A 142,778-nucleotide genomic window follows, 5' to 3' on the forward strand; every position below is an offset into this window, starting at 1 on the left:
CAGTTACAGATCAAACTGCTTGTTCTATTCTTCCCCCCTCCCCTTCAACTACTGCACTTGACTAGTATTAAAAGCTTTTTACAAAAATAAATAAATATTATACTTAAAATATGACAGGACATCAGAGTATTTCAGTTACTGTAAAGGGATTGGAGGAAGAGGGAGTAAGAGGTCCCAGCCTCCAGGAGTAAAGGAGTTTAATTATGTGAAAGAAAGAGCTCAAACTTGTGGCACACAGTGTGATGTTGAAAAGGAAATTCAGATTTAAGAAAGCGTTTGTGGGCCGAGTGTGGTGGCTCACGCCTGTAATCCCAGCACTTTGGGAGGCCGAGACAGGCGGATCACGAGGTCAGCAAATCGAGACCATCCTGGCTAACATGGTAAAACCCCGTCTCTACTAAAAATACAAAAAATTAGTCGGGCGTGGTGGTGGGCGCCTGTAGTCCCAGCTACTCCGGAGGCTGAGGCAGGAAAGTGGCGTGAACCCGGGAGGCGGAGCTTACAGTGAGCTGAGATCACCCCACTGCACTCCAGCCTGGGAGACAGAGCAAGACTACATCTCAAAAAAAAAAAGAAAAAGAAAGCATTTGTGGGTTTTTTTGTTTGGTTGGTTTTGGGTTTTTTTGTTTGTCTGTTTTTTGAGACTGAGACGTGCTCTTGTCACCCAGGCCGGAGTGCAAGGGCATGATCTTGGCTCACTGCAACCTGCGACTCTTGGGTTCCAGCGATTCTCCCCACTCAGCCTATCCAGTAGCTGGGATTACAGGCGCTGGCCACCATGCCCAGCTAATTTTTGTATTTTTAGTAGAGACAGGGGTTTTGCCATGTTGGCCAGGATGGTCTGGAACTCCTGACCTCGTGATCTGCCCTCCTCAGCCTCCCAAAGTGCTGGAATTACAGGCGCTACTGCTCCCAGCCCTGTTTTTTGTTTGTTTGTTTGTTTTGGTTTGGTTTTTTGTTTGTTTGTTTGTTTGTTTGTTTGAGACGGAGGCTGGCTCTGTCGCCCAGGCTGGAGTGCAGTGGCGCGATCTCGGCTCACTGCAAGCTCTGCCTCCCGGGTTCACGCCATTCTCCTGCCTCAGCCTCCCGAGTAGCTGGGACTACAGGCGCCCACAACCGCGCCTGGCTAATTTTTTGTATTTTTAGTAGAGACGGGGTTTCACCGTGGTCTCGATCTCCTGACCTTGTGATCCGCCCGCCTTGCCTCCCAAAGTGCTGGGATTACAGGCGTGAGCCACCGCGCCCGGCTGTTTTGTTTTGTTTTAGACGAACTCTCACTCTGTTGACAGGGCTAGAGTGCAGTGGCACAGTCTTGGCTCACTGCAACCTCTGCCTCCCGGGTTCAAGCAATTCTGCCTCAGCGTCCCAAGTAGCTGGGATTACAGGTTTATGCCACCATGGCCGGCTAATTTTTGTATTTTTAGTGGAGACAGGGTTTCACCATGTTGGCTAGGCTGGGCTCAAACTGTTGACCTCAGGTGATCCACCCACCTTAGCCTCCCACAGTGCTGGGATTACAGGCATGAGCCACTGCTCCTAGCTAAGAAAGCATTTGTTAAGGGTACTAGTTTTGTTTTGTTTTTTTTTTTTAATTTGAATTGAGAAACAACCCCCATATGGTGAACAAGTCTGAAGTAAATATTGTTTTTTTGAGATAGCCTCACTCATCACCCAGGCTGGAGTGCAGTGGCTGGATCTCGGCTCACTGCAGCCTCTGCCTCCTGGGTTCAAGTTATTCTCCATCCTCAGCTTCCCGAATAGCTGGGATTACAGGTGTGCGCCACTATGCCGAGCTAATTTTAGTATTTTTAGTAGAGATGGGGTTTCGCCATGTTGGCCAGGCTGGTCTTGAACCCCTGATCTCAAGTGATCCGCCTGCCTCGGCCTCCCAAAGTGCTGGGATTACAGGTGTGAGCCACCTCACCCAGCCCAGGCTGATAATTTTTAAAATAAGCTCTCTATTTTAGATTGATAGATGAATTAAGAAGATGGTACACAGAATTCTCATACTCCTCATACCTTGTTCTGTCATTGTTAATATTTACATAGGCATCGTACATTTGTCACAATTGATTAATCAATATTAATCTTTTTGTTTTTGAGACGAAGTCTTGCTCTGTTGCCAGACTGAAGTGCAGTGGTGCGATCTACGCTCACTGCAACCTCTGACTTCCTGGTTCAAGCGATTTTCCTGTCTCAGCCTGCCGAGTAGCTGGGATTACAGGCATGTGTCATCACGCCCAGCTCATTTTGCTGTTGTTGAGGCGGAATCTAGCTCTGTTGCCCAGGCAGGAGTACAATGGCCCAATCTCGGCTCACTGCAACCTCCCACTCCTGGATTCAAGGGATTCTCCTGCCTCAGCCTCCTGAGTAGCTGGGATGACAGGCACCCACCACCACTCCCAGCTAATTTTTGTATTTTTAGTAGAGACAGGGTTTCACTGTGTTGGACAGGCTGGTGTCGAACTCCTGACCTCGTGATCCACCTGCCTCGGCCTCCCAAAGTGCAGGGATTACAAGCATGAGCCACCATGTCCGGCCTATTTTTTTTTTTTTTTTTTGAGACCCAGCTAATTTTTGTATTATTAGTAGAGACAGGGTTTCTCCATGTTGGCTAGGATGGTCTCGATCTCCTGACCTCATAATCCTTCCGCCTCGGCCTCCTAAAGTGTTGGGATTACAGGCGTGAGCCACCCCGCACGGCCTCAATAGTAATTTTTATGGAATTCTGTTATCAATATTGGTTAATATTGATTAATCAGCTTTTTTTTTTTTTTTTTTTGAGACAGAGTCTTGCTTTGTTGCCCAAGCTGACGTGCAGTGGTGTGATCTCGGCTCACTGTAACCTCCAGAAGTGATTCTCCTGCCTCAGCCTTGATATTTTTTGTTGTTGTTGTTGTTTCTTTTTAAAAATTTTTATTTATTTATTTATTTTTGAGATGGAGTTTTGCTCTTGTTGCCCAGACTGGAGTGCAATGGCGCGATCTTGGCTCACCGCAACCTCTGCCTCCCGGGTTCAAGTTATTCTCCTGCCTCAGCCTCCTAAGTAGTTGGGATTACAGGCATGTGCCACCACGCTTGGCTAATTTTGTATTTTTAGTAGAGACGGGGTTTCTCCATGTTGGTCAGAATGTCTTGAACTCCCAACGTCAAGTGATCCACCCGCCTCGCCTCCCAAAGTGCTGGGATTATAGGTGTGAGCCACCATGCCCAGGCTGTTGTTTCTTATTTTTTTGGAGATGTCACTCTGAGGCCCAGGCTGGAGTGCAGTGGTGCCATTTTGGGTCACTGCAACCTCCACCTTCCAGGTTCAAATGATTCTCCTGTCTCTGCCTCCCTAGTAGCTGGGATTACAGGCAGGAGCCACAACGTCTGGCTAATTTTTTATATTTTTAGTAGAGATGAGGTTTCACCATGTTGGCCAGGCTGGTCTTGAACTCTTGGGCTCAAGTGTTCCTCCTGCTTTGCCCTTCCAAAGTGTTGGGATTACAGGCATGAGCCACTGTGCCTGGCCTAAAAACTTTTTCTTATATTTTTGTGTATTTATTTTTTGAGACAGAGTTTCACTCTTGTTGCCCAGGCTGGAGTACAGTGGCATGATCTTGGCTCACTGCAACCTCCACCTCCCGGGTTCAAGCGATTCTCCTGCCTTAGCCTCCCAAGCAGCTGGGATTACAGGCACCCGCCAGCACGCCTGGCTTTTTTTTTTTTTTTCATTTTCAGTAGAGATGTAGTTTCGCTATGTTGGGCAGGCTGGCCTTGAACTCCTGACCTCAGTTGATCCACCCTGCTTGGCCTCCCAAAGTGCTGAGATTACAGGCGTGAGCCATGGCACTCGGCCTCTTTTTTTGTTTTTGGGACAGGGCCTTGCTCTGTCATCCAGGCTGGAGTGCAACTTTTTTTTTTTTTTTTTTTTTTTTTTTTTGCAGAGTTGAGGTCTTGCTAGGTTTTCCAGGCTGTCTGAAACTCCTGGACTCAAGCTGAGGCAGACGTTAAAATAATAGTAATAAGTACTGCATTTATTCACTCCAAGAAAAGAGCTAAGGCCTAGAATGTGGCAAGGCAAGGGTTAAAAAGAAAAGAAGAACAAGTTTTCCTCTGTTAGCAGCTCACTTCAAGGACAGTTATAAGATAACACTGTCCGAAAAGCCAAGGCCAAAGGAATGGGCTCTAGATAACCCTGCCTTCTAGGGCAAGGTTGAGGAAATAAAAGAAAGACAAATTCTTTTCTTTTTTTTTTTTGAGACGGAGTCTTGCTGTGTTGCCCAGGCTGGAGTGCAGTGGCACAATCTCAGCTCACTGCAAGCTCCGCCTCCCGGGTTCACGCCATTCTCCTGCTTCAGCCTCCTGAGTAGCTGGGCCTACAGGCGCCCACCACCTCGCTCGGCTAATTTATTTGTATTTTTAGTAGAGACAGGGGTTTCACCGTGTTAGCCCAGATGGTCTCGATCTCCTGACCTTGTGATCCACCCGCCTTGGTCTCCGAAAGTTCTGGGATTACAGGCGTCAGCCACCGTGCCCGGCCGAGAAAGATAAATTCTTCTTACTGACACTCCTTTCCTTGGTCTCTTAAGCATGACTATGTTTTACAAATGTCTGTATTTAGCCAGTTCTTGTTTTCCTTTCCAAATATCTACAAGACCACCAGCTAAGCAAGGCCGTAAGTTATACACTATATGATTAACTGCATTTGTTTTGCTTTTGTAAGCCTATTTATTTATTTATTTATTTATTTATTTATTTATTTATTTTTGAGACGGAGTCTTGCTCTGTCACCCAGGCTGGAGTGCTGTGGCCGGATCTCAGCTCACTGCAAGCTCCGCCTCCCGGGTTCCCGCCATTCTCCTGCCTCAGCCTCCCGAGTAGCTGGGACTACAGGCACCCGCCACCTCGCCCGGCTAGTTTTTTGTATTTTTTAGTAGAGACGGAGTTTCACCGTGTTAGCCAGGATGGTCTCGATCTCCTGACCTTGTGATCCGCCTGTCTCGGCCTCCCAAAGTGCTGGGATTACAGGCTTGAGCCACCGCGCCCGGCTGTAAGCCTATTTATAAAAACTCCCGCTCTGTCTTTGTTCAAGGCTTAGCTTTTTGGACTTGAATCCACTGAGCCGGTGTGTACCTTACATGAACAATCCTCTTTTATTGCCCTGTACTGGTCTCTCTATTCCTCAGTTTGCCGCAACAAAGTGATCCTCCTGCCTAGGCCTCCCAAAGTATTGTGAATACAGATGTGAGGCTCCATGTCTCGGCTAGAAATGTTTAAAATAGGAGTTATCCATGGTTCCAAGTAAATTCTCAAATCCTTAAATGTGCTGTGCTCTAATCTGTCTTTATTCCTACTTAGTGTTACTGGGAACTGTAAGGTATTGGGAATTGATTTTTTTTCCTTTTTTTTTTTTTTTTTTAGACGGAGTCTCTATCTGGAGTACAGCGGCAGGGTCTCGGCTTACTGCAACCTCCAACTCCCTGGTTCAAGTGATTCTTCTGCCTCAGTCTCCCGAGTAGCTGGAATTACAGGCATGTGCCACCATGCCCAGCTAATTTTTGCATTTTTATTAGCGACGGGGTTTCACCGTGTTGGCCAGGATGGTCTCAATCTCCTGACTTTGTAATCCGCCCACCTTGGCCTCCCAAAGTGCTAGGATTATGACCCTGAGCCACCCTGCCTGGCCCAATTTCCATATTAATACATTCATTTTACTTGAGAAAGATATTTAACTATGTTTTTATTTTTTTCTGGTAAGATGTTTGCAAGAGTACAAATATTCATCCACAGTATATACTTTAACCGTCTAAAAATCTTTATAACTGGCTGGGCAGGGTGGCTCATGCCTATAATCCTAGCAGTTTGGGAGGCCTAGGTGGGTAGATCACTTGACGTTAGGAGTTCAAGACCAGCCTGGCCAACATGGTGAAACTCTGTCTCTACTAAAAATACAAAAATTTGCTAGGCATGGTGGTGGGTGCCTGTAGTCCCAGCTACTCGGAAGGCTGAGGCAGGAGAGTCACTTGAACCCAGGGCTGGGTGCAGTGGCTGACACCTGTGATCCCAGCACTTTGGGAGGCTGAGGCGGGTAGATTACCTGAGGTCAGGAGTTTGACACCAGCCTGGCCAACATGGTGAAACCCCGTCTGTATTAAAAATACAAAACTTAGCCAGGTGTGGTGGCTGCCACCTGTTCTCCCAGCAACCTGGGAGGCTGAGGCAAGAGGATTCCTTGAACCCAAGAGGCAGAGGTTGCAATGAGCCAAGATCACACCATTTCACTCCAGCTTGGGCAATAAGAGCAAAACTCTGTCTCAAAAAAAAAAAAAAAAAAAAACCAATAAGTCCGGGCGCGGTGGCTCACACCTGTAATCCCAGCACTTTGGGAGGCTGAGGCAGGCAGATCATGAGCTCAGGAGTTCGAGACCAGCCTGACCAACATAGTGAAGCCCCTTGTCTACTAAAAATACAAAAATTAGCTGGGCATGATGTCATGTGCCTGTAATCCCAGCTACTCGGAAGGCTGATGCAGGAGAATTGCTTGAACCCGGAGATGGAGGTTGTAGTGAGGTGAGATGGCGCCACTGCACTCCAGCTTGGGCAACTGAGTGAGACTTCATCTCTAAATAAATAAATATAAGTTAAAACAAAAATTTAAAACATTTTTTTGCTGGGTGTGGTGACTCACGCCTGTAATCCTACCACTTTGGGAGGCCGAGTGGGGTGGATCACCTGAGGTCAGGAATTTCAGACCAGACTGGCCAACATGGTGAAACTCCACCTCTACTAAAAATACAAAAATTAGGCCGGGCGCGGTGGCTCAAGCCTGTAATCCCAGCACTTTGGGAGGCCGAGACGGGCGGATCACGAGGTCAGGAGATCGAGACCATCCTGGCTAACACGGTGAAACCCCATCTCTACTAAAAAAATACAAAAAACTAGCCGGGCGAGGTGGCGGGCGCCTGTAGTCCCAGCTACTCGGGAGGCTGAGGCAGGAGAATGGCGTAAACCCGGGAGGCGGAGCTTGCAGTGAGCTGAGATCCGGCCACTGCACTCCAGCCTGGGCAACAGAGCGAGACTCCGTCTCAAAAAAAAAAAAAAAAAAATACAAAAATTAGCTGGACGTGATGTCCCGAGCTTGTATTCCCAGCTACTCCAGAGGCTGAGGTGAGATAATCGCTTGAACTTGGAAGGTGGAGGTTGCAGTGAGCCAAGATTGCACCATTGCACTCTATCCTGGGCAACAAGAGTAAAACTCCATCTCAAAAAAAAAAATTTTTTTTTCGTACTCTCTCTCCTAAGCCCAGGAGGTTGAGGCTGCAGTGACCTATGATCATGCTGCTGTACTCCAGCCTAGGTAACAGAGCAAGACTTTGTGTCAACAAAATTTTAAAATATTATTCAGCTTTGGCCAGACATGGTGGCTCATGCCCATAATCTTAGCACTTTGGGAGACCGAGGCGGGTGGATCACCTGCAGTCAGGAGTTCAAGACCAGCCTGGCCAACATTGTAAAACCCTGCCTCTACTAAAAATACAAAAATTAGCCGAGTGGCATGTGCCTGTAATCCCAGCTCTTGCGAGGCTGAGGCTGGAGAATCACTTGAATTCGGGAGGCGGATGTTGCCGTGAGCCGAGATTGCGCCACTGCACTACTGTCTGGGTGACAAAGAGAGACTCCAGATCAAAAAAAAAAGAAAGAAAGAAAATAAAAAATATTATTCGGCTTTAAAAAACAAGATCTTGCCATTCACAGCAGCATGGAGGATATCATGATAATTGAAATAAGCCAGACAGAAAAAGAATATATTACATGATCTCTCTCATATATGGGATACAGCAACAGTCAAATACATCAGCCTCCTGAGTAGCTGGGATTACAGGTGTATGCCACCATACTCGCCTAATTTTTTTTTTCTTTGTACCCAGAACTTTCCTGGCATCAGTGAGTTTTAAAATTTTTTGACAGAGCTTAGGTCTCATTAAGTTGGCTGGGCTACCATTCATCTCTTCATGGACGTTTAGATTGTTTCCATATCTTGGCTATTGTGAATAATGCCGCAATGAATATGGGATGCAGTTATTTTTACAAGGGCTGGTTTCATTTCCTTTGGATATATACCCAGAAGTGGATCACAGGGTAGTTCTGTTTTAATTTTTTGAGGAATCTCCATACTGCTTTCCATAATGGCTGCACCAATTTACATTCCCACCAATGTAAACACTTCTTCTTTTCTCCACTTAGCACCAACACTTGATTTGGGTGGCTGGAAAGTCCAAGACCAAGGCCCCAGCAAATTCACTGTCTGGGGATGGCATGCTTCCTGGTTCACAGGTATCTGTATTCTTGCTGCATCCTCACAAGGAAAAAGTCCAGGAGAGAGCTCTCTGTTGTCTCTCTCTTTTTTTTTTTTTTTTTTGAGATGGAGTTTTGCTCTGTCACCCAGGCTGGAGTGCAATGGCACGATCTCGGCTCACTGCAACCTCCGCCTCCCAGGTTCAAGCCATTCTCCTGCCTCAACCTCCCAGGTAGCTGGAACTACAGGCATGCGCCAGCACGCCCGGCTAATTTTTTTTGTATTTTTAGGAGAGATGGGTTTCACAATGCTGGCCAGACAGGTCTCAAACTCTTGACCTCAAATGATCTGCCCACCTCGGCCTCCCAAAGTGCTAGGATTACAGACATGAGCCACCGCACCCGGCTTAGCGTCTCTTTTTTTTTCTGAGACGAAGGCTTGCTCAGGCTGGAGTGCAGTGGCATGATCTCGGCTCAGTGCAACCTCCGCCTCCTGGGTTCAAGAGATTCTCCTGCCTCAGCCTCCAGATCACCTGGAATTACAGGCACGCACCATTGCACCCGGCTAATTTTTTGTATTTTTAGTAGAGACGGGGTTTTCCACCATGTTGGCCCGGCTGTTCTTGAACTCCTGACCTCAGGTAATCTGCCTGCCTTGGCCTCTCAAAGTGTTAGGATTACAGACTTGAGCCATGGAGCCTGGACCTGGTGTCTCTTTTAGAAGTATACTAATCTCATTTATGAGACATCACTCTTATTACCTAATCACATTCCAAAGGTCCTATATCCTATTACCATCACATTGGGGTTTAGGATTTCAACATATTAATATTGAGGGGGTAGAAACATTCAATTTGTAACAATAATTTAAAAAAAAATTTTTTTTTTTTGAAAGGGAGTCTCACTCTGTCACACAGGCTGGAGTGTAGTGGCATGATCTTGGCTGACTGCAATTTCTGCCTTCGAGATTCATGCAGTTCTCAGGCCTCATTCTCCCAAGTAGCTGGGATTACAGGCATGCATCACCATGCCTCGCTAATTTTTGTATTTTTAGTAAAAATGGGGTTTTGCCATGTTGCCCAGGCTGGTCTTGAACTCCTAGCCTCAGGTAATCCACCTGCCTTGGCCTCCCAAAGTAACTATGTATACATATATATATACACATATATATATACACATATATATACACATGTATATATACACATATATATATATATATATATATATTTTTTTTTTTTTTGAGATGGAATCTTGCTCTGTGGCCTAGGCTGGAGTACAGAGGCATGATCTCAGCTCACTGCAATCTCCATCTCCTGGGTTCAAGCGATTCTCCTGCCTCAGCCTCTGCAGTAGCTGGGATTACAGGCGCCCCCCACCATGCCCGGTTAATTTTTGTCTTTTCAGTAGAGACGGGGTTTCACCATGTTGGCTAGGCTGGTCTCGAACTCTTGACCTCATGATCCACCTGCCTCGGCCTCCCAAAGTGCTGGGATTACAGGCGTGAGCCACTGTGCCCGGCCCACAGTAACAATATTCTTAATGCAGTGTTTGAGAAAGAGGGGCCATGGACTGCATAAGATAAATTTTTGGCCCAGCGCCATGGTCCACGCCTGTAATCCCAGCACTTTGGGACAGTGAGGTGGGTGGATCATTTCAGATCAGGAGATTGAGATCAGCCTGGCCAACATGGTGAAACCCTGCCTCTACTAAAAATACAAAAATTACCCTGGATTCGTGGCAGACGCTTGTAGTCTCAGCTACTTGGGAGGCTGAGGCAGGAGAATAGCTTAAACCCAGGAGGTAGAGGTTGCAATGATCCAGGATCGCACCACTGCACTCCAGCCTGGGGGACAGAGCGAGACTGTCTCAAAAAAAAAAAAAAGAAAAGAAATTTTCATAGTAGGCTATGTAAAAGGAAACCATCCCGTGAAGAAAATATTTTCTTTTTTCTTTTTCTTTTTTTTTTTTTTTTTGAGACGGAGTCACGCTCTGTCGCCCAGGCTCTGGAGTGCAGTGGTGCAATCTCTGCTCACTGCAAGCTCCACCTCCTAGGTTCAGGCCATTCTCCTGCCTCAGCCTTCCGAGTAGCTGGGACTACAGGTGCCCACCACCACGCCCAACTAATTTTTTTGTATTTTTAGTAGGGACGAGGTTTCACTGTGTTAGCCAGGATGGTCTCGATCTCCTGACTTTATGATCCGCCTGCCTCGGCCTCCCAAAATTCTGGGATTATGGGCGTTAGCCACTGTGGGGCCTGTAATCCCAGCTACTTGGGAGGCTTAGGTGGGAGAATCTCTTGGACCTGGGGAGCAGAGGTTGCAGTGAGCCAAAATCATGCCACTGCACTCCGGCCTGGGAGACAGAGTGAGACTCCATCTCAAAAAAGAAAAAAAAAATTTAGATTCCCCACAACATAATGAAATGTTCAAACGCTATTGAATTATACACTTTAAATGGGTGAATTTTATGTATTTGAATTATATCTCAATAAAGCTCTTTTTAAAGTTAGATTTCAGGCAGGGAGTGGTGGCTCACGCCTATAAACCCAGCACTTTGGGAGGCCAAGTTGAAAGGATTGCTTGAACCCAGGAGTTCAAGATCAGCCCGGGCAACATGATGAGACTTTGTCTCTGAATAAACAAACAAACAAAAAAACCAACAGGCATAGTGGCTTGTGCCCATGGTACCAGCTACTGGGGAGGCTGAGGTGGGAGGATCGCTTGAGTCCAGGAGTTTGAGGCCACAGTGAGCTGTGTTTGTGCCACTGCACTCCAGTCTGGGCAACAGAGCAAGACTTTGTCTTAAAAACAAACAAATAAATGAAAAGGCTGGGCACACGGGCTCATGCTTGTAATCTCAGCACTTTGGGAAGTCGAGGAGGGAGGATCACCTGAGGTCAGCACTTTGAGACCAGCCTGGCTAACATGGTGAAACCCCATCTCTACTAAAAATACAAAATTAGCTAGGCATGGTGGAAGGCTCCTGTAATCCCAGCTACTTGGGAGGCTGAGGCAGGAGAATTGCTTGAACCCGGGAGGGGGAGGTTACAGTGAGCCGAGATCGCGCCATTGCACTCCAGTCTAGGCAACAAGAGCAAAACTCCATCTCAGAAAAAAACAAAACAAAACAAAAAAACCAGTATTTATGTATAAAGTGCAAAGGAATGAGATATAACATTCATATACATTTCAAGACATGCAATACAGTATTATATATTGCTTTAGGAGGCATGCAGGCATAGTAAAATATTAAGTGTGTGGAAATGCTAAATGCAAAACGCAAGGTAAGTTTATTCTTATGGGAAGAGGGATGTTGTCAGGGAAGTATAAATAGAAGGCTTTGGCTGGGCGTGTAATTCCAGCACTTTGGGAGGCTGAGGCAGGTGGATCACCTGAAGTCGGGAGTTCAAGACCAACCTGGCCAACATGGCAAAACCCCGTTTCTACTAAAAATGCAAAAATTAGCCAGGCGTGGTGCCAGGTGCCTGTAATTCCAGCTACTCGGAGGCTGAGGCAGGGAAAATTGCTTGCACCCGAAAGTTGGAGGTTGTGGTTAGCTGAGATTGCGCCATTGCACTGCAGCCTGGGTGACAGAGCAAGACTGTCTCCAAAAAAAAAAAAAAAAATCAACTTTCCCGGAGCATAATCAGGTTTATAGAGAAATGCCATGTTTGGAGGGGATGGTTATTTTATTTTATGTATTTATTTTGATACGAAGTTTCTTTCTTGTTGTTCACACTGGAGTGCAATGGCATGATTTCAGCTCACTGCAACCTCTGCCTCCCAGGTTCAAGCAATTGTCCTGCCTCAGACTCCTAAGTAGCTGGGATAACAGGCATGCGCTACCACACCCAGCTAATCTTGTATTTTTAGTAGAGATGGGGCTTCACCATGTTGGTCAGGCTGGTCTGGAACTCCTGACCTCAAGTTATCTTCCTGCCTCGTCCTCTCAAAGTGATGGGATTACAGGCGTGAGCCACCGTACCAGGCGTGGAAGGGATATTTAGAGATATATTGACAAACTGCAGAATGTTCTGAACTCATTAGCTTCTACAATGGATTTCCCTTTCAGTCTCAAGACATTTCCAGAGGTTGGTAATTTATTTATTTACTTTTTTTCTGAAATAAAATCAACGTCCACTGTAAAAATTTAAAACCACAGTAGTATAAAAATAGGATATATTGCCGGGCGCGGTGGCTCAAGCCTGTAATCCCAGCACTTTGGGAGGCCGAGACGGGCGGATCACGAGGTCGGGAGATAGAGACCATCCTGGCTAACACGGTGAAACACCGTCTCTACTAAAAAAATACAAAAAACTAGCCGGGCGAGGTGGTGGGCACCTGTAGTCCCAGCTACTCCGGAGGCTGAGGCAGGAGAATGGCGTGAACCCGGGAGGCGGAGCTTGCAGTGAGCTGAGATCCAGCCACTGCACTCCAGCCTGGGCGACAGAGCGAGACTCCATCTCAAAAAAAAAAAAAAAAAAAAAAGGATATATAGGAACTTCTTTGCACTCCTCTCATTTAGTTCTACTCCACGGAATTAATGATTGTTAATATTTTCTTGTTTATCCTTTCAGAACTCCATTTATTGGTGAGAATGGTTTTATATAAAATGTCTTAGTCACAGTCAGGAAGCTGAGGCAGGAGAATTGCTTGTACCCGGGAGACGGCAGTTGCAGTGAGTTGAGATCCAGCCACTGCACTCCAGCCTCTGCAACCGAGTGAGACTCTGTTTCAAAAAAAGAAAAGAAAAAAGAAAAAACATCTTAGCCAGGCACAATGGCTCATGCGAGTAATCACAGCACTTCCGGAGGCCAAGGTGGGAGGATCCCTTGAGGGCAGGAGTTCGAGACCAGCCTTGGCAACTCGTAGAGACCCCGTCTGTAAAAAAAATGTAAAGAAAAGCTTCACAACACAGTCTGCTTATTTAATATACATCAAAATATGTTAAATCTGGAAAGCAATTTTTATTGAAGGGCAAGGTAATCTTTCCAACATACGTTTTAAAATTTCATAGGGGTAAGAAAGTTGTAGAGGCAGAAATGGTGCAAGACCATTAGAAACACCATCACACCAGCTGGGTATGGTAATATACACTTGCAATCCCAGCTACTCGGGAGGCTGAGGTAGGAAGATCCCTGTAACCCGGCAGTTTGAGACCAGCATGGGCGGCACAGTGAGACCCCCGTCTCTTAAAAGCAAACAAACAAAAAACAGCCGGGCGTCGTGGCTCATGTCTGTAATCCCAGCACTTAGGGAGGCCGAGGTGGGCGGATCATCTGAGGTCAGCAGTTCGAGACCAGCCTGACCAACGTGGTGAAACCCCCGTCTCTACTAAAAATACAAAATTGGCTGGGCGCAGTGGCTCATGCCTGTAATCCCAGCACTTTGGGAGGACGAGGTGGGCAGATCATGAGGTCAGGAGATCGAGACCATCCTGGCTAACACAGTAAAACCCTGTCTCTACTAAAAATACAAAACAAAACAAAAAAAATCAGCCAGGTGTGATGGCACGTGCCTGTAGTCCCAGCTACTCGGAAGTTGAGGCAGAATTACTTCAACCCTGGAGGCAGAGGTTGCAGTGAGCCAAGATTGCGCCATTGCACTCTAGCCTGGGTGACAGAGCAAAACTTGTCTCAAACAACAACAAAAACCAAAAAACTGTCACAGTGGGATTTTAACAGAGGACACTAAGAGCATCCAAACACTACTTATGAAACAAATTGATAGAGCCTAGACTATGTCTCAAGTTATAACTGAAAATATACAGCTTATGAAACTAAGAGATGAGAGTACAAATTCAGGCTCAGTCAGTAATTGTTATTTATTGATGAAATCACGTTATTTCCCAGCAATTTAGCTTCCTCATTTATAATTTAGAGTGATGATTGCTGGGAAATGCAGTCTCATGCATGTAGTCTTTCAATCCTGACTTGGCCTCATAAGAATAGACCGTGGGCCTGGAATACTTCTTTACCAAGAGATAAAAGAGCCCAGTCGGGTGCAGTGGCTCACGCCTGTAATCCCAGCACTTTGTGGGGCAGGTGGATCACTTGAGGCCAGGAGTACAAGACCAGCCTGGCCAACACAGTGAAACGTCATCTACACTAAAAATACAAAAATTAGCCCGGTTTAGTGGTACACATCTGTAGTCCCAGCTACTCAGGAGGCTGAGGCACGATAATTGCTTGAACCTGGGTGATGGAGGTTGCAGAGAGCTGAGATTGCACCACTGTTCTCCAGCCTGGGTGACAGAGCAAGACCCTGTCACAAATTTCAAAACAAGAGGCCGGGCATGGTGGCTCATGCCTCTAATCCCAGCACTTTGGGAAGCCCAGGCAGGCAGATCGCCTGAGGTTGGGGTTTGAGACCAGTATGGTCAGCATGGTGAAACACTGTCTCTATTAAAAATACAACAATTAGCTGGGCATGGTGGCAGGTGCTTGTAATCCCAGGTACTCAGGAAGCTCAGGCAGGAGAATCGCTTGAACCCAGGAGGTGGAGGTTGCAATGAGCCGAGATTGTGCCATTTCACTCCAGTTGGGCAACAGAGCAAGACTCCATCTCAAAAAAAAAAAAAAAAGAGAGAGAGAAAAGAAAAAAGAGCCCAAGTGACCTGTGCTGGTTTATTGCCTCTGTGAGACTGTCTTTCCCTGTGGCAAGCCCAATGCGCCAGAGGGGTACGCATAGCCAATTTCCTGCACTGGCTGCCAGGAAGCTGATCCTGCTCTGTAAGTAAAGTGTTGCTCCACCCATGGCTTGATTGCATTGTTTTGCACAACTCTGATGGTGAGGTGCATTGAGTGGAAACATTTGGACTTCTTTTTTTTTTTTTTTTTTTTTTTGAGACGGAGTCTTGCTCAGTCGCCCAGGCTGGAGTGCGGTGGCAGCGATCTCTGCTCACTGCAAGCTCCTCCGCCTCCCGGGTTTACGCCATTCTCCTGCCTCAGCCTCCCAAGTAGCTGAGACTACAGGCACCCGCCACTATGGCCGGCTAATTTTTTTTATTTTTTAGTAGAGACGGGGTTTCACCATGTTAGCCAGGATGGTCTCAATCTCCTGACCTCGTGATCCGCCCATCTCCGCCTCCCAAAGTGCTGGGATTACAGGCGTGAGCCACCACGCCCGGCTGGACTTCTATTCTTGTTGGTTGGCACAGTGATGATCTTTGCAATCCTCCATGTGGTAGGAGTCATTCCCTTGGTGTTGGTAACCAGCGTTCAGTGTTCTGCTCTCCTGGGATTGACAACCGGAGGCACCATATTTTGCTTAATGATCAAGTGAGGCTGGGCGTGGTGGCTCACACCTGGAATCCCAGCACTTTGGGAGGCCAAGGCAGGCGGACCATCTCGGGTTAGGAGTTTGAGACTAGCCTGGCCAACATGGTCAAATCCGGTCTTTACTAAAAATGCAAAAATTAGCTAGGCATAGTAAAAATTAGCTGGTGCCTGTAACCCCAGCTACTCGGGAGACTGAGGCAAGAGAATTGCTTGAACCCAGGAGGTAGAGGTTGCAGTGAGCAGAGATCGTGCCATTGCACTCCAGCCTGGGTGACAGAGTGAGACTCTGTCTCAAAAAACAAACAAAAAACAATGATCAAGTGAGATAATATTTAAACATTTCTACATAAATATACACCATATATTAAAATTCTATATACAGTCTAGTGATGTTAAAAATGTTGATATTGGGCTGGGTGCAGTGGCTCACACCTGTAATTCCAGCACTTTGGGAGGCCAAGGCAGGTGGATCACCTGAGGCAGGGAGTTCGAGACCTGCCTGACCAACACAGAGAAACCCGGTCTCTACTAAAAACACAGTATTAGCCAGGCATGGTGGCACATGCCTGTAATCCCAGCTACTCAGGAGGCTGAGGCAGGAGAGTCGCTTGAACCCTGGAGGCGGAGGTTGCACTGAGCTGAGCTCTGCCATTATACTCCAGCCTGGGGCATCAAGAACGAAACTCTGTCTAAAAAAAAAAGAAAAACAACAACAACAAAAAGAAACAAACAAAAAGACTTGATATTGTCCTTAATTCCTTCCAAAACTCACGTGAGCTTCTGCCAATAACTAGAGCGGAAGGACAATCATCAGATATATTTAGCATCGAAGGAACAAAAAGGACAAAATTATTAATTCTGTACCGCAATCAATAAAAAGCTAATGTCTGTATTTGTACATTTGGTAATATGATTACGTGTTAAATGGTGGCATGTATATGTGAGTGTGTGCCTGTGTGTGTGTGCCTGTGTGTGTTTTGAGTGGAGTGAAAAATAAGGCAGTAAATGGTTTTTCTACCACTGGCTGGAACACGAAAAAGTTTATAGGCACACCCAACAACAATGGAAACACAAATCATCTCCGGAAGTCAATATATTCCTTCTACTTCCTGTTATTTTACAAGAAACACTTTCTTACCTAGTTTGTTTTTCCTTATGCTTTCTCTTGGACATTTCTCTATTGTATTTCTTCCTCTTTTTACAAAACCATTGACTTATCTGCAAAAAATGAGGTGAGGGAGGTGATTAATAAAGGAATAAGGATATTGGTCTATGTGAGTAACAGTACTATAGAAGTGACTTTGTCTATCAATGAAGAAATGTCTATTAATGTCGTCATACCTGTTTATGTGTCATGCCAAATTCAAACGAGAGTGATAGACTCTCTTGTATTGTGGGGCACCTGTTTAACTTAAACTTTGCCCAGAGAGTGTCCATGAGGGATTTGCTGACTAATCTACCCTTGGAATATTGTTTCTTATTTTCCCTTTTCCTTTTTTCCAGTTCATCTTCCAGCTCCTTTTCATTTTCCTCTTCTTTTTCTCGCTCTCTCTTTCCGCCTGCTTCTCCTCCTCCTTCTCTCCATTTCTGCTCTCCCTTTTGTTCATTTTCACTGTAATTTCCATTTGATTGTTCTGGATTTTGATCCCAAGGCATAGCTGGTTGTTTCTGTATAAAAAGATCTGTGGAATAAGATCAAGCTGCAGCTAAATTTGACTTTCAGATCATAGTCAACAATTTTTCATATAAGAATATTTTGATTTTCCTAAATTAGCAATGTTGTACATTGGTGGAAAACATAGAGCAAAGAAAAAGTAAACTTACCAAAACTTAGTGAAGATTTTCATAAAAAGAACAGAAAATTAAAAATAATTTCCCAGGCCAGGCATGGTGGCTCATGCCAGTAATCCCAGCACTTTGGGAGGCTGAAGTGGATGGATCGCCTGAGGTCAGGAGTTCAAGACCAGCCTGGCCACAATGGTGAAACCCCATCTCTACTAAAAATACAAAATTAGCCAGGTGTGGTGGCGGGCAGCTGTAATTCCAACTACTTGGGAGGCTGAGGCAGAGAATTGCTTAAACCTGGGAGGCAGAGGTTGCAGTGAGCTGATATTGCGCCATTGTACTCCAGCCTAGGTGACAGAGCCAGACTCCATCTCAAAAATAAATAAATAAATATAGAAATACAAAAATTAGTCAGGTGTGGTGGTAAGTGCCTGTAATCCCAGCTATTCGGGGGGCTGAGGCAGGAGAATCACTTGAACCTGGGAGGAAGAGGTTGTAGTGAGCCGAGATTTTGCCATTGCATTCCAGCCTGGGCAACAGGAGCAAAACTGTGTCTCAAATAAATAAATAAATAAATAAATAATAGTTTCCTGCTGGGCACGGTGGCTCCTGCCTGTAATCCAAGCACTTTAGAGGCCAAGGCAGGTGGATTGCTTGAGTTCAGGAGTTTGAGACCAACCTTGGCAATATAGCAAGACCTCATCTCTACTAAAATAAAAAAATTAGCTGAGTATTGTGGCATTCACTTGTGGTCCCAGCTACATGGGACCACATGAGATGGGAGGTTTGTGTGAGCTCAGAAGGTTGAGGTTGCAGTGAGTTATGATCACGCCACTGCACTCCAGTCTGGGTGCCCGAGTGAGACTGTATCTCCAAAAAGGAAAGAAAGACAAAGGAAAGAAAGGAGCTATCTGTTGAAATTAATAAATTTCCTTGTGATATTAGTCAAAAATAAATGACATTGAAATGAATAAATCATGAGATGCAACAAATTTTGTTGCAGGAAGTCAGGGACCCTGAACGGAGGGACCGGCTAGAGCTGCAGCAGAGGAACATAAATTGTGAAGATTTCATGGACATTTTTCAGTTCCCAAATAATACTTTTATAATTTCTTATGCCTATCTTACTTTAATCTCTTAATCCTGTTATCTTTGTAAGCTGACGATGTACGTCACCTCAGGACCACTGTTGTGTTAACTGTACAAACTGATTATAAAACGTGTGTTTGAACAATAGAAATCAGTGCACCTTGAAAAAGAACAGAATAACAGCAATTTTCAGGGAACAAGGGAAGAAAACCATAAGGTCTTACTGCCTGTGGGGTCGGGCAAAATAAGAGTCATATTTTTCTTCTTGCAGAGAGCCTATAAACGGATGTGCAAGTAGGGAAGATATTGCTAAATTCTTTTCCTAGCAAGGAATATTAATAATACCCTGGGGAAGGAATGCATTCCTGGTGGGGGAGTCTATAAACAGCCACTCTGGGGGTGTCTATCTTATGTGGTTGAGATAAGGACTGAAATTCACCCTGGTCTCCTGAGTACCCTCAGGCTTACTAGGATTGGGAAACTCCACCCTGGTAGATTTGTGGTCAGACCCGTTCTCTGCTCTCGAACCCTGTTTTCTTTTGTTTAAGATGTTTATCAAGACAATATCTGCACAGGTGAACACAGACCCTTATCAGTAGTTCTGATTTTGCCCTTATCCTGTTTCCTCAAAAGCATGTGATCTTTGTTCTGCCTTTTGCCCTTTGAAGCATGTGATCTTTGTGACCTACTCCCTGTTCGTACACCCCTCCCCTTTTGAAATCCTTAATAAAAACTTGCTGGTTTTGTGGCTCAGGTGGGCATCATGGTCCTACAGATATGTGATGTCACCCCCGGAGGCCCAGCTGTAAAATTCCTCTTTGTACTCTTTCTCTTTATTTCTCAGCTGGCTGACACTTATGGAAAATAGAAAGAACCTACATTGAAATACTGGGGGCTGGTTCCCCCGATAAAATTTACAAAAAACTCCATAGTAAAATGATAATCAATAAAGCCAAAAGTTGGTTCTTTGATGAGATTAATAAAATCATCTGCAAAGACTGACCAAGTAAAAAGAATGCACGCATAAATAATATTACCATGAAGGAAATATAAGTTTATTGTACTTGAATGGACATATTTCTTTTTCTTTTTTTAAGATGGAGTCTTGCTCTGTTGCTCAGGCTAGAGTGCAGTGGCACAATCTCAGCTCACTGCAACCTCCCCCTCCCAGGTTCAAGTGATTCTCTTGCTTCAGCCTCCGGAGTAGCTGGGATTACAGGCACATGCCACCACGCCCACCTAATATTTGTATTTTCAGTAGAGATGGGGTTTCACCCTGTTGGCCAGGCTGGTCTTGAACTCCTGAGCTCATGATCTGCCTGCGTTGGCCTCCCAAAGTGCTGGCATAAGCCACCACATCCTGCCTAAATACACTTTTAAAATACTCAACTCAAAGGCCAGGCTGAGATGAACATTTTAGTACCTACTTTTTGGTGAATATATGTATGCATTTCTGTTGAGTGTATACTTAAGAGTGGAATCCTTGGATCATGGGATAGGCATATATTCTAATAAATATTGCCAAACAATTTATCAATTTGTACCCCATTGACAAATGTGTGAGAAGTTCTGAATGTTCCACATTCCCCATGTTTGGCATTCACTTCCTTTTTTCTCCACACCGCAATTCCTATCTTTGTTTTAGCCATTCTAGTGGGCGCGAATTGGTATCTCATGTAGTTTAAATGTCAAGTTCCCTGATCAACAATTCAGTTGCACACCTTTTGACATGTTTATTGTTGACTGGAATATCCTCATTTGAGAAGTGCAGTATAGACCCTTTTAATGGCCCTTATTTGCCATTGACTTATCAACCCTTTACTAAAGGCCACACTGTCATGGTGAGGCTCCAGGTAACTCCAAGGTAAGCCTCATGCTTGGGGTGGGGGAGAACAATCTCTCCAAAACACCTTTGTGCTGTCCGTAGGGGCCTTACCCTGGATAGCACCAATGAGGCAGCAGAGGATGACCTTTATTACTCCAAATCCCAAAACCCTAGAAAGTCTTTTCCAGGAGGTGGAGAGAAGGACCACGGGGCTTTTCAACCAAAAAGACCCCCTGAGTCCGAATTAACTCTTTTTTCTTTTTCTTTTCTTTTCTTTGTTTTTTGAAACGTAATCTTGATCTGTTACCCAGGCTGGAATGCAATGGTGGAGTTCGGCTCACTGTAACCTCTGCCTCCTGGGTTCAAGCGATTCTCCTGTCTCAGCCTCCCAAGTAGCTGGGACTACAGGAGCCCACTACCACGCCCGCTAATTTTGGTATTTTTAGTAAAGACGAGGTTTCGCCATGTTGGCCAGCCTGGTCTAGAACTCCTGACCTCAAGTTATCCGCCCTCCTCGGCCTCCAAAAGTGCTGGGATTACAGGTGTGAGCCACCGTGCGCGGCCTTAAAGAACTCTTCACCGGATCTCGCCCTGGGCCTTCCCAGCCGAGCGGGCCCGCCCGCGGGAATAGCCGAGGCACTACCTCCCGGCCGCAGGCGGTGAGGGGCTCGGGTATCTTTCAATGTAGATACGCTCACACCCTCCTAACAGCGGCGCCAAGTGTGGTGGGGCCCAAAACTGTTTCCCCGTCAAGAGTTCCCCTGCCCCGGTCGCAGGAAGACGCCTGAGGGGGGCGCTCGGAGGGATCCCAAGCGGCCTCCAGGGCTGGACCTTGCGGTGCGCAGTTGAAAAGCCGGGAGGGGCCGGACCACCCCGAGCGCAGGTGGGTGCTTGTCTTGCTTACGGAGGGCGCCCGCTGAACCGAGTCACGTTTTGCGACCACATTAACGGACCATTCAAAGTCGAATCCTAGGCTTTTCGAGGCAGTTAGTGGGTGCCAACGGCTGCGGGCGGGGCCGGCGGGAGCGCAGTGGGGCGGTCGCTGTTACTGCCCGGCGCGGCGGCGGCCTGGGGCCAGCGCGGAGGCGCAGCGGCCCGGGAGGTGAGCGCTGAGCGAAGCCGCGGGGCCCAACCGCAGTCACGGGGTCTGGGAGGTGGGTGCGCCGCGCCGTCCCTGAGGCCGGGGGCTGCGGGAATGAGGACCTGAACTGGGGTAGAGGTGGCTGAGCTGGAGTCGAGGTGGGCGGCGACTCGGAGGTGGGCCGGGCTAAGGGAGAAGTGTCCTGCGGCTCTGGGAAACTAGCCTTGGACCCTTGGAGAAGCGATTTGTGATTTACTGAGCACCTACTATGTCCTGGGCTCCACTCTAGGTGCTGGGATCCCATAGCAAACGAAGCCACCCCAGCCCTTGCCCTCCTAGACTGTATATGTATATATATAGACAAGACAAGAAAATGTATAGATATGTAACAAAATGCCGTAAATTTTCATGAATAAAAATGTAGTAGGGCTAAGGGAGTGGACTGTAAAGTTGGGAGTGGGGAAGGGGTCGGTCTGAGAGGCCTTTGTGAGGAAGTCTTTTGGCAGGAGACCTGAAATGAAGTGAGGGAGCCTTGGGAGCATTATCCAGGCGGAGGGAACTGGATTCCGGAGGCGGAACTTCCTTGGCCTTGAAAGATACCTACCAGGAGTTTAAGTGCTGTGCGGGTGGCTCAGCTTTGTAGATTTGTGCGAGATGAAAATTGGAATTGTCTTAGAAAATTATGGATCGATCATTCATTTATTCAGTGCTGGATTCATTCAGTGATTTATATCTGAAGCGTGAGAGAATGGGAGTAAGGCCAAGTGCCCTTGGCAAAATACTGTTACTAGTTTTGTCCCAGTTTAATACACAAACTAAATTTAGAATTTCCATTGATTTTTAAGAAGAGCTAATCTGAGTTAATTTTACATATAAGTAAACAGTACCTCACTTTTTTTTCTTTTTCTTTTCTTTTTTTTCCGTGCTCAGCCCTCTATTGGAGATTCTGCCTCCCCTGGGACTGATGTCCTCTTGAGCACACTCCCACGGTGGGTGGCTGCCCCGGGTGGGTGTGCGCTGGTGGCTCAACAGGGTGTAGGGTAGGGGTCTAGTGTCCTGTCCTCTGAGAGGGAACTTTGGTGAACTTGCGTTTCGGTAGGGATGCACGTGAAGTGGTATTGGATCCCAGGACTCGGGGCCCCTTCCTCCTGGGGGCACACAGGTTCCCTTCCTCCTTGGGGAGCAGCCCAGGAATGGCTGTCTTGGAGTCTTCCCTTAGTGCCTCCAGGACCTGGAGTCCCATCTCTTCAAAAGGTCGTCTTTCCTTGGAGGGGTCAGAGACTCCTGCCCAGGGCTCTAGAGTCACGGTGAGAACACCTGCCTCAGTCCTGCACTGCACTTCTCTTGGCCTGATTTCTCCACTGGGAGCTGGGACCCGAAGCCCTCAAAGGGAGGATCCCCGGAGAGAGGGTCGTGGGCAGAGAGCTGGTACAGACCGCAGGGAGGGGTGACTGGCTGGGGGCCCAGAGCATCAGGAGGGCTGGGGTGGCCCAGTCATCTTTGTCCTTGGCGCCATGTTTGAGGATGCAGGTGAACTCCACCTAGTTGAACTTGCCTTTCTTATCAATGGGCGCCTCCCAGTACATCTCATCCACTTCCTCATCTGTGAAGCTGTCACCCATGGTGGTGAGCAGCTCCTGGAGGTGGTCCTCATGAATGAAACCTGAGGATTCCTCATTGAAGCAGGTGAAGGCGTTTTGGATCACATCCTGGGGCTCTGTTCCATTCAGCTTCTCCCCAAACATGGTGAGGGAAGTGGTGGAAGGTGATGGGCCCTGGGGCCTCCCTCATCATGCCCTGCAGGTATTTATGTTTGGGGTTCTTCCCCTGCGAGGCCAGCTTGTTGTGCTGTCCCCCTTGTCATTGAAGCCATCATGATTCTGGTCTATCATGTTGAAAGCCTCCTTAAACTCCTGGCTGTGGAACTGGTGGAACATCGTGAAGACATTGGATGTGGCCCGCTGTAGTCGCTTCTTGGTGGTCTTGACTTTGGTCCACTTGCTGGACATTTTGGCTTCAGGTGGGTGGGGCTTCACTGGGTGCTTGGAGCTGGGCTGACCATACGACTTTACTTTTTCCGAAAAGTATATTTATTTGAGTTAAAAGGCTTCTGAGGTTTTTTTGTTTGTTTGTTTGACTTTGTTTTTCCCAAGTGTGAATGATCTAGAAGATAAGAACTCTAGATACAGGAACAAAAAGAGTGAGGCACAGGGTGGGGAAGATAGCAGAGAGAAATGAAAATGAAATAAGGAGGCTGTGGAATAGTGGAAGGGACAGTCTGTCCTAATTCTCCTCCTCCTCCTAATAGGAAATAATACAGGTTCAACATAACGTATCTCAGCAGACCTTCAGAACTATCAATCCAAGTCAGGAGAGCTGGTAGAGGAGGAAACAGAGTCACATTTGATAACTGGTTAAGCAGAATCGTGATTTCCAACTTCCCTGTGGCTCACTGAAGCAGTTTAGGCTAAGGTGATGCTATGAGGAGAGGTGGCTTGTTCTAAGTGTTTTAAATTTTATGTGGCAAGGTAAACCACAAATTACAGAATTTTATGACAGCAAGATTACCTAATCCAATCGTTGCTCATTTTGCAGATGGGGAAACTGCTAGTTGGTGACAGAGAAACAACTCAAAATATAGGAGAGACATTTTTGCCTTACCTTCAGCTGTCTCTCCCCAGAACCCTTATTTGATAAAATGCTTCTCAATGGCTTCTGAATGAGTAGAATCAGCTTTGTTGAGGATCCCAGAATTGAGTTAATCTAAAACATCATTAGTATTATATAAATTTTCACTTTCTTCCAGAAGTATTTATTGGAGTGTCCATTGGCGAGGGGGCTAAACCACAGCCTCTTCCCTCAAGGAGCTTAAGTAGATGGAGTAAATGAATAACTAGACAATTACAATTTACAGGAAGCAGTACCTTGGAGAGAAATTGGAGAGAGAGTCAATTCCTAGGATAGCAGAGAGATGGACAACAGACCGCATGTGAGTATTAAAACTGATGTCAGATATCAAATTGGTTGGTCAGGGTTATGTTGATAATCCCAATACCTCCCATCTGCCTAAACTTTTCTTGTCTTGATGTGTAATAGATGTAAGTGGTGGTGGGAGAGACTATTGCAGCCAGTAGACTTGGTACATTCCCAAAATCTTTTTATTCATAAGTAATTACTATTTGCCATTTGCAGCCTTTTGTGCTTTAATATTATCAAGAACAAGACGAATGATAAAATATTTATGATCAGCATTGTAATTGCAAACAGGCCTCAGTAATAATCATACGCAACTGGTTTTGAGGGAATTTCCTTGTAAAGAACCATGGCTATATAGGTGTGAAGAGTAACGTAGAGTAATATATGAATGTACACAATAATAATAACTTTATAGAGCAGACCATAGAGTGTAACTGAGTCATTGTACTTGCATACTGTGATAAAGATCCAGAAAATGTATTCAGCAATATATGAGCCTTTGGATTGGGCTGGAGGATAGGATAGGCAGCATCTGGTATTTAAATTATATAATGCCTAATTTATCGCATGTGCTCACCTCTGGAAACACTTTCACTAAGCTTGTTTTCTGGGAACTCACTCACATCTTGAATGCCTTGCATCTCTGACTCTCAGATTTTTTCTGAACATTTTAGTAGTCACGCTTAGAGAGGCAGAGCATACTTAGTCAACACTTTTTTTTTGAGATGGAGTTTCACTCTTGTTGCCCAGGCTGGAGTGCAATGGTGCAATCTCGGCTCACCACAACCTCCACCTCCCAGGTTCAAACGATTCTTCTGCCCCAGCCTCCCAAGTAGATGGGATTACAGGCATGAGCCACCACCACCGGCTAATTTTGTATTTTTAGTAGAGATGGAGTTTCTCCATGTTGATCAGGCTGGTCTCAAACTCCCGACCTCAGGTGATCCGCCCACCTTGGCCTCCCAAAGTGCTGGGATTACAGGCTTGAGCCAGTGAGCCCGGCATGCTGTTTTTGTATTTTTGTAGAAATAGGGTTTCACCATGTTGGCCAGACTATTCTTGAAATCCTGACCTCTGGTGATCCACCCGCCTCGCCCTCCCAAAATGCTGGGATTAGAGGCATGAGCCACTGTGCCTGACCAGACATATTCTTTTATTCAGGTATTTTTTCTCTAGCAAAACAATTTACAGGCTAATATGCAGCATTTTTCTGGGAAGATGTAGTAGTTCTTTATTTATATAGTTCATTTATTCACTGAACTATTTCTCAAGTAGCTATTATACTACAGGCACTGTTGGTGCCTGGGACTGCCCTGATAGAGAAGGAAGTGATAAATTCCAAGAAGAAAAATAAAGCAAGATAAGGGGATAGAAAATGTTGGAATGGGCAGGGAGGATTTTGATTATTCTAAATGCAGGCATACCTCAGAGATAGTGCAGGTTTGGTTCCAGACTACTGAAATAAAGCTAATATCCAATAAAGCGAGTCGCAGAAATATTTTGGCTTCCCAGTGCATATAAAAGTTATGTTTACGGCCGGGCGCGGTGGCTCAAGCCTGTAATCCCAGCACTTTGGGAGGCCGAGACGGGCGGATCATGAGGTCAGGAGATCGAGACCATCCTGGCTAACACGGTGAAACCCCGTCTCTACTAAAAAATACAAAAAACTAGCCGGGCGAAGTGGCGGGTGCCTGTAGTCCCAGCTACTCGGGAGGCTGAGGCAGGAGAATGGCGTGAACCCGAGAGGAGGAGCTTGCAGTGAGCTGAGATCCGGCCACTGCACTCCAGCCTGGGGGACAGAGCAAGACTCCGTCTCAAAAAAAAAAAAAAAAAAAAAAAAAAAAAGTTATGTTTACACTATACTGTTGTGTGTTTCCTGTACAATATCATTGTGTCTAAAAAGATGTATATACTTTAGGATCACGAGGTCAGGAGCTCAAGACCATCTTGGCTAACAGGGTGAAACCCCGTCTCTACTAAAAATACAAAAAATTAGCCAGGTGTGGTGGCGGGCACCTGTCGTCCCAGCTACTCGGGAGGCTGAGGCAGGAGAATCACATGAACCTGGGAGGCGGAGCTTGCAGTGAGCCGAGATTGCACCATTGCACTCCAGCCTGGGTGACAGAACGAGACTCCGTCTCAAAAAAAAAAAATGTATATACTTTAATTTAAAAATACCTTCTTGCTAAAAAATGCTAACAATCATCTGAGCCTTCAACATGTCATAGTCTTTTTGCCTCTGGAGGGTCTTGCCTCAGCATTGATGGCTGCTGACTGATTAGGGTTGTGGTTACTAAAGGCTGGGATGGCTGTAGCAATTTATTTAAGTAAGACAGCAGTAAGGTTTACTGCATCTATTATAGACTCTTATTTTCACTAAGGAGTTCTCTGTAGCATGTGATGCTGTTTGATAGCATTTTAGTCACAGTAGAATTTCTTTCATAATTGGAGTCAGTTCTCTCACACCTTGTTACTGCTTTATTAACTAAATTTATGTAATATTCAAAATCCTTTGCTGTCATTTCAGTAGTCACAACATGTTTCCTAGGAGTAGATTCTTTGTCAAGAACCACTTTCTTTTTCTTTTTTTTTTTTTTTTGAGACAGAGTCTCACTCTGTAGCCCAGGCTGGAATGCAGTGCAGTGGAACGATCTCAGCTCACTGCAACCTCCACCTCCCAGGTTCAAGCGATTCTTCTGTCTCAGCCTCTCGAGTAGCTGGGACTACAGGCACCTACCACCACACCTGGCTAATTTTTGTATTTTTAGTAGAAATGGGGTTTCACCATATTGGCCAGGCTGGTCTCAAACTCTTGATCTTGTGATCCACCTGCCTCAGCTTCCCAATGTCCTGGTTTTACAGGTGTGAGCCACTGCACCCGGCCAAGAACCACTTTCTTTGCTTATCCATAAGCAGCAACTCCTCACCCATTCAAGTTTTCTCATGAGATTGCAACAATTCAGTCTTATCTTCAGGTTCCACTTCTAATTCTAGTTCTCTTGCTATTTCTACCACATCTGCAGTTACTTCCTCCACTCAAGTCTTGAACCCCTCAAAGTCATCCATGAGGGTTGAAATCAACTTCTTCCAAACTCCTGTTAATGTTGACATTTTCAGCTCCTCCCATGAATCACGAATGTTCTTTTTTTTTTATTTTGAGACGGAGTCTTGCTCTGTCACCCAGGCTGGAGTGCGATGGCGCGATCTCGGCTCACTGCGAGCTCTGCCTCCCGAGTTCAAGCCATTCTCCTGCTTCAGCCTCCAGAGTAGCTGGGACTACAGGCACCACCACCACGCCCAGCTAATTTTTTGTGTTTTTAGCAGAGACGGGGTTTCACCGTGTTAGCCGGGATGGTCTCGATCTCCTGACCTTGTGATCTACCAGCCTCGGCCTCCCAAAGTGCTGGGACTACAGGTGTGAGCCACTGTACTTGGCATGAATGTTCTTTTTTTTTATTTATTTAGAGATAGGACATTCTTTTTATTTTTATTTTTATTTATTTATTTTTGAGGCAGAGTCTCACTCCCATCGCCCAGGCTGGAGTGCAGTAGCACGATCACAGATTACTGCAACCTCAACTTTCCAGGCTCAGGTGATCCTCCCACCTCAGCCTCCCAAGTAGTTGGGACTACAGGCGTCTGCCACCGTGTCCCACCCCTCCCCTAACCTAATTTTTTCTATTTTTAGTGGAGACCGGGTTTCACCATGTTGCCCAAGCTGGTCTCAAACTCCTGGGCTTAAGCCCAGCTTGGACTCAAGAAAGCAGTCCACCTTCCTCTGCCTCCCAGTGTTGGGATTACAGGCATGAGCCACCACGCCCTGCCACTAACGTTCTTAATGGCATCTAGAGTGGTGAATCCTTTCCAGAAGATTTTCAATTTATTTTTCCCAGACCCATCCAAGAAGTCACTATATATGGTGGTTATAAGTCATATTAAATATATATTTAAAATAATAAGACTTGAAAGTCAGAATTACTCCTTGATCTGTGGGCTGCCGCATGGATGCAGTGTTAACAGGTACGAAAACAAAACATCAGTCTTGTATGTCTCCATCAAAGCTCGTGGGTGAGTATGGGTGTTGCCAATAAACAGTAATATTTTGAAAAGAAACTTTTTCTCTGATCTGTAAGTCTCAACATTAGTCTTAAAAAATATTTCATAGGGCTGGGTGTAGTGACTCACATCTGTAATCCCAGCACTTTGGGAGGCTGAGGCCAGTGGATCACCTGAGGTCAGGGGTTCAAGACCAGCCTGACCAACATGGTGAAAGTCTGTCTCTACTAAAAATACAAAAAAATTAGCTGGGTATGGTGGCGGGCATCTGTAATCCTAGCTACTCAGCAGGCTGAGGCAGGAGAATCTCTTGAGCCTGGGAGGTGGAGGTTGCAGTGAGCCGAGATCCTGCCGTTGCACTCCAGCCTGGGTGACAGAGCGAGAGTCGTCTCAAAAAACAACAACAACAACAACGGGCCGGGTGCGATGACTCGTGCCTGTAATGCCAGCACTTTGGGCAGCCGAGGTGGGCGGATCACAAGGTCAGGAGTTCAAGACCAGCCTGGACAATATGGTGAAACCTCCTCTCTGCTGAAAAATACAAAAATTAGGCTGAGTGTGGTGGCACGTGCCTGTAGTCCCAGCTACTCAGGAGGCTGAGGTAGGAGAATCATTTGAACCTAGGAGGCTGAGGTTGCAGTGAGCCGAGATCGCACCACTGCACTTCAGCCTGGTCCACAGAGTGAGACTCTTTCTCAAAAAAAAAGAATAAAAAAATCAGTAAATTCCCACTTAAAAATGGCGAAAGATCTAAATAGACATTTCTCAGAGAAGACATACAAATGACAGACAGTTATATGAAAGGGTGTTCCACATCACTGATCATCAGAGATATACAAATCAAAACTATAATGAGATACCATCTCACTGCAGTTAAAATGGCTTTTATCCAAAAAAGAGGTAATAACAAATGGTGGCAAGGATGTGAAGAAGGGGGAACCCTCCTATACTCTTGGTGGGAATGTAGATATTAATACAGCCACTACAACTATCATACGATCCAGCAATCCCACTTCTAGGTATGTACCCAAAAGAAGGAAAATCAGTATATTGAAGAGATATGAGGACTCCCATTTTTATTGCAGCACTATTCACAACAGTCAAGATTTGGAATCAACCTAAGTGTCCATCAGCAGTTGAATGGGTAAGGAAAATGTGGTACATGTACACAATGGAGTACTATTCAACCGCAAACAACACTGAGATCCTGTCATTGGCAACAACGTGGATGAAACTAGAGGCCATGATGTTAAGTGAAATAAGCCAGGCACAAAAAGACAAACTTTACGTGTTCTTATGCATTTGTGGGAGCTAAACATTAAAACAATTGAACTTATGGAGATAAGGGTATATAATGATTTTTTGTTTTGTTTTGTTTGTTTGTTTGAGAAGGTCCCACTGTGTCACTCAGACTGGAGTACAATGGTGCCATCTCGGCTCACTGCAACTTCCGCCTCCCGTGTTCAAGCAATTCTCCTGACTCAGCCTCCCTAGTAGCTTTAGTAGAGACAGAGTTTCACCATGTTGGTCAGGTTGATTTTGAACTCCTGACCTCAGGTGATCCACCCACCTTGGCCTCCCAAAGTGCTAGGATTACAGGTGTGAGCCACCACACCCAGCCTATAATGATTACTAGAGGCTGAGATGAGTAATGGAGGTGGGAGGAGTAGGGATGGCTCATGGGTACAAAGATACAGTTAAGCCTGGCCAACACGGCAAAACTCCATCTCTACTAAAAATACCAAAATTAGCCTGGCTTGGTGGTGACGCCTGTAGTCCCAGCTAGTAGGAATGCTGAGGCATGAGAATTGCTTGAACCTGGGAGGTGGAGGTTGCAGTGAGCCAAGATTGCATCACTGCACTCCAGCCTGGGCGACAGAGTGAGACTCTGTCTCAAAATACATATATATATAGGCTGGGTGCAGTGGCTCACCCTGTAATCCCAGTACTTTGGGAGGCCAAGGCGGGTGGGTCACCTGAGGTCAGGAGTTCGAGACCAGCCTGACCAACATGGAGAAACCCTGTCTCTACTAAAAATACAAAATTAGCCAGGCATGGTGGCGCATCCCTGTAATCCCAGCTACTTGGGAGGCTGAGGCAGGAGAATCACTTGAAGCCAGGAGGCAGAGGTTGCAGTGAGCCTAGGTCGCACCATTACACTCCAGCCTGGGTAACAAGAGGGAAAGTCTGTCTCAAAAAAAAAAGAAACGTAAAAAGTATAATTTGAAAGTTTGTAACACAAAGAAATCATAAATGCTTGATGTGATAGATACCCCATTTACCCTGATGTGATTATTACACATTGTGTACTGGTATCAAAACATTTCTTGTGTCCCATAAATATATACACCTAGTATATACCCATAGCAATTTTTTTTTTTTTTTTTTTTTGAGAGAGACGGAGTTTCACTCTTGTCACCCAGGCTGGAGTGCAGTGGCTTGATCTTGGCTCACTGCAACCACCGCCTCCAGGGTTCAAACGATTCTTCTGCCTCAGTTTCCTGAGTAGCTGGGATTACAGGCACCCACCACCATGCCTGGGTAATTTTTTTGTATTTTTAGTAAAGACTGGGTTTTGCCATGTTGGGCAGGCTGGTATCCAACTCCTGACCTCAGTTGATCCCCCCGCCTCTGCCTCCCAAAGTGCTGGCATTACAGGTGTGAGCCATCACGCCCAGTCAAAAATTAATTTTTTTAAGAGATGGGGTCTTGTTCCATTGCCCAGGCTGGTATTGAACTCCTGGGCTCAAGCAGTCCTCCCGCCTCAGCCTCACAAAGTGCTAGGATTACAGATATACGCCTCCATGCCCAGCCAAAAAGTTAAAAATTAAAAAAAAAAAAATTCAGTAAACCATGCTATAAAGAGATATGCTGTCATCCAGGCTAAGTTCTTCCGTTTATATGGTATAAGCACAGCAGATTTACATAATGAAACTAATGCCCCTGAAAAGAGAGTCAGCCTGTCTTTTGAAGCTTTGAAACCAGGCATTGACTTCTCCTTTCTGGCCATTAAAGTCCTAGATGGCATAGACCAGGCACGGTGGCTCACGCTTATAATCCCAGCACTTTGGGAGGCCGAGGTGTGCAGATCATGAGGTCAGGAGTTTGAGACCAGCCTGGCCAACATCGTCAAACCCCGTCTCTACTAAAAATCCAGAAATTAGCCTGACTTGGTGTTGCGCGCCTGTAGTCCCAGCTACTCAGGAGGCTGAGGCAGGAGAATTGCTTGAACCCAGTAGGCAGAGGTTGTAGTGAGCCGAGATCGAGCCGTTGCACTCCAGCCTGGGCAACAAGAGTAAAACTCTGTCTCACAAAAAAAAAAATAACAAAAAACCAAACAAAAAAACCCCACGAAAGTCCTAGATGGCATCTTCTTCCAATATAAGGCTGTTTCATCTACACTGAAAATCTGTTGTATAGTGTTGCCACTTTTATCAATTATCTTAGCTAGATCTGGATAACTTGTTGTAGCTTCTATATCAGCATTTGCTGCATCACCTACCTGGTACTTTTAGGTTATAGGGACAGCTTTTTTCCTTAAACCTCATGAACCAACTTTTGCTACCTTCTAACTTTTCTTCTATAGCTTCCTTACCTCTCTCAGCCTTCATAAAATTAAAGAAATTTGGCTGGGCCCAGTGGCTTATGCCTATAATCCCAGCATTTTGGGAGGCTGAGGAGGGTGGATCACCTGAGGCCAGGAGTTCTAGATCAGCTTGGCCAACATGGTGAAACCCTGTCTCTACTAAAAAATACAAAAATTAGCTGGGCGTGGTGGTGGGTGCCTGTAGTTCCAGCTACTTGGGAGGTAGAGGCAGGAGAATAGCTTGAACCTGGGAGGCGGAGGTTGCAGTGAGCCAAGATCACACGACTGCACTCACTCTAGCCTAGGCGACAGAGCAAGACTCCGTCTCAAAGAAAAAAAAAATTAAAGAAAGTTAGGACCTTGCTCTGGATTAGGCATTGGCTTAAGAAAATGTTTAGTGGTCTATTTATATTTAGACCACGAAAACTTTCTCCATATCAGCAAACATCTGTTTCACTTTCTTTTCTTTCTTTTATTCTTTTTTTTTTTTTTTGAGACAGAGTCTTGGTCTGTTGCCCAGGCTGGAGGCAGTGGCGCAATCTCGGCTCACTGCAGCCTCTGCCCACTGGGTTCCAGCGAGTCTCCTGCCTCAGCCTTCTGGGTAGCTGGGATTAAGTGGGTACAGGCACACGCCACCATGCCTGGCTAATTTTTGTATTTTTGGTAGAGATGGGATTTCGCCATGTTGGCCAGGCTGGTCTCAGACTCCTGACCTCACATGATCCACCCACCAGGGCCTCCCAAAGTGTTGGGATTACAGGTGTGAGCCACCATGCCTGGCCCCTGTTTCACTTTCTTATCATTTGTGTGTTCACTGGAGTAGCACTTTTAATTTTCCTCAAGAACTTTTCCTTTGTGTTTATAGCTTGGCTACCTGTTTGGTGCAACAGGTCTTGCTTTTGGCTTATCTTGGCTTTTGACATGCCTTTATCACTAAGCTTACTCATTTCTAGCTTTTGATTTAAAGTGAGATATGTTTGACTCTTTCACTTCAATAATTATATGCCATTTAGGGTTTTTAATTGGCCTAATTTTCAATATTATTGTCTCTGGAAATAGGGAGGCCTGAGAAGAGAGAGAAGGAGAGAGAAACGGGGAATGTCCAGTTAGCGGAGCAGTCAGAATGCATACAGTATTTATTGATTAGATTTATTGTATTTTTATTTTTATTTTTATTTTTATTATTTTTGAGACAGAGTCTCACTCTGCTTTCCAGGTTGGAGTGCAGTGGCACAATCTCGGCTCACTGTAACCTCCGCCTCCCAGGTTCAAGAGATTCTCCTGCCTCAGCCTCACGAGTAGCTGGGACTACAGGCATGTGCCACCAAGCCCAGCTAATATTTTGTATTTTTAATAGAGATAGGGTTTCACCGTGTTAGCCAGGATGGTCTCGATCTCCTGACCTCCTGATCCGCCCGACTCGGCCTCCCAAAGTGCTGGGATTACAGGTGGGAGCCACCGCGCCCGGCCCACATTCATTGTCTTGTGTGGCTGTGGTTCATGCCAAAACAAAGACAATAGTAATATCAAAGATCACTGATCACAGATCACCATAAGGGATATAATAATAAGGAAATGTTTGAAATATTGCAAGAATTACCAGAATGTGGCACAGAGACTCAAAGTGAGCTCATGCTGTTGGAAAACTGAGGCCAATAGACTTGCTTAACACAGGATTGCCGCAAACCTTCAATTTGTAAAAAAGCACAATAGGGGCAAAATGCAATGAAGCGAAGTGCAATACAGTGAGATATGCCTGTGGTGTGGTCAGGAGGGCCTCTGTACGGTAAATTTAAGCAGAAACCAGAATACATAAAGAGCCGGCCATGAGGAGATCTGGAGAAAGAGTGTTTCAGGTAGAGGAAACAGCATATGAAAATACCCTAGAGTTTGAAGGCTTATCCGAGTAGAGCCTGGGTCAGCTGACTCTTTTTGTACAGATAGAGGCTTTGTGGGCCATAGCGGCTCAGTCACCAGTTACTCAGTTCAAATGTCATAGCATTTAAGCAGCCAGGTTCATTACATAAACAAGTGAGCATGTCTATGTTATAGTAAAAGAGACTTAACAGTAAAAGCTCAGCCGGGCGCCGTGACTCACACCTGTAATCCCAACACTTTGGGAGGCTGAGGCCATTGTATCATGACGTCAGGAGATCTAGACCATCCTGGCTAACATGGTGAAACCCCATCTCTACTAAAAATACAAAAAATTAGCCGGGCCTGGTGGTACGTGCCTGTAGTCCCAGCTACTTGGAAGGCTGAGGCAGGAGAATGGCTTGAATCCGGGAGGCAGAGGTTGCAGTGAGCTGAGATTGCACCACTGCACTCAGCCTGGGTGACAGAGGGAGACTCCATCTCAAGAAAACAACAACAACAACAAAAAATAGTAAAAGCTCAAGCCACAAGGGGAAAAATTGATAAATTTGGGCTTATCAAAATGAAAAGCTTTTGCTCTGCAAAAGATCCCATGTATATGGTGAAAAGACGGGCTACATTCAGAGAAGATATTTGTAAACCACACATCCCAAAAGACTTGTTTCTAGAGAATGTAAAGCACTCTCAGAATTCAACAGTAAGCTGTAATCAAAACAACGTGGTGGCCAAGCGCGGTGGTTCACGCCTGTAATCCCAGCACTTTGTGAGGCTGAGGCTTGCAGATCACAAGGTCAGGAGATTGAGACCATGCTGGGGACCATGGGTCCCCCAGCAGCCGCCCCCACCCGACCCCACGGCGGCTGGGGTACCCATCGACGGGGGGTGGGACACATGGAGAAACCCCGTCTCTACTAAAAGTAAAAAATTAGCGGGGCATGGTGGTGCATGTCTGTAATCCCGGCTACTCGGGATGCTGAGGCAGGAGAATTGCTTAAACCCAGGAGGTTTAAGCGGAGGTTGCAGTGAGCCGAGAACGCGCCGTTGCACTCCAGCCTGAGCAACAAGAGTGAAACTCCGTCTCAGAAAAAAAAAGAGTTAACAAGTAAGTGCGGTGGTGAGCGGCCTCAATTCCTGACTCAATACTGATGGAAGCAATCTGTTTAACAACCTCAGAAGGCCTGTGTAAGGCAGTGAGTCATTTGTGGGTTCTCATCTGGAAATGATCCCAAATCCTAGAACCCTCACCGCAAGGCGTTTTTCTTGCAGCGACTTATGGAGTCTTGGCATTCGAACTGGTCCTTCAAGCTGGGATTCTTTCCCTTTGCGCCTCTGATCAAGTCAGCACACACCTTCTCCAGGGATTTCACACTGTGGCTGGTTGGGGTAATCCTCATTCAGTGAATTGTCACCTCTGGATCCAAGAGTGTATTTCCGGAGTTTTGTAAAGCCTAGGGCGGTGTGGCTATCCTGACCAACTAGTTCCTCAAGGAATGGCCAGGAGGACATGGCTCTCCCTCCAAGAGCCCTCTACTACCTTTTAGACCTCATTATACTCTCGCCCTGAGGCAATTTCCTTTCCTTTTATCTTCTCCATGATCTTTTCCCTAAATGTTCCCAAATTTATCCTCTTCTCCGAGGGCCTTGCTTCTTCAGGCCTAACTAAATAACACCATCCACAAGCCACCTCAGCTGTACTTATGCTAATTCTCACTTCCAGTTTTTCTCCAGGGGCGGTACTGGGAGGGATGGCGCAAAGATATACACTGCCACCTGGTGGCCAACTGCTAACCAGCTCTGGTAATACCAAGGATGCTATTAGCACCACAGCAATGGGCTCTGGAGGCGGATTTGCAAAACCACTAGGCGTGCGCGGAGCAGTGTCAGCTCTTTGGTTGGTAATAGCATCTCTCTGCCTGTAATTATCTTTCCTAGTCTATTTCTCTCAAAATTCTTTTCATCTTTCATGGTCCATATAAATGCCACGTTTCCCATAATCGCCTTCCTGAACTTTCAAGTTAGAGGATCTCACTTCTCTGAAAGTACTATAGGGTAGGTTCAGCATTTCGCTTGTAACTCTTATGATGCTGCTCTTTGCCTACTTCAAACTGTTGCTGACCCCCTAAAAACTCAGCTCCTTTTAAGTGCATGGCATCAGGATGTTGTAATAATCTGCTGATCTCCTGGGTCACTTTCCCCACATTCCCTGAAAATTTAGAAGTCTGATTGATTTTCTTGGTTTACACCACTCCTACTGTCATCAGTCCGGGCTATTCCATGATGCATGGAGATGGCTGGCCCTCAGTTTCTTGTCCACTCATTTCCAATCATCTCATTTTCCAGTCCACCCCAGTCATTTATTCCCATGGTTAATACCCTAGCCCTGGTCATTTATAATAAACGGGCTCCTTGCAAAACCTGTATATTTTGCACCTCACATTGACTATCACTCCTTTCCAAAATTTTTTTCTTTCTTTCTTTCTTTTTTTTTGAGACAGCGGAGTCTTTCTCTGTCACCTAGGCTTGAGTGCAGTGGCACGATCTTGGCTTATCGCCACCGCTGCCTCCTGGGTTCAAGTGATTCTCCTGCCTCAGCCTCCTGAGTAGCTGGGATTACAGGTGTGCGCCACAACGCCTGGCTAACTTTTTGTATTTTTAGTAGAGACAGGGTTTCACCATGTTGGTCAGGCTGATCTCGAACTCCTGACCTCAGGTGATCCGCCCTCCTCGGCCTTTCAAAGTGCTGGGATTATAGGCACCAGCCATCACGCCCAGCCTGTTCAACTGATTTTTGACAAGGGCACCAAGATTATTCAATGGGGTAAAGAATAGTCTTTTCAACAAATGGTAAAGGGACAAGAGGATAACCGTATGCCAAAGAATGCAATTGGACCTTTACCTCACACGATATATAAAAATTACCTCAAAATGGATGAAAAGTGCTACAACCATAAAACTCTTAGAAGAAAACATAAATGTTAATCTTTGTGATCTTGGATTGGCTAATGATTTCTCAGCTATGACAACCAAAGCATGACCAAATGAAAAACTGGATATATTGGATATATTCAAAATTTAAAATTTTGGGCTGGGCAGGGTGGCTTACACCTGTAATCCCAGCACTTTGGGAGGCTGAGGCAGGCGGATCGCCTGAGGTTGGGAATTCGAGATCAGCCTGACCAACATGGAGAAACCCCATCTCTATAAAAATACAAAAAATTAGCCAGGCGTGGTGGTGCGCGCCTGGAATCCCAGCTACTTGGGAGGCTGAGGCAGGAGAATCGCTTGAACCCAGGAGCCAGAGGTTGTGGTGAGCTGAGATTGTGCCATTGCACTCCAGCCTTGGCAACAGAAGCAAAACTCCGTCTCAAAAAAAAAAAAAAAAAACAAAAAAAACAAGCGGGGGAGTGGGGAGGGATAGCATTAGGAGATATACCTAATGTAAATGACGAGTTAACGGGTGCAGCACACCAACATGGCACATGTATACATATGTAACAAACCTGCATGTTGTGCACATGTACCCTAGAACTTAAAGTATAATTTAAAAAAAGAAAAGAAAATTAAAATTTTTGTGTTTCAAAGGATACCCAAGAAAGTGAAAAGACAACCCACAGAATGGGAGACAATTATAGCAAATCATGTGTATGATAAGGGGCTTGTATCTAGAATATGTAAAGTCCTATTGCAACTCAGTAATAAAGTACCACCCATTTATTTGAACAAGGAGAGAATGATTGGTTTTGTCAGATGCTGAGTGGTTGAGTAAGAAGGCTTGAGAATGGACCATTGGATTTCATAAGATGGTGTTTGTTGATGACTGACAGGAATGGTTCAAATAGAGAAATGGGGCAAATGCCTTACTGGTATAGGTTCAATAGGGAATTATTTAAGGAAATGAAGAAATTTCACTTTTTTTTTTTTTTTTTTTTTTTTTTTGGAAAAGAGTTTTGCTCTGTCACCCAGGCTGGAGTGCAGTGGCATGATCTCAGCTCATTCTAGCCTCCACTTCCTGGGGTCAAACAATTCTCATGCCTCAGTCTCCCAAGTAGGTGGGATTAAAGGTGTAAGCCACCACACCAGGCTAATTTTAATTTATTTTTGTTTGTTTGTTTTTAGTAAAGACAGGGTATCACCATATTGGCCAGGCTGATCTCAACCTCCTGGCCTCAAGTGATCCTCCTGCCTTGGCCTCCCAAATTGTTGGGATTACAGGCATGAGCCACCACGCCTGGCCTGGAATTTTGCTTTAAAAAGGACTATATGGGCCAGGTCCAGCAGTGCCTGCCTGTAATCCCAGCTACTTGGGAAGCTGAGGCAGGAGAATTGCTTGAGCCCAGGAGTTCAAGACCAGCCTGGGCAACATAGGGAGACTCTCTGTCAAAAATAAATAAAAGGGATCACAGATACAGGGTACTATTCTATCCTCTGAAGCTAAAGGTAAGATTAAGAGAACTATTTAACTTTTAGAAAAGAATATATGTGTTTGTTTTGTTTTGTTTTGAGATGGAGTTTCATTCTTGTCACCCAGGCTGGAGTGCAATGGTGCGATCTCAGCTCACTACAACCTCCACCTCCCAGGTTCAAGTGATTCTCCTGCCTCAGCCTCCCAAGTAGCTGGGATTACAGGTGTGCATCACCACATTCGGGTAATTTTGTATTTTTAGTTGAGATGGGGTTTCACCATGTTGGCCAGGCTGGTGTCAAACTCCTGACCTCAAGTCATCCACCCACCTCGGCCTCCCAAAGTGCTAGGATTATAGGCATGAGTCACTGTGTCTGGCCTATATGTGTTTTACGAATGGTTTTTGTTTATGGTTTTTTTGTTTTTGTTTTTGTTTTTTGAGACAGAATCTTGCTCTATTGCCCAGGCTGGAGTATAGTAGTGAGATTTCGGCTCACTGCAACCTCCACCTCCTGGGTTCAAGTGATTCTCCTGCCTCAGCCTCCCAGGTAGCTGGGACTACAGGCATGTGCTACCACACCCAGCTAATTTTTGTATTTTTCGTAGAGATGGGGTTTCACAATGTTGGCCAGGATGGTCTTGATCTCTTGACCTCATGATCCACCTGCCTTGGCCTCCCAAAGTGCTGGGATTACAGGCATGAGCCACCATGCCTGGCCCAACCATCTTCTTAATTCTAAGACAGATATACTCTGGAACTTTACTTAGGGTTTGTTTACCATCTGATCCTTCTAAAATTTTGCATTCCAGCCTGAGTGACAGGGCGACACTCCATCTCAAAAAAAAAAAAAAAAATTTAGCCCTCATTAATACCCAATGCAAAGGCTTGTCAATACCGATTTCCTGTTCCCACTCTGCTGAAATTCTGACTCAGCAGGCCCGGGGTGGGGCTGAGAATTTATGTGTCTAACAGACTCCCTAAAGATGCTGATGTCATTCGTCCACAGACAATCACACTTGGCTAACGTAGGGTGCTGCTCCATTTAATAATTTCCATCGATGCTGTCAATAGTGCTCTTCCACAGTGGCTACGCGTTCTTAAATTGTGCATCTTGCACCACAGTAAAAGTTTAACGTGGGTTAGAGATAGCTTTTCTTTTGCAAAGTAGAAGAAAGTAATGAAAAGTAGAAAAGAAAAATGAGCAAACCACACACATTATTTTTTGAGACAGGGTCTTGCTATATTGTTCTGGTGGGAGTGCAATAACTGGCTATTCACAGGCGCCATCCCACTATGGATCAGCACGGGACTTATATGGGCCATGCTCTGTGGAGAAGCTAGTTCACTTCTCCTTAGGTAACCTTGTGGTCCCCCGCTCATGGGAGATTATCATATTGATGCCAGACTTAGTGTCGACACCTGGGAGGTGGAGATTGCAGTGAGCTGAAATCGTGCTACTGCACTCCAGCCTGGACATCAGAGTGAGACACGTTTAGGATAAGGGGGGCGTCACACTGGTTGAGGAGAATAGGCGGCTGCAGGGGTAGTAATAGCCTATTTAAATTTCTTCTTAAACTCCCAACTTAGGCCGGGCGCGGTGGCTCAAGCCTGTAATCCCAGCACTTTGGGAGGCCGAGGCGGGCGGATCACAAGGTCAGGAGATCGAGACCACAGTGAAACCCCGTCTCTACTAAAAATACAAAAAATTAGCCGGGCGCGGTGGCGGGCGCCTGTAGTCCCAGCTACTCAGGAGGCTGAGGCAGGAGAATGGCGGGAACCCGGGAGGCGGAGCTTGCAGTGAGCCGAGATCGCGCCACTGCACTCCAGCCTGGGCAACAGCGTGAGACTCCGTCTCAAAAAAGAAAAAAAAAAACCTCCCAACTTGCTGATACAGCCATTTGGGGAGCAAGGGGGTGGTCATCAAAAAACAGAGAGTTGGGCACAGTGGCTCATGCTTGTAATCCCAGCACTCTTGGAGTCTGAGGCAGGAAGATGGCTTGAGCTCAGGAGTTCGAGACCAGACTATGGGCAACATAGGGAGACCCCATCTCCAAGAAATAAAAAATGAAAACAAATGGAGGAAGCATGCTTTTGTTTTATCTGCCCCCCGAAAAGAAATTGAAATTGACATAACTGTCTCAAGAGGATGTAAAGATGAAATGCCTTATGTCCAGAGTGGGAATCAAGGGGTTACTCTGGGAAGTGATGAAGACATCTTACTGGGCGGATGATGCTCATTGATTTCCCAAGCTATATATAAAGGGAGATGCTTGGCTGGATGCGGTGGTTCATGCCTGTAATCTCAGCACTTTGGGAGGCCGAGGTGGGTGGATCACAAGGTCAGGAATTCAAGACCAGCCTGGTCAATGTGGTGAAACCCCATTTCTACTAAAAATACAAAAATAAGCTGGTCGTGGTGGTGAGCACCTGTAATCCCAGCTACTCGGGAGACTGAGGCAGATAATTGCTTGAACACGGGAAGCGGAGGTTGCATTGAGCTGAGATCACGCCACTGCACTCCAGCCTGGACAACAGAGCAAGACTCCATCTGAAAGAAATGAAATGAAATAAGTGAAATGAAACGAAGAAATGAAATCCTGTAATCCCAGCATTTTGGGAGGTCAAGGTGGGCAGATCAACTGAGGCCAGGAGTTTGAGACCAGCCTGACCAACATGGCGAAACCACCTCTTTACAAAAAGAAAAAAAATTAGCCAAGCATGGTGGTGGGCGCCTGTAGTCCCAGCTACTTGGGAGGCTGAGGCACGAGAATTGCTTGAACCCGGGAGGCAGAGGTTGCAGTGAGCTGAGATCGTGCCCTTACACTCCAGCCTAGGTGACAGAGCAAGATACTTTGTCTCAAAAAAAAAAAAAAAAAAAAATTTAGGGCCAGGCACAGCGGCTCACACCTGGAACCCTAGCACTTAGAGGGGCCAAGGCGTGTCTATCACTTGAGTTCAGGAGTTTGAGATCAGTCTGAGCAGCAAGGTGAAACCCTGTCTCTACAAAAAAATACATAATTAGCCGGGCATGATGGTGGGAGCCTATAATCCCAGTTATTCGGGAGGCTGAGGCAGGAGAATCGCTTGAACCTGGGAGGTGGAGGTTGCAGTGAGCCAAGATTGTGCCATTGCATTCCAGCCAGAGTGACAGACTGAGACCTTGTCTCAAAAAAAAAAAAAAGAAAAAGAAAAAGAAGAAAAAAAGTAAGACCATTCTAAACATACTTTTTGCCACTGCCTTTTTTTGAAGTAATGGTGAGTATCTTGTATAAGGAAGCAAACCACGCAAATGTTAACAATCACAGCAAAAACATGAACATGTGTGAATATACTTTGCTGATAATCAACATAGAAGTAATATTCTATATCACCTATGAGCTTGCACAATTAAAAAAAGATTAATATCAGTTTTGGCAGGGCTATAACAAAAAAAGCACTCTATATAATTATAATAGCAGGAATAAAAATTGCCCTCGTTAAGAGAGGGCAATCTAGCAATTCTTTCTGAAATTTAAAATACACCTACCTTTGAACTAGCAATTCCATATCTACAAGTTTTTTCTACAAAATGACCTCAGAAACTCACAAGGATATGGAGGCTAGGCGCAGCGGCTCATACTTGTGATGTCAGCATTTTGGGAGGGTGAGAGGGGAGGATCACTTGAGCCTAAAGGTTTGAGACTACCCTGGAAAATACGGTGAGACCCTATGTCTACTAAAAGTAGAACAATTAGCGGAGTTTGAGGACGCACACCTGTAATCCCAGCTACACTGGAGGCTGAGGCAGGAGAATCACTTGAACCTGGGAGGCGAAGGTTGCAGTGAGCCGAGATTGCACCACTGGACTTCAGCCTGGGCGACAGAGTGAGACTCCATCTCAAAATACATAAACAAATAAATAAATAAAAGAAATTCACAAGGATAAATGCACAAATATGTTTATTGCAGCATTATTTGTAATAGCAAAGCAACCTAAATGGATGGTAAATTATAGTGTTCCCTACCATATCACATACCATTGTGCAGCATATCTGAATGTACTGATGTAAATAATGTTCATAATATATATATATATATATTTTTTTTTTTTTTTTTTTTTTTGAGACAGAGTCTCGCTCTGTCGCCCAGGCTGGAGTGCAGTGGCCATTCTCCTGCCTCAGCCTCCCGAGTAGCTGGGACTACAGGCGCCCGCCACCTCGCCCGGCTAGTTTTTTGTATTTTTTTTAGTAGAGACGGGGTTTCACTGTGTTAGCCAGGATGGTCTCGATCTCCCGACCTCGTGATCCGCCCGTCTCGGCCTCCCAAAGTGCTGGGATTACAGGCTTGAGCCACCGTGCCCAGCCATAATATATTATTGGGTGAGAAAAATGTAAAAATGTTGAAATGATATATATATTTATATAATGTCATTTTTGTAAAATTACACACGTAGGGCTGGGCGCTGTGGCTCAAACTTGTAATCCCAAGCACTTTGGGAAGCCAAGGTGGGCGGATCACGAGGTCAAGAGATCGAGACCATCCTGGCTAACCTGGTGAAACCCCGTCTGTACTAAAAATACAAAAAAATTAGCCGGGCATGGTGGCACGCGCCTGTAGTCCCAGGTACTCGGGAGGCTGAGGCAGGAGAATTGCTTGAACTGGGGAGGCAGAGGTTGCAGTGCTGGAGTGAGCTGAGATCACACCACTGCATTCCAGTCTGGGCAACAGAGCAAGACTCCGTCTCCAAAAAAAAAAAAAAAAAATTATACATGTATACAAGAAGAGAATATGTGTCTATATTCATCTATATATAGGTACATTACATAATATGTGTGCTAATACATGTGTATACACATACTCAAAAGTTTTTTCTGTTTTTTTTTTTTTTTTTTTTTTTTTTTAGACGGAGTCTCGCTCTGCCACCCAGGCTGGAGTGCAGTGGCCGGATCTCAGCTCACTGCAAGCTCCGCCTCCCGGGTTCACGCCATTCTCCTGCCTCAGCCTCCCAAGTAGCTGGGACTACAGGCGCCCGCCACCTCGCCCGGCTAGTTTTTTGTATTTTTTAGTAGAGATGGGGTTTCACCGTGTCAGCCAGGATGGTCTCGATCTCCTGACCTCGTGATCCGCCCGTCTCGGCCTCCCAAAGTGCTGGGATTACAGGCTTGAGCCACCGCGCCTGGCCGTTTTTTCTGTTTTTGTTTTGTTTTGAGATAAGATCTTTCTCTGTTGCCTAGGCTCGAGTGCAGTGCCGCAATCATAGCTTACTAAAACCTCAAATTCCTAGGCTCAAGCCATCCTCCCATCTCAGCCTCCCTAGTAGCTGAGACTACAGGCACGCATCACGACACCTGAGATGAAATTTTGCTTACTGCCCGGGCTGTTCTCTAACTCCTGGCATCAAGTGATCCTCCTGCCTCTTCCAAAGTACTAGGATTACAGGCGTGAGCTACTGTGCCCAGCCTGTTCTCAAACTTGTTAGTCACAATTAAACTTGATATTGAATAGGCATGCTGAGAATATCTTTAATTTTATATATTTTTTCCATTTGTGTCATTCTAATTTTTTTTTTTTTTTTTAGACGGAGTCTCACTCTGTCGTCAGACTGGAGTGCAGTTGTGCGATCTCGGCTCACTGCAACCTCTGCCTCTCAGGTTCAAGCCATTTTACTGCCTCAGCCACCCAAGTAGCTGGGACTACAAGCTCACACAACCACACCCAGCTAATTTTTTGTATTTTTAGTAGAGACAGGGTTTCACCATGTTGGCCAGGATGGTCTCTATCTCTTGACCTCGTGATCCACCTGCCTCGGCCTACTAAAGTGCTGGGATTACAGGTGTGAGCCACCGTGCCCGGCCTGATTTTTTTTATAATAAACATTATTATTATTATTATTTGGAAATGGAGTTTTGCTCTTGTCATCTAGGCTGGAATGCAATGGCGTGATCTTGGCTCACTGTAACCTCCGCCTCCTGGGTTCAAACGATTCTCTTGCCTCAGTTTCCTGAGTAGATTACAAGCACCTGCCTCCACACCCGGCTAGTTTTTGTATTTTTAGTAAAGATGGGGTTTCACCATGTTGGCCAGGCTGGTCTCAAACTCTTGACCTCAGGTGACCCGCCCACCTTGGCCTCCCAAAGTGCTGGGATTACAGATGTGAAACACCTCACTCGGCCAATTATTATTATTTATTTTTTTATTTTATTTTATTTTTTTGAGATTGAGTCTTGCTCTGTCGCCCAGACTGGAGTGCAGTGGTGTGATTTCCGCTCACCGCAAGCTCCGCTTCCTGGGTTCACGCCATTCTCCTGCCTCAGCCTCCCAAGTAGCTGAGACTACAGAGTCCGCCACCACACCCGGCTAATTTTTTGTATTTTTAGTAGAGACAAGGTTTCACTGTTAGCCAAGATGATCTCAATCTCTTGACCTTGTGATCCGCCCGCCTCAGCCTCCGAAAGTGCTGAGATTACAGGCATCAACCACTGCGCCCAGCCAACATTATTTTTTAAAAATATACAATGAATAAGCCGGGTGCAGTGGCTCACACCTGTAATCTCAGCCCCTTTGGGAGGCCAGGGGCATGGATCACGAGGTCAGGAGATCAAGACCATCCTGGCTAACACGGTGAAACCCCGTCTCTACTAAAAAAATACAAAAAAATTAGCCGGGTGTGGTGGCGGGCACATGTAGTCCCAGCTACTCGGGAGGCTGAGACAGGAGAATGGTGTGAACCCGGGAGGCAGAACTTTCAGTGAGGCAAGCTCGCATCACTGCACTCCAGCCTGGGCAACAGAGCGAGACTCCATCTCAAAAAAAAAACAAAAAACACCGTATATGTATATGTATATGTATACACACACACACACACACACACACACAATGAATAGGCCAGGCATGGTGCTCGTGCCTGTAATCCCAGCACTTTGGGAGGCTGAGGTGGGTGGATCACCTGAGGTTAGGAGTTCGAGACCAGCCTGGCCAACATGATGAAACCCCATGTCTACTAAAAATACAAAAAATTAGCCAGGCGTGGTGGTGCGCGCCTGTAATCCCAGCTACTTGGGAGCCTGAAGCAGAAGAATCGCTTGAACCTGGGAGGCAGAGGTTGCAGTGAGCTGAGATTGTGCCACTGCACTCCAGCCTGGGCAACAAGAGTGAAACTCCGTCTCAAAAAATAATAATAATAATAATAAATATATACCTAGATGTTTTCACATCAATATATATTGCGATACATCATTCTTTTTAATGGTTACATAGTATTTCATTGTATGACACCACCATTGATTCATTCTACACTTATTGAGAGGCTACTCTATAACAGGCACCAGGCTGGATTGAAGGAACAAAGAACTTAAAATAGAAATTGACAGAGGGGCCAGGTTCAGTGGCTCATGTCTGTAATCCCAGCACTTTGGGATGCCAAGGTGGGCAGATCACTTGAGGCCAGGCATTCGAGACCAGCCTAGCCAACATGGCGAAACCTCGTCTCTACTAAAAATACTAAAATGGGCCAGGTGTTCTGGCGCAATCATAGTTACTTAGAAGGCTGAGACATGAGAATTGCTTGAACCTAGTAGGTGGAGGTTGCAGTGGGCTGAGATTGTGTCATTGCACTGCTGCCTGGGAGACCAAGCAAGACTCTGTCTCAAAAAAAAAAAAAAAAAAAAAAAAAAATATATATATATATATATATATATATATATATATATAAAATAAAAAGAAATTGACAGAGAGGGAGCTTCTTTAGAAAGAGTGGTTAGGGAGGTCAGGCACGGTGGCTCACGCCTGCAATCCCAGCACTTTGGGAGTCCAAGGCGGGAGGATTACCTGAGGTCAAGAGTTGGAGACCACCCTGGCCAACATGGTGAAACCCCGTCTCTACTAAAAATACAAAATTAGCCGGATGTGGTGGCACACACCAGTAGTCCCAGCTATTCAGGAGGCTGAGACAGGAGAATTGCTTGAACCTGGGAGGTGGAGGCTGCAGTGCAGTGAGCCGAGATCGCACCACTGCACCCCAGTGAGACAGAGCGACACTTCATCTCAAGAAAAAGAAAGAAAGAAAGAAAGAAAGAAAGTGTTTAGGGAAGGTCTTTTTAAGTAGTGACATTGAAGTTGGGGTCTAAAATAATATGCTAGCCATGGGAGAAAATAACATTTTCGGCAGAGGGAACATATATATAGGGCCCTGAGATACAAAAGAGCTTGGTGTGCCTGAGGAACTGAGAAAGTATCAATGCAGTTGGAACTAGTAAATAGGAAGAAGTGAAAGTTCAAGATGAGAGGTTAGATAACAATTCCCCTCCCCTCCCCCACCCTCCCCCCACCTCCCGAGCCGGAGTGTTACTCTGTTGCCCAGGCTGGAATGCAGTGGCTTGATCTCGGCTCACTGCAACCTCTGCCTCCTGGGTTCAAGCAATTCTCCAGCCTCAGCCTCCCACGTAGCTGGGATTACAGGCGTGTGCCACTATGCCCAGCTAATTTTTGTGTTTTTAATAGAGACAGGGTTTCACCATGTTGGTCAGGCTGGTCTCGAACTCCTGACCTCGTGATTTGCTTGCCCTGGCCAACCAAAGTGCTGGCATTACAGGCATGAGCCACCGCACCAGGCCTTTTTTTGGAAGATCAGTTTTGGACATACTGAGTTTGAAGTGCTTACAAGATATCCATGTTGAGATTTATAGTGGGCAGTGTCTTTTGCAGGTGAAGCTTCAGTAGAGTGGTTGCAATGGAATGTGGGTAAGAGTGCTTTAACCTTTGAGCAAAAATCATGTTTCCTTTGGAAGTTATTGCTAAAGATCATTAACTAGTGGCCGGGTGCAGTGGCTCACACCTGTAATCCCAGCACATTTGGGAGGCTGAGGTGGGCGGATCACCTGAGGTCGGGAGTTCAAGACCAGCCTGGCCAACATGGAGAAACCCCATCTTTACTAAAAATACAAAATTGGCTGAGTGTGGTTGTACATGCCTGTAATCCCAGCTACTCAGGGAGGCCGAGGCAGGAGAATCGCTTGAACCTGGGAGGCGGAGGTTGCCATGAGCAGAGATGTCACTCCCTTGTGAGCCATTGCACTCATGGGCCATTGCACTCCAGCCTGGGCAACAAGAGCAAAACTCCATCTCAAAAAACAAAAAAACAAAAAACAGAAGAAGAGAGGAATCAGTGAGACTCATTAGGAGACTACTTCAATACATCAAGGGACAGTCTATAATGGTTTTGACAAGTATGGTGTAGCAGGCATGAATGAGTGGAAGGAATCTAAGAGTATTGTGGAGATAAAAGTAACAGTTTTTGTTGGTGGATTAGATATGGAAGATGTGGGAAAGAGAAAAATCCTGAATAACTCCTAGCTTTTGCAATTTGGTGAATAGTGATAAAATATTTACTGACGGCCGGGCGCGGTGGCTCAAGCCTGTAATCCCAGCACTTTGGGAGGCCGAGGCGGGCGGATCACAAGGTCAGGAGATCGAGACCACAGTGAAACCCCGGCTCTACTAAAAATACAAAAAATTAGCCGGGCGCGGTGGCGGGCGCCTGTAGTCCCAGCTACTCAGGAGGCTGAGGCAGGAGAATGGCGGGAACCCGGGAGGCGGAGCTTGCAGTGAGCCGAGATCGCGCCACTGCACTCCAGCCTGGGCGACAGCGTGAGACTCCGTCTCAAAAAAAAAAAAAAAAAAAAAAAATATTTACTGAGATGTAAAAGACTAGAGAAGGAAAGATTTGGGGGTTTGAAAGATAAACAGGACTTCTCCTTTGGCTATGCGTAATTTGAGAGGCTTTTTGACCACCCAGGTACAAATAAGACAGGCTATAGATATATGACTCTAATCGCTTCTTAGCCTTTTGGCCAAGATCAAGTGATATATGACTCTGGAAGTCAGGGGAAAAGCCATCAGTGAAAAAGTTAACTAACTTACAGACAGCCCATTATATTTTGGATAGCTCTAGTTATCAGAAAGTTCTTGCTGTTACACTAAGGTAACTGTAAATGTTATATAGATTTGATGCCCATTTCCATTTGGGGTTCCTGAAAAGTACACACTTTTCTAAGTACATTAAATATTGGAAGATAGTTATCACATTCTCTCCCAACATCTTCTATTTTCTGAGCTAAACAAAGAATTCTAGTTTCTCCAGCTGTCCTTCATGACCTATTTCCAGACATGTTATCATTCTGGTTGGTCATATGCCATATAAGGTAGGATGCCAAGGACTAACGTGACCAGAATAATCATACACAAAATGTAGGACTATCATCCCTCAGATTTGCCATTCTTTCAGAAATATGTTTGCCTTTTTTAGTTTATCTGTTTTCTTTCTTTTTCTTTTTTTAAGACAGCATCTTGCTCTGTCACCCAGGCTTCAGTGCAGTGGTGAGATCTTGGCTCACTGCAACCTCCGTCTCCTGGGTTCAAGAGATTCTCCTGCCTCAGCCTCCCAAGTAGCTGGGACTACAGGCATGCCGCCATGCCTGGCTAACTTTTTTTTTTTTTGAAATGGAGTCTCTCTGTTGCCCTGGCTGGAATGCAATGGCACGATCTGGGCTCACTGCAACCTCCACCTCCCAGGTTCAAGCGATTCTCCTGCCTCAGTCTCCTGAATAGCTGGGATTACAGGCGCGCGCCACCATGCCTGGCTAATATTTGTAGGTTTCACCATGTTGGTCAGGCTGGTCTCGAACTCCTAACCTCATGATCCGCCCACCTCGGCCTCCCAAAGTGCTGGGATTACAGGCATGAGCCACCGTGCCCGGCCCTGTTTTCTTTTTTATTGTCATTAGTGTGTCAGTGTTCCTACCTGTCTCTTCTTATTTTCGTCTAATCCGTTGTTGGATTTGGAAATCAAATAACCAATTGAAGCTATCAGATGTTAACATTTTGCTTTGTGTGTTTAGGATATTTTGTAATAATTTAAAAGGAGAGAGAGAGTAAGTGCTTCCTGAGGAGACCAAAGCCTTTCTATGAGTTATGCTTTGAATTTTAGCGAGAAAACCTTTCTTTTTTCTTTGTTTCCTCTAGACGATATATAAAATGAATGAGTTTCCCAGACAGTTGAGTGTCAGATGGCTGAGGTATTTCAGCCTTTTGCAGAGGATGTCACTGGAGATTTGCTGAGATGTCTTGCTGAAATCGAGGTGCCTGGTGTCTGAGGCCGTGGTTCTCAAACAGCGGTGATTTGTTCCCAGTGGGCATCTGGCAATGTCTGGAGATATATTTGTCGTCATGATTGCAGGAAAGGGATTACATCCGTCTAGTGGGGAGAGGCCAGGGATTCTGCTAAACATTCCACAATGCATGGGACAAGCCTCTGTGACAAGTAATGGTCTGGCCCCAAATGTCAGTAATACTTATGTTTAGGACTATGGTATTTCTCTGATTTTATTAACTTTATGGCAAAAAGTTAGATAAGTTTTAAACTTAATGAAATAATTCCACTTCCACTGCCCTCTTCTTTTAGTACATACAAATCATCTCTGAATAATCTTTCTAGACTTTAGTGGGAAAAAAATGAAGCGCTGCTTTTTTCCACTTTTGTGAAATGGAAAAGTTTACATTTTTCTGTCACCATTTTCAATCTCCATAATTTTTAAAATATTAACAGTGCCCAGTGATTAAATTTGGACACTATGTTCATATACTGTTACTTAAAGAAAAATTATACTCTCACCATATCTCATTTTCCTTTCTGGCCTTTTGTTTCTCTTCCCCATGTTTATTCATTTGTCGCAGTTGTAAGGTTTTTCTTGAGGAGGTAAGTAATCCTGCTTTTCTTCTGTCATCTCTAAAAACTACGTAAATACAATACAACTTAAACTAGAAGCTCTGTTCTTATCTTTTAGGAACCCTAGTGAGACATGTAGCTATTTTGGAATGAGGCTATACTAATCATGTTGACTGGTTACTTATTAGTGAGAGAGACGGGGGCAGAAGTCACTGTCCTGTCACCAGGTAGATAAGAATGTGGGAGACAAAGAATGGTCCTCCACGTGGGGACACTGGAATCTTTTCCTGGGGCTGTGGTATTTCTTTTGTATTGACTGTAGCTGTCAGGATCAAAGAAGAACTAATGAGACAAAAGTAAATAGCTTCATTCTCAGGCTACCTGAGAGGAGTAAGGTCTGATGGAGATTAAAAGATGAAAGGGGAGAAACAGATTCTTTCTCAGCCGTACCCAGATACAACTAAGTCACTCTTTTCACATGCTTCTGATTTTTCAAATTCTACGTTACCACTTAGAATCTAGTGGCAAAAATGATCTTTTCCTAATGCTTTTTTACTTACTACGTTTTTATTATTTTTTAAGATAGAGAACAATAATGTTTCCTAATGTCAATGATTTTATATTTAGAGCTAGAGATTTATTCAATCAGCTAGTCATTTATTAAATTATATATTGGCTATGTCTGTATGTTCCAGACCCAAACATGAACCAAGGAAAGGCTCCAAAAACTTGGCAGTTTCAAGTATATATTTGAAAGAGGATTGATAAGTGAATACCTGATTAGTAGTTGAAATATTTATATAATTTTTCACCTTTCTTCTGGGGTAATGACTACTTCAGATGCATGAATCACGAAGTATTTGTTAGGGCAGTGTATTTGTAGAACCCTTGAGACTGCACAGAATAAAATAGCTAGTATCTTTCTTGGGCCATAAGACCACCTTCTAGAATTAGCGAACTGAGACACAGGTTTAATGACTTAAGTTTTCAGCACAGTCTGTAGGATAGTCTGTACCACAGTCTGTGCTGATACTTACGTTTTCTCACTTCTAACCTTGTCTTTGTTCTAAAAACAGAGGTGAGAGAAGATTGTTTGCAGAAAATGCTTTCCACCGTTATACCAAGTGTGTTTCTCTCCAGAAAGCCTCTGAAGCAACCAAGTTGGGGTTCAGGGTTGAGGTCGAGGAAAGCAAAGCAAAAGTAAAAAAAGCACAGACCAAGAAAAAACATTTTAATTGAGGCAAAGCATCTAGGATAAAAGAGACATATTTGATGTATCTGGAATACAAGTAGTATGTAGGTGCTGTGACAGAGAAAAATACGCCCTAAGAGTTTACTTCATAGCTGGTCTGAATGCAGTGGTCTTTACAACTAATTGATCACAACCAGTAACAAGTTTCTTTGTTCCTTCTCCACTCTCACAGCTTCACTTGACTAGCCTTATAAATAAATAAATAATAAATAAATGGCCTGGCCTGGTGGCTCACTCCTATAATCCTAGGACTTTGGGAGGCCACGGTGGGTGGATCATGAGGTCAAAAGATTGAGACCATCCTGGCCAACATGGTGAAACCCTGTCTCTACTAAAAATACAAAAATTAGCTGGGTGTGGTGGCACGTGCCTGTAATCCCAGCTACTTGGGAGGCTGAGGCAGGAGAATTGCTTGAACCCAGGAGACGGATGTTGCAGTGAGCCAAGATCATGCCACTGCACTCCAAGCCTGGTGACAGAGCGAGACTCTGTCTCAAAAAGTAAAGAAAGAAAGAAATAATAAACAAATCAATAAATTAGTTCATTCCTTGCCTGAGGGCTTACACTTGAAGTAGCACTACTGGTATTCAAAGACAGCGGCAGCATCCTCAAACTTGTTTTTCCAGCATTATCCTTTACTAGACTCCCGTAAGTGCCTTATTCCTCAGCTAAACTGGACTAAGCACCATTCCCCAGCCTTCCCACAGACTGCCCACCACCAGACATGTGCCCAGGCCATTCTGCCTTACTGAAATGCTCTTTTCTAATCTTTCTCTCTTCTTTCTTAGTCTCCCCGTCTTTCAAGATCCATTCCAAATACCAACTTCAAGAAGCCTTTCTCGGTGTTTCCACGTGAATAAAATCTCATGATTCTTGGCTCTTTTTTTTAGCACTTTCTTGTCTTGTCCCCTCCAGCACCAGATTATAACTTGAGGTCAGAGACTTTGGGTTCCCTGCATCGTACAGCAGAGTGTTGTGCATTTTGTAGGCTTTCTGCTTTTCTTTTTTTTTTGAGACAGAGTCTCGCTCTGTCACCTAGGCTGGAGTGCAGTGGCCTGTTCTCGGCTCGCTGCGACTTCCGCCTCCCAGGTTCAAGCGATTCTCCTGCCTCAGCCTCCTGAGTAGCTAGGACTACAGGCTCACACACTACGCCCGGCTAATTTTTTTTTTTTTTTTTTTTTTTTTGTATTTTTTAGTAGAGGTGGGGTTTTACCAGGTTGGCCAGGCTGGTCTCAATCTCCTGACCTCGTGATCTTCCCACCTTGGCCTCCCAAACTGTTGGGATTACAGGCGTGAGCCACTGTACCTGGCCCAGGCTTTTTCAGTATATATCCATATATATTTTAATTTTTTTAATCACCTTTTAAAAAAAGCTCATTCAATTCTTTCTGGGATTAGAAAGCTGTTATTTCTTGATTGACTTATATGTACATATGTAACAGTCTTGCTGTCTTGCCCAGGCTGGAGTGTAGTGGCATGATCACAGCTCACTGCAACCTCAACCTCCAGGGCTTGACTGATCCTCCCATGTCAGCCTACCAAGTAGCTAGGACCACAGGTGAGCGCCACCATGCCTGGCTAATTATTTGTATTGTTTGTAGTGATGAAGTTTTGCCATGTTGCCCAGGCTGGTCTTGAACTCCTGGACTCAAGCAATCCTCCCACCTCAGCCTTCCAAAGTGCTGGGATCACAGGCATGAGACACTGCGCCCAGCCTATGGATGTTTTTATCAAGATGTTATATTGTCCGAAGATTGAGAGGTCCAAATAAGAACTCAGTTAAAGCGGGTGCAGTGTCTCAGGCCAGTAATCCCAGCACTTTGGGAAACAGAGGCGGACTGATCACCCTGAAGTCAGGAGTGCAAGACCAGCCTGGCCAACATGGCGAAACCCTGTCTCTACTGAAAATACAAAAATTAGCCAGGTGAGGTGGCGGGTTCCTGTAGTCCCAGCTACTTGCAGGCTGAGGCAGGAGAATCACTTGAGCCTGGGAGGCAGAGTTTGCAGTGAGCCCAGATTGTGCCACTGCACTCCAACCTGGAGAACAGAGCAAGACTCTGTCTCAAAAAAAATAATGGAATTGGAAAAAGCAAAATGTTTGGCTAGGATGGGCAGGCACAAGGATGCTTAGGTAATAGAGACTGGAAAAGAGGATGGAATAGACATAGGAGCATTAAGTTGGTGGCTACCTGGGGCAAATGGAAAAAGGAAAAAAAGAACAAGAAAGAGAATTGTTTAAAAAAAAAAAAGACAAACTGAGATACAAATATTGAAGAGCTGGAAGGAGAACAGTCAAGACATAAGAGTTGTGTCTAAGGGAAATATTTCTAGGTTTTGATTGTCCTAGGGAGGTTACGTTCTGTGCACGTCAGAAGATGACAGGCAAGAAAGGAAAGTGGGAAACAATAAGGAAGTAAAGGTAACCCCTTTATAACCTCCCACTGGTTCATTCCTTGGAGATAGAAATGACTCAGGGAGGCAGATGAGGATAAACAAACACTGCCTTGAAACGGTCTCTATGCTTAGCTAGATTCTGTCTGCAGCTGCTTGAATCCAGGAGGCAGAGGCTGGAGTGAGCCAAGATCACGCCATTACACTCCAGCCTGGGTGACAGAGCGAGACTCCGTTTCAAAAATATATATATAATTATGAATATTCACATTGTAACCACAAGGTCTTTCTTTTGATATACTATAGTTTTTTCACGAAGATTAGTTCTGGACACCATACTTTAAGTGGTACATGAAATACACTTGGAATGGCCTTTAAAAAAGACCAGTAAAGAAAAAAAACAACTTGAAATGATATTATTCACCGTCGTTTAGCACCAGAATGTTAGATAAGAGACTTAATAAGGATAAAAAAAAATATATATATATATATATATATTTTTTTTTTTTTTAACCAATAATGGGATTTGTTTCATGTAGGGAAGGGTTACCGAGTGAGTTAAAGCAATGGAATAATTCTGCTCAGAGATATTTAAACTATATACTCATATATCTGTAAATAAAATTGGTTAGATCAGTTTTCCCTCAAACTTTAGCTCCCTTTTTCCACTGTTTCCTTTGACCTCCACCTGGAGAGCCTGTTAAGACACAAATTCCTGAGCTCTGCTCTCAGTAATTCTGATTCTGTAGGTCTGAGGGGATAGGAGGGGCTTGAGTGTGCATTTCTATTTCTTCTTTTTCTTTCTTTTCTTTCTCTCTTTCTCTTTCTCCCTTCCTTCCTTCCTTTCTTTTTTTTTTTTTTTTTTTTTTTTTTTTTGAGACAGAGTCTCACTCTGTCGCCCAGGCTGGAGTTCGGTGCGCGATCTCGGCTCACTGCAAGCTCCACCTCGTGGGTTCACGCCATTCTCCTGCCTCAGCCTCCCGAGTAGCTGGGACTGCAGGCGCTCGCCACCACGCCCGGCTAGTTTTTTGTATTTTTAGTAGAGACAGGGTTTCAACGTGTTAGCCAGGATGATCTCGATCTCCTGACCTTATGATCCGCCTATCTCGGCCTCCCAAAGTGCTGGGATTACAAGCGTGAGCCACCGCGCCCGGCTCTTTCTTTCTTTCTTTCTTTTTGACAAGGTCTGCCTTTGTCACCCTGGCTGGAGTGCAGGGGCACCATCTCGGCTCTCTGCAGCCTTGACCTCCCAGGCTCAAGCTATTCTTCTGCCTTAGCTTCCTGGGTAGCTGGGTTTACAGGCGTGCACCACCATGCCCAGCTAATTTTTTAATTTTTAGTAGAGATGGGGTTTTGCCAGGTTGCCCAGACTGGTCTGGAACTCCTGAGATCAGGAGATCCGCCCTCCTTGGCACCCCAAAGTGCTGGGATTACCCGCCCGCCTTGGCCTCCCAAAGTGCTGGGATTACAGGTGTGAGCCACCGTGCACGGCCAGAAAATGCAGTTTCTAATCATAATTCACAACTTATTAATATTCTGACCTTAAATTGGTCATTTAAATTATCTTTCAGTTTTTATACCCATAAAATGGTGATAAGATTAACTACTTAATTCCCACAAAAGTTTTGAGGATCAATTGAAATAATGTATAAAAACATTATTAAAATACCGTATGCATATTAAGACAAAGATGTAGCTCACTTGTTTTTGCTTAGAATTTACGATTTATAGCCAGGTGTGGTGGCTCACACCTGTAATCCCAGCACTTTGGGAGGCTGAGGCGGGTGGATCAACTGAGGGTCAGGGGTTCGAGACCAGCCTGGCTAATATGGTGAAACCCCCTCATTACTGAAAATGTAAAAATTAGTTGGGCGTGGTGGCATGCGCCTGTAATCCCAGCTACTTGGGAGGCTGAGGCACGAAAATTTCTTGAACCTGGGAGGTAGAGGCTGCAATGAGCTGAGAGTGTGCCACTGAACTCCAGCCTGGGCGACAGAGTGAGACCCTGTCTTTAAAAAAAAAAAAAAAAGGAATTTATTATTTACCGCCAAAAAAAAAATAGCAACCCAGCAATCTCATTCCTAAGTATATACCCGAGAGAAAAGAATTCATACATTGAGCAAATATCAGGAATGTTTATAATAGCTCGAACTAGAAACAATGATGCGTACATCAGTGGGAGAATAGATAAATAAATGTTGGCATAGCCAAAAGTGGAATACTACTCAGCGGTAAGAAGGAATGAACTGCCAACACCACCACATAGTACTCATAGACACTACACTCAGTGAAAAAAACATCTGAGCACAAAAGAGTACATACTCTATGGTTCCATTTAAAGGTCAAGAACAATAAAATTCATTGATGATGGCAGAAGTAAAAATAGTGGTTTCTTCTGGAGGGGAGGCTATAGACTGGAACCAGCACAAGGAAACTTTTTGAGGAGCAAGAAATGTTAAAGAATCTAGATCTTGATCAGGGTAATGGTTGTATCTGTGAATACAGATGTAAATATTCACCCAACTGTAAACTCCAGATTAGTGCATTTTTATCTGCTTTATTGTATGTGTACTTCAGTAAAGAAGAAAAAATAAAGGAAAAGACATAAATAAAGAAGGGAGAAACTCACCCTCAATTCTGTCACCACTAGAAGACAATTTTTTTTTTCTTGAAATGTTTCCATTCTAACCAGACTTAGAGGGTAATCTAAGTCTGTTCATGCTGCTATAACAAAACAAAACAAAACAACACAGGCCGGGTGCAGTGCCTCATGCCTGTAATCCCAGCATCTTGGGAGGCCCAGGTGGGTGGATCACCTGAGGTTAGGAGTTTGAGACCAGCCTGACCAACATGGTAAAACCCTGTCTCTACTAAAAATACAAAAATTAGCCGGGTGTGGGTGTGGTGGCGGGTGCCTGTAATCCCAGTTAATCTCTCAAAGATAGTGAATGATGAGGGGAGAAAGAAGGGACTTTTACTAAAGGGAAAAGATGTAACAGCATTGTACTGGCAGGGTCCTCCAGGGTATCGATGCTTAGTTGTGACTGAGACATCTGGGAGGCTGCAGGCAAGGTCAGTTCTCCTACTGAAGCTTCCAGCCTGCTATCTACCCTGTCGACCTGAAAGGAAAGGAATTTAAGATAGGAAAGTTTGAAGGGATTGGTGGGGTTGCGGGAAAGGACATAGAAGATGGCTTTAGATATACAAATTGAGCTGCCCCAAGGTGGCAATCTAAAATAATATCCACTTCCCCAGCTGAATTATTCCAGGCAAGGTGAAGATGACTGGTTCCCCCCACTAAGAAATGTCTCTGTTTTTTTTATTTTCACTTTTTTTTGAGATAGAGTCTTGCTCTGTTGCCCAGGCTGGAGTGCAGTGGCACGGTCTCGGCTCACTGCAATCTCCGCCTCCCAGGTTCAAGCGATCCTCCTGCTTCAGCCCCTCCTAGTAGCTGGGATTACAGACACACACCATCATGCCCGGCTAATTTTTGTATCTTTAGTAGAGATGGGGTTTCACCATGTTGGCCAGGGTGGTCTCGAACTCCTGACTTCAGGTGATCCACCTGCCTCGGCCTCCCAAAGTGCTGGGATGACAGGCATGAGCCGCCACGCCTGGCCAGAAATGTCTTATTTGTTAGGTTTGTAGTGAGCCAAGTGTTCTTTCTTCCCCCATCCAGGGGTTAGGTTAGGGATAGCAGAACAGTATTTAATAAACCAGAAGACTCAAATGGGAACAGGATGCAGTAGGTAGATCCAGTAGGTTACATGGCCCTGAGAGATAAGAGACTCAAAGAGCTGCCCAGCAGTGAAGACACAAACTACCACCACCCTCCCCCACCACCACCCCTGGGCTTCTGTGGAGTCTGGGTACAGATCAGACTGCACTGTGTTTGTTTCCAAAATGATCAATTCTTAGTGATCCTACCCAAGGCTGTGTTGTCCTCTGCCTTCCCAGTTCTTGAGTGGAATTCTTTGCCTACCTTTACCTGATGCAAGTTTTTAAATATTTCCAAACTGACCAACCCAGTTTCTCTTAACTTCTTCCTTCCCCAATTTTCTTTCCACTTTCACCAAGTTAACTTCACATTCTTATCTCCAGATAAGTTCTTTAGTATAATCTATTCCTTTGTCTTCCCTATTAATTACCTAAATCTCATGTGATGTTTGTCCTTTTCATACCACTCACAGGTCAAATTCTCCTAATACAGCTCCATAATTAATAAGAAACAGTCACCAATCACAAGTTTTAAGGACCACTCTCTCCTCCCTGTCTTCCCTCCCTCCAGGTCACCCCAGCTCTGATCTTTGCCATCACAGTTGCTACAATCGGCTCTTTCCAGTTTGGCTACAACACTGGGGTCATCAATGCTCCTGAAAGAGTGAGTACCAGGCCACAAGAATTAGAATCTGGAATAGGGAAGTTACTCCTTTAAGCAGAGTTTCAAGAAATCAGAATTTAAGGCCAGGCACGGTGGCACCTGTCTGGAGTCCCAGCTACTCCGGAGGCTGAGGCCTAAAGATCACTTGAGCCCAGGAGTTAAAACACCATCCTGGGCAACACAGTTAGTGAGGGTCCCTCCCCAAACTAGGGGATTTTAAGACAAACTTTATATCTATCCTGTCCAAGACTGAAGATGGAGATAATATTGGTGGGGAAAATTAGTGGGTTCATTTAATCAAAGCAAAAAGCTCATTTACTCCCTGAACCCTGGGCGGTGCTGTTCTTCCTCCCACTCTTTCACCCACAGTGATAGACTTCCTGTATTATCCCTTAGGGGTTAGGTACAAAGAAGCTGGATTCGCTTTGCGAGGGCCGAGGTGAACATCAGTGCTGCCACCTACTAGGATATTCAGGACAAATGAAAAATTACTATTCCAGGGAGAGTTAACATTAACTCCAATATGTTGTCTGCCTCTCCCATTCCCGTCTATTTATTCCCTTGATTCTCTAGGGAGGAAATGATCCCTAATATTTGTTTTGTTTGTTTGTTTGTTTTGAGACGCAGTCTCGCTCTGTCACCCAGGCCTGAGTGCAATGGCGCTATCTCGGCTCACCGCAAAACTCTGCCCCACAGGTTCAAGCGATTCTCCCACCTCAGCCTCCCGAACAGCTGGGATTACAGGCGCCTGCCACCACAACCCGCTAATTTTGTACTTTTAGTAGAGACGGGGTTTCACCATGTTCGTCAGGTTGGTCTCCAACGCCTGACCTCAGGTGATCCATCCGCCTCAGCCTACCAAAGTACTGGGATTACAGGTGTGAACCCCTGCGCCCAGCATATTTGTATCTTTTGTTCTCGTCCAATTGTAATAGTGTGTCCTCCCACCAACCCTTTTATTTTGCAGATCATAAAGGAATTTATCAAGAAAAGTTTGATGGAAAAGGCAAATGCCCTTCCCTCTGAGGTGCTGCTCACGTCTCTCTGGTCCTTGTCTGTGGCCATATTCTCCGTCGGGGGTATGATCGGCTCCTTTTCCGTCGGACTCTTTGTCAACCGCTTTGGCAGGTATTGACTAGAAACTGGGCAAGGAAGTGGGCTCTACAGCTGCACTGAGGACAAGTGTGGAGAGTTAGAGCAGGGAGATGATGATGCCTTTGAATAAGAACACCTTGAATTCTAATCAAGGGAAACCTAGTCCAACTGGCCCCGAATATGACTGCTCTTCTACCCTCCATAGCTCCCGCCCAGCTACGCAAGAGATGAACTGTGTGAGTGATTGGCCTTTGCAGTCCAGCTAGGGCTAGTTCAGAATTATCCCCTAGTAAGCTCAACTATGGGGTTTCCAGAAACATACTTAATTTACAAGGTCCAAAGTTGACTACTTTTCTAAAAAAAAAAAAGAAAAAAAATGGGGTTTCATATAAATGTTGTTATCTTACACAGGATTGGTAGGAATTATCTTTAGTCTCTGGCAAATGTAGATAATGGCCAAAAAAAGAAAACTGAATCTTCTTTTTTTTTTGAGACGGAGTCTCGTTCTTGTCACCCAGGCTGGAGTGCAATGGTGCAATCTTGGCTCACTGCAACCTCTGCCTCCCTGGTTCAAGTAATTCTCCTGCCTCAGCCTCCTGAGTAGCTGGAATTACGGGCACCCACCACCACACTCGGCTAATTTTTGTATTTTTAGTAGAGATGGGGTTTCACCATGTTGGCCAGGCTAGTCTCGAACTCCTGACCCCAGGTGATCCGCCCACCTCAGCCTCCCACAGTGCTAAGCTTACAGGCATGAGCCACCGCACCTGGCTGAAAACGGAATCTTCTTATTTTATACTAGCGTAGTAACCTATTTTAGAAGGTAGAATATATTTCCAGTTGTGACTGACGAAGGAACTGTTTTAATTTGCCAATTAGATATTCTAGAAATGGAGTGGAACTCACGTTTAAAAACTGATAAGGCAACCTAATTTACTTGCTAATGTTCTTCCCCCTGTGCCCTCCCTCTGCCCAAGAAGTAGGGTCTTGCTCTGTCACCCAGGCTGGAGTGAAGTGGCCCGATCATAGCTCACTATAGCCTCGACCTCCCAGTCTCAAGCAATCCTCCCACCTCAGCTCCCTGAGTAGCTGGGACTACCGGTGGGCACCATCATGCCTAACTCCCAACTAGAAATGTTCTGATAATAGAAAGTAAAAAAGGTCTGGGTGTAGTGGCTCACACCTGCAATCCCAACACTTTGGGAGGCCGAGGCGGGCGGATCATGAGGTCAGGAGTTAAAGACCAGCCTGGCCAAGATGGTGAAACCCCATCTCTATTAAAACACAAAAAAAATTAGCTGGGCATGGTGGCAGGTGCCTGTTATCCCAGCTACTCAGGAGCGTGAGGCAGAGAATTGCTTGAACACGGGAGTCAGAGGTTGCAGTGAGCCGAGATCACGCCACTGCACTCCAGCCTGGGCAACAGAGCGAGACTCTGTCTCAAAAAAAAAAAAAAAAGAAAAGAAAAGAAAGAAAGTGAAAAAGAAAAGTTAGACCAAGAAAGGAGTTGATATGAGCCTGGAGAAGAGCAGAATAATGAGGACAGAAGAGGAGAGGTTAGGAGCCTCTCACTTTGCTAATTCCACTTTGTCTTTGATTAACCTTACAGGCGTAATTCAATGCTGATTGTCAACCTGTTGGCTGTCGCTGGTGGCTGCCTTATGGGACTGTGTAAAATAGCTGAGTCGGTTGAAATGCTGATCCTGGGCCGCTTGGTTATTGGCCTCTTCTGTGGACTCTGCACAGGTTTTGTGCCCATGTACATCGGAGAGATCTCGCCTACTGCCCTGCGGGGTGCCTTTGGCACTCTCAACCAGCTGGGCATCGTAATTGGAATTCTGGTAGCCCAGGTACTCTAGAACTTCTCATACTTAATGAGTGTTAGTTTCATGGGTCATTAAAAAAGTTAACATAGATAAAGCACTGAAGAATATCTGGCATATGTTCAATTATATATGGAAGTTTTAGATATTGTTACTATAGCTCATAGATAGTAGCTCAAGAAGCAGGTTGAGTAGAGAAAGGAAAAGAAACACAATTTCTTTTTTCCTTTTTTATTTTTTATTTATTTTTTTTTGAGACGGAGTGTCACTCTGTCCCCCAGGCTAGAGTGCAGTGGCACCATCTCGGCTCAACCTCTGCCTCCTGGGTTAGTTATTCTCATGCTTCAGCTTCCCGAGTGGCTGGGATTACAGGTGCGTACCACCACGTCCAGCTAATTTTTGTATTTTTAGTAGAGACAGAATTTCACCATGTTGGCCCAGCTGTTCTCAAACTCCTGACCTCAGGTGATCCACCCACCTCGGCCTCCCAAAATGCTGGGTTACGGGCGTGAGCCACTGTGCCTGGCAATTTTTTTATTTTTTCCAATGGTAAAATAATGTATGATTTTCTGAACTTTTGTTTTGTTTTGTTTTGGAGACGGAGTCTCACTCTGTCGCCCAGTCTGGAAGGCAGTGGCATGATCTCGGCTCACTGCAACCTCCACCTCCTGGGTTCAAGTAATTCTCTGCCTCAGCCTCCTGAGTAGCTAGGATTACAGGTGCCCACCATCACGCCTGGCTAATTTTTGTATTTTTAGTAGAGACGGGGTTTCACCATCTTGGCCAGGCTGGTCTTGAACTCCTGATCCACCTGACTCAGCCTTCCTGGAATTACAGGTGTCAGCTACTGCACCCAGCCAACTTGTTTTTTAATGAACTTGTGGCCTATGAAGTATGGGGTTTATAGCATTATCTTTGTGTGGTTTCTAGATCTTTGGTCTGGAATTCATCCTTGGGTCTGAAGAGCTATGGCCCGTGCTATTGGGCTTCACCATCCTTCCTGCTATCCTACAAAGTGCAACCCTTCCATGTTGCCCTGAAAGTCCCAGATTTTTGCTCATTAACAGAAAAGAAGAGGAGAATGCTAAGCGGAGTGAGTAGCTTTCACTCTTTAGTATACGAAGTATATGGTTGTGGTTTGTTTTAAGGATGAGGGTACTGGACCTATTTTCTGTCGTACCCTTTCCCTGACCATCAGAATCCAAGTGAAGACGGTTCTGATTACTCTTCCTTGTTTTTTCTTTTTTTGAGACAGAATCTTGCTCTGTTGCCCAGCCTGGAGTGCAGTAGTGCGATCTCGGCTCACTGCAACCTTCGCCTCCTGGGTTCTAAGCAATTCTCCTGTCTCAGCCTCCGGAGTAGGTGGGATTATAGGCGTGTGCCACCACCACCACGCCCAGCTAATTTTGTGCTTTTTTTTTTTTTTTTTTGGAGACAGAGTCTCCCTCTGTCGCCCAGGCTGGAGTGCAGTGGCATGCTCTCGGCTCACTGCAAGCTCTGCCTCCCAAGTTCACACCATTCTCCTGCCTCAGCCTCCTGAGTAGCGGGGATTACAGGCACCCACCACCATGCTTGGCTAATTTTTTGTATTTTTAATAGAGATGGAGTTTCACCATGTTAGCCAGGATGGTCTCAGTCTCCTGACCTCGTGATCCACCCGCCTTGGCCTCCCAAAGTGGTGGCATTACAGGCATGACCCACCGCGCCTGGGCAACTTTTTTTTTTTTTTTGAGACGCAGTCTTGCTCTGTTGCCCAGGCTGCAGTGCGGTGGTGCAATCTCGGCTGACTGCAACCTCTGCCTCCCAGTTTCAAGTGATTCTCCTGCCTTAGCCTCCCAAGTAACTGGGACTACAGGTGCGTGTGCCACCACGCCAGCTAATTTTTTTTTGTGTGCCACCACGCCAGCTAATTTTTATTAGAGATGGGGTTTCACCATGTTGACCAGGCTGGTCTCGAACTCCTCACCTTGTGATTCGCCTGCCTCGGCCTCCCAAAGTGATGGGATTACAGGTGTGAGCCACCATGCCTGGCCCATCTAATTTGTATTTTTATTAGAGATGGGGTTTCACCATGTTGGCCAGGCTGGTCTCGAACTCCTGACCTCAGGTGATCCACACGCCTTGGCCTCCCAAAGTGCTGGGATTACAGGCATGAGCCACCGCGCTGGGCTCTGATTACTCTTGAGTAAAATTTTCAGCCCCTAAAGAATGAGGTGAGAAGGCAGGTTCAGGAATGCATGCTATCGATCACCTCATCTCATGCGGCTCTTTCCTGGCTGCCTTACAGGAAGAATGAATTTGGGGCAGCACATTGTCTTTATCCTTTCCTCTTTCTTCTTTTCACCAGTCCTCCAGTGGTTGTGGGGCACCCAGGATGTATTTCAAGACATCCAGGAGATGAAAGATGAGAGTGTAAGGATGTCACAAGAAAAGCAAGTCACCGTGCTGGAGCTCTTTAGAGTGTCCAGCTACCGACAGCCCATCATCATTTCCATTGTGCTCCAGCTCTCTCAGCAGCTGTCTGGGATCAATGCTGTGAGTATGATACTTTAGGGTCAAAGGTGTCTTACAAAATTTCACTTAAAATGCCGGGCATGGTGGCGGTGTGCCTCTGTAGTCCCAGCTACTCAGGAGGCTGAGGCAGGAGAATCACTTGAACCCGGGAGGTGAAGATTGCAGTGAGCTGAGATTGCACCACTGCACTCTAGCCTGGGTGACAGACTGGGAGTCTTCATCTAAAAAAAAAAAAAAAAAAAAAAGACAAAAATTAGCTGGGCGTGGTGGTGCTCTACTCGGGAGGCTGAGGCCGGACAATCGCTTGGACCTGGGAGGTGGAGGTTGCAGTGAGTGGAGATTGAGCCATTGCACTCCAGCCAGAGCAACCAGAGCAGAACTCCTTCTAGAAAGAAGAAAAGAAAGACAGACAGAAAGAAAAGAAAGACAGAAAGAAAAGACAGACAGAAAGAAAGAAAGAAAGAAAGAAAGAAAGAAAGAAAGAAAGAAAGAAAGAAAGAAAGAAAGAAAGAAAGAAGAAGAAAGAAAGGCAGGCAGGAATGAAGGAAGGAAGGAAAGAAGGAAGGAAGAAAGAAAGGAAGGAAAGGAAGGGAGAAAGAAAAAAGAGAGAGAAGAAAGGAAAGAAAGAGAGGGAAGGAAGGAAGGAAAACAAGAAAGAAAGAGAGAAAGAAAGAAAGAAAGAAAAAAAGAAAGAAAAGAAAAAGAAAAAAGAGCCTGGAAGGACACTGGCAACTTCAGACTGAGCTGACTTTACCAGTCTGTATGTGTTTACAACTAGAATAGGCAATGATTGTTTAAAGAGCTAGCATTTGGCAGGTAGCCCTTGTATTCCATGCAAATATCAGCTTCCTGCTATTGAATGTGGGTTGCGGGAAGAGAGTATTCCTATGCCTTCTAGTGGATCGTGGATAAAATATGGATATGAAGAGCACCCTTGTGCTTCATCCCCTGAGGGTTTTCCATTAGTCTTTGATCAATGAGATTAAATAATTTTGTAACAAAGCATTTTGCAAAACTTACTATTGTGAGCATCAAAATGCTCAAAATTAGTAGAGATGGGGTTTCACCATCTTGGCCAGGCTGGTCTCCAACTCCTGATCCACCTGATCCAAGTTGGTTCTTGGCCTTTTCTCCTTCCTAGCACACCAGGATATTTGTATTTGAAGTGGCAGTGCTTCTTGTGAGGGGTTAGAGGCTGTTTTATCAGAACGTACAAGGAGCCAGATGTGGTGGCTGCTACTCAGAGGTTGAGGTGGGAATATCACTTATGTCCAGGAGTCAAGCCTGGGCAATATAGCATGACCCTGTCTTAAAAACAAAACCAAACAAAAAAAACTTGGAAGGAAATACACAGTAGTTAGAAAAAGCCTCCTAGGTGATTGGTGATTTTGATGAATCCCAGTCTCAAATTCCTCATTTGGAAATGATAATGTAGGCCACACGTGTTACTGGAGAAAAATGTGCTCCCGAGACCTTCCAGAGCAGCAGAGCTGGGACTCGGCAGGTGAGGCAGCTACGTGCAAGTGTAGCCCTGAGAATGAGCACCTCTTTAAAGAATGTACCTTGCATTAATTCTGTGCCTATTACAAAAAAAAGAAAGAAAAAAAAAGAAAAGAAAAAAAAAGATTGTGCCTGAGGCAACTCCCTACCTGCCTCAAGACAGTCCTGGCCCTGCAAAACAGGATTAGAAAAAAAAATCACCTGTGGGAAATTACAGATGATCCATGAGCACTCTGAGAGACAGACTCCTCCCACTTCAGAGTATGGTGTGTGCTTGCTTGCTTGCTTGCTCTTTCTTTTCCTCCCTCCCTCCCTCCCTCCTTTCTTTCTCTTTCTTTTCTCTTTTCTTTTCTTTTCTTTTTTTCTTTTCTTTTCTTTTTTTTCTTTTCTTTTCTTTCTCGCTCTGTCACCCAGGCTGGAGTGCAGTGGTGCAATCTCGGCTCACTGCAACCTCTGCCTCCCTGGTTCAAGTGATTCTCCTGCCTCAGCCTCCCGATTAGCTGGGACTACAGGCACGTGCTACCACGCCCGGCTAATTTTTTGTATTTTTAGTAGAGGCAGTGTTTTACCGTGTTAGCCAAGATGGTCTCTATCTCCTGACTTTGTGATCTGCCTGCCTTGGCCTCCCAAAGTGCTGGGATTACAGGTGTGAGCCACCACACCTGGCTCTTTCTTTTTTTTTGAGAGGTAGTCTTGCTCTGTCACCCAGGCTAGAGAGCAGTAGCGCAATCTCAGCTCATAGCAACCTCTGCCTCCCGGGTTCAAGTGATTCTCCTGCCTCAGCCTCTCAAGTAGCTGGAATTACAGGCAGCCGACACAACTCACAGCTAATTTTGTGTTTTTAGTAGAGATGGGGTTTCACCATGTTGGCCAGTCTGGTCTTGAACTCCTGGCCTCAAGTGATCCACCCACCTCAGCCTCCAAAGTGCTGGGATTACAGGCATGAGCCACCACGCCCGGCCTGTACATTAATTATTGTTGGACTAAGGTGGCTCCCAATTTAGTCAATGAGCGGATTTTGCTCCACATATAATCATCACCTAAAGCTGGCTGCACCAGAATTATGGGGGATGGGATTCCTGAGTCGGCTGAATGGAAAGTCTGTGTATAAGAGGGCTGGAAATTGTCTGTAAAAAAATAAATCTGGGCCGGGGGCGGTGGCTCATGCCTGTAATCCCAGCATTTGGGTGGCCGAGGTGGGCAGATCACCTGAGGTCAGGAGTTAGAGACCAGCCTGGCCAACATGGCAAAAGCCCGTCTCTACTAAAAATATAAAAATTAGCCGGGCGTGGTGGTATGCACCACCTAAAAATCAATCAGTCAATCCATCTGATGCATAGCAGGCTTGGAAATCACTTTTCCAGCCTACTTTTGTGCAAACGATGGTTTTTTTTTTTTGTTATTGTTGTTGTTTTAAGACAGAGTCTCACTCTGTCACCCAGGCTGGAGTGTAGTGGCGCGATCTCGGCTCACTGCAACCTCCGCCTCCCGGGTTCAAGTGATTCTCCTGCCTCAGCCTTTTGAGTAGCTGGGATTACAGGCATGCGCCACCTCACCTGGCTAATTTTGTGTTTTTAGTAGAGACGGGGTTTTTCCAGGTTAGTCAGGTCTCTAACTCCTGACCTCAAGTGATCCGCCCGCCTATGCCTCCCAGAGTGCTGGGATTACAGACGTGAGACACCTTGCCTGGCCCAAGAAGTTTTATTGAGATGTGTACATGTACATTAGGTTTTTGATGTGTAGACATTATGATAAAGAGAATTGTCATAACTATTTATAGCTTATTTAAACTGCTCAAGTAATGACTTTTGCACCAACCTAATATCTTTCCCCACAAGCTTGATGTCATCATAAAATATGTTGGGATTTTGTTTTGTTTTGTTTTGAGACAGAGTCTTGCTCCGTTGCCCAGGCTGGAGTTCAGTAGCTCGATCTCGGCTCACTGCAACCTCTGCCTCCCGGGTTCAAGCAATTCTCCTCTCTCAGCCTCCTGAGTGGCTGGGACTACAGGCACTTGCCACCACACCCGGCTAATTTTTGTATTTTTAGTAGAGATGGAGTTTCACCTTGTTGGTCAGGCTGGCCTTGAACTCCTGACATCAGATGATCCGCTTGCCTCTGCCTCTCAATGTGCTGGGATTACAGTTATGAGCAACTGCACCTGGCCAATTATAATCTTGTTTTAGAAAATATAGGCCGGGCGCGGTGGCTCAAGCCTGTAATCCCAGCACTTTGGGAGGCCGAGACGGGCGGATCACGAGGTCAGGAGATCGAGACCATCCTGGCTAACACGGTGAAACCCCGTCTCTACTTAAAAATACAAAAAAAAAAAAACTAGCCGGGCGAGGTGGCGGGCGCCTGTAGTCCCAGCTACTCGGGAGGCTGAGGCAGGAGAATGGCGTGAACCCGGGAGGCGGAGCTTGCAGTGAGCTGAGATCCGGCCATTGCACTCCAGCCTGGGTGGCAGAGCGAGACTCCGTCTCAAAAAAAAAAAAAAAAAGAAAATATAAATATACATAGTTTGTATCTTACATCTTAGGGATTTAGAGAGTTATTTCTTGAGAAGGTAAATCCCAATGTAGAGGTCCATATTCATCAAAAAGACTAATAAATATTGCTATGGAGGCAAATACTCTGGGTGAAACAAACTGAAGCGAACCTAGGTAACCTAGATAATGTTCCCTTGTTAACTTGTGGTCTGAGTCCAATATTTTAATATTTCTTTCTTTTCTTTTTTTTTTTTTTTTTTGAGACAGAGTTTCACTCTTATTGCCCAGGCTGGGGTACACTGGTGCGATCTCGGCTCACCGCAACCTCCACCTCCTGGGTTTAATTGATTCTCCTGCCTCAGCCTCCCGAGTAGCTGGGATTACAGGCTTGCACAACCATGCCCTGCTAATGTTGTATTTTTAGTAGAGATGGGGTTTCTCCATGTTGTCAGGGTGCTCTTGAACTCCCAACTTAAGGTGATCTACCCGCCTTGGCCTCCCAAAGTGCTGAGATTAGAGGCGTGAGCCACCGCACATGGCCAGTTTCTCATAGCTATGGTAGTTGTAGCAACCTTATTTTTTTTTCTTTTTTTTTCTTTTTTTTTGATACAGAGTCTCGCTCTATTGCCCAGGCTGGAGTGCAGTGGCACAATCTCAGTTCACTGCAACCTCCGCCACCCAGGCTCAAGCGATTCTCCTACGTCAGCCTCCCAAGCAGCTGGGATTACAGGTACCCACCACCACACCCAGCTAATTTTTAAATTTTTATTAGAGACAGGATTTCATCATGTTGGCTAGGCTGGTCTCGAACACCTCAGGTTATCCGCCTGCCTTGGCCTCCCAAAATGCTGGGATTACAGGAATGAAACACTGTGCTCGGCCAGCAAACTTACATTTTAGCGCAGTGCCTAGTAAATAACAAACATAGTAATTTATTTAATATATATTAAATTACAATAGTAGCTGGTATTATTTCATAAAACACTTCAAAAGGGCCTAGGCCTAGGAAATACAGCCCAAACTCTGCTTATTCAATGAGCAGGATAAGGTTATTCAATTAGTTCACTATCAAATTGAGACATCAATGTGCCTATCAATGTTTTGAGGGTTTGGGGAAGAGTCAATTAAACAAGCATTTAGCTGGGCGTGATGGCACATGCCTATAATCCCAGCAACTTGGGAGGCTGAGAGGCAGGAAGATCACTTGGGACCAAGAATTTGAGAACAGTGTGCGCAACAGAGTTGCTGTCTCAACTTACAAAAAAGAAATCAGTTAGTAGGAATTACACCTTCATATAAGTTGGTGAAGTGGACATAAGCAAGAGTAAACGGAACAGTGGGAATAAGCATAGTTAGAAGGAACAATGGAAATTAGTAGCTAACATTGAGAACATTTAAAAAGAGAAAGGAGGGCGAGGTGCAGTGGCTCACACGTGTAATCCTAGCGCTTTGGGAGGCAGAGGTGGGCGGATCACGAGGTCAGGAGCTCAAGACCAACCCGACCAACATGGCGAAAGCCTGTCTCTGCTAAAAAAAACACAAAAATTGGCTGGGCACGGTGGCTCACACCTGTAATCCCAGCACTTTGGGAGGCTGAGGTGGGCGGATCACGCGATCAGGAGATCGAGACCATCCTGGCTAACACGGTGAAACCTTGTCTCTACAAAAAATTAGCCGGGCCTGGTGGCACATGCCAGTAGTCCCAGCTACTTGAGAGGCTGAGGCAGGAGAATCGCTTGAACCCTGTAGGCGGAGGTTGCAGTGGCCAAGATCACGCTGCTGCATTCCAGCCTGGGCAACAGAAAGAGACTCCGTCTCAAAATAAAAAAAAGAAATACAAAAATTAGCCAGGCGTGGTGGCAGGAGCCTGTAATCCCAGCTACTCGGGAGGCTGAGGCAGGAGAATCGCTTGAACCTGGGCGATGGAGGTTGCAGTGAGCCAAAATCGTGCCACTGCACTCCAGCCTGGGTGACAGATTGAGAATCTGTCAAAAAAAAAAAAAAAAGAGAGAAAGGAGATAAGATTTAGAAGATAATTCATTTGCAGAAGGGATATTAGGATTGAACAAAAACCGTAAGGACTTCTTACCTCCTGGGACCTTTAAGTATTTTTTAAATTTTATTTTATGGAGACAGAGTCTCGTTCTGTCTGGCCTCCCGAGAAGCTGGGACTACAGGTGTGCCCCATCATGCCTGGCTAATATTTGTATTTTTAGTAGAGACGGGGTTCCACCATATTGGCCAGGCTGATCTTGAACTCCTGACCTCAGGCGATCTGCTTGCCTCGGCCTCCCAAAGTGCTGGGATTATAGGCCCGCGCAACCATGCTCAGCCTTAAGTATTTTTTGAGGGTTCTGTGTAACTGGTATGAAGTTTGTATCAAAGTTGCATGTTTTCTTTTCTACTAGGTGTTCTATTACTCAACAGGAATCTTCAAGGATGCAGGTGTTGAAGAGCCCATCTATGCCACCATCGGCGCGGGTGTGGTTAATACTGTCTTCACTGTAGTTTCTGTAAGTTGGATGGTTTGATAATTTTGGGGGGAGAAAAGAACCCTTACTACAGATGTTCAAAGATGGATTGCACAGTTCCACCATTATTTAGTTACATCTTTTTTGTTGTTTATTTATTTTTATTTTTTTTAATTTTTTGAGACAGAGTCTTGCTCTGTTGCCCAGGCTAGAGTACAGTGGCACGATCTCAGCTCACTGCAACCTCCACCTCCTGGGTTCAAGTGATTCTCCTGCCTCAGCCTCCCCGAGTAGCTCGGACTACAGGCATGCGCCAACACGCCTAACTCATTTTTGTATTTTTAGTAGAGACGGGCTTTTGCTATGTTGGCCAGGCTGGTCTCGAACTCCTGACCTCTGGTGATCCGCCTGCCTTGGCCTCCCAAAGTGCTGGGATTACAGGTGTGAGCCACCACGCCCAGACTATTGTTTAATTTTCCTTTGGAAAAAAGAGATACATTCAATGCTGAATGTAGTCTTCACTCTTCAAGCAAATATGGGATGGATGGGAAAAGAGGAAGTATAGAAGGGACTATGCAGTATGCTTTGAACTTGGAATTGGAGGAGAGGTTTTTGGAAAAACTTTCAAACTGTTTTTCCTGTTTTTACACTGAAACAACAATAATAACAGAAGATTTCTGTGACCCCCAAAATATTTAAGGATTTGTCCCCATCACGTAAGCAATCAGTTCTGCAGTGGACACCATCTAGGTGTCCTGTGATTTAATTCTGACACTACCTGGAGATAGCATCGGATCTCACAGGTTGGTGGCACAGTTCCCAAGACTGCCCCCCACTCCTGATGCCCATCACAAGCTCCAGGTTGTTTTACCTGTGCTTCTGACCCACCAGCTATAGATCGGGATTCCCACCACGCCCTCTTTGGGTTGGATTAATTGGCTACAGTGGCTCACAAAACTCAGGAAAAATGTTTCCTGGTTTGATTTAAAGGATATTTTAAAGCACAGAAATAAACAACCAGATGAAGAGATTCACAGGGCGAGGTCTGGAGGGACCCTGAGCGTGGGAGCCCCTGTCTCCGTGGAGTTGGGGTGCACTCCTAGCGCATAGATGATTTGTTGCTGACCTTCCTGTCAGCTTCCACGGGTTCAGATATCTGCAAGTTCCCCACACCCTGCCTTTGGGCCTTTTCTGCAGACTTAATTGGTTCTCTATGATTGAAGCATGGACAACTGTTCTGAAACGTGATTGGACAAAAAGGGAATGATCTGAACCCAGCCAGGCCTGTCTGTTTGGATTATTTTGGCCTCTCTGTAGCGTTTCGGGTGGGGCAGGACCCACTCTGAAATGAGGGTTTTATGACCCGCAGTCAGATTAGCGTCCTGCCAAGTGGGAGGGCAGGAGAAAGTCAGAGAAGAATTCTATTTTCTGAGGCCTGCAGCATCCCAACATTATGACAAAAGACTCTACCAAGGGCTAGGGGGATTTTGAGCCAGGACCTGTGAATGGAACACTATATGTATGTATATAAAATCATAAATCACAGGAGGTGTATCCATAACAAGTGTCCTGCTGTTGGTAAGGCAGATTCCAAGTAGCTCAGACACTGTTTTCATGGAAAGGAAAACTGAAGTTTCATGTCATATTCTTCTTCCAGCTATTTCTGGTGGAAAGGGCAGGAAGAAGGACTCTGCATATGATAGGCCTTGGAGGGATGGCTGTTTGTTCCATGCTCATGACTGTTTCTTTGTTATTAAAGGTGAGTGCTCTTTGAGTGAAGAAAAGCGAGGGAGGGGGAAAGGAGGAGAGGTTACAGTTGACTTCTGTGACACAAGGGGTGGGTTGTTAAGGTTGCAGTTTGTCAACAAAGTCAGAGGAGAGAAGCAGGACGCCCAGAGTTTTTAAGAAACGTGGGTCTTCAGAGAACTAGAGATAAACTGTTAGAATCCTTACATTTATAGAACATTGTTAGAGTCTATAAAATAAATTATCTAATTTAATTCTTTGTTTGTTTGTTTGAGACAGAGTTTTGCTCTTGTTGACCAGGCTGGAGTGCAGTGGTGCAATCTCGGCTCACCGCAACCTCTGCCTCCTGGGTTCAAGTGATTCTCCTGTGTCAGCCTCCCCAGTAGCTAGGATTACTGGTATGCGCCACCACGCCCGGCTAATTTTGTATTTTTAGTAGAGACGGGGTTTCTCCATGTTGGTCAGACTGGTCTCGAGCTCCCGACCTCAGATGATCCACCTGCCTCGGTCTCCCAAATTGCTGGGATTACAGGCATGAGCCACCATGCCTGGCCTAATTTAATTCTTAAAATAATATCAAGGTAATCACACTTTATAGATGATGACAGGGTCTCAGTACAAAGTGATATATATGAGATCACATAGATGGGATTCAAAAATTCAAGCCTGGCTGGGCGCAGTGCTTCATTCCTGTCATCTTAACACTTTGGGAGGCCAAGGTGAGAGGATTGCTTGAGCCCAGAAGTTCAAGACCAGCCTAGGCAACATGACAAGAAACTGTCTCTAAAAAAAAAAAGTACATTTTTTGTTTGTTTGTTTCTTGAGACAGGGTCTTGCTCTGTCACCCAGGCTGGAGTGCAATGTCGCCATCTCAGCTTGCTGCAATCTCTGCCTCCCAGGCTTAATTGATTCTCCTGCCTCAGTCTCCCTGGTAGCTGGGATTACAGGCACGCGCCACCACACCCAGCTAATTTTTGTGTTTTTTAGTAGAGACAGGGTTTCACTATGTTGGCCAGGCTGGTCTCCAACTCCTGACCTCAAATAATCCCTCACTTCACCCTCCCAAAGTGCTGGGACTATAGGCGTGAGCCACAGTGCCCAGCCAAAAGAAAAACAAAAAATTGTGTTTTAATTAGCCACGTGTGGTGGCACATGCCTGAAGTCCCAACTATTTGAGAGGCTGAGGTGGAAGGATTGAAGCCCAGGAGATCAATGATGCAATGAGCTGTTATAGCACCACTGCACTCTAGCCTGGGCAACAGAGTAAGACCCTGTCTCAAAAAATAAAAACAGAAATAAATCCAAGCCTATTGATGCCACAGCCACTCATTGTATTGTACATCAGAGACAAGAGGAGCTTGCCATTAGTTGCCTCTGGGAACCTAGATTCTGGGTTACACTGTCTTTAAATTTAATTTTCTCTGTTCCTTCCTCTTACAGGATACCTATAATGGGATGAGCTTTGTCTGTATTGGGGCTATCTTGGTCTTTGTGGCCTTTTTTGAAATTGGACCAGGCCCCATTCCCTGGTTTATTGTGGCCGAACTCTTCAGCCAGGGCCCCCGCCCAGCTGCGATGGCAGTGGCCGGCTGCTCCAACTGGACCTCCAACTTCCTAGTCGGATTGCTCTTCCCCTCTGCTGCTGTAAGTAAACTCAACTTACCTATGTATCTATCTATCTATCTATCTATCTATCTATCTATCTATCTATATTTTTTTGAAACTGAGTCTCGCCCTGGTGTGCAGTTGCCCAATCTCAGCTCGCTGCAAACTCCACCTCCCGGGATCAAGCAATTCTCCTGCCCGAGCCTCCTGAGTAGCTGGGACTACAGGCGTGCGCCACCACCCCCAGCTAATTTTTGTATGCTTAGTAGAGAGGGGGTTTCCCCATGTTGGCCAGGATGGTCACCAGCTCTTGACCTGGTGATCTGCTCTCCTTGGCCTCCCAAAGTGCTGGGATTACAGGTGTGAGCCACCGCGCCTGTCCCACTCACCTTGTCTTAAAACCAGCCTACTTAGGCTGACATATTGAAGATACACATTAATACAGTAGTCAGGCTGGGGGAGGTGGCTCACTCCTGTAATCCCAGCACTTTGGGCGGCTGAGGCAGGCGGATCGCCTGAGATCGGGAGATAGAAACCACCCTGACCAACATGGAGAAACCCCGTCTCTACTAAAAATACAAAATTAGCCGGGCGTGGTGGTGCATGCCTATAATCCCAGCTACTCGGGAGGCTGAGGCAGGAGAATCGCTTGAGCCCAGGAGGCGGAGGTTGCGGTGAGCCGAGATCGGGCCATTGCACTCCAGCCTCGGCAACAAGAGTGAAACTCCGTCTCAAAAAATATATAATAATAATAATAATACAATAGTCCTTCCTCATCTGCAGTTTCAGTTACCTGAGTGTAAAAGTATTAAATGGAAAATTCCACAAATAAACAATCCATAAGTTTTAAATTGCACCCGGGCGCAGTAGCTCAAGCAGGTAATCCCAGGACTTTGGGAGGCGGAGGCGGGAGGATCACTTGGGGTCAAGAGTTCGAGATTGGCCGGGCGCGGTGGCTCACGCTTGTAATCCCAGCACTTTGGGAGGCCGAGGCGGGCAGATCACGAGGTCGGGAGATCGAGACCATGGTGAAACCCCGTCTCTACTAAAAATACAAAAAATTAGCCAGGCGCAGTGGCGGGCGCCTGTAGTCCCAGCTACTCAGGAGGCTGAGGCAGGAGAATGGCGTGAACCCAGGAGGCGGAGCTTGCAGTGAGCCGAGGTCGAGATCGCGCCACTGCACTCCAGCCTGGGCTATAGAGCCAGACTCTGTCTCCAAAAAAAAAAAAAAAGAGTTTGAGATTAGCCTGACCATCATGGTGAAACCCCATCTCTACTAAAAATACAAAAATTAGCCAGGTGTGGTGGCACAAACCTGTAGTCCTAGCTACTCGGGAGGCTGAGGCAGGAGAATCACTTGAACCCAGGAGGTGAAGTTTGTGGTGAGCCAAGATCTTGCCATGACACTCCAGTCTGGGTGACAGAGCTAGACTCCATCTCAAAAACAAAACAAAAAAATTTACAAATAGAGACGGGGGCCTGCTATGTTGCCCAGGCTGGTCTCAACCTCCTGGGTTCAAGTGATCCTCCCACCTCAGCCTCCCAAAGCTCTGGGATTACAGGCATGCACCACTGTGCCCAGCCTAAGAATGTATCTTTTGTCCATAAAATTGTGAAGAAGAAAAAAGAGGATGGGTGAGGTGGCTCACGCCTGTAATTCCAGCACTTTGGGAGGCTGAGGTGGGCGGATCACGAGGTCAGAAGTTCGAGACCGGCCTGGCCAATATCGTGAAACCCTGTCTCTATTAACAATTCAAAAAATTAGCTGGGTGTGATGGCAGGAGGCGCCTGTAATCTCAGGTACTTGAGAGGCTGAGGCAGGATAATTGCTTGAACACGGGAGGCAGAGGTTGCAGTGAGCCGAGATGGCACCATTGCACTCCAACCTGGCAACAAGAGTGAAACTCCATCTCAAAAAAAAAAAAAAAAAAAAAAAAAGGTGGCCAGGCACAGTGGCTCACACCTGTAATCCCAGCATTTTGGGAGACCAAGTCGAGAGGATCACCTGAGGTCGGGAGTGTGAAACCAGCCTGACCAACATGGAGAAACCCCGTCTCTACTAAAAATACAAAATTAGCCAGGCGTGGTGGCACATGCCTGTAATCCCAGCTATTCGGGAGGCTGAGGTAGGAGAATCACTTGAACCCAGGAGGCGGAGGATGCGGTGAATGGAACTCATGACATTGCATGCCAGCCTGGGCAACAAGAGCAAAACTCCATCTCAAAAAAAAAAAACCTGTGGGTAACTGGGGACTACTGTAATTACTGATGCCATGAAAGATTGGACATCAGGGCTGTAAACCAGATTTTCAATAACACATAGGAAAAAAAATGACAGCAGGAAAGATTGAAATGGGATGGCAAAACTGGGAACTTTATTCATTTTGTTATTATGTGAGATGGAGTCTTGCTCTGCTGCCCACGGTAGAATGCAGTGGCTCACTCTCGACTCGCTGCAACCTCCGCCTCCTGGGATCAAGTGGTTCTCTTGCCTCAGCCTTCTGAGTAACTGAGATTACAGGTGCATGCCACTACTCCCAGCAATTTTTTTTTTTTTTTTTTTTTTTGTCTTTTTAGTAGAGACAGGGTTTTGTCATGTTGGCCAGGCTGGTCTCAAACTCCTGGCCTCAAGTGATCCACCCGCCTCGGCCTCTAAAAGTGCTGCGATTACAGGCATGAGCCACTGCACCCAGCTCAGAAACACAGATTTTAAAAATAATACTCAAGGCCGGGTGCAGCTCACTACAGGCGTAAGCCACTGTGCCCAGCCTCTGTTTTTATTAAATATGGAAAGGTTATAGCTTGAAGCATATTAGAAATATGAATGTGAAGGAAATTGAGTTTGTCAATGACCAGATTTTTATAAAAACTTTCCTTTCTTCTGTCCTCTCACTAGCACTATTTAGGAGCCTACGTTTTTATTATCTTCACTGGCTTCCTCATTACCTTCTTGATCTTTACCTTCTTCAAAGTCCCTGAGACCCGTGGCAGGACTTTTGAGGATATCACACGGGCCTTTGAAGGGCAGGCGCAAGGTGCAAATAGATCTGGGAAGGACGCCGTCATGGAGATGAACAGCATCCAGCCTCCTAAGGAGACCACCACCAATGTCTAAGTCATGCCCGCTTCCACCTCCCTCCCAGCATGGAAAAGCCATCTCTCCCTGAACAAGGAGAGACCTCATCAGGATGAACCCAGATTGCTTCTGAATGCTGCTACTTGATTCCTTTCTCATCCCACGCACTCCATGAGCACCCCAAGGCTGGGGTTTGTTGGATTTTCAATGGCTTTTTAAAGATTTTATTTCCTGGACATTCTCTTCTGCTTAGGAGAGACCGAGTGAACCTACCTTCATTTCAGGAGGGATTGGCCACTTGGCATATGACAACTTTGCCAGCTTTTCCTCCCTTGGGTTCTAATATTGCCGCATTAGGGGATACAGGAGAAGAAAAGTAAGGTGCAGTTCCCCCAAGCTCAGACTAACCAGGAAGCAGATGCACATATGAGTGTGGAAGGCAGAGGGGGTTTATGTAAGAGCACCTTCCTCACTTCGATACAGCTCTACACGGCAAATTAACTTGAGTCTTATTTATTTCATCCTCTGGTTTAATTACATAAATATTTATTTTTTAAGTGTAATTTTGCCAAATAATAAAAACAGAAGGAAATTAAGATTAGAGGGAGGTGTTTAAAGAGAGGTTATAGAGTAGAAGATTTGATGCTAGAGAGGTTCAGGTGCAATAAGTAGAATTTAGGGAGAAATGTAGTTCATTATTGGAGGGTAAATGATGTGGTGCCTGAGGTCTGCATGTTACCGCTACCAGTTTCTGTCTTTCAGATGGAAACTCTTTAATTTCTCAGAAAAGTTGTATGCCTATTTAATAAAGCTACTGATTTCCTTTGGAAATTTAAGGTAATAGTTTACATGTAGTAGTACTTGAAATCTAGGATTATTAACTAATATGGGCATTGTAGTTAATGGCAGTTGATGGGTTCTAATTTTGGACAGAGTTGAGGGAAGGGAAAGTGATTTCTAGAAAGCCTGTTCCCCTCACTGGACGAAATAACTCCTTCTTCTTGTAGTAGTCTCATGACTTTTGAAGTAATCCTGCCACCTATCTTGTGGGAGAGCCATCCAAATGAGAAACCTAAAATAATTGGTTCTTGGCAGAGATTCATTATTTCTCTACTTTGTTCTTTAGGAGATTTTAGGTGTTGATTTTCTGTTTTATTTTAACTCATACCTTTAAAGGAATTCCCCAAAGAATGTTTACAGCAAACTTGGAATTTGTAACTTTAGCTCTGGGAGAGGATTTTTTTCTGAGCGATTATTATCTACAGTGTGTTGTGGCTTTAGGGTCACGGCACGCTTGCATATGTCTGTTACCATGTCACTGTGGTCCGATGCCGAGTGCCCTTAGGGGACTTGAATCTTTCCAATAAACCACGTTTGAGATAGCATGAGTCAATGTGCAGTGTAGCCACACTTGAGGATGAATGTATGTGCACTGTCACTTTGCTCTGGGTGACTTATTTTCTCTGTGTTTGTTCCTACAGCCCCATTTTCCTATGTTGCTCAATCTCCCTTTCCCTTCTTGGTGTTTACACATCTCAGAACCTTTCGCCAAACCCTTGCCAATGACAGTATTTTGGTTCTCAGTTCTCACTGTTGCCTCTGCTCATGGAGCTTTTGAATAAAAATGCACCTAGCTATGGAGTGGGGTTTAGCTGGAAAGGTGACCTTCCAACTTCACGTCAACTTCTGGCTCTTCAAACAGGTTGGCAGTAAGGCAGGGAAGTTGTTTTCCTATTCCTCACTGAGAAGACTGTGAATATTTCCAGATGGATTTTCCATTATTAATGTTAGTTTGATTCTTTGTTTTAAAATAAAAATTCTGAGTGTACATGACATCACGGACACATTATTATTATTATTATTTGCCGTTCCTATGACAACAAAATCTGCTTTAAATCCTGAGTTGACTACTCAGCACCTGTTGTGACCTTGAGACTTGTATGAGACCCTCATACTCATATGAGACTCTGTTCTTAGAGTCTCATACATATAAGAGAATAGCAATATTTGGCTGGGCCCGGTGGCTCACGCCTGTAATCCCAGCACTTTGGGAGGCCGAGGCAGGTGGATCACCTGAGGTTAGGAGTTTGGGACCAGCCTGGCCAATATGGTGAAACCCTGTCTCTGCTAAAAATACAAAAAAATTAGCCGGACGTGGTGGCAGGCGCCTGTAATTCCCAGGTACTCGGGAGGCTGAGGCAGGAGAATTGCTTGAACCCAGGAGGTGGAGGTTGCAGTGAGCCGAGATTGTGCCATTAGACTCCAGCCTGGGGGATGAGAGTGAGACTTTGTCTCAAAAAAAAAAAAAAAAAAAAAGAGAATAGCAATATGTGTTTACTATGCAGATTAAGTGAAAAAGCCTTTGTGCCTTGCTTTTCATACTTGATGAATTACGTTGCTTTCTTTCCCCAGTGAGAACTAGTTTTGTTTTGTTTTTTCTGTTTTTCTCTTGTGTTCCTTTCCTCTTCCTTCCTCCTCCAGTCTTTGCTGTCTACAATTCATCCCACACTGCTGTCAGGGCATCCTTGTGACATACAATAGTTCCTGCTGTCCCCAGGGGACTGGTTCCTAGACGCCTTCTTAGATATCAAAATTCAGGGATACTCAAGTCCCTTACATAAAATGCACATAGTCTGGGCGCGGTGGCTTATGCCTGTAATCCCAGCACTTTGTGAGGCCAAGGCAGGCGGATCACAAGGTCAAAAGATCCAGAACATCTTGGCCAACATGGTGAAACCCCGTCTCTACTAAAATTACAAAACTTAGCTGGGCGTGGTGGCACTCCAACCTGGCGACAGAGCAAGACTCGATCTCAAAAAAAAAAAAAGAGAAAAGCATGTAATTATTATTGTGATGATTTAAATGCAAATAATCTATGCACATCATCTCATGCACTTTAAATCATCTCTAGATTACTTTTAATATCTAATACAATGTAAATAATTGTTAAACTGTATTGTTTTTTATTGTTGTATTGTCTTTCTTTCCAAATATTTTCCATCTGTAGTTCTTTGCATCTGCAGATACAGAAGGCGGACTGTATATCACTATCCTACTTAAAATCCTTTGGCCGGGCACGGTGGCTCACGCCTGTAATCCCAGCACTTTGGGAGGCCGAGGCGGGCGGATCACGAGGTCAGGAGATTGAGACCATCCTGGCTAACACGGTGAAACCCCGTCTCTACTAAAAATACAAAAACAGTTACCCAGGCGTGGCGGCAGGCGCCTGTAGTCCCAGCTACTAGGGAGGCTGAGGCAGGAGAGTGGCTTGAACCCGGGAGGCGGAGCTTGCAGTGAGCCGAGATCGGGCCACTGCACTCCAGCCTGGGCGACAGAGCGAGACTCCGTCTCAAAAATAAATAAATAAATAAATAATCCTTCAATAGCTTCCAGTTAACTACAGAAGAAAACTTAACCCCCCTAGTGGATCATGTAACCCCTCTAAGACAAGATCCCTGCTACCTCTTCAGTTTGACTTACCATTTATTTCTTAGCTCCTATTTATATAAAACATCTTCCCCATTACCACATTCATTCACACCTCCATGCCTTCATTTATAAGTTCTGACATTCCACATAGTGAAAATATTTGAGGAGCCACCTTTTCTATTTCTGTTTACCCCAGTCATGTGCTCCATAAAGCCCTTCGTATTCCCAAAATGTTCCTTACACCGTGAAATTGTGCATATTAGAAAGAATGAAAAGATGAAATACCCTGACTGTCCCAAAAGTGCCTGGTGAGTACACAATTATTAATTTGTTTTGAGGCAAGGTCTCATTCTATCACCAAGGCTGGAGTGCAGTGGCATAATCACAGCTCACTGGCAACCTTGACCCCCTGGGCTCAAGGGGTCCTTCTACCTCAGCTTCCCCAGTAGCTAGGACTGTAGGGGAGTGCCACCATACCCATCACCAGCTAATTTAATTTTTGGTAGAGATGAGGTCTTGCTATGCTGCACAGGCTGGTCTCCAACCACCTGAGCTCAAATGATCCTCCCACCTTGGCATCCCAAAGTGCTGGGATTACAGGCGTGAGCCACTGCACCCCACCTCTCCACAATTGTCATAGCTCCCTCTTTTCCACCTTTGCTTTCTTATGATTTATTCTCTGTATCACCAATTTTTTTTTTTTTTTTTTTTGAGATGATGTCTCGCTGTGTCGCCTAGGCTGGAGTGCAGTGGCATGATCTCGGCTCACTGCAACCTCCACCTCCCGGGTTCCAGTGATCTCCTGCCTCAGCCTCCCAAGTAGCTGGGATTACAGGCACACACCAACACACGCGCCTAATTTTTTTTTTTTTTTTTTTTTTTTTTTTTGAGACAGAGTTTCGCTCTTGTTGCCCAGGCTAGAGTGCAATGGTGCAATCTCGGCTCACTGCAACCTCTGCCTCCTGGGTTCAAGTGATTCTTCTGCCTCAGCCTCCTGAGTAGCTGGGATTACAGGCATGCACCACCAGGTCTGGCTAATTTTTTTGTATTTTTAGTAGAGACGGGGTTTCTCCATGTTAGTCAGGCTGGTCGCGAACTCCTAACCTCAGGTGATCCACCCGCCTCAGCCTCCCAAAGTGCTGGGATTACAAGTGTGAGCCACCATGCCCGGCCGCGTCCATCTAATTTGTGTGTTTTTAGTAGAGACAGGGTTTCGCCATGTTGGCCAGGCTGGTCTGGAACTCCTTACCTCAAGTGATCCGCCCACCTCAGCCTCCCAAATTGCTGGGATTTCAGGTGTGAGCCACCATGCCCAGCCCAGAGTGATCTTTTAGAATTGAATCATGTCACTCTGCTGCTTAAAGCCTTCCAATTACACCTTACCACTTAAAATAAGATCCAGACTCCTTCACCATGACTAGCAAATCTAGTGACCTTAGGTCCCAGTTTAAATTTCCTCGATTCATTTTCGTTTTCTTTTTTTTTTTTTTCTTTCTGAAACAGAGTTTCCCTCTTGTTCACTAGGCTGGAGTGCAATGGCATGATCTCAGCTCAGTGCAACCTCTGCCTCCTGAGTTCAAGTGACTCTCTTGCCTTAGCCTCCTGAGTAACTGGGATTACAGGCGCATGCCACCACGCCCAGCTAATTTTTGTATTTTTAATAGAGACGGGGTTTCGCCATGTTGGCCAGGCTGGTCTCCAACTCCTGACCTCAGGTGATCCTCCCGCCTTGGCCTCCCAAAATGCTGGGATTACAGGGGTGAACCACCGCACCCAGCCTGCCTTGATTCATTTTCAAAACTTCCCTGTTACAGTTACCCTACCTAAAAGGTTTGCCTTTTCAATTTCACCTCTTATTGTCCTCCTTGCATACTGAAGTCAAGCCCCATTTGTCTTTCCAGTCATCATATACATCATATTCATTATCACTTAGGTTATTTTTGCACTTGTCCCCTGGTGCTTGGAATATTCTGCCTCCGTTTTTCATGACTGAATCTATCTTATGAATTAGGTCTTAGTTAACAACTTCTGTAGAATATAAGTGTCATAAGAAGCATACTTTGTTGTCTTATTCATGCCTAGAACACTATCTAACATTTAATTGACTTTTTTGTGTGGTTTTTGTTGTTGTGTTTTTGGTTTTTGGGTTTTTTTGAGACAGAGCTCATTGTGTCGCCCAGGCTGGAGTGCAGTGGGGCGATCTCGGCTCACTGCAACCTCTGCCTCCCGGATTCAAGAAATTCTCCTGCCTTAGTCTCTGGAGTAGCTGAGACTACAGGTGCAGGTCACCATGCCCGGGTAATTTTTGTATTTTTAGTATAGAGGAGGTTTCACCATATTGGCCAGACTGGTCTCAAACTCCTGACCTCAGGTGATCCACCTACCTCAGCCTCCGGAAGTGCTGGGATTACAGGTGTGAGCCCTAATTGATGTTTATTACGTGTATCAGTCTGGGTCCTATCAGAAGACAAAAATCACACTTTTTTTGTTGTTGTTGTTTTGTTTTTACAGGGAAAGGTTAATATAAAGAGTACCAAACTACAATAAAAGTAACTGTAAGATGTAAGATAAAATGCAGTTTCCTAGAGCTGAGGGAGATTATCCAAGAAAGGACATACTTGGAAGGAAGGCCACTGCCATCTCCTCAAAACTGAGGTGCACGCCCTACTGGAGAATGTAGAGTTGCAGTCCACGGGAGAGCAGAGAAGTGTGGTGGTTTGCCTGGGTCAGTGCTGGTGTTCGGGCCCTGGGCAAGCAGGGAACACACAGCTGGTGACCAGACATGCAGATGTGCAGAGGGAGTCGCACCAGAGGGGTAGGAGGCCTGGAGTGTGGCATCCCTGTGGAAAGTGACCACCAGGCCAGGGCATGGCTGGGGCAGGTCACCACCAAATTTCCTCTCATCTGTACTGCTGACCTATGGTGCAGCCACTGGAACCAGCAAGAGAATCCCCCTTCATCCTGGAGTATCCTTCCAGCACCATCTACTGAGAAAGCATTGTTCTTAGTACTCTAAAAAGGAAATGCTTAAAGGAATTCCATCCATTTAAAAGCAGGTATTGAGGGATGAATTCGGAGCTGACAGACAGTAAATTGATAACTAGCACAATAAGTGTCAGATGGCTGCGTAGATAATAGTGAGATTTGGTTGAGGGGATTTCCCCCTTCCACACCTCCCAAAGCCACCTGGGCTTTTAGAGAAAATTCAAGGTAAAACTTGTCCCCAACCCTGAAGCCCCCCTTCCTTCTTTTTGGAATCAAGTGTTTGTTGCAGAAATTTGGCCAAGGTTCCAAGTGGTCCCAGTTGGTTGAGGTTGGGCCAGGGGGTCGCCTGCCCAGGGTTGGGCAAGTGAGACAAGGAAAAGGTGGAGGGAGCGTCTCTGGGCCTGGGGCTTCAGAGCTGCAAGATGCAAGAGCCAAGCTGCAGGTGAGGCTCTGCGCCTGGGCCTTCATCATGCCGTCCTCTCTCATCATGAGCTACAGATACCCAAAGAATGGCACCGATGAATCATCTAGTAACAAATCTGTCTTTCTGATCGCGGGCCTTCGCTGCACTGGCGTGGCTGAAACTGCGGTTCTCACCAACGTCCACCTTCTTCTTCCAGTTCGCCGCCCTGCGCCCAGCGAGCACCGAGCCCGCCAGCTCCAGACTTGGCGCTGCGGCCGCGATCACCCACTTCCCACCGCCCCAGCGCCTCAGGAGGCTCGGACTGGGGGGTTTGGGGGTAGGGCTGCAAAACTGGAGACCCTGCAAAAGGCTGGGTCTGAGCCACGCTGTCTTCCCCGCGAGTCACCTTCACTGCGCAGGCGTGGGCAGCTGTGGAACCCTGTTTTCGTTTTTGGCTTTTTTTTTTTTTTTTTTGGACGGAGTCTCGCTCTGTCGCCCAGGCTGGAGTGCAATGGCAGGATCTCAGTTCACTGCAACCTCCATCTCCCGGGTTCAAGCGATTCTCCTGCCTCATTCTCCCAAGTAGCTGGGATTACAGGCTCCTGCCACCATGCCTGGCTAAATTTTGTATTTCTTTTTTTTTATTTTGAGACGGAGTCTCTTTCTGCCACCACGCCTGGCTAATTTTATATTTTCAGTAGAGACAGAGTTTCACTATGTTGGCCAGGCTGTTCTCGAACTCTTGACCTCATACAATCCACCCGCCTCGGCCTCCCAAAGTGCTGGGATTACAGGTGTGAGCCACCGTGCCGGGCCTTTTTTTTTTTTTTTTTTTTTGAGATGGAGTCTTGCTCTTGTCGCCCAGGCTGGAGTGCAGTGGCGCTATCTCGGCTTACTACAACCTCCGCCTCGGGGGTTCAAGCGATTCTCCTGCCTCAGCCTCCTGAGTAGCTGGGACTACAGGTGCCTGCCACCATGCCTGGCTGAGTTTTGTATTTTTAGTAGAGATGGGGTTTCCTTATGTTGTCAGGCTGGTCTCCAACTCCTGACCTCGTGATCCGCCCGCCTCGGCCTCCCAAAGTGCCGAGATTACAGGTGTGAGCCACCATGCCTGGCCTAACCCTGTCATTCTTACTTGGTTTTGCTCATAATCACTAATATTATTTGCTGTGACCCAGGATATACCTGGAACCCAGTGACCTTGACCTACCTTCAAATGCAGGTAAGTGAATTTAGCTGCCCTTTCTGGATTACTCTAGGCTGTGTTACTTGATAGAGTTGAATGCTGAGTTAGGATACGTTTCAGGGATTACATGCAAATTTCATTTTTTAAAATAAGGAAATTGGTCAGGTGCTGTGGCTCAAGCCTGTCATCCCAGGACTTTGGGAACCTGAGGAGGGAGAATCTCTTGAACCTGGGAGGCAGAGGTTGCAGTGAGCGGAGATTGTGCCATTGCACTCCAGCCTGGGCGACAGACCAAGACTCTGTCTCAAACAAACAAACAAAGAAAAAGAAAAAAAAGTGAAAGAAGGCAGTCATAAAAGACCACATATTATATTACTCAATTTATATGAAATTTCCAAAATAGGCCATTCTACAGAGAGAAAGAAGACAGAGTTAGTGGTGGCCTTGGAAGGGAAGAGGAGGTGGTGAAGAACACAGAGAGGGCCGAGTGCAGTGGCTCACGCCTGTAATCCCAGCACTTTGGGAGGCTGAGGCAGAGGGATCACTTGAGCCAGGAGTTCAAGACCAGCCTAGGCAATATAGGGAGACCCAGTCTCTACAAAAAATTTAAAATTTAGCCAGGTATGTAGGCCGGGCGCAGTGGCTCATGCCTGTAATCCCAACACTTTGGGAGGCTGAGGCGGGCAGATTACAAGGTCAGGACATTGAAACCATCCTGGCTAACATGATGAAAGCCCGTCTCTACTAAAAAGACAAAAAATTAGCCAGGCATGGTGGCACACACCTGTGTTCCCAGCTACTCAGGAGGCTGAGGCAGGAGAATTGTTTGTACCCAGGAGGCGGAAGTTGCAGTGAGCCGAGATTACGCCACTGCACTCCAGCCTGGACGACACAGCGAGACTCCGTTTCAAAAAAAAAAAATTTAGCCAGGTGTGATGGCACATGCCTGTGGTCCCAGCTACTCGAGAGGCTGAGGCAGGAGGAACACTTGAGCCTGGAGGTCGAGGTTGCAGTGAGCCCAGGTCACACCACTGCACTCTAGCTTGGGTGACAGAGAGAGACCCTACCTTGAAAAAGGAAAGAAAATATAAAACCAAAATATCCTCTGATAGGAAACTGGTAAACATAAATTTTGCAATGTCTGTGGAATGTAGTACTATGCAGATACTCTGCATAATTAGGTAGATATTTGGTGCTACAACATCCATGATGTGTCACTGAGTAAATAAAAGAAGTTAGAGAACAGCATCTTCAATATGTCCCCATTTGTTAAAATAAAAAAAGAAGGAAGACAAGAAAAGGAATCTTACTTATGTAGGCTTATGTAAATATAGAGAGTTTCTCAAAGGATATTGAATAAATTGTTAATAGTGATTAACTCTTTGCAGTGAGCCGAGATAGCACCACTGCACTCCAGCCTGGTGACAGAGCAAGACTCCATCTCAAAAAAAAAAAAAAAAAATTTAAAAAAAAAATTACCTCTGAATAATGCAAAGAGATCTTATTGAGAAGACCTTTTACTTTTTAATTTTTTCCATCTTGCTTTTTAAATATTTTGCTACTTTTAAAAACATATGTACACACAACAAAAATTTAGAAAATTCTCAATCATCTCTCTTTTTAAAACATTGTAGCTTTTTCCTTCTTCACAGATTTGGGAAGCTTCATTGATCTTGGAGTTTTCCCAGGAAGGTGTCACAGAGTGTGGAGGCCACAAGATAAAGTCTAGGTAATTTAAAAGGAGATCCCTGCATAAAGGATGAACATGAGATAAAACCATGGTTCAGAAGACAGCAGTCGTCTTTTGCTTTTTCACCTTGGTGCTGGACAGAAGAGGAAAAAAAAAAACCTCGCTAAGAATTCTTTTGTTGTTGTTGTTGTTGTTGTTGTTGTTGTTGTTTTGAGACAGAGTCTTGCTCTGTAGCTCAGGCTGGAGTGCAGTGGTTTGATCTCAGCTCACCACAACCTCCGCCTCCCGGGTTCAAATGATTCTCCTGCCTCAGCCTCTTGAGAAGCTGGGATTACAGGCATGCGGCAACACATCGGCTAATTTTTTTGTGTTTTTAGTAGAGATGGGGTTTCACCATGTTGGGCAGGCTGGTCTCGAACTCCTGACCGCGTGATCCACCTGCCTCGGCCTCCCAAACTGCTGGGATTACGAGGATGAGCCACTGCATCCAGCCCAAGAATGCTTAACTACACATTGGTCCCCATGCAGTTTTGTTGGCTGATTTTATGCTACCTGTGTGACTAAAAATCTACAAACAGAAAATATAACTTAAAGCGGTTCTAGGTTAGTGCAGGTTCTAAACAACTGAGAGAAGCAAACATAAATCTTTTCTGGAGGAATGCCAGTCCAACTCAGAGTTCAAAGTAGTCAAAATTATGAAATACGAGGCGAGGTTTGGTGGCTTATGTCTGGAATCCCAGCAATTCAGAAAGCGGAGGTGGGTGGATCCCCTGAGGTCAGGAGTTCAAGACCAGCCTGGCCAACATGGTGAAACCCCATCTCTACTAAAAATACAAAAAATTAGGCTGGGCAGGGTGCTCATATCTGTAATACCAGCACTATGGGAGGCCGAGGCAGGTGGGTCACCTGAGAGTTCGAGACCAGCCTGACCAATATGGACAAATCTCATCTCTACTAAAAATACAAAATTAGCTGGGCATGATGGCACACGCCTGTAATCCCAGCTACTTGGGAGGCTGAGGCAGGAGAATTGCTTGAACCTGGGAGGCAGAGATTGTGGTTAGCCGAGATCACGCCATTACACTCTAGCCTGGGCAAGATCAAAAATCCATCTCAAAAAAAAAAAAAAAAAATATATATATATATATATATATATATACACACACACACACACACGAAATATGTGTCTGGGGTTGGTGGGTCACATCTGTAATCCCAGAATTTTGGGAGGCCAAGGCAGACGGATCACTTGAGGTTAGAAATTCGAGACCAGTCTGGCCAACATGGTGAAACACTATCTCTACAAAAATTCAAAAATTAGCTGGGTGTGGTGGCATTCAACTGTAATTCCAGTTACTCAGGAGGCTTAGGCAGGAGAATCGCTTGAACCAGGGAGGAGGAGGTTGCAGCGAGCTGAGATTGTGTCACTGCACTCCGGCCTGGGCGACAGAGGGAGATCTGTCTCAAAAAAGAAAGAAAGAGAGAGAGAGAGAGAGGAAAAGAAAAGAAAAGAAAAAGAAAAAGAAAAGAGAAGAGAAAAAAAATTAGCTGGGGTTGGTGGTGTGCACCTGTAATGCCAGCTACTCAGGAGGCTGAGGCGGGAGAATCGCTTAAACTCAATCACTATTTAATGAATAAGCCTTAGAGATGATAAATCCCAAATATTTTACATGGGGGAAAAAACTATGAAAGAAAAACCAACCAGCTTTTTTTTTTTGGTTTGTTTTTTAATGTAGCAGGGCAAGCCTCAGATAAAACTCCTCAGATATCATATTAAAGAAGGAAAAGGTTTTTATTCAGCCGGGAGCATCGGCAGACTCACGTCTTAAGAATCAAGCTCCCCAAAAAATAAATTCTTGGCCTTTTTAAAGGCTTACAACTTTGAGGGGTCCACGTGAAAGGGTCGTGATAAATAGAGCAAGTGTGGGAAACGTGACCGGGGGCTACACGCATCAGCTAACAGAACAAAAAGTTTTACAATGCTTTTTTCATACAGCATCTGGAATTTACAGATACTACAAGTAGTTTAGGTCAGGGGTTGATGTTATTATTATTACTTTTTTTAACTCCTAGGGCCGGGTGGTGGTGCCAAGGTTGTCTGGCTATTTACCTTACTTTTGTTTTTTTTCCAACTTTTTGCTTTCTCTCGCCTCCTGTCTTGTGAGCTAGGCAAGGTGGGGGGAGGAGGGCAGCAGGAGTAGTAGTGGCCTCCATCCTTATTAAGAGATGGGGTTGGCCGGGCATGGTGGCTCACACCTGTAATCCCAGCACTTTGGGAGACCAAGGTGGGCGGATCATGAGGTCAGGAGTTCGAGAACAGCCTGACCAACATGGTGAAACCCCGTCTCTTCTAAAAATACAAAAATTAGCCAGGTGTGGCAGCATGCACTTGTAATCCCAGCTACTAAAGAGGCTGAGGCAGGAGAATCGCTTGAACCCAGGAGGCGGAGGTTGCAGTGAGCCAAGATTGTGCAACTGCACTCCAGCCTGGGCGACAGACTGAGACTCTGTCTCAAAAAAAGAAAACAAAAGGGAATGGGGTCTTGCCACGTTGCCAAGGCTGGACTTGAATTCTGGGCTCAAGCAATCCTCCTGCCTCAGCCTCTTGAGTAGCTAGAATTACAGGCACATACCACACAATCAACCACCTTTAAAAGAGAGGAAAGGGGTTAGAAAGAGAAGAAAGACAGAAAAAGCAGTACAAAATAGAAAACCGATGATAGAATGAAAGAAACAAATCTTATTATATAAGCAATAACAAATAATGGAATAAGCTTTTCAAATAACAGAAAAAGATTATCACATTAGATTTATATATATATATATATTTTTTTTTTTTTTTTTTTTGAGACGGAGTCTCGCTCTGTCGCCCAGGCTGCAGTGCAATGGCATGATATCCGTTTATTACAACCTTCACCTCCTGGGTTTAAGTGATTGTCCTGCCTCAGCTTCCTGAGTAGCTAGAATTACAGGCACCCATCACCACACCCAGCTAATTTTTGTATTTGTAGTAGAGACGAGGTTTCACCATGCTGGTCTTGAACTCCTGACATTGTGATCTGCCCACCTTGGCCTCCCAAAGTGCTAGGATTACAGGCATGAGCCACCATGCCCAACTATTTATTTAAATTTTTTTTTTTTTTTTTTGAGACAGAGTCTTGCTCTGTCGCCCAGGCTGGAGTGCTGGAGTGCAGTGGTGCAATCTCGGCTCACTGCAAGCTCCGCCTCCCAGGTTCACACCATTCTCCTGCCTCAGCCTCCCAAGTAGCTGGGACTACAGGCGCCCACCACCACACCCGGCTAATTTTTCGTATTTTTAGTAGAGACGGGGTTTCACCATGTTAGCCAGGATGGTCTGGATCTCCTGACCTCATGATTTGCCCACCTCAGCCTCCCAAAGTGCTGGGATTACAGGCGTGAGCCACTATGCCCGGCCTTTGTTTTAAAACTGAAAACAAGTTGCTGAGTTTTTCTGATTATGGAGGATCTGATTTCCTTTCCTCATTCCCTCTCTGTGGATATAGAAATCCACACTTACATACTAAGCCATTAGTGTCTATTATGCTGGCCCGGCATGGTGGCTCATGTCTGTAATCTCAGCACTTCGGGAAGCCAAGTTGGGAGAATCACTTGAGCCCAGAAGTTCAAGACCAGCCTGGCCAACATGGCAAAACCCGTCTCTACTAAAGATACAAAAACAAGCCAGGTTGGCTGGATGTGGTAGCTCATGCCTGTAATCCCAGCACTTTCGTAAGCCTAGACGGGCACATCGTCTGAGGTCAGGAGTTCACTGCCAGCCTGGTCAACATGGTGAAACCCTGTCCTACCAAAAGTACAAAAATTAGCCAGGAGGCCGGGCGCGGTGGCTCAAGCCTGTAATCCCAGCACTTTGGGAGGCCGAGACGGGCGGATCACGAGGTCAGGAGATCGAGACCATCCTGGCTGACACAGTGAAACCCCGTCTCTACTAAAAAATACAAAAAAACTAGCCAGGCGAGGTGGCGGGCGCCTGTAGTCCCAGCTACTCGGGAGGCTGAGGCAGGAGAATGGCGTGAACCCGGGAGGCGGAGCTTGCAGTGAGCCAAGATCACGCCACTGCACTCCAGCCTGGGCGGCAGAGCGAGACTCTGTCTCAAAAAAAAAAAAAAAAAAAAAAAAAAAAAAATTAGCCAGGCATGGTGGCGGGTACCTGTAATCCCAGTTACTCAGGAGGCTGCGGCTGGAAAATTGCTTGAACCTGGGAGGTGGAGTTTGCAGTGAGCTGAGATCCTGCCATTTCTCTTCAGCCTGGGCTACAGAGGAAGACTCCATCTCGAAAAACAAAAGAAAACAAGCCATGCATGGTGGCACATGCCTGTATTCCCAGCTACTTGGGAGGTTGAGGTGGGAGAATTTTACCTGAGTCCAGGAGATCGAGTCTACAACGAGCCAAGATCGTACCACTGCACTCCAGCCTGGGTGACAGGGTCCCAGTCTCAAAAAAAAAAAAAAAAAAAAATATTATGCTATAAATTTGTCTTCCCAAAGATTATAATTGTTTTTTATCGGAGAGGGGAACAGAATATCACTATATTGCCCGGGCTATACTCCTAGGCTCAAGCAATTGTCTGGCTTCAGCCTCCTGAGTAGCTAGGACTTACAGGTTCAAGTCACCAAGCCCTTCACATTACAATTGTTTTCTTTTAATTAATTAATTAATTATTTGAGATGGAGTCTCTCTCAGTCGCCCAGGCTGGAGTGCAATGGCGTGATCTCGGCTCACTGCAACTTCAGTCTTCCGGGATCAAGTGATTCTCCCGCCTCAGCCTTCCCAGTAGCTGGGATTACAGGCACCTACTGTCATGCCTGGCTACTTTTTGTAGTTTTGTAGAGATGGGGTTTCACCATGTTGGCCAGGCTGGTCTTGAACTCCTGACTGCAGGTGATCTGCCTGCCTTGACCTCCCAAAGTGCTGGGATTACAGGCGTGAGCCACCGCGCCTGGCCAATTGTTTTTTTAATTATTGAAAGCTAGGAACACTGAGAAAAGCAGGGAAAGAGTAGGACCTTCCTGGTAGGAGCAGAAACCCATAAATTTAGACAGGGTAAAGCCTCATAAATCCTACAGTCAGGCCAGGAGTAGTGGCTCGCGCCTGTAATCCCAGCACTTTCAGAGGCCAAGGTGGATGGATCACTTGTGACCAGGAGTTCTAGAGCAGCCTAGCTAACATGGAAAAACCTCATCTCTACTAAAAACACAAAAATTAGCAGAGTGCGGTGGCATGCGCCTGTAATCCCAGCTACTTGGTAGGCTGAGGCAGGAGAATTGCTTGAACCTGGGAGGCAGAGGTTGCAGTGAGCCAAGATCACGCCATTGCACTCCAGTCTGGGCAACAGTGCGAGACTCCATCTCAAAAAAAAAAAAAAAAAAATTAGCTGGGCATGGTGGTGCACACCTATAATCCCAGCTACTCGGGAGGCTGAGGTGGGAGGATCGCTTGAACCCAGGAGTTGGAGGCTGCAGTGAACTGTGATAGCACCATTGTACTCCAGCCCGGGAGAAGAAAAAAAAAGAGTAGACTAAGTTTGGACTGACTCATGTAGCTCATGCCTATAATCCCAGCTCTTTGGAAGACCAGGGCAGAACAATAGCTTGAGGCCAGGAGTTCAAGACCAGCCTGGACAACATAGCAAGACTCCAATCTCTACAAAAATAAATATAAAAAAAATTTTATTTCAAAAAAACAATTAGCGAGGTGTGGTGGTGCATGTCTGTAATTCTAGCCACTGGAGAGGCTGAGGCGGGAGGATCACTTGAGCCCAGGAGTTCGAGGCTGGAGTCAGCTATGATCGAGTCACTGCACTCCGGCCTGGGTGACAGAGCCAGACCCTGTCTCAAAAAACAAAAAGAAAGAAAGAAAGACAGAAAAAATATTTAAATGCTCATGCAAATGTAAACTGAAAAAAAGTAATAAAAATAAGTAACGTTAAAAATAAAATGATTTAAAAACTGAATGTATTCCTCACTCTTCCACAGCTCAGGTGACAAAAAACTGAAATCTATTATTTGATTTTTTTTCTTTTTTGATGATGGTGCTGGGGAATGTTAACCCAGGGCCATGTGCTGAAAGCTGAAATTTTATGGCTGGAAGTGCCCAAGACCAACAGAGCAATTTGAAATTAGCAGTGAATTGGCTGGACATGGTGGCTCTTGCCGGTAATCCCAGCACTTTGGGAGGCCAAGGTGGGTGGATCATGAGGTCAGGAGACCAAGACCATCCTGGCTAACACAGTGAAACTCCGTCTCTACTAAAAAAAAAAAAAAAAAATTTGGCCAGGCGTGGTGGCGGGCGCCTGTAGTCCCAGCTACTTGGGAGGCTGAGGCAGGAGAATAGCGTGAACCCAGGAGGTGGAGCTTGCAGTGAGCCGAGATCGCGCCACTGCACTCCAGCCTGGGCAACAGAGTGAGACTCCATCTCAAAAAAAAAATTATGAGTGAATCCTACCAAAAACAACTAAAAATGAGGGGAAAAAAACCATAGAGAAAGTCATTGCTAAAAGTCTGATCATATTTTCTGCCCAAATTCCTGACTGACCAGTGAATTTTGCAAGCACAGGTAAGTCTTCAGGCCAAAAAGCAGCAGAAGACGACCCTAGATCAGGATAGACAGATCAGCTCTTGCTCGTTGCTGGGATGATCATGTTTTTGCCTACTAGAGCAAAAATACAAAGTGCGCAGAAGAACACAAGAGAATCCAGAATTTCCACAACATAATATTTACAACATCAAGCTTTCAATCCAAAATGACTAGCTCACATCACCCCCACAAGTGTCGGGCTGTGAACTACTCCTAAAGACTGGCGGTAGATCCCATGAGCCTACCTCCTTGGTGCCATCTTGCTGGATGCCCCACACCTGTCCCATACTATAGCTGTGCTAGATGTTCTGATTCTAACAAATTCCGAATTTTCCTCAGCTAACACATGACCTTGACCATGAAATCTCCACAAGAAGGCCGGGCGCGGTGGCTCAAGCCTGTAATCCCAGCACTTTGGGAGGCGGAGACGGGCGGATCACGAGGTCAGGAGATCGAGACCATCCTGGCTAAAACGGTGAAACCCCGTCTCTACTAAAAAATACAAAAAACTAGCCGGGCGCGGTGGCAGGCGCCTGTAGTCCCAACTACTCGGGAGGCTGAGGCAGGAGAATGGCGTGAACCCGGGAGGCGGAGCTTGCAGTGAGCTGAGATCCGGCCACTGCACTCCAGCCTGGGCGGCAGAGCGAGACTCCGTCTCAAAAAAAAAAAAAAAAAAAAAAAAAAAAGAAATCTCCACAAGGATCTCTTGTAAACTGTGAGGGAAGCTGAAGCCAATCCTATGACTCCGACATTCTGTTCAGCTTGTCTTCTGTTGTCTTTATTCAACCGTGGCCCTGTTCATACACACCTGTGGGCTTGCTACCCAATTTTCTAAAGCTAAATAGGTGACAAAAGAGAAAGAGGCCGGGCGCAGTGGCTTATACCTGTAATCCCAGCACTTTGGGAGGCCGAGGTGGGCGGATCACAAGATCAGGAGATCGAGACCATCCTGGTCAACATGGTGAAACCCCGTCTCTACTAAAAATACAAAAATTAAAAATTAGCTGGGCGTGGTGGCGGCGCCTGTAATCCCAGCTACTTCCCAGCTACTCAGGAGGCCGAGGCAGGAGAATCACTTGAACCCAGGAGGCGGAGGTTGCAGTGAGCCAAGATCACACCATTGCACTCCAGCCTCGATGACAGAGCAAGACTCTGTCTCAAAAAAAAAAAAAAAAAAAAGAGTCTGATACACTTTTAGTTAAACTCCACAGCAACAGATTTCTTTTTTTCAATGTCCTCAGCAAATTTGTATCTTCATTACAATACCTAAACACATTCTTCCAAGAACATTTCTATGTCTGCCTCCTGGCTTGGTTTATAACCACTATGAATCACTTGTAAAAGCAGTGTCACTTATTCTGCTAAGGTTTTCAATCTATTTTTTTTTTCCATAGGGCCTCCAGTTTATTCCATCTAGTGGACCTCCTACTTCATCAAGTACATCTGAGTATATCTGACCCATCATTATCAATCCATCATTGTCAATTGATTTCTATCTTGAACCACATGTAATTGAAGAATATGTCTGGGCATCCATTCCCTTGCCCCTGAATATGTGATGGTTAAGGAAAGTTCCCTAACATTGTAAAACAGCTGGGAGATTGGTGAGCCCAGCGCCATGATAGACCACTAGAGGGGGGTGTGACTCTCTAAGTGAGCTTGACATTGACTTATGGCTTTGCCCAAAGACAGACAGTCTAATCTGTGTTTCAAAAGCAAGAGTTCCAGTATTCTAGCTTGCCTAAAGGTAATAGTACAAGTACTTGAGTTATTTTCATATTTCAGAAATGTTCATGGAAATGTTTCTTTTACTAGCAATTATTTATTTCCATAGAGGCTACTCGCATGCTTTCCAAATAGATATATATATTATTTTTGTCTGATATGTTCTAAAAATAGAGAAAAAGCAAAAAATGCCTAATTTTATTTCCTAGAGATAACTATTACTTTCATTTCTATATCTGTATCCATCTTTCCACACTTAATTTATCTCCATATATGACATGAATGGGATCACCTTAACCTATAAATGAATCTGCTTTTCTACCTTAATAATGGAATTTTCCTATACATTTAAATCTGCCTCATCCTTTTTGTTTTTGTTTTGTTTTGTTTTTTTGAGACAGGGTCTCACTCTGTTGCCCAGGCTGGAGTGCAGTGGCGCGATCTCAGCTCACTGCAACCTCTGCCTCCCGGGTTCAAGCAATTTTCCTGCCTCAGCCTGCCAAGTAGCTGAGATACAGGCACTCGTCAGCATGCTGGGCTTATTTTTGTATTTTTAGTAGAGACGGGGTTTCGCCACGTTGGTCAGTCTGGTCTCAAACTCCCGACTTTGTGTTCCACCAGTCTCTGATTCCCAAAGTGCTGGGATGACAGGCGTGAGCCACTGCACTCGGCCATCTTTTTTGTTTTTTAGGCTACATAAGTACTCCAGTGTATCAGAACACATTTAAGGAAAGTCCTATTGATAGACATTTAGATTTTTAAAAAATTTTTTGGCCGGGCACGGTGGCTCACACCTATGATTCCAGCACTTTGGGAGGCCGAAGTGGGCAATTCACGAGGTCAAGAGATCGAGACCATCCTGGCCAACATAGTGAAAACCCGTCTCTACTAAAAATACAAAAATTAGCTGGGCTTGGTGGTGCCCAACTGTAGTCCCAGCTACTAGCAAAGCTGAGGCAGGAGAATTGCTTGAACCCGGGAGGTGGAGGTTACAGTGAGCCGAGATCGCGCCACTGCCCTCCAGCCTGGCGACAGATTGAAACTTCACCTCAAAAAATAAATAAATAAAAATAAAACATTTTTTAGCTATTACCGACAGTGCTGTAATGAGTATGTGGTTGTTTGATTAATGCTTTGGCATAGTCAAATTAATGCCTTGGCATACATTCCTAGGGGTGTATCGAAGGATGATCACATTTAACATTTCCATGCAGGTAACTGACATTAATTGCACATATTCTGTGAGCTAGACAAAATACATATTAGATGACAGAAATCACTTCAAGTATTATTTCTATTTACACAAAAGGGAATACCTGAAAGGCTGCAAAATAATTTGCCCAAGGTCATAATGGTGGAGCTGGGATTTTAATGTGTGTATTTTCTTTTTGGTTTTTTTTTTTTTTTTTTTTTTTTTTTGAAACAGAGTTTCACACCTGTCTCCCCGGCTGGAATGCAGTGGCATGATCTCAGCTGATTGCAGCCTCTGCCTCCTGGGTTCAATCAAGTGATTCTCCTGACTCAGCCTCCCGAATAGCTGAGACTACAGGCATGCACCACCACGCCAGGCTAATTTTTGTATTTTTTTGTAGAGAAGGGATTTTGCCATGTTGGCCAGGCTGGTCTTGAACTTCTGGCCTCAAGTGATCCACCCACCTCGGCCTGCCAAAATACTGGGACTACAGGTATGAGCAACCTCGCACAGCCTATTTTTGTTTGTTTTTTGAGACAGGGTCTTCCTCTGTCGCTCAGGCTGGAGTGCAGTGGCACAATCACAGCTCACTGCAGCCTCAACCATCAGGCTCAACTGATTCTCCCTCCTCGCTTCCCAAGCAGCTGGGACTACAGGCAAGTGCCACTGTGTCCAGCTAATTTGTTTTATTTTTTGTAGAGATGGGAATTTGCTATGTTGCCCAGCCTTGTCTAGAACTCCTGGGCTCAAGTGATCTTCCCACCTCAGCCTCTCAAATTGCTGGCACTACAGGTGTGAGCCATGGCACCCAGCTTTCATGTAACCCAGAATGAAGTAGGACTCTATCAACTTTCCCCCAAACTGAGAATTGTTACTTCTATTTCCTAAATAATGTATTATTTATCTATTCATCTGAAATGTAAATTTGGGGCGTATTTTTATCCTCCCAGAAAATGTTTGTATCTATGTGGCTTGTATTTTTTAATTCAAATAGAATAAATCATTCATATGGTTTTGTGCCTTGTTTTTCTTTTTTTTTTTTTTTTGAGACAGAGCCCTGCTCTGTCGCCTAGGCTGGAGTGTAGTGGTATGATTTCTGCTCACTGCAATCTCTACCTCCCGGGTTGAAGCGATTCTCCTGCCTCAGCCTCCCAAGTAGCTGGGATTACAGGTGTCCACCACCACGCCTGGCTAATTTTTGTATTTTTAATAGAGACAGGGTTTCTCCATGTTGGCCAGGCTGGTCTTGAACTCCTGACCTCATGATCTGCCCACCTCAGCCTCCCAAAGTGCTGGGATTATAGGCGTGAGCCACTGTTCCCAGCCTGTTTTTCTAACTAATAATATAGTGATCTAAACTAGAATTCTTAATCAAATATGCAGTTTCTATATATATTTGGTAGTATTCCTGGACGCTGTACCTTGTAAAATTGATTTAGTGGTAGTTGTGCTAGAGCAGATATACACTGGTTGCTATGTAGCAGAAACTGCTAGTTTTCCATTCACATACAATTCTCTTAACTTCTTCTGAAGGCCATGTCTTTTACTTTGGAGGTAAATCTTTTTATTTTATTACTATTTTTTTAGAGACAGGGTCTCCCTCTGTCACTCAGGCTGGCTGGAGTGCAGTGGTACAATCATAGCTCATTGCAGCCTCAAACTCCTGTGCTCGGGCAATCCTCTAGCCTCAGCCTCCTGACTGGCTAGGACCAAAGGCACGCACCATCACACCTGGCTAATTTTTAAAATTTTTCTGTAGACAGGGAGTTTTACTATGTTGACCAGGCTGGTGTCAAACTCCTGGCCTCAAGTGATCCTTCAGCCTCGGCCCCCCAAAATACTGGGATTACAGATGTATGCCACTATACCCAGTTGTGGGAGACAAATTGTAATGATCTCATTTGCTTTGCCAAATTGTTAGTTTAACCACGGGCTTCTGTCAATTTTGGATAATGTGCGAGGAGAAGTCACAGAAAGACTTCTGAGATTTTTCTGACTTTCCAATTGCCTGCACATAAAGTCAGTATCTGCAACTACCCTTAATTATAGCAACACCAGCGATCAGATTTGATCTCTAAATATTCTTCCTTGCTAAAAGTAACCAATGCTTCTTGGAGAAATGGCCAATTCTAGAAAAATGTGTAAAATGGGCTGACAATCAATTGCACAAAAATAAGAACAAAAACAAAATTAGCAGGGTGTGGTGGAGGGCACCTGCAATCCCAGCTACTTGGAAGGCTAAAGCAGGAGAATCACTTGAACCCAGGAGACAGAGGTTGCAGTGAGCCGAGATTATACCACTGCACTCCAGCCTTCAAGACAGGAGCAAGACTCCATCTAAAAAAAAAAAAAAAAAGCCCAGGTGCAGTGGCTCACACCTGTAATCCTAGCACTTTGGGAGGCCAAGGCAGGTGGATCACAAGGTCAGGAGTTCAAGACCAGCCTGGCCAAGATGGTGAAACCCCATCTCTACTAAAAATACAAAAATTAGCCAGGCGTGGTGGTGTACGCCTGTAATCCCAGCTACTCGGGAGGCTGAGGCAGGAGAATCACTTGAACCTGGAAGGTGGAGGTTGCAGTGAGCAGAGATCACGCCACTGCACTCCAGCCTGGGCAACAGAGCCAGACTCCGTCTCAAAACAAACAAGCAAACAAAAAAACTCCACGATCTCTAACATAGCTGTTGAAGAAGGAAAGAAAAAAAAAAAAAACTCCAAAAATAATTTTGATTAGGGTAGTATACTTGAATCAGGAACAGTGGCTTATGCCTGTAATCTCAAAACTTTGGGAGGCCAAGGCAGGTGGATTGCTTGAAACCAGCTGGGATTACAGGTGCCTGCCACCATGCCCAGCTAATGTTTTTGTGTTTTTAGTAGAGAAGGGGTTTCACCATATAGGCCAGGCTGGTCTCAGACTCCTGACTTCAAGTGATCTACCCGCCTTGACCTCCCAAAGTTCTAGGATTACAGACATGAGCCACCACATCCAGCTATGAAATCATTCTTTGATCATCTCCTTACTTCTGTCATACACAACACACTGTTTCCTAATGAATGCTAATCTAGGCCCTTATAAATAGGCATAATCATTTAAATAGACTAATCTCTGGTCTTGCTCCCTTCCGATACCTTCCCATAGTACAGGGAGAGCAATCTAAAATGCAAATCTAAGTATGTTACTCCTTAAAGTTTTTAAAGGCTCATATTTGCCTACCCTATTTTAGTGTTTCTTTAGTGTATACCATCTTATACTACCATCCTCTCTCTCTTTTTCTTTTTGAGACCCCATCTCTACTAAAAATACAAAAATTACCTGGGTGTGGTGGCACACACCTGTAATCCCAGTTACTCAGGAGGCTAAGGTAGGAGAATTGCTTGAACCCGGGAGATGGAGGTTGCAGTGAGCCACTACACTCCAGCCTAGGAGACAGAGAAATAGTTCATCTCAAAAAAAAAAAAAAAAAAAAGCTGAGCACGGTGGCTCATGCCTGTAACCCCAGCACTTCGGGAGGCTGAGGCAGGCGGATCACGAGATCAGGAGTTGGAGACCAGCCTGACCAACATGGTGAAACCCTGCCTCTACTGAACATACAAAAATTAGCCGGGCATGGTGGCGTGTGCCTGTGGTCTCCGGCTACTCGGGAGACTGAGGCAGAATTGCTTGAACCTGGGAAGCAGAGGTTGCAGTGAGCCGAGATTGCGCCACTGCACTCCAGCCTGAGTGACACAGCGAGACTCCATCTCAAAAAATAAAATAAAATAAAGAAAAATAAAGATTAGCTTCAAGGCTAACAGAGTATCTTCCTATTGTAGGCTGAGCTCCCAGGGGCTAGAAGAGGGCTGAGTGCAAAGTGCAGCATATTAGAGAGCACACTCATCAAAAAAACAAAAACAAAAGAACAAAAAAAACCCGGAAGTCTTCATGTGCCGCACAGGCTCACTGCAGCCTCGAAATCCTGGGCTCAAGGGATCACCCTGCCTCAGTCTCCAAAGTAGCTAGAACTACAGGTGTGCATGAACATAACTGGCCACTTTTTTTTTTTTTTGTATTTTTTGTAGAGCTGGGGTCTCACTATGCTGCCCAGGCTGGTCTCAAACTCCTGGGCTCAAGCAATCCACCCGTCTCAGTTTCCCAAAGTGTTGGGATTACAGGTGTGAGCTGCCACACCTGCCTATAGCATGCACTCTTGATTTTCTGAGAAGCGATCAACAAAGTTTAACCCTGCTACTACCTAGGCTCTAAAGTGTCTGTCAAACTCGAGTTTATATGTATTTTTGAAGTTCAGTAGTTGAAGTCAAAACGTCCACCTTTGGGGTTGGGTCTGATTGAATTTGACGTTAACATTCTTGAGGGAAACTTGAGTTCACTCCAAGTTCTCACATATGGTGTCTGATAAGACATCAGACTAGAAGGAAGAGGGGAGGTCACTCCACATAAAACTATGTAAGTTTCTGGGGTTACTTCAAAGCTATGTAACATAGTGCAACAGAGAGCAACATCTGGGGCTTTGTAGTCAAGCAATTAAGGGCTTGAATCCAGATTTTACCACATACAACCAGTACTACCTTTGGCATGTCGCTTAAGCTCTTGGCTTTTTTCTTCTATAAAAATTATTACTGAAGCCAGATGCAGTGGCTCATGTTTGTAATCTCAGCACTTTGAGAGGCCCAGGTGACAGGATCACTTGAGCCCAGGAATTCAAGACCAGCCTGGGCAACATAGCAAGAGCCCTGTCTCTACAAAAAAAGATTTTAAAAATCAGCTGGGCCAGGCGTGGTGGCTCAAGCCTGTAATCCCAGCACTTTGGGAGGCCGAGACGGGCGGATCACGAGGTCAGGAGATCGAGACCATCCTGGCTAACATGGTGAAACCCCGTCTCTACTAAAAAATACAAAAAAAAAAACTAGCCAGGCGAGGTGTTAGGCGCTTGTAGTCCCAGCTACTCGGGAGGCTGAGGCAGGAGAATGGCCTGAACTCGGGAGGCGGAGCTTGCAGTGAGCTGAGATCCGGCCACTGCACTCCAGCCTGGGTGACAGAGCAAGACTCCGTCTCAAAAAAAAAAAAAATCAGCTGGGTGTGGTGGCGTGCACCTACAGCCCCAGTTACTGAGGTGGTTGAGGCAGGAGGATCATTTGAGCCTGGGAGATTGAGGCTGCAGTGAGTCATGAATGTACCACTGCACTCCAGTCTGGGTAACAGGGTTTTTAATTCTTTTAATTTAAATTTAATTTTTAATTTTTAATTTAAGTTAAATTTCAGTTTAAATGTTAAAATTTAAATTTTAGTTTAAAAGTTAAAATTCAAATTTTAAATTTAAAGAAAAATTTAAATACATAATGTGGCTGTGTGCAGTGGCTCATGCCTGTAATTCCAGCACTTTGGGAGGCAGAGGCGGGAGGATCACCTGAGGTCAGGAGTTCCAGACCAGCCTGGCCAACATGGTGAAACACCATCTCTACTAAAATTATAAAAATTAGCTGGGAGTGGCGGCGGACGCCTGTAATTCCAGCTATTCAGGAGGCTGAGGGAGGAGAATCACTTGAACCCGGAAGATGGAGGTTGCAGTGAGCCGAGATCCCGCCATTGCACTCCAGCCTGGGTAACAAGCCCAAACTCAGTCTCTAAATAAATAAAAACTTCCAGCCTCGTCTGAAGGTAGTGAGTTACCTCAATTGTTTGTTCACAGTGAATTACAGATCGAAATCCTTGTTCTACCTCTTTCCCACTTCTCCCTACTGCACTTGACTGGTCTTAAAAAAAAAAAGAGCTTTAGATTCTTAACCCACAAATGGTCGTTAACCTCAGAGTACAGCTTAAGGTTCAAGTGAAATACGGTTTATAAACGTGTTCCTATGTAATTGAGTGCTGTGGAAATTTTTTTTTTTTTGAGTCTTTCTCTGTTGCCCAGTCTCGAGTGCAGTGGCACAATCTCAGCTCACTGCAACCTCCACCTACCAGGTTCAAGTGATTCTCCTTGCCTCAGACTTCTGAGTGGTTAAGATTACAGGCATGTGCCACCATGCCCAGCTAATTTTTGTGTTTTAGTGGAGACAAGGTTTCACCATGTTGGTCAGGCTGATCTCAAACTCCTGAGCTTGTGATCCACCAGCCTCAGCCTCCCAAAGTGCTGGCATTACAGATGTGAACCACTGCGCCCGGCCCAGTACTATGTAAATCTAAGGTACTCTTAAAGGTATTTACCTCCAAATTGGAACTCATTTTACTTTTCACTGTTTTTTTTCTTTCCGAAGACCGGGTCATGCTCAGTCTCACAGACTGGCGTGCAATGGCGCGATCTCAGCTCACTGCAACCTCCGCCTCCCAGGTTCAAGCAATTCTCCTGCCTCAGCCTCCTGAGTAACTGGGATTATAGGCACCTGCCACCATGCCTGGGTACTTTCTGTATTTTTAGTAGAGATGGGGTTTTGCCACATTGCCCAGGCTGGTCTTGAACTTCTGACCTCAGGTGACCCACCCACCTCAGCCTCCCAAAGTGTTAAGATTACAAGCATGAGACACCATGACCCACCTGCAAATAAATTTCATAGCTGCTCAATGAACCAAGGAGAGCTACTTTTGTGGCCAGGAATACCTGCCCCTTTGTCTCTCTGATAAGAGCACATTCACACCCATGTTCCAGGTACATCTGTTCTGCAGATTCCTGGCCCTAAATGAATCTCAAATTCTCACCCTTGGTTCTTGTCCTTAGCTCTTGTGACTACACCAGTGTATCAGAGGACATATCTACCCTTTCTACGCTACATGCACCTTATCCTAAATGGATTTATGATTCCCATCTTTTTGCCTGTGTTTTGTTGCATGTATTTAATTGATTTAATACGATTCTAGTATTCTAATTCGATTGGCGAGCTTCTCTGTTTCCTTTTTTTTTTTTTTTTTGAGACGGAGTCTCGCTCTGTCGCCACGGTTGGAGTGCAGTGGCCGGATCTCGGCTCACTGCAAGCTCTGCCTCCCGGGTTCCCGCCATTCTCCTGCCTCAGCCTCCCGAGTAGCTGGGACTACAGGCGCCAGCCACCTCGCCCGGCTAGTTTTTTGCATTTTTTAGTAGAGACGGGGTTTCACCGTGTTAGCCAAGATGGTCTTGATCTCCTGACCTCATGATCCGCCCGTCTCGGCCTCCCAAAGTGCTGGGATTACAGGCTTGAGCCACCGCGCCCGGCCTACTCCGTTTCCTAATAGCTTGCTTGGTAATATCATTGGAGGTAGTGCTACCATTGCATTTAAGTAATTTCCCAGGTGCTTAGCCTTTTAAAATTCTCAAGGACACTTTATTCGAGGACCTGAGTTTACCTGAGTTTACGCCAACTATCCAGAAGCCAGGAATAGCTTAAGGAGAGACTCACCACCGGCAGCTTCTTTTCAATCAAGTTTCACTGCAACCTCACACCCAGGAACCCATTCAAATTCCTACATTTCAGTATCCTTAGTCGAACTAACTTCCTGTGCCAGAAGCTTTTGTCTGTCCCAGTGACTTCTTTCTTTAACAAATTCCCTTCATCTCTCCCTTCAGTCAAAGTCCATGGGGGCCCCAGGAGGCATGCAATATTTACCAAGGGCTCTCCCCCACTTTCCTGCCTCTGTCTGGCAGTTGTTTGCCTTTACTTTTAGGTTTGTAGTCACAACTTGTTTTTTCTTCCTTAGACACACCAGGTTTTCTGAATGGTAGGATTATTTGGAGTAAAACTAACCTTGTCCTTCACCCCGAGAACCGAGCTTGAAATTCACTAATCAAGGCCTGTATACCTCCACTTCTGAGTTTCAAATTTATATTATGAAATTCAGAAAACCCAGGCAAACTCAATCCATGCTTCTCTCCTTCGGGTACAAACTGAAATGGAAATGAAAGCTGAAAAATCAAGAAAATGAATTTTAAAAACTAAAATATGGTAAAGCTACTAAAATATAGTATTAGAAGTAATACACACCTCCTTTTGGGACAAGAAAAAGCAAAATTTTCTAAGGGAAAGGAAGAAATGTGAAACAGAGAGCCCGGCACATGAACTTACTATCCTTTTTGCCTAATCTCCTATTATATTTATTTTTATTTTGAGACAGTGACACTCTGTCACCCAGACTGGAGTGGGGTGGCATGATCTTGGGTCACTGCAACCTCCATCTCCTGGGTTCAAGAGATTACAGGCACGAGGCAAAACCTCTAGCTAATTTTTGTATTTTTAGTAGAGACAGGGTTTCACCATATTGGCCATGCTAATCTCGAACTCCTGACCCCAGATGATTCACCTGCCTTGGTTTCCCAAAGTGCTGGGATTACAGGTGTGAGCCACAGCACCTGGCCCACTAATCTTACTGCTTTTTTGACTGTAGTTATTACTGTTACTTTAAAGATTATTCCAAATAGATCTCTAAATTCTTACATGCCAAGAGGTTGAAGATTACTACTGGGTGATTAAAAACAACAACTTTCAGAAAACATAATACAGGGCTGGGCTGGTGGCTCATGCCTGTAATCTCAGCACTTTCAGAGGCCAAGGCTGGTAGACTGCTTGAGTTCAGGAGTTTGAAACCAGCCTGGCCAACATGGGGAAACCCCGTCTCTCCTAAAAACACAAAAGTTAGCTGGGCATGGTGGTGTGCACTTATAGCCTGGGCTATTTGAGAGACTCAGGTAGGAGGATTGCTTAAATCCCGGAAGACAAGGCTGCAGTGAGGTGAAATGGTGCCACGGAGCCCCAGTCTGAGCAGCAGAGTAAGCCCGTCTTAAAAAAATAAAAAATAAGGCCAGCGTGGTGCCTCATGCCTGTAATCACGCCTGAGGAGGGTGGATCACCTGAGATCAGGAGTTCGAGACCAGCCTGGTCAATATGGTGAAACCCCATCTCTAATTACTAAATACAAAAAGTTAGCCGGGCGTGATGGCACATGCCTGTAATCCCAGCCACTCTAAAGGCTGAGGCAAGAGAATCGTTTGAACCTGGGAGGTGCAGGTTGCAGTGAGTAGAGACTGCACCATTGTGCTCCAGCCTGGGCAGCAAAAGCAAAGTTCCATCTCAAAAAAAAAAAAATTGATGCCCAGGCGCGGTGGCTCATGCCTGTAATCCCACCACTTTGGGAGGCCGAGGCAGACAGATCACCCGAGGTCAGGAGTTCAAGACCAGGCAGGCCAACATGGTGAAACCCCGTCTCTACTAAAAATACCAAAAATTAGCCAGGTGTAGTGTTGGGTGCCTGTAATCGCAGCTACTCAGGAGGCTGAGGCAGAATTGCTTGAACCCAGGAGGCAGAGGTTGCAGTGAGCCGAGATCGCACCATTGTACTCTAGCCTGGTCAAAAAGAGCAAAAACTGTCTCAAAAAATAAATAAAAAATTAAAAAAACAAAAAGTAGCTGGGCTTGGTGGTAGGGGCCTGTAGTCCCAGTTACGTGGGAGGCTGAGGCAGGAGAATTGCTTGAACCAGAGAGGCAGAGGTTGCACCGAGCCAAGATCGCACCACTGCACTCCAGCCTGAGTGACGGAGCTAGACTCTATCTCAAAAAAAAAAGTTACTTACACACCATCTTTAAAAAAAATTCTGGCTGGACGTTGTGTCTCATGCCTGTAATCCCAGCACTTCGGGTGGCTGAGGTGATTGGATCTCTTGAGCCCAGGAGTTTGAGACCAGTCTGGCCAACATGGTGAAACCTTGTCTCTACTAAAAATGCGAAAATTAGCCAGGTGTGGCAGTGCATGCGTATAGTCCCAGGTATTCGGGAGGCTGAGGTGAAAGATCAACCTGGGCCCTGTAAGTCGAGGTAGCAGTGAGCCGAGAACATGCCACTGCACACTTCAGCACGGGCAACAGAGAGAGACCCTGCTTGAAAATAAAACAACAACAACAACAAAAAGTCCTGGTTTAAATCTGTTACAGGCATTCTTTCTTTTCTCATACATTTAAAATATAAGGTGTTTAAAGTTAAAAAGCCAAGTATAGGCAACGGGGTCTTTACAAGTCATACTCAAATTTTCTCAACTCGTAAGAGTGTGAAGTAGTGACTTGGAGAATGGAATTTTCATACTATTTTAGTTGCTCAAGCAGTACTTCCTATTATCTCCTCGGTCCATAACAAACAGGGCTTGGCACGCAACCGAAGTATCTGACACTTGAAATGAATTGTCCTTTATGTTGTAGCAGAAACTACCTTTGAGCAAAATGCCCTGGCTGGTACCTAATAATCCCAGCTACTTGGGAGGCTGAGGCAGAAGGGTTGCTTGAGCCCTGAAGGTTGAGGCTGCAGCGAGCTATGATCACACCACTGTCCTCAAAAGCCTGGGGACAAAGCAAGAGCCATTTAGAAAAAAAAAAGAAAAAAAAAGGCTGGGTGCAGTGGCTCACACATGTAAACCCAGCACTTTGGGAGGCCAAGGCAGGTGGATCACCTGAGGTCAGGAGTTCCAGACCAGCCTAGCCAACATGGCAAATTCCCATATCTACTGCCAGCTACTAGAGAGGCTGAGGCAGGAAAAAGAATCACTTGAACCTGGGAGGTGTAGGTTGCAGTGAGTCCAGATTGTGCCACTGCACTCCATGCTGTGCCCGTTTCAAAAAAAAAAAAAACTGCTGGGCACGGTGGCTCATGCCTGTAATCCCAGCACTTTGGGAGGCCAAGGTGGGTGGATCACAAGGTCAAGAGATCGAGACCATCCTGGCCAACATGGTGAAACCCCATCTCTACTAAAAGTAGCAAAAAGCTGGGCATGGTGGCGGGCACCTATAATCCCTGCTATGCAGGAGGCTGAGGCAGGAGAATCGCTTGAACCTGGGAGGTGGAAGTTGCAGTGAGCTGAGATTGCACCACTGACTCCAGCCTGGTGACAGAGCAAGACTCTGTATTAAAAAAAAAAAAATTTGTGCCAGGCATGGCGGCTTACGCCTGTAATCCCAGCACTTTGGGAGGCTGAGGCGGGCAGATCACGATGTCAGGAGTTCAAGATCAGCCTGGCCAGCATGGTGAAACCCTATCTCTACTAAAAATACCAAAAAAAAAAAAAAAAGATTAGCCAGGCGGGGTGGCAGGCGCCTGTAATCCTAGCTACTCAGGGGGCTGGGGCAGGAGAATTGTTTGAACCCAGGAGGCGGAGGTTGCAGTGAGCCAAGATCGTGCCACTGCACTCCAGCCTGGGAGACAGAGCGAGACTTCGTCTCAAAAAAAAAACAAAAACAAAAAACAAAAAAAAGTTGCGCCACTGCACTCCAGCCTGGACAATAGAGAGAGACTGTCTATAAAAAACAAACAATAGGCCAGGTGCAGTGGGTCATGCCCGTAATCCCAACACTTTGGGAGGCCAAGGCAAGTGGATCACGAGGTCAGAAGTTCAAGACCAGCCTGGCCAACATAGTGAAACCCCGTCTCTACTAAAAATACAAAAATTAGCTGGGCGTGGTGGCTCGCACCTGTAGTCCCAGCTACTTGGAAGGCTGAGGCAGCAGAATCACTTGAACCTGCGAGACGGAGGTTGCGCTGAGCCAAGATTGCTCCACTGCACTCCAGCCTGAGCAACAGAGACTCCGTCTCAAAAAACAAAACAAAAAAAAAACAAACACTGGCAACTATACCTTACTTCTTTTCTCTTGGCCAATATCTAGATAATCAGATTGGATAGTCTTAGGGAGCAACATTGGACAATTGGGGAAATAATGAGCGAAAAGACTGGAAAAAACCACTCTCGTCACCTGCATCATGCTGCTTCAGAGTGAAGGGAAGTGCTATCAGATCAGATACATTTAGGGCAGGCACAAGATGGGAAAAGGACAGTAAAGGATTATTAGTATAATTCACTGATGCCCGCGTAGCTGCTCTTAAGGTGAGAACATAAAACTATTTCAACTAGCCTTAGAATTTACTTGCATATTGGCCTCTGATGAAACTTTAAATGTTGGCATCAATTATAGATTCATATGCTGAAATAACCCATTGTGTATTTGTAGACTAGCTACAATGCATGTAAGTGCCCTTTTTTCTAAAACTGGCATATTTGTTTATTATTTATTTATTTATTTATTTTTGAGATGGAGTTTTGCTCTTGTCGCCCAAGCTGGAGTGCAATGGTGTGATACTGGCTCACTGCAGCCTCCACCTACCAGGTTCAAGTGATTCTCCTGCCTCAGCCTCCCAAGTAGCTGGGACTACAGGCATGGGCCACCATGCTCAGCTATTTCTATCTATTTCTAAGACAACAATCTCCTCAGTTAATTTCCTTCTTCACCCCAACCAAAAATTTTAACAAAGATTTATGTTTAAGCATATATTTACTTATCGAAACACTACGTGAAATCAGGGTAAAATCAACTCAAGGAAAAATAGTTGTTTGATTCATTTGTACTTAAACGACTAAAGTAGTACTAATGTCATTATGATGCAGCAAATACAAGACCTCTTTCTACAAAGATTAGCATAACCAACAAATTAGGGAATATAGTAAAACTGAGCCAAAGAGGGTGAGGAAATCAATTAAGTATGTTACAGCTGAACCCTTTACCTCAATGGTTTTTAAAAAATAAGCAAAGCCTCCCAATCCCAAACAATAGGAATATCTTCATCACACCAATTTGTACTTGTATTTCTTATTCTTGAGGTTAGATTCTAAACTGTAAAGATATCCAAACTAGTATTAGATCTACTTATCTATAGCCAGAGACAGCTTTTATCATGTTGTCCTTAGCAGCCAAAGTTATTAAAATGTCTTTTCTCCAGGAAGATCCAATAGGAAAAAAAGAAACCTCTCTGATTAGGCTCCAACCATACTCCACCCTCCATCAAACTGACTGGATAGGCATAATGGAAACCGGAACACGTGGTTTCCAAGTGAGAAAAATCCTATCAGGGAGGGGAGGAGGGGAGAGGAAGGTTCAGCCGGTGCCCAGACTGAAATTGAGTAATTATCAATTTCACTCATCTTCACACATCTTCAGGTTGCATGTTCGTGGAGTAGTTTAGGAATAAATCCACGGTTTGTGGAGTACTCAAATACCTAGTCGTCTGCTGTATTACATTAAGGCCTTCCCCAGCAGCTTCCAAGGCAGCCTCCAAGTCACTGGCAGGAGAATTTGGCTGGAACTGCAAGCAGGACTGCAGAGATTCCTCTCCACAGTTAGAGAAGGGACTGTTCCAGGCCTGATTGTTCCAGGACTGGGTGCACCAGGTCTGAGCGTTCCAGGAGTGGTTGCTCCAGGACTGGATGTTCTGGGTCTGGTTGCTCCAGGATGAATTGTTCCAGGTCTGGTTGCTCCACATTGGAAGGTTCCCAGTCGGGTTTACCAGGCATCCCTGGTGGCAGGAAGAGTAGAGGCTGGGGTAGGTAGGTGCTGAGGCCTTCTGAAAGAGAAGGAGGGATTAACAGAAAGGGTACAAGGACAACCAGCACTGTCTGTGACTGGCGTTGTGTGTTTCAGGGATGGACAAGATTGAAAGATCACTGAAAGGAAAGAACAGAATAAAGTTTCCTGTTACCTGAGTCACACCATTGCTATTCTTTGGCCAGTTGTTTTTCTGCCACCTCTTAGATTTCATTCTCTGGTTCTGGAACCAGGTCTTCACCTGCAGGGGAAAATGACAGAAATTGTAAAATATTAGTAATACAGATGTACTTTGTTTTTTTTTGTTTTTTTTTTTTTTTGTTTTTTTTTTGAGACGGTGTCTTGCTCTGCCGCCCAGGCTGGAGTGCAGTGGCCGGATCTCAGCTCACTGCAAGCTCCGCCTCCCGGGTTCACGCCATTCTTCTGCCTCAGCCTCCCGAGTAGTTGGGACTACAGGCGCCCGCCACCACGCCCGGCTAGTTTTTTGTATTTTTTAGTAGAGACGGGGTTTCACCGTGTTAGCCAGGATGGTCTCGATCTCCTGACCTCGTGATCCGCCCGTCTCGGCCTCCCAAAGTGCTGGGATTACAGGCTTGAGCCTCCGCGCCCGGCCTACAGATGTACTGTGAATCAAAGTATATTGCTAACTTTTATTCCTGGCCAGGCGCCATATCTCATACCTGTAATCCCAACATTTTGGAAGGCCAAGGCGGGCAGATTGCTTGAGCCCAGGAGTTCAGTACAGGATGGCCAACATGAGGAAACACCACCTCTGCAAAAATACAAAAAATTAGCTAGGTGTAATGCTGCATGTCTGTGGTCCCAGCTTCTCAGGCGGCTGAGGTGGGAGGATCGCTTGCACCTGGGAAGTTAAGGTTGCAGTGAGCCGAGATTGCATCACTGCACTCCAGCTGGGCGACAACAGAACCAGAGTGTCTCAGAAAAAAACAGAGAAATGAACATTTTGGGATAGAAAATAAAGGCAAGGGCCAAGTGTGGTGGCTCACACCTGTAATCCTAGCACTTTAGGAGGCCGAGGCAGGTGGATCACTTGAGGTCAGGAGTTGAAACCAGCCTGGCCAACATGGTGAAGCCCCACTTCTACTAAAAAATACAATAAAATTAGCCAGGCATCGTGGCGGACACCTGTAATCCCAGCTACTTGGGAGGCTGAGGCAGGAGAATCCCTTGAACCCAGGAGGTGGAGGTTTCATTCATTTGTACTTAAACCAGCCAAAGTAATGCTAATGTCATTATGATGTCTCATTATGAGGCCATTGCACTCCAGTCTGGGCGACAGAATGAGACTCCATCTCAAAAATAAACAAGAGAAAAAAAGGAAATAAAGGCTGGAAGAGGATAAGGCAATTAATAAAAGAAAATGGCCAATAAATAATGAACAATGATTAGACTTATTAGTAAGCAAGTGCACACAGATAAAAACAAAACAAGCTGGAGGTTGCTGGCAGAAAGAAAAAAAAGGAAAAAAATAAAGTTTGTATTTTAATGAGAACCAGTGTGTTAGGGATTCTCCTCCTAACATGGAAAGTGGAGTTACATACTTCTTTTTTTATTAAGGAAACGTTGGAAAGATTTTCACAATATTGGTCTGTGCAGGAAAGTGGTCAAATTATGACACATTCACGTAATAGAATATTTAAGGAAAGAAAGAGGTGAAGAAAGTTACGAAAGCATTTCATCTTCATACTTAAATTATTTGCAGGAGGCGATGTGCTGACACATAGAACACAAATCTGTGTGCATCCAGAGATCTTAGCCATGCAAATTAGTCTGATTTTTGTTCACCTCATTGCAACAACAAAACAAGCCTACCTGTTTGTAGCTGAGGTTCAGGATGTTGGAAAGTTCTTGCATCTGCTGGAGGCTGAGGTATTTCTGTCTCTGAAATCTATCATTGAGTACACACAGCTGGGCGGAAGAGAACACAGTTCTGGCCTTCTGTTTCTTGACCGGGACCTTGTCTTCCTTTTTTGTGGCACTATTCTCTGCAGCAGTAGGTTGTTTGCCTTTGGGACTGGTGGAAGAATCGGGGCTGTCCTGAATAAGCAGATCCATGGAGGAAGGAAGAGGAGAGACTGTCGGGAACAAATAAAAGGACACTTTTGTCTAAAACTTTTTTCAAATATTAAAATACCCTGTTAAAAAAAGTGTTTTCAAAGTACTTTGATAATTCCCAGAGACCCAGATCTAAGTAATAAGAAGCAACTTCTTAACCAGCCCTGGCACTTTGGCAAGCTTTGTACAGTATTCATCCAAGAAGTCTTATCAGTATCTCCATTTTGTATATAATAGACCGCGTTGGGAGACATCTACAAGAGTGGCCAATGCATTGCTAAGCGGTTTTTTTAACCACATTTTTTTTTTTAAGATACCACATTTTTTTTTTTTTTAAGATGGAGTTTCGCTCTTGTTGCCCAGGCTGAAGCGCAATGGCGGTCTCTGCTCACCACAACCTCCACCTCCCGGGTTCAAGCGATTCTCCTGCTTCAGCCTCTGGAGGGGCTGGGATTACAGGCATGCACCATCACGCCCAGCTAATTTTGTATTTTTAGTAGAGACAGGGTTTCTCAATGTTGGTCAGGCTGGTCTCGAACTCCTGACCTCGTGATCCGCCTGCCACGGCCTCCCAAAGTGCTGAGATTACAGGCATGAGCCACCGCGCCGTGCCGGCGCTACCACTTTTTACTTTAAACTGATGCTCAAAAGTCCCCACACTGGGTGTTAATAGGTCAGAATAGATATCCACCAATTTTCACCTATTGCATCTCACCCTAAATCACTTCTGTTTATGATCTTCATCAACACCTTCATGATTGCTTAAATGACATGATTCTGGGGATTCAATAAAACCAGCACCTCGGCCAGGTGTGATGGCTCACGCCTGTAATCCCAACACGTTGGGAGGCCAAGTTGGGCGGATCACTTGAGGTCAAGAGTTCAAGACCAGTGTGCCAACATGGTGAAACCCCATGTCTACTAAAAATTACAAAAATTAGCCAGGAGTGGTGGCACATGCCTGTAATCCCAACTACTGGGGAGGCTGAGGCAGAGGAATCGCTTGAACCCGGGAGGCAGTGATTGCAGTGAGCTGAGATCCTGCCACTGCGCTCTAGTCTGGGCGACAGAGTGAGACTGTGTCTCAAAAAAAAAAAAACCCGCGACTGACTGCCCAGTTCTTAATGCTACGACCAGCATGATATGTGAATTTGCATAAGTTTCTGTTTCCATCCAGGCCTTCCGTTTACTAGCTCTGACCTCATCTCCAAAAATTTTTATTTATTTATTTAAATGAGGTAACCAATTGAAATTCTCTAACATAGGGCCTGGCATATACTGATTTTATAACTAGAAATGAATACCTAGTTTTCCCAGTGTTTATCTCTCAATTCTAACCTGCAGTCACAGAACAAATGGACAGGCTCTAAAACTGCAAAATTCACAATCTCTTGTGTCTTGCAAGGAGATCTGAAAAGCAGAGGAAGCCTTTCAACTAATGATTAGAATTGGGGAAAATCCTAAATATTAGCTAGTTATATAAACTGTCACTTGATGTGTGCTAAAGAAAACACGCCCACTTGCTCATTCCCAAACCCAGCACTGTTATTTTTAACGTCTAAAATTATAAAGGTGGCCAGGCGCAGTGGCTCATGACTGTAATTCTAGCACTTTGGGAGGCCAAGGCAGGTGGATCAGTTGGGGTAAGGAGTTTGAGACCAGCCTGGCCAACATAGCGAAACCCCGTCTCTACTAAAAAATACAAAAATTAGCCGGGCGTGGTGGCATGCGCCTGTAATCCTGCTACTCGAGAGACTGAGACAGGAGAATCACCAGAATCTGGGAGGCGGAGGTTGCAGTGAGCCGAGATCGCGCCACTGCACTCCAGCCTGGGCAACAGTAAGACCTTGTCTCAAAAAAAAAAAAAAAGAAAAAAAGGATAAAGACAAGAACATTAATGCAAAGTTTTGAAAAACTGGGTGAATAGCAATGCGGGTAGGTCAACGCCTGTAATCCCAGCGACTTTGGAAGCTGAGAGTGGAGGATCGCTTGAGGTCAGGAGTTCAAGACCAGCCCGAGCTACAAAGTGAGACCCTGTCTCTACAAAAAGAATTTTTAAATTAGCTGGGTATAGTGACACACGCCTCTCATCCTAGTACTTGGGAGGCTGAGGCAAGAGGATCACTTGAGCCCAGGGTTGAGGCTACAGTGATCCATGGTCATACCATTGCACTCCAGCCCGGGTAACACAGCGAGTCCCTGACTCTCAAAAAGAGAAAAGCAGGGTGACATTCAAATCTAAGGCTCAAATATAGCAATCGTGTTTACTTACTCCTTTTCCACAACCTACTCTTTGCAACATTAGTCATAATGTAAATGCACTTTTTAAGCTATTTTACAGTGTCAGTGTTACCAATGGCATTCTTGGTAAAGTTGGTTCATTCTTAAGTTTTTGAAAACTACTGAAAAATTGATTTTTCAAAAAAGTGGTAGTGGCTTAATGAGTATCCCGAGTATCCCCCACCCCTTGCAGCTACCAGTCAGAAGCCCGAGTACTAGCACAGGTTTTGGAGGCAAACTGGACTTCTAACTACGTTCTGTTTGACTGTCAGTAGATTAAACTTTCTAGAATTATCTTTACGGTACAGTTGAGTCAACACTTCCCAGGACTTAGGAGAAGTAAACATGGGAGCTGCTCCCAAACTCAGAGCTGCCCGGTAACATCCACAAACCCAGAGAATGGAGAAGAGCCAGCCGTTAGTGACGTAGAAAGAATTACACAAATTATATATTAATTACAGAAATCTCATCGTGATCTGCCATGCCATTGTTGGCAGAACAAAAACATCATGCTCGTCCCTGAGCTATGATGTTAGGTCTTCTGGTTAATTAGCAGTAACATCTTCTATAGCTGTGTGTCCAGTGCTATGTGAAGGTGTGCGCATCACCTTCATTTAACTTTGTTTCCACCATGCCTAAGCCCGTAGGTTCTCAAATTTACTGCACTGTTCAACTGCCAAATTCTGTGTCCTTCAACTCAGTGCATACTCCTGAGACCTGGGACATGGGAAAAGGACAGGTGCTACCAAGTTACAATTGAAAGAGGAGTTTCCAGAGGATTAGTTGATAATAACACTTGCTTATAATAATGGTCTATCATTGCTCAAGAGGGAAATGATCCCTTAACCCTCTCTCCTTCTCTTTTCCCTTAAGTAACTTGGCCTTTCAAGGATAAATGTCTTTCTTACCAGTCTCCGTGTGAGGCATCTCAGCAGAAGACATTTGCAAGGATGGATAGTTTTCTTCAGGCCCACAAATCACAGGCATAGGTGAAGATTCTTTACTGTCGGATGCTTCCAAGCAAGGCAAGCTTTGGGGACAAGCTGGATCCACACTCATGTTAGTATTGAGGAAGAGAAGAAAAAAATGTAAGAGGTGGACTGGAAAAAAGGTTAAGGCAGCTTTAAGACTTTTCTGGAAGATGTTAGAGAAATATGACCTCCAGAAGCAGAAGTATCAAGAAGTCAGGATAAAGTGAGTCGCCTACACAATAACAGGAGGCAACCAGCTCAGTCCAGTAGAACGTTAAAATCCTGGAGTCTCTAGATTTATAATGAAGGCTCTATCACCCTTAGACCCACCCCTCCTGGCGGGCACACCCCCCACCCTTGTGAATTCTCAATTAATCCCGTCTGCCAGTCTCACCAAGGCCATTGTAATGCAAAAGTAGCTGCGGAGTAACCCAGACAAGGTCGGGAACTAGAAAACCAGGTAACAGAACCTGAAGACAAACCCAGCAATAAATACTTCTAGGTTCACCACGTTTCCAACTTTTAAATCAGGAATGGTTCAACAGGAATGGGATAAAACTTTAAAAATAAAGAAAAAGGCCGGGCGCGGTGGCTCACCCCTGTAATCCCAGCACTTTGGGAGGCCATGGCGGGCGGATCACCTGAGGTCAGGAGTTCGAAACCAGCCTGGCCAACATGGCGAAACCCCGTCTCTACTAAAAATACAAAAATTAGCCGGGCGTGGTGGTGGGCCCCAGCAGTCCCAGCTACTCCGGAAGCTGAGGCGGGAGAATCCCTTGAACCTGGGAGGCGGAGGTTGCGATGAGCCGATATCGCACCACTGCACTGCAGCCTGGGCTACAGAGCGGGACTATGTCTCAAAAAGGGAGGTGGGGGTGGGGATGCATGTACCTTCAATTCCTGAGGTTACTGAAATTCTCATTAGGGCGATTTCTTGATTTGAGATAACTTAGTGTCTCAAAATCTGTCTAGTTTGGCCAGAAATTTCAACTAGCTCCATTTTCCTCTTTCATTCACTCTGAGGTCATAGTAAAACACAACATAGCATCATAGTATGAAGCCAAGGCATCAGTTAATGTTGAAAATGGTACTTGTGCCGGGCGCGGTGGCTCACGCCTGTAATCCCAGCACTTTGGGAGGCCGAGGCGGGCGGATCACGACGTCAGGAGATCAAGACCATCCTGGCTAACACAGTGAAACCCTGTCTCTACTAAAAATACAAAAAATTAGCCGGGTGTGGTGGTGGGCGTCTGTAGTCCCAGCAACTCGGGAGGCTGAGGCAGGAGAATGGCCTGAACCCAGGAGGCAGAGCTTGCAGTGAGCCGAGATCGCATCACTGCACTCCAGCCTGGGCAACAGAGCGAGACTCGGTCTCAAAAAAAAAAAAAGAAAAGAAAATGGTACTTGTTTTCAGCCCCTACCTTAGTTTCCTTTAGTTTGGTCTCTTGTCTATCCCTCCTTCCAGGTAGTCCACTTCTGACTTTTTCCCTCTGGCTCTTTAGCTTCTTCTCAGGTCTGGTGATATTGTCATGTCTTTCAAGACTACTCGGTGCCCATCGTGTGTGTGTGTGTTTCTGGGCGAAGGGAGGTGTTTTCCAAATGAACGAAGTTTTTAGAGTGGGGTTCCAGCACTAACATTTATGGACAAAGTCTACAGTTTTCGATTTTCCTTCCTATTCCCAAACCCAACATTCAAAAAACCTAAGATTTGTTCCTCTTTTCCAATCTCCCACACTGAAAAGTAAACTCTTAGCAAATCCCGATTATGTGATTTTTGAAGACACAACTCTTTGCTTCATTCTCCTCTGCACTCTGCTCCTAGGTCTGCACCCAAAGCAGCTGACTTTGCTCCCACACAAGCTGCCTTTGTTCACAATGGAAAGACTCCAACTGTTGAGAGTCAAAGTATTGCTGGGTGCGAAGCAAGGAAGTGAAATTGGAGGTAATCTTTTTTCTTCTCAGACCACCATTCGGGAGAAGATTAAGCATAGGGGTATCAAGGAGCCGGTGAGTGGAACTAGATAAATCAAGCTTCAGGCAGATAGTCTGTGTCTCATAGGAAATAGGATGATTTCTTTTAAAAAGGGGAAAATGTGCTCTCCTGTCTTTCTTAATCAGCAGTTTGGTAAGTGGGGGCTGTCAAGGCCAGCAAGACTCACCGAAGTTGAGCTTGCCCGCAGCTCTCGAAAGGGCAGGTACCAGAAGCTTTGTTCTTTGCAGAAGGGGGTCTTTGCATAAAAGTCTGAGCTGAATTCCCCCATCCCCCTCCCCCTGTCCCATTGTGTCTAGGGTAAGAGCCTCCGGAGTGAAAGACCAAAGGGAAGGGGGCTGGTGGCTGGAAGGCCGACTTACCACATTCTTCGCCTAGGAAAGCAATTTGAATAAAGTTGAGGTTTAGGAAGCTGTCTGACTTTAGATGTTTTGGAACAGGCTGGAGTAAGGATGTGTTAAAATGAGCTAACGGCTGGTCTGGTCGCGGTGGCTTACGCCTGTAATCTCAGCACTTTGCAAGACCGATTATCTGAGATCGGGAGTTCAAGACCAGCCTGGCCAACATGGTGAAACGCTGTTTGTACTAAAAACACAAAAATTAGCTGGGCGTGGTAGTGCATGCCTGTAATCCCAGCTACTAGGGAGGCTGAGACAGGAGAATCACTTGAACCTGAGAGGTGGAGGTTGCAGTGAGCCGAGATTTCGCCATTGCACTCCAGCCTGGGAGGCAGAGTGAGACCCTATCTCCAAAAAAAAAAAAGATTTAGTAGAGTAGATCAAATAGACCAAAACGACAATTACAATGCTAATTATAATTATAATGTTGTGTAATAAGTACGGGGAAAAAATGCGCTGGATGCTAAGAAAGTACAAATAATAGAGGTTGGGGTGGGGGAGGGGTGGGCAGGGAAGACTGGACAATCTTCAGTGATCTGAGAAGGAAAAATGTGGAGAGAAGGGAATTCCAGAAAATTAACGTTTTGGGTAAAGGCACCAGAGAAAATGATGGATTCCAATACTGTTGTTTAGCAGGACTCAAAGGCAGGGGTGCAACAGGAGGGAGTTGTGGGAGAAAACACGGCAACTAACACTTAGTGAGCAGATCACTATCAGAGTCTTGTGAACCAGAACGACTCCATCTTAAATAGGAGCTGGGGAAAATGAGGCTGAAACCTACTGGGCTGCATTCCCAGATGGTGAAGGCATTCTAAATCACAGGATGAGACAGGAGGTCAGCACAAAATACAGGTCATAAAGACTTTCTGATAAAACAGGTTGCAGTAAGGGAGCTGACCAAATCCCACCAAAAGCAAAATGGGAGACTTTTTGAATAATTCAAGTGATAGGATTTGGATAGGGCAATAGGTAGTGTTGGAGATGATTAGAAAAGGTCAAGTGCAGCTTTGATTGACGCACATGCCAAATGTGAACCTACCCTTTGGCCAGGTGACACAGGTAATATACATTCTATCTATCTATCTATCTATCTATCTATCTATCTATCTATCTACCTACCTACCTACCTACCTACCTATCGGATTTATCTCCTTACTATCACTAGAATATAAGCTCTGTGAGGGCAATTTTTTTGTTTGTTTGTTTGTTTTTGAGATAGAGTTTCCCTCTTGTTGCCCATGCTGGAGTGCAATGGCGCAATCTTGGCTCACTGCAACCTCCGCCTTCCGGGTTCAAGCGATTCTCCTGCCTCAGCTTCCCGAGTAGCTGGGATTACAGGCACACACCACCATGCTCGGCTAATTTTTTGTATTTTTAATAGAGACGGGGTTTGACATGTTGGCTAGGCTGGTCTAGAACTCCTGACCTCAGGTGATCCACCCACCTCGGCCTCCCAAAGTGCTGGGATTACAAGTGTAAGTGTAAGCCACCGCACTGGCCTATTTTTATTTTTGCCTATTTTATTTATTGTCTTGTCTGCAGCCCTAGAAGCGTATATATGGTTCATTCACCAGCATCCTCAGTATATCTGGGAGCTTGTTAGAGATGCTGATTTATGGGCTTCACCACTGAACAGGAATCTTTGGTTGTAAGGACCAGGAATCTGTGTTTTAAAGTTCTCCCTGTGATTTTTATGTTTTATTTTTTTTTTTGTGACAGCCTACCATTGAAACCAGGTGATTTTTTTGAATGCTATTAAGAACTACTCTTCTAGAAAGAACCCGGCAAAAAGTAGAAAATCATTGTTGATGAAGGAAGGGGCATAAATGAGAACTAAGGTTTGTAAACAAATAAAGGGTAGGAGTCATTTCCTTACAAACTGCACATCAATGTGATACACAAAATAACTCTTGAAAACAACAATGCTCTTTGCCTCAGGTCCCCCTACACTGACAATTCAATGAGCCTTGAACAATGAGTCTTTAATTTACAACAAGCAGTCATCCTTCCTCTGGGAGGTAGAGTTACTCTCCAATTACCAGTGATGGAAAGATGAACCCCACAGCTACTGAAACTAGGTAGAGATTACAAATGGAATTATACAGCATATTCTTCACTTATTTTGCTTGTTATACCTATAAAAATACAAGCAGCTAGGTGCAGTGGCTCACACCTGTAATCCCAGCACTTTCGGAGGCTGAGGCGGGCAGATCACGAGGTCAGGAGACCAGCCTGACCAACATGGTAAAACCCTGTCTCTCTAAAAATACAAAATTTAGCAGGGGATGGTGGCATGCACCTGTAATTCCAACTACTCAGGAGGCTGAGGCAGGAGAATCGCTTGAACCCAGGAGGCAGAGGTTGCGATGAGCCAAGATCACACCATTGCACTCCAGCCTGGGCAACAAGAATGAAATTACGTCTCAAAAAAAAAAGATTTCTTTTTAAAATTTTTTTTTCCTATGGTGCTTGGAAACAAATTTCTGACTCATGGCTCAGCTTTGAATTTGGCAGATCTTACTCTAACTAAAGGCTTTTAATATTCGAGGACGGAATTACTGTGTATACCAAGTTCTAAGGTCTACTGGAGGGTTCAGAAGACTAAACCATCAAACCGAATTGTCAAAAATAGTCCTGACTGGTTTTTGGCTCCTGAAAAATAGGAGGAAAAAAAAATAGTCCTGACCTTGACCAACACTATTGTCGCCAGGGTAATTATGACTTCCTCTTTCCCACCCTACCCTCAGGGGATCTTTGACCTACTGTAAAAAGGGATTTCTTTTTCACCCCTAGAGCCCGCAGGGAGAGGAGGAATATCTAAGAATGCCTTTCAAAGTTTAGCAAACATAGAACGTTGCTCTGGAACAGTATAATATTGTTGGCCAGAAGAGAATCACCTCCTCAATTTCTCAGTAAGTGTTAGAGAAGGAGGAAGAACATGTGGGCGGAGTTGAGGAAGGTGAAGTGATGATGATGTTGTTGGGGAGAGAAGAGTCCAGCACCTATGACGATTCTCTTATCTTGACCTTAGCTGTTGCTCCAGTTAGCTGATGTGGGATAAAATAAAGCTGTTGACCCTAATAATACAGCATCCAAAGAGTGAATTATCTAGGTAGTGAGTTATCCCAATTGATTGTTCAGGGTCAGTTACAGATAAAACTCCTTGTTCTACAATTCCCCACCTTCTCACTACTGCAATTGACTAGTATTAAAAGCTTTTTACAAAAATAAATAAATAGTATACTTAGACTATTGCAGGACATCAGAGTATTTCAGTTGGAGGAAGAGGGAGCAAAAGGTCCCAGCCACCAGGAGCAAATAAGTTTAATTATGTAAAAGAAAGAGTTCAGCCAGGTGCGGTGGCTCCTGCCTGTAATCCCAGCACTTTGGGAGGCCAAGGTGGGTGGATCAGGAGGTCAGGAGTTTAAGACTAGCCTGGCCAAGGTGATGAAACCCCATCTCTACTGAAAATACAAAAATTAGTCAGGCATGGTGGCAGCCGCCTGTAATCCCAGTTACTCGGGAGGCTGAGGGAGAGAATTGCTTGAATCTGGGAGGCGGAGGTTGCAGTGAGCCCAGAGGATACCACTGCACTCCAGCCTGAGCAATAGAGCAAGACTCCATCTCAAAAAAAGGCACAAAACAACAACAACAACAACAAAACCAGAGTTCAAAGCTAGGGCACATAGTGTAATGTTCAAAAGGAAATTCAGTTTCAAGAAAGCATTTGCTAGGCCGGGCACGGCGGCTCAGGCCTGTAATCCCAGCACTGTGGCAGTCCTAAGACAGGCAGATCACCTGAAGTCAGGGGCTCGAGACCAGCCTGGCCAACATGGTGAAACCCCATCTCTACTAAAAATACAAAAATTAGCTGAGCATGGTGGCGGTCACCTGTAATCCCAGCTACTCAGGAGGCTGAGGCAGGAAAATCACTTGAATCTAGGATGCAAAGGCTGCAGTGAATGGAGATTGTACCATTGCACTTCCAGCCTGGGCAACAGAATAAAACTATGTCTCAAAAAAAAAAAAGGAAACGAAAAGAAAGCATCATTTGCTAATGGTACTAGTTGTTTTCTTAAATTTGAATTGAGAAACAACTTCTATATGGTGAACAAACCTCAAGTAAATATCTTTGTTTTGAAACAGAGCCTCACTTGTCACCCAGGCTGGAGTGCAGCGGCCTGATCTATGCTCACTGCAACCTCCACCTCCTGGGTTCAAGCAATTCTCCTGCCTCAACCTCCTAGTAGCTGGGATTACTGGTGCACGCCACCATGCCCGGCTAATTTTTGTATTTTTTAAGTAGAGATGGGATTTCCCCATGTTGGCCAGGCTGGTCTTGAACTCCTGACCTTGTGATCTGCCTGCCTTGGCCTCCCAAAGTGCTGGGATTACAGGCGTAAGCCACCACGCCTGGCCTATAACTGTCTTAATGAATGTTTACTTATGTACAACCTCCCGGATAAAGACAGAAGGCATTTCCAGCACTTAATAGGTTAGCTTGCATTCACGTTGAAGGCCCAGGAATCTCAAAATTCAATTGTTCCTTAGACTTTTTTCAAATTCTTTTATGTTTCAGTCATGGAGTCAAACAACCTGAATTTGGATTCTATTTCCTCCTATTTCCACCCACTAGTTATGTAACCAATAGTTTCCTCTTTTTTTGGAGTCAGAGTCTCACTCAGTTACCCAGGCTGGAGTGCAATGGCATGATTTGGCTCACTGAAACCTCCACCTCCCAGGTTCAAGCGATTCTCCTGCCTCAGCCTCCTGAGTAGCTGGGATTACAAGCACCTGCCATCATGCCTGGCTAATTTTTGGTTTTTTGTAGAGACAGGGTTTCACCACATTGGTCAGGCTAGTCTTTAACTCCTGACCTCAGGTGATCTGCCTGCCTCAGCCTCCCAAAGTGCTGGGATTATAGGCGTGAGCCAGTGCATCCAACCAATGGTTTCATATTTCCTTTTTTTCTTTTCTCTTTCCCTTTTCTTTCCCATTTATTTATTTATTTATTTATTTATTTATTTATTTATTTATTTCTGAGACAGAGTCTCACTCCATCGCCCAGGTTGGAGTGCAGTAGAGCAATCATAGCTCACTGCAGCCTCTAATCTCTGGGCTCAAAAGATCCTCCTGCCTTAGCCTCCTAAGGAGCTGGGAGTACAGGCACACACCACCATGCCCTGCTTAGTTTTGTTTTGTTTTGTTTTGTTTGTAGAGACAGGATTTGGCTATGTTGGGTCACCTGGAACTTCTGGTTTCAAGTGATCCTCCTGCCTTGGCCTCCCAAACATTGGGATTATGGACATTAGCCACCACATCCTCACACCTGTCCCTCCATTTTAAAAAGTAATAATAATAATCACTCATAATTTACAGTTTGACATTAGTATATTTCGGTTTCCGTAAGTGTAAAGTGCACATAATGCCAGTGGTTGCTTCTTAGAATCATAACGGCCAGGCACGGTGGCTCACACCTGTAATCCCAGCACTTTGGGAGGCCAAGAGGGGCAGATCACGAGGTCAGGAGATCGAGCCCATCCTGGCTAACACGGTGAAACCCCATCTCTACTAAAATTACAAAAAATTAGCTGGGTGTGTTGGTGGGCGCCTGTAGTTCCAGCTACTTGGGAGGCTGAGGCAGCAGAATCAGTTGAACCTGGGAGGCGGAGTTTGCAGTGAGCCAAGATCAGATCGCGCCATTGTACTCCAGCCTGGACAACATGAGCAAAACTCTGTCTCAAAAAAAATAAAATAAGGGCCTAGCGCGGTGGCTCAAGCCTGTAATCCTAGCACTTTGGGAGGCCTAGACGGGCGGATCACGAGGTCAGGAGATCAAGACCATCCTGGCTAACCCGGTGAAACCCGGTCTCTACTAAAAAAAATACAAAAACTAGCCGGGCGAGGTGGCAGGCGCCTGTAGTACCAGCCACTTGGGAGGCTGAGGCAGGAGAATGGCCTAAACCTGGGAGGCGGAGCTTGCAGTGAGCTGAGATCCGGCCACAGCACTCCAGCCTGGGCAACAGAGCGGGACTCCATCTCAAAAAATAAACAAATAAGGCCGGGCGCGGTGGCTCAAGCCTGTAATCCCAGCACTTTGGGAGGCCGAGGCGGGCGGATCACAAGGTCAGGAGATCGAGACCACAGTGAAACCCCGTCTCTACTAAAAATACAAAAAATTAGCCGGGCGCGGTGGTGGGCGCCTGTAGTCCCAGCTACTCAGGAGGCTGAGGCAGGAGAATGGCGGGAACCCGGGAGGCGGAGCTTGCAGTGAGCCGAGATCGCGCCACTGCACTCCAGCCTGGGCAACAGCGTGAGACTCCGTCTCGAATAAATAAATAAATAAACAAATAAATAAATAAATAAATAAAATAAAATTTTAAAATGTGGTACTTGAGGGCCAGGCACAGTGACTCACGCATGTAATCCCAGTACTTTGGGAGGTGGAGGCCGGAGGATCGAGAGGTCAGGAGTTTGAAACCAGCCTGGACAGTGTGGTGAAACCCCATCTCTACTAAAAATACAAAAATTAGCCAGGCGTGGTGGTGGGCGCCTGTACTTGGGAGGCTGAAGCAGGAGAATCGCTTGAAACTGGGAGGTGAAGGTTGTGGTGAGCTGAGATTGCACCACTGCACTCCAGCCTGTGTGACAGAGCGAGAATCCATCAAGAAAGAAAGAAAGAGAGAGAGAGAAAGAGAGAGAGGAAGGAAGGAAGGAAGGAAGGAAGGAAGGGAGGGAGGGAGGGAGGGAGGGAGGGAGGGGCCTGTAATCCCAGCTACTCGGGAGGCTAAGGCAGGAGAATCGCATGAACCTGGGAGGCGGAGGTTACGGTGAGCTGAAAACGCACCATTGCACTCCAGCCTGAGCAACAAGAGGGAAACTCCATCTCAAAAAAATATATATATTAAATGTCCCATGAATAATGTAAGGTATCAAACCCTACTAAATTATACACTTTATTTTTATGTATTTATTTATTTATTTATTTCGAGATGGAGTTTCACTGTGTCACCCAGGCTGGATTGCAGTGATGCCATCTCAGCTCACTGCACCCTCTGCCTCCCAGGTTCAAGCAATTCTCCTGCCTCAGCCTCCCAAGTAGCTGGGACTACAGGCGCCCGCCACCACATTCAGCTAATTTTTTTGAATTTTTAGTAGAGATTGGGTTTCACCATGTTGGCCAGGCTGGTTTTGAACTCCTGACCTCGAGTGATCCACCAGCCTCGGCCTCCCAAAGTGCTAGGATTACAGGCATGAGCCACCGCACCAGGCCGATAAATTTTTATTTCATAGTTATTCAATAATATTTATTGAGCACCTACTGTATATCAGAGACTAGTGGAAATACGGGTGATTATGACAATGAATGAGATCAACAAGTCTCCAGCACTAAGAGAGTTCTCATTATAGTGGGGGTAGAGAGATGAAGGAATATATAAATATGGTAATTTTAGATGATGTTGAGTACTGTAAAGTAAATAAAAGTAAATAATATGACCGGGAGTGACTGAGTATGTGTAGGGCTACTTCAGATAGCTAGTCACAGAAAACATTTTTGAATAGGTGACATTAGAGGTGAGATCTGAATGTTGCAAAGGAGGCAGCCACTCTCAAATCTGGAAGCAGACCATTCTAAGCTGTGGGAACAGCAAGAGCATAAGTCTGGAGATGGTAAGAAACGTAGTGTCTCTGAGAAACAAAAGAGGGTGTGGTTGACATGTAACGAACAAGTCAGGGAATGTGGTCAGATGAGATTGGAGACTTTAGCAGGGACCAGATCATTTAGGTTTTTACAGGCCATAGTCAGGAATCATAATTTTATCCTAAGTGTGATGGCAAGCTATGAAGAGTATATCAGTAATAAACAACAAAATCAGTTTAAGGTGAAAAGTATTTAAAGAATATTAGAAGCCAGGCACGATGGCCCATGCCTATAATTCCAACAGTTTCTGAGGCAGAGGTGAGACAGTTGGTCGAGTTCAGGAGTTCAAGATCAGCCCGGGCAACATGATGAAACCCAGTCTCTACAAAAAATACAAAGATTGGTCCTGGCGTGGTGGCTCATGCCTGTGATCCCATCACTTTGCGAGGCCGAGGCGGGCGGATCACCTGAGGTTGGGAGTTCGAGACCATCCTCACCAACATGGAGAAACCCTGTCTCTACTGAAAATACAAAAGTACTCGGGCGTGATGGATCATGCCTGTAATTCCAGCTACTTGGGAGGCTGAGGCAGGAGAATTGCTTGAACCCAGGGCAGGTGCGGAGGTTGCGGTGAGCCGAGATTGTGCCATTGCACTCCAGCCTAGGCAACAATAGCGAAACTCTGCCTCAAAACAAACAAACAAAAAACAAAGATTATCTGAGCATGGTGGCATGCACCTTGTAGTCCCAGCTACTCTGGAAGCTGAGATAGGAAAATCACCTGAGCACAGGAGGTTGAGGTTGCAGTGAGACCTGATCATGCCACTGCACTGTAGCCTAGGTAACAGAGTGAAACTGTCTTAAACAAACAAACAAACAAACAAAGTATGTTGTTTAAAATAAAATGCATTTATTTTATTTTATTTTTTGAGAAGGAGTCTTGTTCTGTCGCCCAGGCTGGAGTGCAGTGGAGCAATCTCAGTTCACTGCAAGCTCCGTCTCCCGGGTTCAAGTGATTCTCCTGCCTCAGCCTCCCGAGTAGCTTGGATACAGGCATGCGCCACCATGCCTGGCTAATTTTTTGTGTTTTTAGTAGAGACGGGGTTTCACCGTGTTAGCCAGGTTGGTCTCGATCTCCTGACTTCATGATTCACCCACCTCGGCCTCCCAAAGTGCTGGGATTACAGGTGTGAGCCACTGTGCCTGGCCAATAAAATGCATTTAAACTAGATATATATATAAATATATATTTATATATAAATAATATAAATAAATATTTATATAATGAATAGTATAAATATTATATATAATATTTATTATATTATATAGTATATATATAATATATATACACACACACATATATGTGTATATACACACACACACACGCCAAGAACACTTGTAGGAAAAATAGGAACTTTCATACACTACTGATGGGAATGTAAATTGGTACAAGCCTTTTGAAGAGCAAGTAGAAATACCTAGTAAATTAGAAAATGTAGCCAGGTGTGGTGGCTCTCACTCGTAATTTCAATACTCTGGGAAGCAGAGGCGGGAGGATCACTTGAGGCCAGGAGACCAAAGGGCAACATAGTGCGACCTGTGTTAAGGAAAAGAAGAAAAGGAAGGACAAAAGAAGAAAGGGAAGGGGAATGGGAAGGCAAGAAAGGCAGGAAGGAAGGAAGGGCACCTACCCTACCATGACCTAATAATTCTGGTTCCTGCTGTACTTCCTGGAGACATCCCTACATGTGTGCACAAGGAGATACATGAAAGGGTGTTTATTGTTTATAAACATTGTCACATTGTTTATAATAGAAATAAGCGATACGTTACAATAAAAAATTGTAGTTTAAGGCCAGTCACGGTGGCTCATGCCTGTAATCCCAGTACTTTGGGAGGCTGAGGCAGGCAGATCACCCGAGGTCAGGAGTTCAAAACTAGCCTGGCCAAACATGGTGAAACCCTGTCTCTACTAAAAATACAAAAATTAATTGGGCGTGGTTGCAGGTGCCTGCAATCCCAGCTACTTTTGAGGCTGAGGCAAGAGAATCGATTGAACCCAGGAGGTGGGGGTTGCAGTGAGCCAAGATTGTGCCTTTGCATTCCAGCCCGGGTAACAGGAGCAAAACTCCATCTTACAAAACCACCAAAAACAAAACAAAAATTAGCCAGATGTGCTGGCACGCGCCTGTGATCCCAGTTACTCGGGAGGCTGAGGCAGGGGAATTGCTTGAACCCGGGAGGCGGAAGTTGCGGTGACCCGAGATTCTACCACTGTACCCCAGCCTGGGCGACAGAGCGAGACTCCGTCTCAAAATTACAGTGTACTATATTTATACTGGGAAATAATTTATACTGGGAAATAATTTTTAGGTTTTTATTTAATGAAATGACACAAAACATTTTAAGGTTTTCTTCATAAAGGCTTAATATATATATATATCTTTACCTGTGTAATGGTTTTATACATTTTGGTTAGGTTGATTTCTTAAACAATTTATTCCTTTTTTTTTTTTGAGACAGAGTCTTGCTCTGTCACCCAGGCCGGAGTGCAGTGGCATGATCTCAGCTCACCGCAGCCTTCACCTCCGGGTTCAAGTGATTCTCCTGCCTCAACCACCCGAGTAGCTGGGATTACAGGCGTGCACCACCATGCCCGGCTAATTTTCGTATTTTTAGTAGAGACAGGGTTTCACCAGGTTGGCCAGGTTGGTCTCCAATTCCTAACTTCAAGTGATCTGCCCTCCCCGGCCTCCCAGATTGCTGGTACTACAGGTGTGAGCCACTAGGTCCAGGCCTTTTTTTTTTTTTTTGGAAACAGGGTCTTACCCTGTCACCCAGGTTGGAGTGCAGTGGCCTGATCATGACTCCCTGCACCCTTGACCTCCTGGGCTCAAATAATCCTCCCACCTCAGCCTCCTGAGTAACTGGGACCACAGGCATGCACCACCACGCCCTGCTAATTTTTAAAAAAATTGTTCTAGAGACAGGGTCTCACTATATTGCCCAGGCTGGTCTCGAACTCCTGGCCTCAACTAACTCCCCAGCCTCTGCCTCTCAAAGTGCTAGGGTTACAGCAGAGAGCCACCATGCCAAGGCTACTTCTATCTCTTACATCTAGGATACCCCTCTCTCCTCATTGGCCACTCCTTCTTAGCCTTCCTTGATCCTCTCCTTCAAGCCTACAGGTGGCATACCCCAGTCTTCTTCCTGTTTTTTTGTTTTTGTTTTGAGACAAGGTCTGGCTCTGACACCCAGGCTGGTATGCAGTGGCATGATCAGAGCTCACTATAACCTCCAACTCCTGGGCTTAAGTGATCCTCCTCTCTCAGCCTCCTGAGTAGCTATGCATGACTATGCCTGGCTAATTTTTTGTAGCGACAGGGCCTATGTTCTCTCTGTTACCCAGACTAGTCTTAAACTCCTGGCTTGGAGCCATCCTCCCACCTCATCTTGGCTCTGTTATTTTAGAGACAGGATCTTGCTTTGTCACCCATGCTGGACTGCAGTGGTATAATCATGGCTCAATGCAGCCTCAACCTCCTCTTTTTTGAGACAGAGTTTCACCCTTGTTGCCCAGGCTGGAGTGCAATGGCAGGATCTCAGCTCACTGCAAACTCTGCCTCCCGAATTCGAGTGATTCTCTCACCTCAGCCTCTTGAATAGTTGGGACGATAGGTGTGCGCCACCAGGCCCAGTTATTTAATTTTTTATAGAGATGAGGTCTCATAGCCTGGGCAACATGGCAAAACCCTGTCTCCACAAAAAGTACAAAAAAACAGCTGTGTGTGGTGGCGTGTGCCTGTGGTCCCAGCTACTTGGGAGGCTGAGGTGGGAGAATCAGCTGAGCCTGAGGAAGTCAAGGCTGCAGTGTGCCGTGATTGTGCCACTGCCCTTAACCCTGAGTGACAGAGTGAAAGACTGTCTCAAGAAAAAACGAAGGAAAAAAAAGAAAAAAGAGTACATCAAGAAAGAATGAATGTCCATTCCTTCTCTCCTTCCAATCATTTGGAACATCATTGTTCCAAATGATGCTGAGGAATAGTTACATGATGACTGAGAAGCCAAGAAATGTGCCACAGCTGGAATGGTGGGGAATGCTTTAAGTGAGGGAGGTAGGGCCGGGCACGGTGGCTCGCACCTGTAATCCCAGCGCTTTGGGAGGCCCAGGTGGGTGGATCACCTGAGGTCAGGAGTTCGAGACCAGCCTGGCCAACATGGTGAAACCCTGTCTCTACTAAAAATACAAAATTAGCTAGGTGTGATGATGCATGCCTGTAATCCCAGTCACTTGGGAGCCTGAGGCATGAGAGTCCCTTGATCCCGGGAGGTGGATGTGGCAGTGAGCTGAGATCATGCCATTGCACTCCAGCCTGGGCAACTAGAGTGAAATTGTCTCAAAAAAAAAAAAAAAAAAGGTAAGGCAAGTAGAATATATACAGGTACAGACGAGCCAGTTGGTATAACTGGTGCTGGGAGGATGAAGAGTCTTTCCTTGCTTCGCTTCAATTCTATAAAAGATATAAAAGAGGTCATCAGCCAAGAGTGAAAAGAGAAGAGATGTTGAACATTGGAAGAGAGAAAAGGGGTGGAAGTGGAGAATGAATGGCTTTGGGAAATGTACTAGGTTTGTAAGGCAATAGTGAGGGTTCACTTGAGGGTTGTGATCATACATTTAACATGAAACCAGCCAGTGTTATGGTGTTTCATGTTTAACTGCTCAGGTGAAATGTGAAATGAGTGGAGAGTTTAAAAAGGGCTGTGGCTTTGCAAGGTGAATTTGAAGAAATAATATAAGGAAGGAAGGAATTGTCATGTTAGATAACAGAATATAAACTTCTGTCATAGGGAGTGGAAGGTGAAAGATAGATTGAAATATTGGAACAGGAATACCAGAGATAGTGAGCTGGAAAGTTAAGGATGGAAAAGTGTCACTTGGATTTGGCAATGTAAAAGTCATTGATTTGCCAGAACAGTTTCAGTACAAAGGTGGAGTCAATATTAGCTTTCCTTTTTTTTTTTTTTTGAGACAAAGTCTCACTCTGTTGCCCGGGCTGCAGCGCAGTGGTACGATCTTGGCTCACTGCAACCTCTGCCTCCTGGGTTCAAGTGATTTTCCTGTCTCAGGTTCCTGAATAGCTGGGACTACAGGCACGCACCACCATGCCCGGCTAATTTTTGTATTTTTAGTAGAGACGGGGTTTTACTATGTTGGCCAGGCTGGTCTTGAACTCCTGACCTCGTGATCCACTGCCTGGGTCTCCCAAAGTGCTGGGATTACAGGCATGAGCCACTGCGCCCAGCCCAATGTTAGCTTTCAATGGATTTAAGTAAACAAGATGTGAGAAAGCAGGAATTGTGAATGTAAATTTGTGGTTCCTACCTTGGTTACACATCATCATCAATTGGGGAAGTTTTTTGTTTTTTGTTTTTTAATTATACTTTAAGTTCTAGGGTACATGTGCACAACGTGCAGGTTTGTTATATACATATACATGTGCTGCACCCGTTAACTTGTCATTTACATTAAGTGTATCTCCTAATGCTATCCCTCCACCCTCCCCTGACCTCCACAACAGGCCCCGGTGTGTGATGTTCCCCTTCCTGTGTCCAAGTGTTCTCATTGTTCAATTCCCACCTGTGAGTGAGAGGAAGTTTTTTGTTGTGGTTGTTTGTTTTTTTAAACTTCTCAGGTGATTTTAATATAGCCAAACCTACTGTCTACTTGTTGGGGACATCTGGTAGACAAAAGGTCTCCTTTCAAGAAACTTAGCTGATATAGTCAATGATTATTAGAATTATGATACAGTAAAAAACAATTTCACATATTATTAGTGAGAGAATAAGTTGTGAAATCCATTTTATAGTGCTACATGGAAAATTATTTTTTAAAATTATATGCTTTAACTCTACAATTCCACATCTAGGGATTTGTTTATGTATGTATTTTTATTTTTTTTTTTTGAGATGGAGTCTTGCACTGTCACGCAGGCTGGAGTGCAGTGGCGTGATCTCGGCTCACTGCAACCTCTGCCTCCCAGGTTCAAGTGATTCTCCTACCTCAGCCTCTCGAGTAGCTAGGATTACAGGCACCCGCCACTACGCCCAGCCAATTTTCTGTATTTTTAGTAGAGACAGCGTTTCACCATGTTGGCCAGGCTGGTCTTGAACTCCTGACCCTGTGATTCGCCCACCTCAGCCTCCAAAGTGCTAGGATTACAGGCGTGAGCCACCGTGTCTGGCCTATTTATGTATGTATTTTTGAGACAGGGTCTCGCTCTGTCACCCAGGCTAGAGTGCAGTGGTGGTGAAATCAGGGCCAACTGTAGCCTCCACCTCTCAGGCTCAAGCGATCCTCCCACCTCAGCCTCCTGAGTACTGGGGACCACAGACATGCATCACCATGGCTGGATTATTTGTTTTTGGAGAGACTGAGTCTCACTAGTTGCCCAGGCTGATCTCAAACTCCTGGCCTCAAGCGATCTTCCTGACTTGGCCTCCCAAAATACTGGGATTAAAGGCATGAGCCACTGTGCCTGGCCTAATAGAGCCTTTAATACAAAACTACTATTTTGAATTATCAAATATGCGTAACAGAAACCCTGACCTCATCTTTGACTCCATCTCATCCCTGAGGCATCAACATAGTCAACAAGAAAACCCGATTTGAGGCCAGGCATGGTGGCTCACGCACGTAATCCTAGCGCTTTGGGAGGCCAAAGCGGGCAGACAATTTGAATCCAGGAGTTTGATACCAGTCTGGGCTACATGGCAAAACCCCATCTCTCCAAAAAATACAAAAATTAGCCAGATGAGGTGGCACGTGCCTGTGGTCCCAGCTACTCAGGAGGCTGAGGTGGGAGGACTGTTTGAGCCTGGGAGGTCAAGCCTACAGTGAGCCATGATTGTGTCACTGCACTCCAGCCTCGGGTACAGAGTGAGACCCTGTCTCAAATGAAAAAAATAATAATAATAATAATAAGAAGAAGCCTTATTTTGTTTTTCTTTTTTTTTTTTTTTTTTTTTTGAGACAGAGTCTTGCTCTGCCGCCCAGGCTGGAGTGCAGTGGCGTGATCTTGGCTCACTGCAAGCTCCGCCTCCCGGGTTCACGCCATTCTCCTGCCTCAGCCTCCCGAGTAGCTGGGACTACAGGCGCCCGCCACCTCGCCCGGCTAGTTTTTTTGTATTTTTTAGTAGAGATGGGGTTTCACTGTGTCAGCCAGGATGGTCTCGATCTCCTGACCTCGTGATCCGCCCGTCTCGGCCTCCCAAAGTGCTGGGATTACAGGCTTGAGCCACCGCGCCCGGCCTATTTTGTTTTTCTTTTCTGATTTTTATTTATCTTATTTTATTTCGAGATGGAGTCTCACTGTATCACCCAGGCTGGAGTACAGTGGCACAATCTCGGCTCACTGCAACTTCCGCCTCCTAGGTTCAAGCGATTCTCCTGCATCATCCTCCAGAATAGCTGGGATTACAGGCATGCGCCACCATGCCTGGATAATTTTTGTATTTTTCACCATGTTGGCCTGGCTGGTCTCAAACCCCTGACCTCAAGTGATCCACCCACCTCGGCCTCCCAAAGTGCTGGGATTACAGGCGTGAGCCACCCGCACCCGGCTCTTTTTTTATTTTTATTTCTACTGTTTTTTGAGACTGAGTTTTGCTCCCGTTGCCAGGGTGGAGTGCAGTGGCACAATCTTGGCTCACTGCAACCTCTGCCTCCCGGGTTCAAGCGATTCTCCTGCCTCAGCCTCTTGAGTAGCTGGGGCCATAGGCATGCGCCACCACACCCAGCTAATTTTTGTATTTTTTAGTAGAGATGGGGTTTCACCATGTTGGCCAGGATGGTCTCGATCTCTTGACCTCATGATCCATCCCCCATCGGCCTCCCAAAGTGCTAGGATTACAGACCTGAGCCACCACGCCCGGCTTTTTTTTTTTTTTTTTTTTTTTTTTTTTTTTGAGACTGAGTCTCACTCTGTTGCCCAGGCTAGAGTGCAGTGGTGCAATCTCAGCTCACTGCAACCTCCGCCTTCTGGATTCAAGTGATTCTCCGGCCTCAGCCTCCCGAGTAGCTGGGACTACAGGTGTGAGCCACCATGCCCGGCTAATTTTTGTATTTTCGGTAGAGGTGGGGTTTCACCATGTTGGCCAGGCTGGTCTTGAACTCCTGGCCTCATGCCTCGGCCTCCCAAAGTGCTGGGATTACAGTCAGGAGCCACTGTGCCTGGCCTCTGATTTTTAAAAAACTGAAGTTTACCAACCACACTGGTATAGGAGTATTTGGATACTCACAAAAGGCTAACATTGTTGACAGGTGTGCAAGAGGACAAATGGGCAAGAGACTGGAGGGAATCAAGGGTGTTGGTGAGATAATGATTCAGGTTATTAATCACCTAGTCCAGACTTTAGAGAACTGAATGAGGCCAGAAGGGTCCTACTAGATCAGAACAAACGGTGGCATCAAAGCCTAAACTCTCTATAAGGTGGCACTGAAGTATGAAATAGCCAAAATAACAGAGAAAAGTTAGGGAAGGGAATTTTGGGGTTGGAGATTTCTGGTGGGAGATATACGAGATAACAAGGTCTAGATGTTGGCTGTAAAAGGGTGAAGGTCAGTGAGCCTCACAAAGTTCAAGAACTCTAAGACTTAGGTGGGTGTCAGATGGTTTCTCATATGAATTATGAAAGCCATTTCAATATCAAAATATTTGATGAAATCTGGGGAGTGACCAGGGTAGTGGCAGATAATTATGATCTGAAGTTCCTTTATCAATCATTTTCCATACTCTTATTTGACCTCTAACTTATTATATCTGTCATTCTCATGTCCATTGGTGTCATCTTCTTGTCTTCACTTCCCTCTTTGTCCCATTTATCAAATTGCTCTTGAAAGAATCTAAATGGGCCGGGCGCGGTGGCTCACACCTGCAATCCCAGCACTTTGGGAGGCCGAGGCAGGTGCATCACCTGAGGTCGGGAGTTCGAGACCAGCCTGGCCAACATGGTGAAACCCTATCTCTACTAAAAATACAAAATTAGCTGGGCGTGGTGGCGCATGCCTGTAATCCCAGCTACTTGCGAGGCTGAGGCAGGAGAATGGCTTGAACCTGGGAGGCGGAGGGTGTGGTAAGCCGGGATGGCGCCATTGCACTCCAGCCTGGGTAACAGGAGCGAAACTCCGTCTCTAAAAAAATAAAAGAAGAAAAGAAAAAAAAGTATATGGGCATACCCAATAATGATGGAAACACAAACCATCTCCGGAAGTCAATATATTCCTTCTACTTCCTTTTATTTTACAAGAAACACTTTCTTACCTCGTATGTTTTTCTTTTTTTTTTTTTTTTTTTTTTTTTTGAGACGGAGTCTCGCTCTGTCACCCAGGCTGGAGTGCAGTGGCCGGATCTCACCTCACTGCAAGCTCCGCCTCCCGGGTTCACGCCATTCTCCTGCCTCAGCCTCCCGAGTAGCTGGGACTACAGGCGCCTGCCACCTCGCCCGGCTAAGTTTTTTTTGTATTTTTAGTAGAGATGGGGTTTCACTGTGTTAGCCAGGATGGTCTCGATCTCCTGACCTCGTGATCCGCCCGTCTCGGCCTCCCAAAGTGCTGGGATTACAGGCTTGAGCCACCGCGCCCGGCCTTCGTATGTTTTTCTTATGCTTTCTCTTGGACATTTCTTTATTATATTTCTTTCTCTTTTTACAAAACCATTGACTTATCTGCAAAAAATGAGGTGTGGGAGGTAATTAATACAGTAATAAAAATATTGGTCTATGTGAGTAATAGCACCATACAAGTGACTCTGTCTATCAATGAAGAAGTGTCTATTAATGTCGTCATACCTGTTTATGTGTCATGTCAAATTCAAACGAGAGTGAGAGACTCTCTTGTATTGTGGGGCACCTGCTTAACTTAAACTTTGCCCAGAGAGTGTCCATGAGGGATTTGCTGACTAATCTTTTCTCGGGATACTGTTTGTGTTTCTTATTTTCCCTTTTCCTTTTATTTTCCGGTTCATCTTCCAGCTCCTTCTCATTTTCTTCTTCTTTTTCTCGCTCTCTCTTTCTGCCTGCTTCTCTTCCTCCTTCTCTCCATTTCTGCTTTCCGTTTTGTTCATCTTCACTGTAATTTCCAGTTGATTGTTCTAGATTTTGATCCTAAGACATAGCTGGTCGTTTCTGTATTAAAAAAACCTGTGGAATAAAATAAAGCTGCAGCCAAATTTGACTTTCAGAGCATAGTCAACAATCTTCCATGTGAGACTATGTTTGATTTTCCTAAGTTAGCAGTGTTGTACATTGGTGAAAAACACAGAGCAAAGAAAAAGTGAATTTGAGGCCAGGTGCGGTGGCTCATGCCTGTAATCCCAGCACTTTGGGAGGCTGAGGCGGGCAGATCACGATATCGGGAGATTGAGACCATCTTGGCCAAAATGGTGAAAACCCATCTCTACTAAAAATACAAAAATTAGCTGGGCATGGTGGCATGCGTCTGTAGTCCCAGCTACTCGGGGGGCTGAGGCAGGAGAATCGCTTTAACCCGGGAGGCAGTGGCTCATGCCTGTAATCCCAGCACTTTGGGAGGCTGAGGCAGGTGGATCACCTGAGGTCAGGAGTTCAAGACCAGCCTGGCCAACATGGTGAAACCCCATCTCTACTAAAAATACAAAAAATTAGCCAGGTGAGGCCAGGCGTGGTGGCTCAAGTCTGTAATCCCAGCACTTTGGGAGGCTGAGGCGGGTGGATCACAAGGTCAGGAGATCGAGACCAGCCTGGTCAATATGGTGAAACCCCGTCTCTACTAAAAATACAAAAATTAGCTGGGCGTGATGGCGTGTACCTGTAGTCCCAGTTACTTGGGAGGCTGAGGCAAGAGAATTGTTTGAACCAAGGAGGCAGAGGTTGCAGTGAGCTGAGATTGTGCCACTGCACTCCAGCCTGGCAACAGAGCAAGACCCCATCTCAAAAAAAAAAAAAAAAAAAAAAAAAAAAAAAGCCAGGCATGGTGGAAGGCACCTGTAATCCCAGCTACTTGGGAGGCTGAGGCAGGAGAATTGCTTGAACCCGGTGAGTGGAGGTTGCAGTGAGCCGAGATTGTGCCATTGCTCTCCAGCCTGGGCAACAGAGCCAGACTGTCTCAAAAAAAAAAAAAAAAGAAGAAGAAGAAGAGGAAATTCATTGTAGGGAATTGGCTTATGCAATCTTGGAACTGTCTTGGCAAGTCGGAAAAGATGGCTGGAACCCTTCAGTGTGAGATGAAGCTGCTCTCCCTAGGCAGAATTCCTCTTAAAGCCTTAACTGATTGCATTAGGCTTTCTCAAATTATAATCCCTTTTACTCAAAGACAATTAATACGGATTTTAATCACATCTAAAAATGCCAGTAGCAAGACCTGGCGTGATGGTGGCTCATGCCTGTAATCCCAGCCCCGCCACTGCACTCCAGCCTGGGTAACACAGCAAGACTCTGTCTCAAAAGAAAATAAATAAATAAATATGCCAGTAGCACCTAGTGTTTGATTGAATAACTGGGGTCTATCGCCTACCCAAGTTGCCACATTAAAGACCACTGATACTCAAACCAGACAGATATCCCCCGAAAAAAACTATAGATTAATGTCCCTTATGAATATGGAGGCAAAAACTTCAACGAAATGCTAGCAATCCAAAATCCAGCAACATAGTAAAAGGATTATGCACCATAACCAAGTAGGATTTATTCTAGAAATGTGTGATTAGTTCAAAATAGGAAAATCAATGTAATACATCATATGAATAGAATAAAGGAAAAAAAAATGCAATCATCTCAATAGAGGCAGAAAAGACTGTTTCTCTAAAATTTAAACAGTTACCATATGACACAGCAATTGCACCCTTTAAACAAAATGTATTATATCCATACAGTACACTATCAGCCACAAAAAAGAAATAAAATACTGATTCATGCTCAACGTAGATGAATATCAAAAACAAGCTAAGTGGGGCCCGGGTGTGGGGACTCATGCCTGTAATCCCAGCACTTTGGGAGGCCGAGGCGGTTGGATTGCTTGAGCCCAGGAGTTCAAAACCAGCCTGGGCAACATAGTGAGATCTCTTCCCCTCAAAAAATAAAACAATGAGGTGAGAGGATCACTTGAGCCCAGGAGGTTGAGGCTACAGTGAGTCCTGATCACAACACTGCACTCCCACCTGGGTGACAGAGCAAGACCCTGCTACACCGGAAAAAAAAAAAAAAAAAAAGAAAAAGGAAAACAAATTAAATGAAAGAAGTAAAAATGCAAAAAGTCATATATTGTATGATTCTGCTTATATAAAATGTCCAGCCTAGGCAAATCTATAGAGACAGAAAGTAAATTAGTGATTATCAGAGATTAGGGTGGGATAAAATTCGGAGTGTCTGCTAATTGTTATAAATTTTCTTTTAAAAAAATAGTTTATTTATTTATTTATTTATTTTTTTTTTTTTTTTTTTTTTTTTTTTTTGAGACAGAGTCTCGCTCTGTAGCCCAGGCTGGAGTGCAGTGGCCGGATCTCAGCTCACTGCAAGCTCCGCCTCCCGGGTTCACGGCATTCTCCTGCCTCAGCCTCCCGAGTAGCTGGGACTACAGGCGCCCGCCACCTCGCCCGGCTATTTTTTTGTATTTCTTAGTAGAGACGGGGTTTCACCGTGTTAGCCAGGATGGTCTCGATCTCCTGACCTCGTGATCCGCCCATCTCGGCCTCCCAAAGTGCTGGGATTACAGGCTTGAGCCACCGCGCCCGGCCTGATTTTTTTTTTTTTGAGAGGGAGTCTGGCTGTGTCGCCCAGGCTGGGGTGCAGTGGCGCGATCTCGGCTCACTGCAAGCTCTGCCTCCTGGGTTCACGCCATTCTCCTGCCTCAGCCTCCGAGTAGATGGGACTACAGGCGCCCGCCACCACGCCCGGCTAGTTTTTTGTATTTTTAGTAGAGACGGGGTTTCACCATGTTAGCCACGGATGGTCTCGATCTCCTGACCTCGTGATCCACCCGCCTCGGCCTCCCAAAGTGCTGGGATTACAGGCTTGAGCCACCGCGCCCGGCCATAATTTATGTATTTTTTTTTTTTTTTTTTTTTGAGACGGAGTCTTGCTCTGTGCCCCAGGCTGGAGTGCAGTGGCGCGATCTCGGCTCACTGCAAGCTCCGCCTCCCGGGTTCACGCCATTCTCCTGCCTCAGCCTCCCAAGTAGCTGGGACTACAGGCGCCCGCCACCTCGCCCGGCTAATTTTTTGTATTTTTTAGTAGAGACGGGGTTTCACCGTGTTAGCCAGGATGGTCTCGATCTCCTGACCTCGTGATCCGCCCGTCTCACCCTCCCAAAGTGCTGGGATTACAAGCTTGAGCCACCGCGCCCGGCCAATTTATGTATTTTTAAGAGACAGCGGTGGGTGAGGTGGTGTGGCAGTAAACTGTGCTGTTGTTGGTCTTGAAATCGTCAGCTTGAGTGATCTGTCCGCCTTGGCATTCCAAAGTGCTGGGATTACAGGCGTGAGCCACCGCACCAGGCCACAAGTTTTCTTTTGTTAGGGGAAAAAAAAATTCCCTCTTGTAACCTACACTCTTCTATTGCTACCACTCCTCTTCTCAATTTCTTTTACAGAATGTGATCAAGTGTAAGAAAATTTTAAAGAGTTCTCTGTCTGTGTTCTTTGCCTGTTGGTGATTTTTCTCCCCTCATTCTTTCTTGAATATTCTCCAATCAGGCTTTCACATCCACTTCCACACATTCCTCTTCAGAGTCAGACATTAATGACCTTGACATTGCAAAAAGTAAAATGGCCACCAGGCACAGTGGTTCCTGCCTGTAATCCCAGCATTTTGGTAGGCCAAGGCAGGTGAATCACCTGAGGCCGGGAGTTTGAGACCAGCTTGGCCAACATGGCGAAATCCTGTCTCTACTAAAAATACAAAAATTAACTAGGCTTGGTGGCGCACGCCTGTAGTCCCAGCTACGTGAGAGGTTGAGGCAGGAGAATGGAGAGGTTGAGGCAGGAGAATCGCTTGAACCCGGGAGGTGAAAGTTGCAGTGAGCCGAGATCGCCCCACTGTGCTCCAGCCTGGGCAACAGAGCAAGACTCAGTCTCAAAACAAACAAACAAACAACAACAAAACAAAGGCCAGGCATAGAGGGTCACTCCTGTAATCACAGCACTTTGGGAGGCCGAAGTGGGAGGACCACTTGAGGTCAGGAGTTCAGGACCAGCCTGGCCAACATGGTAAAACCCCGTCTCTACTAAAAATACAAAAATACAAAAAATTAGTCGGACGTGCTCTTTTGAACCCCAGGAGGGGGAGGTCACAGTTAGTCGAGATTGTGCCACTGCACTCCAGCCTGGGCAACAGAACAAGACTGTGACTCAAGAAAAAAACAACAGGCCGGGCGCGGTGGCTCAAGCCTGTAATCCCAGCACTTTGGGAGGCCGAGACGGGCGGATCATGAGGTCAGGAGATCGAGACCATCCTGGCTAACCCAGTGAAACCCCGTCTCTAGTAAAAAATACAAAAAAATAGCCGGGCGAGGTGGCGGGTGCCTGTAGTCCCAGCTACTCGGGAGGCTGAGGCAGGAGAATGGCGTAAACCCGGGAGGCGGAGCTTGCAGTGAGCCAAGATCCGGCCACTGCACTCCAGTCTGGGCGACAGAGCAAGACTCCGTCTCAAAAAAAAAAACAAAAAACAAAACAACAACAACAACAACAACAACACAAACAAACAAAAAACAAAAAAAGAGAGAAAAGAAATCAAATGGCCAATTTCCAATCCCCATTTTCTTCTAAGGGTATCATGGTGGTGGGATAGTGGGTTTGTTTTGTTTTGTTTTGTTTGTTTGTTTTGTTTTGTTTTGTTTTGTTTTGTTTTGTTTTGTTTGAGACGGAGTCTCGCTCTGTCGCCCAGGCTGGAGTGCAGTGGCCGGATCTCAGCTCACTGCAAGCTCCGCCTCCCGGGTTCGGGCCATTCTCCTGTCTCAGCCTCCTGAGTAGCTGGGACTACAGGCGCCCGCCACCTCGCCCGGCTAGTTTTTTGTATTTTTTTTAGTAGAGACGGGGTTTCACCGTGTTCGCCAGGATGGTCTAGATCTCCTGACCTAGTGATCCGCCCGTCTCGGCCTCCCAAAGTGCTGGGATTACAGGCTTGAGCCACCGCGCCCGGCCTTGTTTTGTTTCTTTGAGACAGAGTCTCACTCTGAAGTCCAGACTGGAGTGCAGTGTCTCAATCTCAGCTCACCACAACCTCCGCCTTCTGGGCTTAAAGGATTCTCTTGCCTCAGCCTCCTGAATAGCTGGGACTACAGGCGTGCCTCACCAAGCCCGGCTAATTGTTATATTTTTGGTGGAGACGGGGTTTCATCATCTTGGCCAGGATGGTCAACTCCTGAGCTCAAGCAATCTGCCCCCCTTGGCCTCCCAAAGTGCTGAGATTTCAGGTGTGAGCCACTGTGCCCGGCTTGTCCCCATCTTACTTACTTGAAGGATCAGGGGCTTCTGAAGTATCAGGATCCCTCTCCACAGGGAAAAAGTTTCTTCTCCCACTTCCTGAACACCATCCTTCCTGGGGCTTCCTCAGAGTCAACGGCTGCTCTTTCAAAGTTTTCTTTTTTTTTTTTTTTTTTTCTTTTTTTGAGACAGAGTCTCACTTTGTCACCCAGGCTGGAGTGCAATGGTGTGATCTCAGCTGACTACCTCTGCCGCCTGGGTTCAAGCAATTCTTCTGCCTCGGCCTCCCGAGTAGCTGGGACTACAGGCGCCTGCCACCACGCCTGGCTAATTTTTGTATTTTTAGTAGAGACAGGGTTTCATCATGTTGGCCAAGCTTGTCTTGAACTCCTGACCTCGTGATCCACCCGCCTCAGCCTCCCAAAGTGCTGGGATTACAGGCATGAGCCACCGAGCCCGGCCTCAAAGTTTTCTTTGTTGCTCCTCTTTCCCCTACTGCTTTCTGACCCTATGCTTTTTCAATCACATTCAAGGTTAAATCCCTTCACCTCTTAGCTCCTTTACATGTAGCTCTAATCCAGGTCATCTAATCTCACGGTTTTTAATACTGCCCAAAACGGAGATTACTTTCAAATGTTTATTTCCAGGCTTGTATGTCAAACTCCTGATTCAGTATCTCTGCTTGGATGTCTAATAAGTTATGTGAATTGAACTTAAAATTCCCAAACTCAGTTTATGGCTCCCTTCAAACGCTGACCCCACTCTCAGGCCTCTCGGTCTTAGTAAAGCCGACTCCATCTGCCCAGTGTTTTGAGTCAAAAACCTTGGTGCTGTCTTTGACTTCTTCCCTTTCTCATAGCTCAACTGAATCTGTCAGAAAATCTTGCTTTTCTTTCTTTAAAATATATCCAGACAACTGCCACTTCTTACCATCATCATCTCTCAACTGATATGTTTATCTCATAACTCAATCTGCTTCTGTTTTCGTCCATCCCACCCCAAAATTTATTTCCAACATAGCAGAAAGAGTGATCCTTGAAAAATGTAAATCAGGGCCAGGTGTGGTGGCTCACACCTGTAATCCCCAAATTTTGGGAGGCCGAGGCGGGTGGATCACGTCAGGTCAGAAGTTTGAGACCACCCTGGCCAACATGGTGAAACCTCATCTTTACTATAAATACAAAAATTAGCTGGGCGTGGTGGCGAACGCTTATAATCCCAGCTACTTGGGAGGCTAAGGTAGGATAATCCCTTGAAACCGGGCGGTGGAGGCTGCAGTGAACCGAGATCATGCCACTGTACTCCAGCCTGGGTGATAGAATGACACTGCATCTCAAAAAAAAAAAAAAAAAAAAGCCAGATGTGCTGGCTCATGCCTATAATCCCAGTACTTTGGGAGGCTGAGGCAGGCTGATCACCTGAGGTCAGGAGTTTGAGAACAGCCTGGCCAACATGGTGAAACTCTGTCTCCACCGTAAATACAAAAATTAGCTGGACGTGGTGACGCATGCCTGTAATCCCAGCTACTCAGGAGGCTGAGGCAGGAGAATCGCTTGAACTTGGGAGGCAGAGGTTGCGGTGAGCCGAGATCACGTCACTGCACTCCACCCTGGGTGACAAGAGCAAAACTCCGTCTTGAAAAAAAAAAGAAAAGGTGCCTGGAGCGGTGGCTCATGCCTGTAATCTGAAATCTGACCACTTTGGAAGTCTGAGGCGGGCAGATCACCTGAGGTCAGAAGTTCGAGACCAGCCTGACCAACATGGTGAAACCCCATCTATACTAAAAATACAGAAATTAGCTGGGCGTGGTGGTGTGAGCCTGTAGTCCCAGCTCCTTGGGAGGCTGAGGCATGAGAATCACTTCAACCCGGTGGCAGAGGTTGCAGTGAGCTGTGAGCTGACAATATGTCACTGCACACCAGCTTGGGCAATAGTGAGACTCTGTCTCCAAAGAAAAAAGAAAAAAATGTAGGCTGGGTCCGGTGGCTCATGCCTGTAATCCCAGCACTTTGGGAGGCCGAGGTGGGCAGATCACGAGGTCAGGAGATTGAGACCATTCAGGCCAACATGGTGAAACCCCGTCTGTACTAAAAATACAAAAATTAGCTGAGCATGGTGGCATGCGCCTGTGGTCCCAGCTACTAGGGAGGCTGAGGCAAGAGAATCGTTTAAACCCGCAGGCAGAAGTTGCAGTGAGTTGAGATCACGCCACCGCCACTGCACTGCAGCCTGGCGACAGAGAGAGACTCTATGTAAAAAAAAAAAAAAAAAAAAGGAAAAAGCGCAAATCAGATCATCAGATCATAGCATTCTCTGGCTGGAAATCTGAATGGCTTCCTCCCTCAACGGAAAAGCTGAGGACCTCATAAGGGTTTTTTTTTGTTTTTTGTTTTTTGTTTTTTTTTGAGACGGAGTCTCGCGCTGTAGCCCAGGCTGGAGTGCAGTGGCCGGATCTCAGCTCACTGCAAGCTCCGCCTCCCGGGTTCACGCCATTCTCCGGCCTCAGCCTCCAGAGTAGCTGGGACTACAGGCGCCCGCCACCTCGCCCGGCTAGTTTTTTGTATTTCTTTAGTAGAGACGGCGTTTCACCGTGTTCGCCAGGATGGTCTCGATCTCCTGACCTCGTGATCCGCCCGTCTCGGCCTCCCAAAGTGCTGGGATTACAGGCTTGAGCCACCGCGCCCGGCCCCTCATAAGGGTTTAAAATGTCCTGTAGGATTTGGTCCCCTGCCACCTGTTTTTTTTTTTTTTTTTTTTCTTTTTGAGACGGGGTTTCACTCATGTTGCCCGGGCTGGAGTGCAATGGCACGATCCCAGCCCACCATAGCCTCCACTTCCCGGGTTCAAGCAATTCTCCTGCCTCATCCTCCAGAGTAGCTGGGATTACAGGCATGGGCCATCACACCTGTCTAATTTTGTATTTTTACTAGAGATGGGGGGCGGTCTCTCCATGTTGGCCAGGCTGGTCTGGAACTCCCGACCTCAGATGATTGCCTGCCTCAGCCTCCCAAAATGTTGGGATTACAGGTGTGAGCCACTGTGCCCGGCACCCTTGCCACCTTTCTGACTTCTACCAGTGCTTCCCTTCATTCAACAGTGCCGCATCCCCTAGCTTTTCAGTAAACAAGCCAAGCCTGGTCCCAGCTTAAGCC

The 142,778-nt window shown here is 45.5% G+C and overlaps 3 protein-coding genes, 1 long non-coding RNA gene and 1 pseudogene across 16 annotated transcripts; 1 reads left to right on the top strand and 4 right to left on the bottom strand.

Moving 5' to 3' along the window:
- Positions 1 to 12,816: 12,816 nt before the first annotated feature.
- On the bottom strand, positions 12,817 to 21,300 carry LOC105463756 (uncharacterized). Of its 7 annotated transcripts, none has more exons than XR_011609411.1 (4): positions 21,163 to 21,300; positions 16,901 to 17,241; positions 16,698 to 16,777; positions 12,817 to 13,160 (listed from the first exon to the last, which is right to left on the bottom strand). It is a non-coding gene; the product is annotated as an uncharacterized lncRNA (long non-coding RNA). The 7 variants fall into 7 exon arrangements; XR_011609413.1 differs by having other exon boundaries at positions 16,901 to 17,227; positions 21,163 to 21,286; XR_011609412.1 differs by having other exon boundaries at positions 16,901 to 17,227; positions 21,090 to 21,181.
- Positions 21,026 to 78,112, top strand: LOC105463755 (solute carrier family 2, facilitated glucose transporter member 3). 7 transcript variants are annotated; one of them, XM_024787335.2, is made up of 11 exons: positions 21,026 to 21,141; positions 24,254 to 24,328; positions 57,868 to 57,960; positions 58,928 to 59,088; positions 60,665 to 60,905; positions 61,809 to 61,971; positions 63,226 to 63,413; positions 69,790 to 69,894; positions 71,510 to 71,611; positions 73,039 to 73,242; positions 76,100 to 78,112. In XM_024787335.2, exons 2-11 carry the CDS (start codon positions 24,311 to 24,313, stop codon positions 76,316 to 76,318), a joined length of 1,494 nt encoding a protein of 497 aa, XP_024643103.1. In that variant the 5' UTR covers positions 21,026 to 21,141; positions 24,254 to 24,310; the 3' UTR covers positions 76,319 to 78,112. The 7 variants fall into 7 exon arrangements, with proteins under 7 accessions (XP_024643103.1, XP_011709331.1, XP_024643105.1 ...); XM_011711029.3 differs by lacking the exon at positions 21,026 to 21,141 and adding an exon at positions 21,235 to 21,360; XM_024787334.2 differs by lacking the exon at positions 21,026 to 21,141 and adding an exon at positions 21,281 to 21,412.
- Positions 22,662 to 23,369, bottom strand: LOC105463758 (myosin regulatory light chain 2, smooth muscle major isoform pseudogene; annotated as a pseudogene).
- A 30,007-nt stretch (positions 78,113 to 108,119) lies between the features above and the next one.
- LOC105463759 (Nanog homeobox) lies at positions 108,120 to 114,233 on the bottom strand. Its single transcript, XM_071070696.1, has 4 exons — positions 114,082 to 114,233; positions 110,651 to 110,913; positions 108,972 to 109,058; positions 108,120 to 108,836 (listed from the first exon to the last, which is right to left on the bottom strand). The coding sequence occupies exons 1-4, from the start codon at positions 114,230 to 114,232 to the stop codon at positions 108,420 to 108,422; spliced, it is 918 nt and encodes a 305-aa protein (XP_070926797.1). The 5' UTR covers position 114,233; the 3' UTR covers positions 108,120 to 108,419.
- An 18,594-nt stretch (positions 114,234 to 132,827) lies between these two features.
- Positions 132,828 to 136,932, bottom strand: LOC105463761 (NANOG neighbor homeobox; the record flags this gene model as incomplete). The annotated part of the gene is given in 4 exon segments (XM_071070586.1): positions 132,828 to 132,898; positions 133,795 to 133,897; positions 134,021 to 134,356; positions 136,843 to 136,932. Coding segments are annotated over 4 exon segments (600 nt in total), but the record flags the coding sequence as incomplete, so codon positions are not given.
- Positions 136,933 to 142,778: the final 5,846 nt, after the last annotated feature.

Source organism: Macaca nemestrina, chromosome 10, assembly GCF_043159975.1.
Source record: "Macaca nemestrina isolate mMacNem1 chromosome 10, mMacNem.hap1, whole genome shotgun sequence".
NCBI classification, from domain to species: Eukaryota; Metazoa; Chordata; class Mammalia; order Primates; family Cercopithecidae; genus Macaca; species Macaca nemestrina.

What these genes read in the sequence shown, in the direction of transcription:
- LOC105463755 (XM_024787335.2), top strand. An exon ending in TTTGTCAACCGCTTTGGCAG is followed by an intron (nt 59,089 to 60,664) that starts GTATTGACTAGA and finishes TTAACCTTACAG; the next exon opens with GCGTAATTCAATGCTGATTG. An exon ending in AGCTGTCTGGGATCAATGCT is followed by an intron (nt 63,414 to 69,789) that starts GTGAGTATGATA and finishes CTTTTCTACTAG; the next exon opens with GTGTTCTATTACTCAACAGG.
- LOC105463759 (XM_071070696.1), bottom strand. Translation starts at nt 114,232, where the DNA reads ATGAGTGTGGATCCAGCTTGTCCCCAAAGCTTGCCTTGCTTGGAAGCA. An exon ending in GATGCCTCACACGGAGACTG is followed by an intron (nt 110,914 to 114,081) that starts GTAAGAAAGACA and finishes TGTTCCCGACAG; the next exon opens with TCTCTCCTCTTCCTTCCTCC. An exon ending in ATAGCAATGGTGTGACTCAG is followed by an intron (nt 108,837 to 108,971) that starts GTAACAGGAAAC and finishes CTTCTCTTTCAG; the next exon opens with AAGGCCTCAGCACCTACCTA.